This window comes from Gossypium raimondii, chromosome 1 (assembly GCF_025698545.1).
Source record: "Gossypium raimondii isolate GPD5lz chromosome 1, ASM2569854v1, whole genome shotgun sequence".
NCBI lineage: Eukaryota > Viridiplantae > Streptophyta > Magnoliopsida > Malvales > Malvaceae > Gossypium > Gossypium raimondii.
In genome coordinates this window covers 52,017,837-52,132,381 of record NC_068565.1, presented here as the reverse complement: position 1 = coordinate 52,132,381, position 114,545 = coordinate 52,017,837, and the positions used below count along the sequence as shown (strand labels likewise).

General features: G+C 32.7%; 13 protein-coding genes, 1 long non-coding RNA gene and 2 pseudogenes across 32 annotated transcripts; 6 read left to right on the top strand and 10 right to left on the bottom strand.

The window, feature by feature from the left end:
• Nucleotides 1-862: 862 nt before the first annotated feature.
• Nucleotides 863-3,173, bottom strand: LOC105787129 (receptor-like protein 34; annotated as a pseudogene).
• Nucleotides 3,174-6,577: 3,404 nt separating this feature from the next.
• Nucleotides 6,578-10,166, bottom strand: LOC105786566 (receptor-like protein 7). Its single transcript, XM_012613071.2, has one exon. It carries the CDS (start codon nucleotides 9,939-9,941, stop codon nucleotides 6,768-6,770), a length of 3,174 nt encoding a protein of 1,057 aa, XP_012468525.2. The 5' UTR covers nucleotides 9,942-10,166; the 3' UTR covers nucleotides 6,578-6,767.
• A 1,383-nt stretch (nucleotides 10,167-11,549) lies between these two features.
• On the bottom strand, nucleotides 11,550-16,036 carry LOC105786567 (receptor-like protein 47; annotated as a pseudogene).
• Nucleotides 16,037-17,139: 1,103 nt separating this feature from the next.
• On the bottom strand, nucleotides 17,140-24,579 carry LOC105786568 (RNA polymerase II C-terminal domain phosphatase-like 2). 7 transcript variants are annotated; one of them, XR_008188850.1, is made up of 18 exons: nucleotides 24,085-24,578; nucleotides 23,540-24,010; nucleotides 22,972-23,182; nucleotides 22,542-22,699; nucleotides 22,371-22,441; nucleotides 22,173-22,278; nucleotides 21,994-22,083; nucleotides 21,599-21,731; nucleotides 21,093-21,499; nucleotides 20,962-21,019; nucleotides 20,382-20,515; nucleotides 20,073-20,126; nucleotides 19,724-19,820; nucleotides 19,159-19,313; nucleotides 18,920-19,060; nucleotides 18,490-18,563; nucleotides 17,773-17,890; nucleotides 17,544-17,679 (listed from the first exon to the last, which is right to left on the bottom strand). XR_008188850.1 is itself a non-coding variant. In XM_012613073.2 (16 exons), the coding sequence occupies exons 1-16, from the start codon at nucleotides 24,352-24,354 to the stop codon at nucleotides 17,571-17,573; spliced, it is 2,598 nt and encodes an 865-aa protein (XP_012468527.1). In that variant the 5' UTR covers nucleotides 24,355-24,577; the 3' UTR covers nucleotides 17,140-17,570. The 7 variants fall into 7 exon arrangements, 1 of the variants encoding a protein (XP_012468527.1); XR_008188846.1 differs by lacking the exons at nucleotides 17,773-17,890; nucleotides 18,920-19,060 and adding an exon at nucleotides 17,140-17,389 and having other exon boundaries at nucleotides 17,481-17,679; nucleotides 24,085-24,577; XR_008188847.1 differs by lacking the exons at nucleotides 17,773-17,890; nucleotides 18,920-19,060 and adding an exon at nucleotides 17,140-17,385 and having other exon boundaries at nucleotides 17,481-17,679; nucleotides 24,085-24,577.
• A 1,969-nt stretch (nucleotides 24,580-26,548) lies between these two features.
• LOC105786565 (putative serine/threonine-protein kinase) lies at nucleotides 26,549-34,085 on the bottom strand. Of its 9 annotated transcripts, none has more exons than XM_052621065.1 (8): nucleotides 33,662-34,085; nucleotides 33,488-33,543; nucleotides 33,208-33,334; nucleotides 32,670-32,782; nucleotides 32,184-32,394; nucleotides 30,950-31,187; nucleotides 29,375-29,525; nucleotides 26,549-27,145 (listed from the first exon to the last, which is right to left on the bottom strand). In XM_052621065.1, exons 3-8 carry the CDS (start codon nucleotides 33,272-33,274, stop codon nucleotides 26,801-26,803), a joined length of 1,125 nt encoding a protein of 374 aa, XP_052477025.1. In that variant the 5' UTR covers nucleotides 33,275-33,334; nucleotides 33,488-33,543; nucleotides 33,662-34,085; the 3' UTR covers nucleotides 26,549-26,800. The 9 variants fall into 9 exon arrangements, with proteins under 9 accessions (XP_052477025.1, XP_052477011.1, XP_052477030.1 ...); XM_052621051.1 differs by having other exon boundaries at nucleotides 33,492-33,543; XM_052621070.1 differs by having other exon boundaries at nucleotides 33,208-33,328; nucleotides 33,492-33,543.
• A 3,876-nt stretch (nucleotides 34,086-37,961) lies between these two features.
• LOC105786563 (uncharacterized) lies at nucleotides 37,962-40,151 on the bottom strand. Its single transcript, XM_012613066.2, has 5 exons — nucleotides 39,983-40,151; nucleotides 39,095-39,307; nucleotides 38,943-39,015; nucleotides 38,335-38,494; nucleotides 37,962-38,255 (listed from the first exon to the last, which is right to left on the bottom strand). Exons 2-5 carry the CDS (start codon nucleotides 39,258-39,260, stop codon nucleotides 38,148-38,150), a joined length of 507 nt encoding a protein of 168 aa, XP_012468520.1. The 5' UTR covers nucleotides 39,261-39,307; nucleotides 39,983-40,151; the 3' UTR covers nucleotides 37,962-38,147.
• A 1,753-nt stretch (nucleotides 40,152-41,904) lies between these two features.
• LOC105786561 (chlorophyll a-b binding protein CP29.1, chloroplastic) lies at nucleotides 41,905-43,295 on the bottom strand. Its single transcript, XM_012613063.2, has 2 exons — nucleotides 42,733-43,295; nucleotides 41,905-42,356 (listed from the first exon to the last, which is right to left on the bottom strand). Exons 1-2 carry the CDS (start codon nucleotides 43,228-43,230, stop codon nucleotides 41,997-41,999), a joined length of 858 nt encoding a protein of 285 aa, XP_012468517.1. The 5' UTR covers nucleotides 43,231-43,295; the 3' UTR covers nucleotides 41,905-41,996.
• Nucleotides 43,296-44,742: 1,447 nt separating this feature from the next.
• On the top strand, nucleotides 44,743-47,285 carry LOC105786562 (high mobility group B protein 1). Of its 2 annotated transcripts, none has more exons than XM_012613064.2 (8): nucleotides 44,743-44,896; nucleotides 45,465-45,534; nucleotides 46,093-46,215; nucleotides 46,303-46,360; nucleotides 46,452-46,496; nucleotides 46,648-46,728; nucleotides 46,830-46,901; nucleotides 47,005-47,285. In XM_012613064.2, the coding sequence occupies exons 2-8, from the start codon at nucleotides 45,467-45,469 to the stop codon at nucleotides 47,074-47,076; spliced, it is 519 nt and encodes a 172-aa protein (XP_012468518.1). In that variant the 5' UTR covers nucleotides 44,743-44,896; nucleotides 45,465-45,466; the 3' UTR covers nucleotides 47,077-47,285. The 2 variants fall into 2 exon arrangements, with proteins under 2 accessions (XP_012468518.1, XP_012468519.1); XM_012613065.2 differs by lacking the exon at nucleotides 44,743-44,896 and adding an exon at nucleotides 44,999-45,021.
• A 450-nt stretch (nucleotides 47,286-47,735) lies between these two features.
• LOC105786560 (probable envelope ADP,ATP carrier protein, chloroplastic) lies at nucleotides 47,736-52,059 on the bottom strand. The gene is made up of 10 exons (XM_012613062.2): nucleotides 51,608-52,059; nucleotides 51,092-51,148; nucleotides 50,859-50,921; nucleotides 50,691-50,747; nucleotides 50,502-50,585; nucleotides 49,616-49,684; nucleotides 49,426-49,538; nucleotides 49,175-49,344; nucleotides 48,774-48,852; nucleotides 47,736-48,086 (listed from the first exon to the last, which is right to left on the bottom strand). Exons 1-10 carry the CDS (start codon nucleotides 51,944-51,946, stop codon nucleotides 47,960-47,962), a joined length of 1,158 nt encoding a protein of 385 aa, XP_012468516.2. The 5' UTR covers nucleotides 51,947-52,059; the 3' UTR covers nucleotides 47,736-47,959.
• Nucleotides 52,060-53,959: 1,900 nt separating this feature from the next.
• Nucleotides 53,960-58,279, bottom strand: LOC105786559 (vacuolar cation/proton exchanger 3). The gene is made up of 12 exons (XM_012613057.2): nucleotides 57,872-58,279; nucleotides 57,701-57,768; nucleotides 57,557-57,585; nucleotides 57,136-57,332; nucleotides 56,842-57,054; nucleotides 56,024-56,155; nucleotides 55,456-55,572; nucleotides 55,315-55,368; nucleotides 55,001-55,117; nucleotides 54,546-54,636; nucleotides 54,392-54,456; nucleotides 53,960-54,269 (listed from the first exon to the last, which is right to left on the bottom strand). The coding sequence occupies exons 1-11, from the start codon at nucleotides 58,136-58,138 to the stop codon at nucleotides 54,395-54,397; spliced, it is 1,347 nt and encodes a 448-aa protein (XP_012468511.1). The 5' UTR covers nucleotides 58,139-58,279; the 3' UTR covers nucleotides 53,960-54,269; nucleotides 54,392-54,394.
• Nucleotides 58,280-59,902: 1,623 nt separating this feature from the next.
• LOC128032517 (uncharacterized) lies at nucleotides 59,903-62,457 on the top strand. Its single transcript, XR_008188809.1, has 2 exons — nucleotides 59,903-60,106; nucleotides 62,100-62,457. It is a non-coding gene; the product is annotated as an uncharacterized LOC128032517 (long non-coding RNA).
• A 9,157-nt stretch (nucleotides 62,458-71,614) lies between these two features.
• LOC105786558 (E3 ubiquitin-protein ligase APD2) lies at nucleotides 71,615-75,410 on the top strand. The gene is made up of 11 exons (XM_012613055.2): nucleotides 71,615-71,727; nucleotides 71,816-72,117; nucleotides 72,207-72,313; nucleotides 72,425-72,550; nucleotides 72,636-72,729; nucleotides 72,854-72,928; nucleotides 73,003-73,085; nucleotides 73,841-73,987; nucleotides 74,211-74,283; nucleotides 74,370-74,718; nucleotides 74,892-75,410. The coding sequence occupies exons 2-11, from the start codon at nucleotides 71,817-71,819 to the stop codon at nucleotides 74,965-74,967; spliced, it is 1,431 nt and encodes a 476-aa protein (XP_012468509.1). The 5' UTR covers nucleotides 71,615-71,727; nucleotide 71,816; the 3' UTR covers nucleotides 74,968-75,410.
• A 2,633-nt stretch (nucleotides 75,411-78,043) lies between these two features.
• Nucleotides 78,044-81,401, top strand: LOC105786557 (probable pyridoxal 5'-phosphate synthase subunit PDX1). The gene is made up of 2 exons (XM_012613054.2): nucleotides 78,044-79,141; nucleotides 81,133-81,401. Exon 1 carries the CDS (start codon nucleotides 78,188-78,190, stop codon nucleotides 79,118-79,120), a length of 933 nt encoding a protein of 310 aa, XP_012468508.1. The 5' UTR covers nucleotides 78,044-78,187; the 3' UTR covers nucleotides 79,121-79,141; nucleotides 81,133-81,401.
• A 1,545-nt stretch (nucleotides 81,402-82,946) lies between these two features.
• Nucleotides 82,947-92,866, top strand: LOC105786556 (uncharacterized). Of its 4 annotated transcripts, XR_008188802.1 has the most exons (28): nucleotides 82,947-83,291; nucleotides 83,404-83,563; nucleotides 83,727-83,819; nucleotides 83,894-83,999; nucleotides 84,127-84,295; nucleotides 84,675-84,849; nucleotides 85,073-85,201; nucleotides 85,332-85,892; nucleotides 86,178-86,795; nucleotides 86,930-86,998; nucleotides 87,255-87,371; nucleotides 87,449-87,691; nucleotides 87,783-87,830; nucleotides 87,914-88,051; nucleotides 88,760-88,924; nucleotides 89,034-89,096; nucleotides 89,191-89,298; nucleotides 89,408-89,491; nucleotides 89,587-89,634; nucleotides 90,359-90,433; nucleotides 90,675-90,770; nucleotides 90,883-90,963; nucleotides 91,053-91,124; nucleotides 91,277-91,321; nucleotides 91,406-91,489; nucleotides 91,599-91,702; nucleotides 92,062-92,330; nucleotides 92,475-92,866. XR_008188802.1 is itself a non-coding variant. In XM_012613052.2 (27 exons), the coding sequence occupies exons 1-27, from the start codon at nucleotides 83,077-83,079 to the stop codon at nucleotides 92,207-92,209; spliced, it is 4,008 nt and encodes a 1,335-aa protein (XP_012468506.1). In that variant the 5' UTR covers nucleotides 82,947-83,076; the 3' UTR covers nucleotides 92,210-92,866. The 4 variants fall into 4 exon arrangements, 3 of the variants coding, with proteins under 3 accessions (XP_012468506.1, XP_012468505.1, XP_012468507.1); XM_012613052.2 differs by having other exon boundaries at nucleotides 86,184-86,795; nucleotides 92,062-92,866; XM_012613051.2 differs by having other exon boundaries at nucleotides 92,062-92,866.
• A 1,746-nt stretch (nucleotides 92,867-94,612) lies between these two features.
• Nucleotides 94,613-97,665, top strand: LOC105786555 (uncharacterized). The gene is made up of 3 exons (XM_012613050.2): nucleotides 94,613-94,903; nucleotides 94,998-95,413; nucleotides 96,953-97,665. The coding sequence occupies exons 1-3, from the start codon at nucleotides 94,739-94,741 to the stop codon at nucleotides 97,392-97,394; spliced, it is 1,023 nt and encodes a 340-aa protein (XP_012468504.1). The 5' UTR covers nucleotides 94,613-94,738; the 3' UTR covers nucleotides 97,395-97,665.
• Nucleotides 97,666-101,788: 4,123 nt separating this feature from the next.
• On the bottom strand, nucleotides 101,789-103,839 carry LOC105786554 (jasmonate-induced oxygenase 2). The gene is made up of 3 exons (XM_052621005.1): nucleotides 103,071-103,839; nucleotides 102,280-102,610; nucleotides 101,789-102,195 (listed from the first exon to the last, which is right to left on the bottom strand). The coding sequence occupies exons 1-3, from the start codon at nucleotides 103,562-103,564 to the stop codon at nucleotides 101,947-101,949; spliced, it is 1,074 nt and encodes a 357-aa protein (XP_052476965.1). The 5' UTR covers nucleotides 103,565-103,839; the 3' UTR covers nucleotides 101,789-101,946.
• Nucleotides 103,840-114,545: the final 10,706 nt, after the last annotated feature.

The following is a 114,545-nucleotide window of genomic DNA, read 5'->3' as shown; positions in this document are numbered from 1 at the left end:
AAATCCTGTTTTTCATGGGAAAACCAAACATTTTAAGCTCAAGTTTTACTTTGTTCGAGAAGTTGTTCAATCCAAAGAAGTGTGTCTAACACATTGCAACTCACAAGATCAATTGGCTGACATTTTGACAAAGCCTCTTGGCACAATCAGGTTTGAATTTCTAAGGGATTCAATCGGTGTTTGTTGCCTACAGTCCAAGGAGGAGTGTTGAGCATTGGCCTGCAATGCAGCAAACTTCCAGCAGCAGCATGTCTGTTTGAAGATTGAATTAGAAGCAACTTTTTGTTTAAATTTTGTATTTTTTTTTGTGATGTTAACAAGTTGGCAAGTTGCTTGATATTTAAAGCTAGTACTTTTAGATTTGAAAATGATGGATGTAATAGCTGATTTATTTTCAGCTTTTGACTTGTATTATTTTAGTTGGCAACTTGCCAAATTTGGTGGGAGTAGTTACGTTTAGGTAACTGACTTGCTTTTGTATCTCCTTTATATTTTGAAATGGAAATGGAATGAAAGCTGATGGGGGACTTTTCTCATTCGGTTACTTGCTGCTTCTCTTTGGATTTTCATTTTGTTCTTTTGTTTTGTTTTGCTTCCTATTTTTCATGAGCTTATGCTCTTTGTTGTTCATTGTTGCTGCTGCCTTTTTTCTAACAAACAGGGTGAAACTGAATTGTTATATAACAATTATCATGCAAATATTACGTAAAACTATTAGATTCTGTCACAAGTGCCATAGTGGATAGCTTGTGCTGATGAGCCTTCTGTCATTACTCATGATTTCAATGTTCAGCTAGATAAGTGAAATCATTTTTCATTTGCCTAAAACTGTAAGAATGCTAGCCTAGTTTCAAGCACAACATAGCTGGAAGACATCATTATTTAATCCAAAAGAAACAGGATAATCTTATTACAAGGGAAAATAAAAGCATACAAAAACTGGAAAATACAACGAAGAAGACTTCTTTTAACTTATTCCCTAATCTTTGCTAGTGCCTCCCTTGGTTCCGGTTAGCTCTCCTCCCATGCTTTCTGGTTTCAAGAGGCAAACAAGGGAAAAGCCAGGAAAGAGCACGATCCATGCGCTCAAAATTCCATTTCCTCCATCTCTTCCAAAAGATAAGTGTAGCAAAACCCTGCCTCAGCACTTAAAAAATTCCAGTTGATAGTGCTCATAGCATCCGAAGTTTTAGCTGGTGGTAATCCGCATGTTGCCTTTAAAGGAGGTCCACACAATCCAGCATTGTTATCAAATGAAGCTTCTGAAAATGACTGAAGCTGGGTGCTCGTTGGGATTGGACCCACCAGCTTATTATTTGAGACGTTAAGAAATGAAAGGAAATTGAGGTTTGCCAGCTGCAAAGGGATCTCACCATCTAGACTGTTGCTTGAGAGGTCCACAGACTCTAGCTCTCGCAGGTTTCCAAAAAATACCGGGATTGGCCCTGAGAAAGCATTATGTGAGAAGTTGAGGCTATAAAGTGCTTTGAATGTGCCGATTACTTCTGGTATTGGCCCTTCAAAGTTGTTGCATGAAATTTCAATGGTGGTGAAAATGGTCAGGATCTTCACTAGCTCCAACTCCAAACCTTTGATGGTAACTATTATTGAATCTTGATAGTAACCTTCAAACCGGAGATCTTTGAGCTCCAATTGGTTTTTATCCCGATTAGGCCGCATAGCATCCCACGTCCCCAAACATGTTAGATGCAGTTTACCACTAAAATTGTTGGATGCTAAGTCAAAAATTTGAAGCATTTTCCATCCACTTTTGTCTCCAGAACAATCAATGTGACCGCTGAAATTGTTGGATCGTAAAACAAGGACACGTAACATGGCTATACTCGTCAAATGGCACGGGAATGAGCCATTGATTAGATTGTTGCCAATGTCTAGAAACTCCAGCATTTTGCAATTGGCCAATGATTTTGGAACCTTTCCTTCCAATCGGTTTTGATTGAGATGCAGGGTTTGTAACTGACAGCTTTCTGAAAAAGTGTCAGGGATAATGCCACTGAGATTGTTTCCCCCCAAATTCAATACTCCAAGAGACACATTCATCTGAAAGAGGCATTGAGGAATTGGCCCCATCAAGGAATTATTAGATAGATCAAGTACTTTAAGAGCTGAACTGTTGCATATTGACCGAGGGATACTTCCATGAAAATTATTATTTGAAATGGAGAAAAAATTAGCAGACTGGAGGAAGCCACCAACGTGAGCTGGTAAAACAGAGTTGAAATTGTTGTTTGAGTAATCCAGATAGATGGCATGCAATGGAAGAATTGGGATTTTCCCATGCAATTGGTTGCCATGCAGGTCAAGAAACCGAAGAGAACGGATATTGGAAAGTGAAGAATGTATAGGTCCTGAAAGATAACAGTTGGACATGCTCAATTCTTGCAACTCAGTCAGCGGCAATAAAGCCTTGCACCACTCATTCCCCGTAGCTGATATATTTACTCCATCAAGATAGAGAAATCTCAGCCTCGTGAGGTTTTGAACAAGCATCTCTAGGTTTGGCCTCTCAAGTTTCAATGATCTTCCAAGAAGTGAAGATACAGATAAATCAAGAGTGACCAACCTTGTCAAGCGTGATATCTCTATTGGAATTTGCCCTTCAAAGCCAGCATTGGACAAGTTAAGATAACTCAAATTCTCCAGCTTATCAAACACAGTAGGAAAAACTGGCTTGAATTTGTTATAAGCTAAATTGAGCCACTGAAGATGTTGAAGACGGAAAAGACTACTTGAATTGTCAATTGAACTTGAAATTGATCTGCTGTTCAAGCCAAGACTGATAACATGGCCATCTACATCGCATCTTACACCATCCCAGGAACAACAATCTGTGCTTTGATTCCATTTCACTGGCACCAGCTTTCCTGATGATGTTTGACTGTAGCTGAAGCTGCTTTCAAGCTGAAGCAACAACTGACTCTGATCACTTTGACATTGAGCCGAAACCAAGACCACATCGACAATAAGCATAACCGATACAAAAGAATTCAAGAAAAGCAATGAAAAGAGTGAGATCCTCATTAGTATCAATAATGAGAGATACCAATACAACAAAGAGTTATGAAGAAGATAGCAATGGCACTAGGTTGAGGAAGGAGCAAGTGCACAACCACGAGTTTTCAGCATAACCTGTCTGAGTGGCAGCCAAATAAAAAACCAACCCTTTTAGCAAAATGTAGAATGAAGGAAGGTGGAAACTCTGAAAATAGAGAAAAAGCGGAGAAATGAGATGGTAGGCAAAAGAAAGAACCGTCAAACCTGTCAAACCTAGGGTGAGCATTCGATCGAATCGAATAAAAAAATTTCGAGTTAATTGAGTTTTCGAATCTCATTTTATCATCCTAACTTTATTTGAAGTATTATCGAATCGAGTCGAATGAGATGGAATTTGAATCGAATCGAATCGAATATATTTGTTCGAGTTAAATTTTAAAAAAAAAATTTAGGTCATTGTAACCACTGTCACCCATCGTAATAAAATTTGTCCACCTTAATCAAATTTTTTATTAACATTATCTTCAGATTCTTTTCTCTATGTATTTTGGAATTAAAAAATATATTAAATGTAAAAATATAATTTTTTTAATAAAAGTTATTTTAAAAGTAAAATGTGAAATTGATACCAATATAAAATTTTAACACGAATATTTTATGGCATAATTAATAATTTAAATTTAATATAAATATTCAATATGACTAAACAATTCAATAATATAAAGAATATAAAATGTGAAATTTAATTTAATAATATAAATAGTAGATATAAATAAAATTATTACTATTTATGTTTAGTGATTTTTTTGGATAATTTTGATTTTTAATTTGAAAGTAAAGGGTGAGCAGTAAAAGGTTACGGGGAAAATAAAAAGTTTGAGGGAAAGTAAATAGGGGGAGTAAAATTTTGGAGGGAAAATATTAAAAAAAATTGGAGGGGGAGGGTTTGGCATAGATGGGAGGTGGGATGGAAAGGGATTAAAAGTTTTAGGGGAAAAGTGGAAGGGAGTAAAAATTTTGAGGGAAAATAAAATGTTTTCTTTGGCATTTATTTTGTTCGGCTGAAGTTTGTAGCTTCTTTTAGCAACTTGGAAAAATCATACCAAGACTTTGATTGGTGTTGACGCAAAACTGCTGCCCTTCCTTGAATTAATATTTTTAATATAACTTATTATTATTGCAATCAAAGATGTAGGCATTATTGGTATAGAATTCTGCATCTTACAACGAAATTGTAGCATTATTTTATAGGCATTAGTGGTAAAAAAATTCAATGTCTCTTAAATAAAGTTTTGAATTTAAATTTTGTAGGCAGTAAAATTAACTTTGAGAACATTTGCTTCTTGGATTTAACTCGATTTTGGTGCAATATTACATGTGAAGCTTGATGTATTATGTTTTATCCCTCTTTGTCTTCTTTCTTTGACAATAAACATTTCTTTTCAGTAATTTATCATGAAGAAATTTTCTCCAAGTAACACTACTTTGATTATTAAAAGTTAGTATAATGGTTAATGAAATAGAGGCTTATGATTAATAAATTAACTAAACCGATATAATTTTGATTAATTTGTTTTCATTTAACTGAATAAAAGTAATAGATATATCGAAGTTACAATGTAGTTGCACAATGAAAAGCATTGAGCTGACTAAGTCAAAACTTAATTATTATATTTTTTTTTGTGAGTTATAAGAGGAGGGCAAAGTTTTAATAACAAGAGGACTAGCTCGACTCGAATCTAAGTCACATCTAAGATGGTGAACACCCTGATCATATCCCAACTGTTGGGTTTTAATTCAAATTTTGAAATCTATACATGTTTTTTTTTTCCAAATTGAATCATTTTAATGTTGATGACTATAATGGAGTTTACTTCATACTGTCATTGAATCCTCCATAAGTTGAGTTGAAGCTGGTGAAGATCCTAACCTTGTAGTGGATATGAGAAAAAAACAACACAATAAGAGCCATAGGATCAAATCAATCCTCCAATTGCAGACATTTATTATCAACTAATAAAATATTAAGACTACTAATTTCAGAGTTGGCGGCTTCCCCTGTGTGCTTTTAGATGTGACTTGGAATATAGGATGCTTGGAACACATGCCATTGCAATGCAAACCAGCTGGTTCTCTCATAACTCCCTTCCCATTCGCATTACAACCTGAATTCATATCTTCAACTTGAGGCCTTCAATTTTAACTTTGAACTTTCACAGTGAAGGCTTGATGAATTTCCATGAAGTCTTCTCAACTTTTAGGCTGTATGATCCTTATATTCTTTGTCTATTTCGGTCATTCTGGTGCAATGCATGTGAGGCTTGATGTATCATGTTTTGTCCCTCTTTGTCTTTTTTCCTTGACCATAAGCTTTTTTCTTCAATAATCTAATCTTGAAGAAATTTCCATCAATGAGTTGATTATAGAACCAAGTTTTGGAGTGAAACATGGGCACCAATTGCTGAAATATATATTCTACAATAGACTTAAGTAAATAGGTAGCCTTACCCTATCACCATTAAAAGGTTGGTTGAATCAAATCCATACACCTTTTTTCTTCTCACTAATAATATGCCAAAACCATATTGACTTCCAAAGTCTTTCTTCCTATTTTATCATTTCATTAAGATTAATTTTAGTTTTTAAATATCAAACTTATACATGACTTTGGTTTAATTTGCATTTTGATACGTGAACTTTGATTTGGTGCAATTATACACATGAAACTCAAATAGTGATTCATATGTATACATAAAACTTTGATTTTGATTCAATTGTACACATTTAAGGAAACGAGCACATACATTTATTTTCATATTGGATCAATATTAATGTAAAATAGTGCTAATGATTTGTGAAAATTGAATCAAATAAAAATTTCATGTATGACATTGCACATTAAAGTTCATGTATAATTTTGATATTTATCCTTCAGAATTTAGTCCTCTACTTTTTAAATTTTAAAACTCAAATCCAATTGTTAACACTATTATTTTATTTTGTTAAATTTGTTGGTGTGAGATTTAGAAATTGAAAAGAATATTCACTTGTAGCCCAGTGACTAAAAAGATAATATTGTAATGAATCTAAATTTAAATTTAAAGGAAAATAATTTAGCAGCTTTAACTATTATATCTAAATTTTGAAATCTAAAAGTTAAGGGACAAAATTTCTAAAAATAAAAGCACATATACTAATTTACAAGGAGTTCAAGGACTTATGTAATATTTTTCATTGATGCAAACAGAAACCAAGTAATATAATCACTATCGGCCATCCTTACATGATCAAAAGAATAGGAAAATTTCTTAACAATTTAAGCAAAATTCATCTTTGATTATGGTTGTTCTAAATATAAGTTATTTCAGATATGACATAACGCTAAAATTTGATTATGTTCTAAACCTCCAAACCAGACAAGAACAGGTGAAACTGAATGGTTATATAACAATTATCATGCAAATATTACGTAAAACTATTAGATTCTGTCACAAATGCCATAGTGGATAGCTTGTGCTGATGAGCCTTCTGTCATTACTCATGATTGCAATGTTCAGCTAGATAAGTGAAATCATTTTTCATTTGCCTGAAACTGTAAGAATGCTAGCCTAGTTTCAAGCACAACATAGCTGGTAGACATCATTATTTAATCCAAAAGAAACAGGATAATCTTATTACAAGGAAAGTATAAGCATACAAAAACTGAAAAATACAACGAAGACGACTTCTTTTAACCTAGTCCCTACTCTTTGCTAGTGCCTCCTTTCGTTCCGGGTAGCTCTCCTCCCATGCTTTCTGGTTTCAAGAGGCAAACAAGGGAAAAGCCAGGAAAGAGCACGATCCATGCGCTCAAAATACCATTTCCTCCATCTCTTCCAAAAGATAAGAAGTGTAACGGAAACTCCGAATCCAAAGCAAAACCCTGTCTCAGCACTTATATAATTCCAGTTGATAGTGCTCCTAGCATCCGAAGGGTTGTCTGTTTTAGCTGGTGGTAATCCGCATGTTGCCTTTAAAGGAGGTCCACACAATCCAACATTGTTCTCAAATGAAGCTTCTGAAAATGATTGAAGCTGGGTGCTCGTTGGGATTGGACCCACCAGCTTATTATTTGAGACGTTAAGAAATGAAAGGAAATTGAGGTTTGCCAGCTGCAAAGGGATCTCACCATCTAGACTGTTGCTTGAGAGGTCCACAGACTCTAGCTCTCGCAGGTTTCCAAAAAATACCGGGATTGGCCCTGAGAAAGCATTGTGTGAGAAGTTGAGGCCATAAAGTGCTTTGAATGTGCCTATTACTTCTGGTATTGGCCCTTCAAAGTTGTTGCATGAAATGTCAATGGTGGTGAAAATGGTCAGGATCTTCACTAGCTCCAACTCCAAACCTTTGATGGTAACTATTATTGAATCTTGATAGTAAAATGGATCGAGTGCTTCGCCTTCAAACCGGAGATCTTTAAGCTCCGATTGGTTTTTATTCCGATTAGGCTGCATAGCATCCCACGTCCCCAAACATGTCAGATGCAGTTTACCACTAAAATTGTTGGATGCTAAGTCAAAAATTTGAAGCATTTTCCATCCACTATTGTCTCCAGAACAATCAATGTGACCGCTGAAATTGTTGGATCGTAAAACAAGGACACGTAACATGGCTATACTCGTCAAATGGCACGGGAATGAGCCATTGATTAGATTGTTGCCAATGTCTAGAACCTCCAGCATTTTGCAATTGGCCAATGATTTTGGAACCTTTCCTTCCAATCGGTTTTGATTGAGATGCAGGGTTTGTAACTGACAGCTTTCTGAAAAAGTGTCAGGGATAATGCCACTGAGATTGTTTCCCCCCAAATTCAATACTCCAAGAGACACGTTCATCTGAAAGAGGCATTGAGGAATTGGCCCCCTTAAGGAATTATTAGATAGATCAAGTACTTTAAGAGCTGAACTGTTGCATATTGACCGAGGGATATTCCCATGAAAATTATTATTTGAAATGGAGAAAAAATTAGCAGACTGGAGGAAGTCACCAACGTGAGCTGGTAAAACAGAGTTGAAATTGTTGTTTGAGTAATCCAGATAGATGGCATGCAATGGAAGAATTGGGATTTTCCCATGCAATTGGTTGCCATGCAGGTCAAGAAACCAAAGAGTAGAGGTTATATTCCTCAAAGGTCTTTCGAATTCTACAAGAAAGTTCTGAGAAAGATTTAGATAAGAAAGACTTTTTGCTTTCCAAATCCAATTGGGTATGCCCCCATGAATTTTGTTTTTTGAAAGGTCTAGGTAGTTTAAACTAGTCTGATTTTTTAGGAAATCAGGGAACTCTGTTAAGTTGCAAGATCCCAACCCCAAGCTGTTAAATGTGGGGAAAGAAAGTAAGGAAATATTAGTAGTAGTGGCATGAATAGACAACCTGTTATATGAGAGATCAAGATAAGAAAGATTCCTCAGGTTTTGAAAGGCAGTCATTGGTATCAAACCACTGAAGTTGTTTGAAGAAAGTGACAGGTATTCTAGACCATGGAATTCAAACAACGACACTGGAAATTGCCCTTGTAATTTATTACTTCTAAGATCAAGGTAACGAAGCAGTAAAGAGGCCTTACCATGAAGGTCACCAATGTTGCCATCGAACTGATTTTCGGAAAGGAAAAGTGCCTGCAGTGATGGAATGCCAAACAAAGTTGGTGGAATGGTTCCACTTAACTTGTTTGTTTGTAAGTCAACACTCACTAGCTTAGAAAGGCCTGACCAATCAGTGGAATGAATTGTGCCATTTAATTGATTACCAGCAAGGTTTAGCTCTGTAAGATTTCTGGATGATGAAAAATTTGGTATTGGACCAGAAAAACTGTTTGAGCAAAAATTTAGATAGACAAGCTGGGAAAGTTTCTTCACTGTTTTGGGTATGGGTCCACTAAAATTACAAAATGCAAGCACTATTCTTGTCAACTGCCCAAGGTTACCGATAGATTCTGGAATTTGCCCCCCAATATGTGTGTGTGCAAGTCTTAGAGTCTGAAGAGAAGCATTGAGAGGAAACTTTTTAATCGAACCTTCCAGTACTTCATTGTTTGACAAATCAAGAGCTTGTAATGTAGGTATTTGGAAAATTTCTTCTGGAAGTCTTCCGCTCAAATCATTGTCATTAAGATGAAGGGAAGTTAAGTTTGGGAATTCTGCAAGGAATGGCGGAACCAAGCCAGACAAATTGTTGTGATCCAAGCGAATTACTGAGAGAGATCGAAGCTTGGAAAGGGAAGAATCCATAGGTCCTGAAAGACAACAGTCGGACATGCTTAACACTTGCAACTCAGTTAGTGGCGATAAGGCTCGGCACCACTTATTCCCCGTGGCTGATATATTTACGCCATCAAGATAAAGAAATCTTAGCCTCGTGAGATTTTGAACAAGCATCTCCAGCTCCAAAGATCTTTGGAATAAAATTACAGATAAGTCGAGGGTGACCAACCTTGTCAGGCGTGAAATCTCAACTGGAATTTGTCCTGTAAAGCCAGCATTGGACAAATTAAGATAACACAAATTCTCCAACTTTTCAAATCCCGTAGGAAAAGCGTTGATGAACAAATTAAAAGCCAAATTGAGTCGCTGGAGATGTTGAAGACGAAAAAGACTACTTGAATTGTCAATTGCACCTACAATGATTCCATTGCTCAAATCAAGACCGATAACATGACCACCGTCATCGCAACTAACACCATCCCAGGAACAACAATTCGAGGTTTGATTCCATTTCATCATCTTTCCTGGACTAGTAAATGTAGAATTGAAGCTGCTTTTGAATTCAAGCAACAACTGTCTCTGATCACTCTGACATTGGCCAGATACTAAAACCAAGTTGCTAATGCTAAAGAAAACTGCAATATATGAATTGAATGAGAACCGTGAAACCAGAAAAGTTTTCATTCTTTGTGAAGATATTGCAAGATGAAAGATAATTGTAAGGGAAGTTCACAATATAAATAAAGGGGGAGGGTGAAAGGTTGGATGTGGAGTAATTGCTTGGCTTCTTTGTTAGTTGTTCCATTCTTCAGCATTTATTTTTGTGCGGGCCTCTCCTTAGCAATTTGGAAAAATCAGACCAAAGACATTGATTGGTGTTGACTCAAACCTGCTGGCCACCCTTCAAATCAACCTTGACCAAGTCATCCAAACCACAAAAGGTAAACAAAACAAACCTAAATAAAGGATATAAAAAGCAAGCATGAAGAAAACACATGATTCAGAATAGCAACCATAAAAGAGTGAAGTGTTTGTAGTAATCGCATTTAGCTCTCATGTCTTTTAATGGAGATGACAGTGCCGACTCTTATCTTTCCATGAAGTATTATGAGAATATGACTTAATATTTTGTTTATATTTCAATACATGTAACTTGTCTCTTTTGGTTTTTCATCAACAGGATAAAACGGGTGTTTACGACAAAAAGCAGAGATGTGGTGACACGGGGATCAAGCATGGTAGAGGAGAGTGAAGACCTAGTAAAGCTCTTTGTACGAAAGGAAATTATTTCAAGTTGAAAATAGATATAAAGATTCATGATTCAATGTCTGCAATAGTCTGCAGTAGACTTAGATGATCAGATGAGAGGAGACTGAAGAAGGAAACTGGTAGCCTTACCCTATCACCATTCAATGATTGGTTGAATGTCCATATCAAGAGAAGCAGTCCATTTTGAAAGCTTAAATTCCGTGTCTTGGCTGAACCCTGAATTAATTCCGTACACCTTTTCTCACTAATAACAAAGCCAAAACCATTGACTCAAAGACCTTGTTGGTGTTGACTTCTTTGTTGGTTGTTCCATTCTTCAGCATTTTGTTTTTGCAACTTGGAAAAATCAGTCCTACAGTCATAAAATCCAACTTATCTTCATCCTCTCCTCTCTTTTCTCCATTGCTTACCCGTCTCTTAAACAATCCCTCACAATTCTGAATTCAGTATTTCTATTGTTTTGTAGACAACTTTTATTCATGTTCGATCATTTATTTATAAGTTTTGTTCGTGTTTGATTTGCGCTCATTAAGAATTTCAAAATAATCATATATAAATATATGGTAAATAAATAAAATAAACACGCAAACAATCAAAAAAAATATTAATATATAATAAATAAATAATAAACAAACTTTAAATGAACATAAATAAATTGAACAAGTTTTGTTCGTGTTTAATTCGTTTAATAAATGAGCTTTAAAATCTTATTCATGTTCATTTATTAAACTTGATAAAGGAATAGAAATCGAACTGGTCATTCATTTATAACCCTAGATATGCTACTACGTCGCAGTGGAGAGTGAGACTTGGATATAAAGACCAAGAAAAGCTCTTCGTATTCATGTTGAAAAAGATGAATAATTGCAAGGGATGTTGATAATAACAAATGGGGGGGCGAGGAAGCTAGGATGCTATAGTAGTGGTATGAATGCTCAATGATGCCGTGTAAACCAAAAACATAATTGCTGCGCCATTACTATTGCTGGATGATTCGAAAAAGTGAATGGGGAGAGCGGAAAATAAAATTACAAGCTTGATACTTGATGGAAGCTTTTGATACACTAATGGTGCATCATCAATGAAGCAAGAACCTTAGTGGCACCATGATTAAACAGATAATGGGTCTTTTACACTGATTTTATCCATATCTAATAACTTGTTGACTGGTTCACGGCCAGCAAAAGTGAGTCAGCTACACAAAATCGTGTTGCTCACTGCCATTCTAAAACCTGATTGCAAGTTTCCAAGTGAGTACATAAATCAACTCATTTTAGTCGATAAACTCATCAATGGGATTGCTCCTAACAAACAATTCATTATGAGGTAACAAGCAAAGCAAATTCAGATATGAAATTAACATTCTTCAAGCAATCGTGTTAGGATGTTTATGGGTTCTCTTCTCTGCATACAAGTTATTTCAGATTTGATATAATGCAAAATTGATGTCAAATTTTCACGATGGAGAAGTGCTAAGGTTCTTCAATGATCTAATCTAAGTGGTTGGAACCAGTAATCGAATTTACCATGTTTATAAACAAGACAAGAAATTACATTACAATTATCATGCAAGTATTAAATGAACTTTTAGATTCTGTAACCAAGTTTCATACTGGATAACTCGTCCTGATGAGGTTTATGTCATTGATGCAATCATGTTTCAGCAAGATAAGTGAAGAGAAGGCATTTTATGATTTTCTTAAAACTGAAAGAATGCTAGCCTAGTTTCCAACACAACATATCTGGAAGGAATATTTTTTCACTTTGGGATAATTCTACTTATTTAATCCAAAAGAAACAGGATACAGTTGAAAGTTGAAACAGAAACCAGAAACTGGATAATACAAGGAAAGAGACAGCTAAGTACCTCTTTTTAACTTATTCCCTACTCCTTAATCCCAATTGTTGCTGGGTCCTCCTCCTTTGGTTCTGCTTTACTCTCCTCCCATGCTTTTTTGTTTCACGACCAAGACGGGGGAAAAGCCTGGAGAGAGCACGATCGATACGCTCGAAATACCAGATCCTCCATCTCTTCCAATAGATAAGAGGTACAATGATAATTCCCAACCCAAAGATAAGCCCTATCTCGACACTTCAATGATTCCAGTCTATAATGCTCCCTGTCTCAGAATCTGAAGGGCTGTCTTCTTTAGCTGATGGCAATCCGCACGCTGTCTTCAAAGGAGGTCCACATAATCCGGTATTGTTTTCAAACGAAGCTTCAGAAAATGTTTGAAGTTGGGTGCTCGTTGGGATTGGACCCACTAGCTTATTAATTGAGACGTTAAGAAATGAAAGGAAATTGAGGTTTGCTAGCCGAAAAGGGATCTCACCGCGTAGGCTGTTGCTTGAGAGATCCAAGGAATCAAGCTGTTGCAATTTTCCAAAAAATGATGGGATTGAACCTGTGAAAGCATTACGTGAAAAGTTAAGGCCAAGAAGTTCTTTGAACTTGCCGATTACTCCTGGTATTGGCCCTTCAAAGTTGTTGTATGAAATGTCAATGGAGGTGAACATGGTCAGGATTTTCACCAGCTCCAACTCTAAACCTTTGATGGTAATTGTTATTGCATCTTGATATTTAACACCGCCTCCAAAATCTTCAAATTGGAGATGTTTGAGCTCTGATTGGTTTTTATCCGGATTAGGCTGCATAGCCTTCCAAGTCCCCAAACATGTTAGATGCAGTTTACCCCTAAAATTATTGGGTGCTAAGTCAAAAATCTGAAGCATTGATCATCCACTATTACTTCCGGGGCAATCAATGTGACCATTGAAGTTGTTGGATCGTAAAACAAGGACACGCAACATGGTTATATTCTTCAACTGGCATGGGAACGAGTCGTTGATTTGATTGTTGCCGATGTCTAAACCCTCTAGCATTTTGCAATTCCCCAATGATTTTGGAACCTTTCCTTCCAATAGGTTTTGATTGAGATTGAGAGTTTGTAACCTACAACTTTTTGAAAAAGTGTCAGAAATGATGCCACTGAGATTGTTTCGCCTTAGATTCAGTACTCCAAGAGATCTGCTCATCTGAAATAGGCATTGAGGAATTGGCCCACTCATGGAATTATTAGATAGATCAAGTACTTGGAGATTTGTATGGTTGCATAATGACTCAGGGATACTCCCATGAATGTTATTATTTGAGAGGGAGAAGAAAGAAGCAAACTGGAGGGAGTCACCAATATGAGCTGGTAAAACAAAGCTGAAATGTTGTCTGAGTAATCCAGATAGGTGGCATATGACGGAAGAATTGGAACTTGCCCTTGCAATTGGTTGCCGTGCAGGTCAAGAATCCAAATACCAGAATTTATGTTCTTCATAGGTCTTTCAAATCCTACAAGAAAGTTCTGAGAAATATTTAGGTACCAGAGATTTATTGATTTCCAAATCCAATTGGGTATTTCTCCATGAATCTGGTTGTTTGACAGGTCTAGGTAATTTAAGCTGTACTGATTTTTCAAGAAACCAGGGAACTCTGTTAAGTTGCAAGATGCCAATTCCAATGCGGTAAATGTAGGAAAAGAAGGTGGGGAGATATTAGTAGCAGGGGCATCAATAGACAACCTGTTATATGAGAGGTCAAGATCAGAAAGATTCCTTAGGTTTGGAAAGGCACTCATTGGTATCAAACCGCTGAAGTTGTTTGAAGAAAGATCCAGTAAAGTGAGACCATGGAGTTCAAACACAAACATTGGAAATTGCCCTTGTAACTTGTTGCTGCTAAGATCAAGAGTACCAAGCAGTGAAGAGGCCTTACCATGAAGGTCACCAATGCTGCCATTGAATTGATTTTGGGAAAGGAAAAGTCTCCGCAGTGATTGAATCCCAAACAAAGTTGGTGGAATGGTTCCACTTAGCTTGTTGTTACTTAAGTCAACAATTTCTAGCTTAGAAAGGCCTGACCAGTCAGTGGAATGAATAGTCCCGCTTAACTGATTATCACCAAGGTTTAGCTCTCTAAGATTTTTGAATGATGAGAAAGATGGTATAGGTCCTGAAAGATAACAGTCGGACATGCTCAACACTTGCAACTTAGTGAACGGCAATAAGTCCCGACACAATTCATTCCCTGTAGCTGATATAGTTATGCCGTCAAGATAGAGAAATCTTAGCCTTGTGAGGTTTTGAACAAGCATGTCTAGGTTTGGCTTCTCAAGTTTCAATGATGTTTTAGAAATTGGAAATGCAGAAAAATCGAGAGTGACCAACCTTGTCAAGCGTGAAATCTCAACTGGGATTTGTCCCTTAAAGCCAGAATAGGACAAATTAAGATAATTCAAATTCTCCAACTTATCAAAACCAGTAGGAAAAGAGGTCTTGAACCAATTAAAAGCCAAATTGAGTCGCTGAAGGTGTTGAAAACGGAAAAGACTACTTGAATCGTCAATTGGACTTGAAATTCCTCGAATGCTCAAATCAAGACCGATAACATGACCACCAGCATCGCAACTTACACCCTCCCAGGAACAGCAATCCTTAGTTTGATTCCATTTCATTAGCCTTCCTAATGGGGTAGCAAAAGTAGTAGAACGGAAGCTGCCGCTCAAATTCAATTCGAGCAACAATTGTCTCTGATCGCTTTGACATTGGCCAGAAACTAAAACCAAGTTGCTAATGCTAAAGAAAATTGCAAAAAATGAATTGAATAAGAGCCACGAAAACAGAGTCCTCATATTTTCTTTTTTGTGAGGTTATTGAAAAATGGAGAAAAACTGTAAGGCATATTGACAATAAAAAGGAATGGGGGGAGGGAGAAAGCTAGGATGCTATAGTAGTATCGTATGAATGCTCAATACTGCAGTATAGACCAAAAACGTTTTTACATTTGATTATTGGTTTCAATCATATTGGAAATTATGGAAGACCTCATTCAAAGTCTCTGATATGCAACTTACAGAGTGCTTCGAGGGACCTTTACTGGCTTACACATTGAACTTTCCTTCCATTCTTCTTATACCAAGAATAAAAACACGTTTTTTTTTTCAAAATAAACATAGATCCCTTAATTCTACCAAAGAATAATAGATCTGGGATCTTTGGTCCCTATATTGCTTTTATCTATGTCCCTATATTGACTGGTTCATTTTTGCACAAGTGGATCAGCCAGACAAACTTTAAAAGTTGGACTTCAAGAAATAATAAATCATGGTGTGGAATAATACACTAAATTAATATACTTGATAATAAGAAAATTTTGGAAAAATAAGAATAATACCTAATGGTAAGCCATTTTTTATTAAAAAATGACTAATGCTTGTGTGTAAAAATAAATGATCCATAACTCTTCTGTCAATGTTTAACTTTCATCCATTGCATTAACCATTCATTTTCTTTTTAATTTAAGTAACCATTCTTTATTCTTTATTCTTTTTTGAAGCAGAAGTAACCATCCATTGTTCTTATTTATATTTCATGTTCATGCATTGCTTTTACAATTATCTTTTTAATATTTTATCGATATTTTATTTTTATCCATGACCTTTATTAATACATTTCATCAATTTAATTTTTTTAAAATTATTTGAATTATTTTTCATGTGAAATATGAAAAACTTGATATTAATAATATGAAAAGGTTAAAATTGAATGCAAAAGAAAAGAATTAAACTTCATTTTAAAATAATAAAATAATGTTTCTAAAACAATATTCTTTCAAAATTTAAAAAAAAATAGCATTTAGTGTAAATGTTCTCTATAACATATTTTTGGAACAAAGAACCCAACCTAAGATAATAAACTTAAATGCTCAAGGAATAAGCAACCCAAGAAACCCAAACTTCAAAAACTCTTAAATAGTACCTATTATAGCATTACACTTAATTCAACAAACACCCGATGCAAAACAAAAGGGCGGGCAATGGAGTAAAATCCCTGAGCATGACCTTGTCGAGCTAAGAACAATAGCCTTGACTAGTCAAAAACAAGCACTCTCATGTAAAAAGATAATCCACGGATAACCCAAAAATATAAAGCAAAATTCATTCAACTATTCCATTATTCTGTCTATTGACATAAACATCGGAATGTATCGTGGAATATAAACTCCAACGCCCCTCTACCACACCTCATGTGGAACGTAAACAGGACTAATTCTCAAATTTTATCCAAATGCAGTGAGAAATTATAGGACCATGAATGCCAAAAATACATCGGCAGAGATGGGACGATTTGGATTATAATGAAACTTAAACAGATTTTGAATGTATTTTTTCATACAATAAACTTTGAATAGGCAAGGCATAGAGACAAGTGTATGGGAAGAGGACCACCATGGGTGCATTTTCTAGTTAATTAACTAGGATACCTTTATGCTTAGTTTGCTTAATTTTTCTTGTAATTCTTGGATTGAAAAACTTGGCAATGCTTCATTTTTATTTAGATTCGTTTCTGCTATTGAATTTTAGGGTTCTCTTTTGTGCTGTCTCAAGTGAGAAACTTGTGAAAATGAAACATAACTAAAATTTATTACTCATAATTTTGTCCTCTCAATTATAACTTAAATTTGATTAACTATCATAATTATCACACTTTGTCACTTTTATGCAAATATTTAAAATTTTAGAAACTTACCACTAACCACAAAGATCATAATGAGAAATGCTAATTCCACGATGAATTTGAAACTTCTTGACAGTGAATGGTATAAAAGGAGAATACATCAAATCTGCAAGTACCAAAATATACTTGCACATGCATATGCAAGCAAGAAGAGATGCAGAGAAGAGGAAACAATTTACATTTTAAGTCGGATTATCAGTGATCTAGAATGTAAATTACCCGAAGAGAAGAGATAGGATTTGGGCCGAAAAATTCGTATCGGTCATTGAAATTGTGATCTGAGAATAAAGCTCTGCCTTCGATCATACACATTGCAGGAAATGTTAGGTTAAAAAGGATAAAAAAATTTAAAGATTGCCTCCATATTTCCAGAAGAGATCTATTTACCTCAGAATTAGTTATAAATTCTAATTCTGCAAAAAAGGTTGGTATCTGCTACGCAAAATTCATGTCATCTCAAATCCTTCTCATGGCTTGTCATGAAATGGTATGCTCATTTTTCGGTTGCCGTGAGGATGATAGACTACTTCCTAATCGACGCAGAACTCCTTCCTTTGACCGTTTGCTCGGCATAGATTCAGAAAATCTGCAAATAGAGATAACTAACGTTAAGAAGCAAAACATTAGTTTCTTAAAGCCTCAAAGCTCAAAAAAAAATTTCCCATCCTTTGATGCTAACTACTATTCCATTCAAAAAGTGAGTCCACGTTGGTGATGGATAGGCGAGAAACGAGGGAAGTTTCCACAATGAAACCCAGTCACTGTCTGATGAAGATTTGCAATAGCAGTCCTAACTCCTAATCGTAGATAAAAGTGCAAATAAGTAAAAACATCTCTCTGATGTAAAAGCCATGCAAACCCTAAGATATGGAACAAAAACACTGGAAAAGATGAGGTTCTGAGTAAGAATGACATGGGAAGGCACATGAGCCTTGAACGTAGACATGTTAATTCTGATTCGAACTCATAAATCCAACCTGGTCAACCGACCCAACTTGACCCAATTTAACCATAAGAAGCCAACAACCCAAACCTGTTCAACCCGAACCTAAAACAATTCAAATTTGAAAATTGAAACAACCCAAACAGAAAATAATCTGACTCGAAAAACCTTAGCTTCAAACCTGGATGACTCAAACCCAAAATAACCTGAACTTGAAACGACCCCAACATGAAATTGATCTGAACCGAAGTGACTAAAAAATTTTAAAACACGAATTGACCAAAGCCAAAACTAATCCCACTCACGCAATTGACATATCTACTTGAATGTACTTAAATATGAGAACTCAGTCAGCACTTGGTCAGTGAACCCTACTTTCCATAATTTTCAAGGCTAAGGGCATAAATACATCCTACAAATACAAGAGTAGATACAAAAGGAAAACATATATACCTTGGAGAATTCGCACGTTTTTCAACTGGTTGATTTGCTATACTGGATGAATTACTCCCAGGTTCTTCAGCAGCCTGATATTTAGTCATCAAACAAACAAGTCGGTCAATCTATACCAGCTGAAATCACTGAATGCAATCTTTTCCGGTCATTCACGAAAACAAAAATAATTATTAATAAGCCATTCTAAAACCTGATTTCAAGTCTCCAAGTACATAAATCAACTCATTTTACTTGAGAACATGATTGCTTGTAAACATCTCCAAGTATTTAAATCAAACTCAGTAATCATGGGATATTAGCAGAGGATTCACATTCAAGGAAATTACGTCCATGATATTACATCTACAAGAGGGAATAAATATCTGAAAGAAATGTACTGGGAATACTTGGATAATGGGCAAACTAAAGACTGACACCAAGCCCTTACCTCTTAAAAGGATTAAGTGAGCCAATTAAGGCAACAGTAGCAGACAATAAGCTGGCCCACTCTCCTTGAAGAGTTTTAGCTCTTACATCTTGGTGCAATTCAAAGAGGAGTGGTTTCTCTCCGTATAACCACTACCTATATCTGGAAAAGTTTTGCCCAGATACCGTTTATCCAAGCATCACCTTTCTATAAACAAAGAAATCAAATCAAGTAATGAAAGCATCATCAGGAATGCCCACCTCAGAAGTATTATCTTTAGGAAAACCTTCTTTTATTGCTTCATTTGATGCAGGATTCACGTCCCATAGAAATCCATTTTCAGTTCCAAGAGAGAGATTATTGAAATCTCTATCCACAGCTCCCGAACGAGGCGCTATATATGCTACATATTTTTCTGAGATGCCATGTATATAATTAGTTAGGTACTTCCTGCACCTTCACTTGATGTCATAGTTAAGAAAAACACAAACTGGAAACAAAAAAACCTGCATAATCTACTAATACACCCGTATTATAACACAATCATATTTTTCACCAAGTATGATGCATGAAAATATGCATATCCATAGCCCTAGAAGGTTCCAAAAAGCACTAAAAGGTTTAAACTCCTTTCATGAAACTAAATAGAACTCATGGGACCTTTGAGAAAGTTAAAAAAGACGAATACACTTATAGCCCAAGGACTATATTCCTTATCATTCATTTCTGACCAATCATATTGAAACCAAGGTGCATGCTTCCAGTCTTGAAACAAATAATTATAATAACAAGTACAGCAAGACAAACAACCAAGAATGAACGCACCTGCTAAATTATGAAGAGCAAGCTCAGCAGCTTGCTGCTGAGCATCCCTCCTTGTCTTGCCCATTCCAACACCAATCTTCTCCCCAGTGAACAAAACCTAAATAAAATAAGCTGGAAAAATGAGATGCTTTCTGAAAAGTCAAAACAAATTCACAAACTACAATCAGAGAAGGTAAAGGAAATAAGGGAACAAAGAGTATTAGTGAAGCTAGTTTCAAGAAAAAAATACATGTCAATACCACAAAAAACAAAGCATTTTCACAATATTACAAGGCGCAAACACAGTTGAAAATTCAGATCAATCCAGAAGAACTCCATTTATTAGCAAGGAAGTACAGCTTTCACTGACCTCAACAGAAAACTGCAAATCCTTACTGGTGCTTACCACAGACCTGAACTCAACCTGTAAAATACAAATTTGAAAAACAGTAGATAGATTAAACAAGGCAATCAAGCTTAACTATAAATAATCATGCACCTAAAGAGCTGGTCTCCCCTCTATTGTTTTTTGTACACTACTTTACGCTCATCAGCACCATTCACAAGAAAAGGACCCACAAATAAATTGTGACAGTCGTACTCATGAATGGTCATTGAAGTCGTATACGATAAAAAGGAAATTTAATGGATGAGATCCTAACCCTCAAAGTAAAGGTACCTTTGAACCACATCTTCGTCCAATTTCTTGTAGAACACCTATCGACAAATGGGAGGGTAGAAGATTCATTTTTCCACCTTCAGACTGCAATTCTCTAGTAATAGAAGGCAGATGATTCTGAGTTCCACCTATCTCTGCAAGTGAATTCAAACAATCATTTACGGAAGTTACTACCCAGTTATCTAAAACCGCCTTTACTCCAAACAATAATAATAGATGTTCATGACAAACCTTGGAACCATGTCCTTCCACAATATCTAAATTCATCTAATTTAATGCAACAATACAAAAAGACCCAATTCAACTCCTCCATTCCATGTTCAACTCTTCTACCTGCTTTTGGATTTTCTAGACAGCTTCTTTTCTCATTTGAACGATTATTTATCAATTACACTTTAACAAGCATATTTATCTCCATATACTCCATAACTTATCTGCCATGCATAGTAGCTCTGATTATTCGTTATTCAAACTATTTTACCTAGTAACATATTTACAAGACCACAAGCCTCCTTTCAATAGAATATCAATATCATGCAACAACTGAATGACACAAGACAAGCATAATAGCTTCAGAAACCTGATAAATGAGCAGTAGGCAGAACATTCTGCTTCGGTGTATCAAGTCCAGTACGTGCCTGAAGCATACAAGACAAAATTTAGGATGCGCACAGGTTAAATGAGATAATTCTAGAGGAATTTTGATCAAACCTCTTCAATCTTCACTTGGGATGCATACGATGGTAAACCAGTGGAAACAGAACCAGGTGCTGTATGAGGAAACGGATTCTGATAACCTCGCAATTTATCAGATTTTAATACATCAGATTCTTGTGTAGTGCCTGATGGTCGATCATTTAGATGCGATTCATTGATGTCTTCTTCCACCAACCAACCTCCCTGAGGCACTACTGATGATGATGATGTCTGTATCGGAAATTTAGGTAGGAGTGGAGGTTGGATCGAGCTCTGATTCCTTAAGTCTAAACTCTGTTTTATGCCAAGGGCTCTTCTCTTCATGTCATAATCACCTTCACTACCGTTGTTATCTCTTCTTACAGAAGCTCCAAGCATCATAGGATTTGAAAGCAGACCAGGAGCTCCAAGTATACTAGGTTCTAAGATAAAGTTAAAAGTAAAAAAATAAGGCCAAATACACTCCAACCCAGTAAATAATGCCTTCTGCTCAAAACAATAACATTAAACTGAAATCCTACTCTGAGAAGGCAATGGTGCTACTGAAGATGCAGGACCAACAATATCTGTAACAGGAGGCTGAGAGGTTTCAGACCGCAACTCAGGGTTATTTGTAACTGGACGAGTGGAAGAGTCCAAAACATGCTTCTCCTCCTGAATAAACTATAGATATTATAATAATGAAAATTAAGGGAAAAAACACATTTCAAATAATAAAAAACTCAAAATGGCAACACACATCACTAGAAGCAACTGAAAAGAATGAACATATCCAAAAGATGGCAAAGTGCAACACAACGTTATCATGTGTATAGTTTATTAATTGTTGCTAGAGCATTTATTCAACAAAAGTAGTATCCAGACCAAGGACAATTGGCAAATTTATATTCATTCACCAAGTAACTACCAAACTTACAGACTGATTCATCCTCCGCTCAACTTCAGCTCCGTTCATTCCTTCACAGATAGGAGCTCCATTGTTCCCATTTGAAGCAAAACTAGCTTCCTGCAATCAGTGACAAGTAAATACTTGAAATGCAATTGGAAATTCAAAGATTCTCATAACTAATTATCATATATGGTCAATTTAAGTACCTCTGACATCAAATAGTTGCTCACATCAGGGGCAAGAGGCAGATTTACCACCTCATCTTCATAAAAAACTTCAGACATCTTCCGCAATACATTCTCATCAAACTCTCTAAATAAAACATACCATCAGAAGTTAGAAATGCAGACATCAAAGGATGATAATGATGGATAGCCATCTACCACACAAAATTAATGGCTTACTTGAAAAACAAACCCCTGGCATTGCATGCAACATTTCTTGCCACACAGAGGACTGGAACTGCATTTGCTGTCTAATAAAGAGGGAAAAGATTTTCCAAGAAAAAAATCAGAAAAGGAAAACAATATCTCAGATTATTAATAAGTTAGCTCACAAATAGGCACAGCATGTACCTCCGCCTGAGGAGCATAATACGGAGCAAATGGGGGAACTACATGAACTCGAGGTTGATCCTTATCCTCCCAGACCTTTGAACGATCATCAATTACCATTGCCATCTGTGGATGGCACTTGCCATCACGGAACACATTTAGCAAAGATTTCCTGGAACCTGTAAAAGTCATTAAGAAAACAAAAAGACATTACATGGTTGCTAAAGCAGTCGACAAAGTAGTAGCACCAACAAGAAAGGGAGGCTACCTACTACTACTACAGGTTCATTGCTTGAAGAGACAATTTTCACATATGCTAATAGAAAATTAAGAATCAGAAACTCAGATTCCAAAAAGAATTAGAATTAATTTCTAAAATTTCATCATTTGAATGATAGCACACCATGACTCAAGTACAAAAGAAGATAGTTAAACTCGTTAATCGACTTGCCAGATTTGACACAAACAACTCGGTCCAGTAGTTGTTTTGAACCTATCAGATGTGCCCCAGGATCAAGAAGCCTCCACATCTCTAATGCATAATCTCTTTCAGCCATAGTACAAACATATACTTCAAAGCGCTTTCGTCCTTTCGCAGTCAAATAGCTTCTCAATTCATCCCACGCTGGTCGTAACCTCACCAGCACACTGGTATCCCGAATCTGTACAAAGAAAACTATTCATAAATGAGAAAGCATACACAACTTCATATTCCAAACAGAATCCTTATATTCATCCATTGTTTCACGTGTTACATTAAGCACTCATCAAAATGCCTATATCACGGAAGGAAGATCAGCTCAGTAAATTACAAATGATACAACATAAATCCCAATTTATTTTTATCCGTAAAATATGCCAAAAAGGGATGGAGCTTCTTTGTTCTAACTTCTAAAACAACCGATGGAATCCATATCGATATTATGTTTCTATGAACAATCATTGGAGAACACAAATCCACTAATATATAAACAACTAAATCAACAAAAACACATCAAGTCAATAATTGTTTCTCTAACCTCAGGATTGATACGAGTAAGCACAATATTTCTGTCCTGCAACCTAATCACAGGCCGAACAACTTTCTCATGGCCATCAGACAAAGGTGGAACCTCTTCCATCTGAACTTTAAACATTTTTCCATTATCAACAACACAATCACTCTCCGCGTACTGCTTCAACAGCAACCGATCATCTATATACCTTCTCAATTCAGCCGACATCCCTGAAAGACGAATCGGATCACTCTCCCGCGCAATCCAACCCCTAAGCACTTCGATCCTATCCTCAAACGACTTCATCGTGTTGGCAACAATCAACGTTTCATCGAGATCGAAAACAATCGCGAGACACCTCAAGTTAAGCATCCCTAAGCAAGAATTGTACAGTCCCGTAGAGACCGAAAAGCACCAAAAACAAGGAAACTTCTTCTGTTTACTCGGCATTGCCACTAAGTGCACCTCTTCATCTCCAACCAAAACCACCGCCGTCTAAAAAAAACCACAGTCAAAACTAATTAATTAAATTATTTTTAATATATATATTTAAAAAAATTAGAGGAAACCTTGAATTCGTAAAAGCAAGAGGCGTGAAGATGAATCAAATGCGGCTGTTCTACGGGAAAAGGGGATTCGAGCTTGCAACGAACGGGAAATGAGGAAATCGTGTGGAGAATCGAAAGAGGAATACATCGTTCGCTGGTAGGGGAGATGTGGTGGATACGAATCTCGTTATTCGGGAACTGGAAATTCGAGTCCGTGATAGGGATAGTGTTCAGTTCACCCAAAAAAAAGTCTCCATGATACACCATGGATTTAAACCCTAATCGACTCATTTTTTTCTTTAAAAAGGCGAAAAATTCAAAATCCCAGTTGGATTCGATAATATTAAGGAAGAAAAGTGGGATGGTAAAACAGTAAAATGTAAAGAGATTTAAGGCTTAAAGATTAAAGAAGAATCCGTGAAGTGAAGTTCTTCATTACTCTCTCTCTCTCTTTTTCCTCTCTCTCTTTGTATTTTTTTTCTCTCCCCCTTTGGGTTTTTTTTTTGTTTTTTTGGCTGGGTTTCAAAGTATTTATAGCGGAAATGATGGGTTCGTTTAAATAGGAGGTGAGGTTTGGATGAAATTACGAAAATACCTGGATGTACGGTCCTGTTTGGGCCAGTGAAAATCCGAATCTGATAAATGAAAATCTTCATGATTTTAGTTCTCCGTAACCAAATCCAAATCGTAGCACGTTAAACGTCGATTTTTAAGTTTTAGCTTAGTTTGAGATTTTGATTGAATTTTATTAAATTTATTTTAAAACATAAAATTAGATGGTTAACTTTAAAAAAAAAGTTAAATTATAATTTGGGGCTTGAATTTAATATTTTTTATATTGGGGTATATTTTTTTTCTAAATTAAATCTTAAACTTGACATTGTTCTCGCATTAGAACTTGAATTATAAAAAAAGTTGTTAGAAAAGTTGGACAAAAAGTTCATGCCCTAGTATTAGAAGAATTGTTAAGTTCAAACCCTTAAAAGTTATTCCCTTTAAAAAATGGTAAACTATCAAAATAGTTACTTTTTGTTTATCTCAGGCTACATTTTAGGCATTTATGTTTGAAATGTTACGTTTTAGTCATTTACATTAACGTGTTGTAACATTTTAGTCACTGAGTGGTTAATTGTCGTTAAAGGTATAACGGTAAGCTGACGTGGTACATTAAATCATCATTTCAAACAAAAAATTTAGGTTAAAAAATATAATTTTTTCGCTTTGAGAATAAAAAAGGAAAATTAAAAGAACATAAAAGAAAAAAAGTTAAATTGCTCAAAATAAAAAAATATGGAGACCAATCGTATAATTTAACCTAAATTTTTTGTTTAAAATGATGATTTAACGTGCCACGTCAGCTTACCGCAACACCGTTAATGTCAATTAACGGCTCAGTGACTAAAATGTTACAACACGATATTGTAAGTGACTAAAACGTTACATTTCAAACATAAGTGACTAAAATGTAATCTTAGACAAACAAAAGTGACTATTTTGGCAATTTACCCTTTAAAAAAATACAATAATCAAATTACAGTAAAAGTATCATATAAGCCCTTGTATTACGAGTCAAATTGCATTTTTTTCCTTGTACTCAAAAAATAATCAAATTAATCCATATATATATATTAGATCAATGAACAAACTTATCTTTTCTGTTAAAAATTTTATATTCCTAATACAATAAACTCCATAATAATTTTTACCATCAAATTGCTATCCTTTTCACTATCACTTTAAAACAAAGATAAATAAATGTTCCTTAACTTTCAAACTTTATCTTCATTTTCAATTTCACCTATTTATTTCAAAATTAAATTTACAAAGATTAAATTGTTCATCTTCAGGTCTAATTATGAATTTCATATATTTACTTTACGAAATTTAAGAAGTTACTCTCGATTTGATTGTCGTAGTTTAAATGAAAACTAAAAATTAATTCAATTGTTGACAAAACTTAAACCATTGATTTTGCTATTTTATTATATAAAATTTGTTGAACTCTTGATTTTTTTTCTAATTCCATACGTATAAATTGTTAAACTATTGATTTCCAAATTAGTAATTTAACAATAAATTTTAACAATGTTAATCAGATTAACTTCTCGATTTTCATAAAGTTGAGAAATGAACTTTATAATTAGACCGGTAAAAGTACCATGGAAGCTTCTGTACTAGGTATTAGATTGTATCAAAGAACAAATTGAACATTTCTGTTAAAAATTTCATCCACTTCTATTGTTAAAAACTATCTTGGCTGACAAAATAACCAGAAAGTTACACGTGGCGTGCTACGCATACCTCATTTTGACATACAACGACCAATTTTTAACAGTTCGCTCTTTGATCTAATGTATATAGATTAATTTGCCCATTTTTTGGAGTAAAGAGTACAAGGGCTTCCACGATACTTGTACCTAATTAGACCCTCATTTTTAAAGTACAGGGATCCTTTGAAGAATTTAACCAAAGAAAAAAAGCACCATATTGTGAATGATCAATTTTGGATACACTAATTTCAAAAATAATTACACAAATCACAAATGGGGTGCTACAGCCTTTGAGCTTCTGGCTTTTACCCACTCTCTTTGTAATAAAAACCAAATGGGTCAGTGGGACGGTAAAGAGGTCGATGTTACTGAAGCAAGATTTTAACCTCGAGTCTTGTGGGTAAAGAAAATAACTCTTGAAAGAGTTCTGCCTTTGACCCAACTCGTAATAGTGAACTACATGATCATCACCTAGGAAGCATTTCTGTTATACTATGAGAGCTAACAATGTTAGTAGAAGAAGAAGGTTCCATTGATTGTTTGCCTTTAGTCTTCAAAGACGACGATGTTAACTCCGACGATGTACGGCGATACCCTTTATAAACACCGGCCTCGGTTAGCAGCTTATCGTTGAGGTGCACGTCTTTGGATAGCATATGCACCACTTGATTCATTGTGGGTCTTTGATGTGCAGATGCTTGGGTGCAAAACAAGGCGACCTTGATGAACCGCAGCACTTCATCTTCTGGATATTCAGTTAGTTCTGGATCAACAATGTCTAAAAGCCTTTCTTCTTGTTTGAGTTTCCATGTCTGCGTCACATTGCAGTTTTAGTCAGCTGACTATGTCGAGACCATCGAGGTCAAATTATGATTTTGGTCCCTCTGATATGCTCAAATTTAAGATCTAAACCTATACTTTATTTTCGCATAATTTGGAGCACCCTTGTTGCAGTGTTAATTATTGAATTTGTCCTACTTTTTGGTAAGAATGAAAAGACTTTTTCAGTCTCTCTCGATATTGATATTTAGCAAATTGGTCCCTCTCAAAAAAGCGAAGCAATTTCATCATGTCAATTTCAAAAGTGAAGGATAATTAATCATTGTGTTAATATTTCCCATCAATTGTATATAATTTCGATTGGTATAATAACAAATGTAGCCCTGAAGTTTACACATCCTTTCAATTTAGTCTTGTTAACAAATTTAGCCTACAAAATTTTTGTAAATGTTGAGACTAAATTTGTTGAATCTTTTAGAATCAAAAACCAAATTGACAAAACATGTAAACATTGAAGGCTAAATATGCTATTGTATCAATCAAAATTGTGCACAATTGATGAAATGCATAAACACTATGCTGCTCACTTTTAAATTTGATAGGGATTAAATTGCTCCGATTTTTTTAAAAGAGATTAAATTGAGAGAGATTGAAGAAGTTTTTTTACCCCTACTTTTTTATTGTCGTTAGTTAATCCAAATAGCCAATACTCATGTAACTTTTTTGTTGGAAAGAATAATTTTAAGAAAAAAATCCATATTAACAGTTTAATGATATTAACTATTTGGACTAACTAATGATATTATAAAAGTAGACAACAAATTATAATTTTAGAGGACCAAAACCACAAAATTGACTAATTATATAAAGCCTGAGTTTGGATTAACTAACGACCATACATAGTCAAATTATAGTTTTAGTACATGTACTATACTCAACTTGATGTTTTAGTCTCTATACATCATTTTAGCATAATTTAGTCCTCCTATTATTAATGTTATGCATTAATCTAAAGCACTAAAAATTTCTGTTAATAAGCTGATATAGAATTTCAAAAAAAAAGTCCAAATCATGGGGATGCAGCTGGAAGATTTTAAAATGACAAATTAGTGAAAATAACTATTTTGATATCCATAATTTCACAATGTAGTTTTTGGTAGAGCAAGTAAGCTATTCTGTTAATGACGGTGAAAAAGAAAAACGGGATAATGTAACTTTTGGCCCTTGAACTTGGCAAGTAGGTACAGATCGACTCCTAAACTTGACAACTAGGTTTACTTTGGCAATTGAACTTGACAACTAGGTCCATTTTGATCTCTAAACTTGAAAATTATAAAAGTTTGATGATGTGGCACTATGAGTTTGAAAAATTTTAAAAAATTTTGGATGATAATGTAGTATAATCTCAAAGTGTCATATTCAGTGTTTTAATAACCGAACCAATGGCCGAACAAGTTAAACCACTAATTCTAGATTCAACCAGTTTGATCAGTTCGATCGTCAAACCAAAAATAATTAATTAATTAATTAAAATTTTATAAAAATCTTAAAAAAAGTAAAAATAAAATAAAATCAGATTTACTTAGCTTTTTAGATTTTTATGAATTGTTAATTATTTATTTAATTATTGTTGGTCCGACGGTCGAACCGATTGAACTGGTTAAATTGAGAACTGGTGATCTAATCACTTCGGTTATTAAAACACTGAATATATGGCACTCTGAGATGATATCATATCATCATCTTTTTTTTTTCAAGTGATGATGTGACACAATCTCAGAATGTTACATCATCAAACTTTTAGATATTTCAAGTTTAGGGATCGTAATAGACCTAGTTGTCAAGTTCAAGTGCTAAAGTGAATCTAGCTGTCAAGTTCAGAGACCGATATGGACTTACTTGCCAAGTTTAGGGGCCAAAATTTACATTATCCACCTTTTTCTTCACGGTGATTAACAGAATGGACTTAAATGAGTAACAATTTTCAAGTTCAGGAGTCAAAGTGGATAAAAAAAGTTCAGGGACCAATGTGAACATACTTGCTAAGTTCAGATGCCAAAAGTTACATTACCCCTTCAAATAACACAAGTAATTTCGGGTTTGGATATTTAAAACAGCTGCATCTGACTAAGGAATTTTTTAATAATAGGAGGACTAAATTACATAAAATTATGACTGAAACCCAAATTGAATTTAGTATGGGGATGAAAATCATAATTTGAGATGAGATAAAGTGATGAAAAAAGGATTTAAAAAGATACCCATTCAACAAGAAGCATCAATTCCACTCCAAATGCAGCCTTAGTACTGCTTTTTCCACTGACTATTTCAAGTATGAGAACCCCAAAGCTGTATACATCTGCCTTCTTGGTTAATTGTCCCAAAAGGGCATATTCTGGGGCCAAATATCCACTGCATAAAATAAAGTATGGCTTAGGAAAAAATACACTGAATTATATCATCTTACCACAGTGGCTTAACAATGTCATTGTGGGGTTAATTGCATTAAATGTCCCAAATCTATTGAGTCAAATTTTAAATTGGTTATAAACTTCAAATTATTACAATTTAATCCTCAAACTAAAGTATTTCTCCAATAAGGTCTTACACTAGATTGAATTTGACATAGTTCCTTTTCTAAGCACGTACAAATTAATGAATATTTTTATACACACTAGATCCAGTTTGATGCCAAAATTGATGGCTAAATTAATAGAACCTAATTGAAACGATACTTAGTTTGACGATTCAATTGAAATATTTTAAAATTTAGGGATAAATTTAAAATTCGACTCATAGCTTAGGGACATCTGATACAATTATCTCCTTCTATATAGATATATTCGTCTCTACAATCATCAACAATATATATGAGAGAAATCTGGAGCTAAACATGATGAACTATACTTAATCTGCCATTATTTTTTAATATCTGCTTTGTATATAGTTGTTGTATGTTCTACGGTGCTATGGAGATGGAAACCTAGCTAGATCATTTTCGGGATGACATCTATGATATCGCACTTCGTCAAATGTTACATGATTATTAACATGTGGACTATGCATGATCGACATGTGGCATTTACATGTCTCACATACTTATCTCACAGGACTTGTGGATTATATAAGTCTTTCCCCATGACTTATTACGGAGGAATCATAGTAAAAGTAACATAGAGGCCCCTGTACTAAGAGTCGAATTGCATTTTGTCCCCTATACTAAAAAAATAAGTAAATTAGTCATTATACATTAAATTAAAATGCAAATTGGTTCTTTCTGTTAAAAATTTCATCCATTTGTATAGTTAAAAATTGGTATGTATGATGAAATAACAAAACAGTGACGTGATGTGCCATGTGTACCTTATGCTGACATAAATGGATCAATTTTTAACGGTAAAAATGGATGAAATTTTTAATAGAAGAATCAATCTGCTCTTTGATTTAATATATAGGAATTAATTTATCTATTCTTTTAGTAGAGAAAATAAAATGCAATCTGACTACTAATAAAACCTCTTGCCGAGGAATCAGTCCAACATAAAAGAGAAAAGCTAAAAGGAGAGGGCCCTTCTTCTGCTCTCCTAAAGAGGTCTGCGGCTCCCATGCTAGGGGACCTTCTCTAACCTATGGCTTTCGGCTTCCAAGGGAACCGCGGTTGATTAACCATATTTGTGCGTCACCAATACTAAAAGCAGGTTTTATCATTTGTAAGTCATGAATCAATCAAAAAACCTTACCTAAAACAAGATTTTTCATCAATGAGCTTTGAAATAGTTACATAGCTAAGGCAGGTCATTGCAAAAGATGCAAAATGCAAAGAGAATCATGCTTACACTGTTCCAGCAACTCGAGTACTTAGATGAGTGACATTGTCTGGGAAAAGCTTGGCTAGCCCAAAATCACCAATTTTAGGATGAAAATCCCCATCAAGAAGTATATTACTAGCTTTAATATCCCTGTGGACAATACGAGGTACAGCTTCATAATGAAGAAATGCAATACCAGAAGCTGTACCTAAGCAAATGGCTGCTCTTTTAGGCCAATCCAGAGCTATATATTTACTTCTTGAACCTGAAAATAACCATTGCTTGACATTAGAATACCCTGAAAATCTTGAAAACTATCTATGTTTTTCCTCTCAAGTACAATGCATTAGATAGAGGTAAAAGTACCACGGAGACTCTTGTACTAGGAATTAAATTGCATTTGGGCCATTCTACTCAGAAAAATGGGCAAATTAGTCCCTATACATTAGTCAAGAGCAAATCAATCCTTTCTATTAAAAATTTGATCCATTTCTACTATTAAAAACTACCATGGCTAATAGAATAACTAGATAATGATATGAGGCATGCCATGTGTACCTCGCGCTAACGTAAAAGTATCAATTTTTAATAGTAAAAATGAATAGAATTTTTAAGAGAAGAATCAGTTTGTTCTTTGATTTAAAGTACAAGACTAATTTATCCATTTTTTTAGTAAAAGAAGCAAAATACTATCCACTTCTATTACAAGGGCTTCCATGATATTTTTACCATTAGATAGGCTAAACTAATATACATAAATACGTAATGTAATATTTTCTTCATAGTTCTTATCCTAGAAAAAGTCAAATTATGGCTGTGGTACCTCTACTATACTCAAAATTGAGATTTAGTCCCTATATTTTAGTTTAATATAATTTGATTTCTAATTAATCCGATATTTGTTATTGTTAACTATTCCAAATAAAATACTAATGTGATTTTTTTTTTCAAAATATGCCCTCCAACACAAAAGAATCAATATCAAAATGATGAGTTAGAAAAACAGTTTTTAAGAAAAACTCAGGCTGGAATTTTAACCGGAATAGTTATCACTGATTACTATTTGAACTAACCAATGACATTATAAAAGTAGAGGACCAAAATCATAATTTGACCCTGCAAATAATCTATGTTCTTAAGTGAGTAGTTCAAATGAAAGGAACTAAACAAAGTTTGGGTCAATAATAATATGTTGCATCTCCAAGCTATAGTTCTTAATTCATTCTAACTTGTATGAAAAGCATAGGATTTAAGTAGTTACCAAGTAAAACACTAGCAAGGCTGTTATTTTCTAGGTATTCATAGACCAAGATCCGATGATTGTCGTCAACACAACAGCCGATTAGTTCGACAAGGTTCGGATGTCGAATGTTCGATATCATATCGATCTCTGTCACAAACTCGCGAGATCCTTGTTTGGACTCTGCAGACAGTGTCTTGATGGCTACCTGAGTGCCATCTCTCAAAACTCCCTAAGCAATCATAAAAGCAAAGTTACCATTAGGTGTCTTTCTCTGCTAATAGCGGCATTAGTACCACAAACAAGCATTCATCTCAAAACCACAAAAACCTCCTCTCACACACGTAACACATATACATACATACATACATACATCCATACATACATACATACATACATACATACATACACACACACATACATACATACATACACACACACATACATACATATGCAATCATATAGACATCTGAATGTTTAAAAAATAGCAAAGGGTATTTTGTTTACCCTATAAACAACTCCATAGCCACCTCCACCTATTCTGTTTGATGGATGAAAATCTGATGTTGCTGATCTCAATGAATTATATGAAAAGAGCCTTACATTGGCAGTGGCAAACTCTATAATGCACAAATACAACACCAAATACACAAAACAACATGAGAACTTTCTGAGGTAAACTTCAAAAGAAACTCATTTGAAAGCAAAAAAAGATACTTTTATAATGCATTTAATGAAGCCAAAGTTAATTGTTCTTCAACGTTCTGCAGATACTCCTTCAATTTTCATTTTAATAAGGAAAAATCCACCTTTCTTTTTAGCCAATATTTCAATTTTCAAAGATATACCAAAAGAAACCATAAAACCATGAATTCACACAATACCAAGAAGAGCAGAATTTGGTTTCCAGCCATTTACAGCCTACATTGCTTATATATGTTTATTAAAGTAACTAACCAAGAGCTAAAAACCAAAGATTTGAGCTTTATAAGTAGCCTGAAAAAACCATATCAATAAATCAACTGAAATAGACTCAAAATCTTACCTTGACCTTGTATCTGTTCTTGGCGATGCTTTCCTTTGAAACAATCAAACAAATACCTACAATTCATGGGAAAACACCAGATACCAATTCAAGATCTTGTAAGCTGTGTAGATACTCTCAGCTGATCCTGAACCAAAAGCAATCATTAGTCATAAACTAGCAAAAAGGGGTAATAAAGAAAATTGAAAGGTACCAAGTTTCATAACTTAAAGCAATGATATGATAACAGCTCAAAAAAGGATACAAAGTGAATTAAATGCAGAGAGGTGAATTCACCAACCTACCAAACACAGTGAGTTAAAATAGGCTGAGTTCCCAACAAGGTGTATGTTGAAACTTGAAGATGGTGAAGCAGACATAACAAGGAAACAAGAAGATCCATTTATCATCATCATCAAAGGTATAATAACAAGGATACAAAGTGAATTAAATGCAGAGAGGTGAATTCACCAACCTACCAAACACAGTGAGTTAAAATAGGCTGAGTTCCCAACAAGGTGTATGTTGAAACTTGAAGATGGTGAAGCAGACATAACAAGGAAACAAGAAGATCCATTTATCATCATCATCAAAGGTATAATAACATGTTGGGTTGTAAAATTTGACTATGGGGGATTTGATAAATAAAGGGAAACAAAGAAAAGCTGGTCATTTAACAGAAAAAGGAGTGAAAGAGAGACATTGAAAGTGACAACAAACATTGGGTTGGTTTCGACAAGTAAGGTAAGACACGATATAGAAAACCTTGTTCACAATTTGCTGATTAAAAAGGGGAGTTGGAAGTTGGTGAATTTTATGGTCAGTGGTTTTGCTTTTAACCAGTAATGTTTAGCTATATGTTTTTCTTTATTTTGATGGGCAAACTTTGTTGACTTTAACCATTCATACACCCTTTTGAAGTTTACATGGTGCCAACAAGAACAAATATAAAAACTTTTACTTGCAAAGATGAACAAGCAAAAGAAAGGGTTTTTTGTTTTATTTTATAAAGTTCCACAATACAATCAAGTCAACCTAATATATATTTATATATATATATATTTGGCTTTGAATGGGTATTATATTTGTCTATTTGACATTGTCTTTGGCTGTCCGTGAAAATAAAAGGGTTAATTCATAGAAAGTGCTTAAACTATGGCCTATACTTTAATTTGGTCCCCAAATTTCAAAATGTTCCAATTGAGTTTTCAAATAATCACTATGTATCAATTAAGTTCTTCTATCAACCTTGTTTAGCTTAAATGTTAAATCTTAGCTCAAATCTTGCATGAAGCACATTTAAAATACATGTGTATTTATTGCATGACCTATTTGGATTTGATGTACTTAAGAAAAAGCAATCCTCTTAATTTTTTATGGCGCTTATTGGGTTTCGAAGTGCCATCCATCCGAAGTTGATTGAACCCTCAAAAAATCATCCATCAAAAGAAATCTCAACATTTTCTCTTGGTGAGATTTGAACTTATGCCCTATAACATATAAAGTATTGTTGGGTAATTGCATACTGCTCGCACCTAACGAGGCGCTTTCGCTTTTTAAACTTGTCACCTCTTTAGACATTCGAGCTCTCGATAAAGACAGGAGACAAAACCTTCACCAAGAACAATATTAAGACATCAAGAGGTTTGTCGATTTGCAGCGAACAAAATATTTTGAAGATTTTTTTTAACACATCATATCAAAGTTGCCATGTAATAAGTACATACGTGTTTATAATTTAATTCACATGTTTCAAAAATACTCTACGGCAAGCCCAAACTAGTATTTAACATCTACATTCATAACTAGTTAATGGAAGGCCGCCTAAACTATAATATTTTAAAGTTCAAGAACTAATTTAAAATTTGAGTGATAACTAAGAGATGTTCAGTGAAATTAACCCAAACCAAACATGGCTGGAAGGACCCTGGACGGTGGACTTATACATATGTGAAAACATACATGGGCAATGGCGGCAGTAAAAATAACATTTCAATTTTTCAAAGTCATTGGAATTTAAAATAATCAAAGCCTTAGTCCTACAATAATGGAACTACCCACTGGTCGGTCGAATTATTTGATGAAAAATTAGTTGATATAAAATAATTGAATCGAATTTTAAGTTAATTGTTCGAAAACGATAAAAAATATCAAAGTCAAGACTAGAGGGCCGCCCGGCCCGATTTCCCGTCCGAAATATGCGAGGGTTTGGGTAAAAATATAGGCCCGAAATATGGGCTTGGGCAAAAAACGAGGCCTGTTTAGAAAACAAGCAGGGCCTCGGGCACCACTTTTTTGGCCCAAGCCCGATATAATAAATATTTATTTTTTTAATTTTTTTAATTTTAAAATATTTTTAAAATAATTTTTTTTATTTTTTAATTTTAAAATATTTTTAAAATACTTTTTAAATTTTTTTTAATTTTAAAATATTTTTAAAATAAATTTTGGGTATTTATTAAAAAATGGGCCGGGCCGGGCCCGAGCTTATGATTCTTTTCTCGGGCTGGGCCTGGGCAAAATTCCAGGCCCATATTTCGGGCCGGGCTCGAGCCAAAATTTTTTATGGGCCCAGCCCGAACCCGGCCCATGAGCACCTCTAGTCAAGACAAAAAAAAATTTTGGTTGTTGAGTCGATTTATATATTTTCTTTACTATTTTTAATATAGCTTAATACATAATTTAGTACTTGAATTTGATTTTTTTTTAATAATGTGGAACATGTATTTGAAAAAAGTTACACATTTCGGTACTTAAAAATAATAATGTTAACTTTTTAGTGTTTAATACAAGTTTTAGATTCGATTTGATGAAAATTCGAATTAGCTAGTAATATCGATAATTAACTTTCATCAAATCAACCACGAGTCGAAATTAAATCACATCTTCGGATTGTATTTGACAAATTAAACAAATTCACAATTAATACTAAATTTATTATATTAACAAAATAATGAAAAAATCAAATATAATAATATCACTATTAACTTTCATCAAATCAACCATAGAACCCGAATTAAACAGTAAAAATTAACAATGTTACTTTTGGGTATCAAAAGACATAGTTTTTGTCAAATATAAGAACTAAACTGAACCCAAAGTGTCAAACTTGAGTACCAAATGGTATATTAACATTTATAATTTTTAAATTATTTATTTATCATCGACGATAGAACTAATTGAATAAAAATCAATGTTCATTGCTTCGATTTTAAAATATATACTTTTAGCCTTACAATGATTCTTTGGGTTGAATTCCTAAATGAAACTATTTAGTATGATTTTGTACATAAAAATTTCAACTGTTTTTGGTAATGTAGTTTGAAATTTCAATGGAAAAGGAGTTGAAAAGGCAAACCATGTGATGAAAAGATGGCTACAACCATCATTTCTTTTCTTTTCAACCTTAAAATTTTTAGTTGCAACATTGGATTGCCTGCTCAACTGGGAACTATATTTTCTTTAGAATTTTATGGTGGTCATTCCACTTCCAACTTTTATATATATATATATATATATATATATATGCAAACTTCTTTTTTCAGTTTTGCAATTAGAATAAGCTTCTTCTGAGTTGTCTATATTGTTGAAAAGAGATTGCATTTGATGCATTATTAATGTATACATTTATGTTATTTAAAAATATTTGTATTTGATGTATTAACGATATAAATTTATAAATTAGTAGTGAGAGAAATTATTTTATGGATCCTTTCCACCACATTATTCGTGGTTTTTTTCTAATTATTTAATGATATTTCAGCAAATTCTTTTTTATGTCATTAATACACAATTTTGATATTTTTTTTTCTAAACCTCAAACCCTAAATCTTGAACCATGAGTTCAAGGTTCGGAGTTCGAGGTTGCAAGTTTAGGGTTTAAGATTCAAGTTCGGGATTTGAGGTTCGATGTTTGGGTTCGAGGTTCAAGGTTCAAGGTTCTGAGTTCAAGGTTTAGAGTTTAGGGTACAAAAATTACTAAAATTATGCATTAATAACATAGAAAAATGGTTGAAATGTCATTAAATAATTGAAAATGGACCATGAATGAGCAACGGGAAGGGCTTTGATATTTGTTAAAAAAATTTTAAAATACATGAAATTTTTATCAAGTGGCATCATATGATTCAATGGCACAAAGAAAGAGTTTTTTTTTTTTAAATAATACTAATAGTTTTATGATCGGTAAAAGTATTATGAAGATCATTATATTAAGTGTCAAATTACATTTTGTTTTCTTTATTTAAGAAATGTGCAAATTAATTTCTATGAGTTAGATTAAATAGAAAATAAATCATTTTATTAAAATTTCATCCATTTTACTATTAAAAACCGATTTTTGTATGTTAGCATGAAGAACATGTAGAAATGATCAATTTGCTCTTTAATCTAACGTACAGAAATTAAAATGCAATTTGAGTAATAGAGCATGTTTGCTCTCTGTTAGATCTTTAGATATTCACTATGGGATGATAGAACTTGAAGATGTTTCGGTTCAATTAACAAGAACGAAAGTAATCCCATGATCACGACCCAGCCCAACTCATTGGGCCATGTCGTTAGATCAATTGGTATTTGTTTCGTAAAATATATTTCTTTGTATGCGAGAATGTGAGTTTGAATACGTGTAAGTACATCTAAAGGAGACAAATCCTTTAGAGACTTGTGAGTACCAAAAGAGAACGATTTCGATTTGCTTCTTATGACACAGGTTTGTGACACTCATCCTTGATGGAAATCCAACTAGCTTGAAAACTACAAACAGACAGAGAATATGCTACAAACTAATTGAATTTAACAATTGGGCATTCTGAAATGTTAATTATATCAATGGAAACAAATGTATTAGTTGCCCATGAAGAACTCTGCCATGGCATTTGACAACTGCTTAAAGTGAGGGTAAAAAGAAACCGTAAATCCAACGAAAAAGAAGGGAACAGCGGTTCAGAATTCAGATGTAATTAGGAGGGCGAAACTCTGTTTCGAGAAGTTTTTCTCTCGATGCTGTTTACTCGATGTGGAGGCCACAAAATATGGGTGACCCTTCCTTTAACCAAACCCAAAGGAACCTGCAAACGATAGCCTGTTCGAGTTAAAGGAGTTCAGCCAGTAATATTAAGGAATGCAACCATGGTGGAACCAACTTACAGGGCCAAAAGACCTCGAGTCTAAGCTGGAAGCTGAGTTGTCTCCCTCGACCCAACAATGTCCTTCTGGAATATGCACCACGTCGTAAATAGTCCCGACCCAATCACCTGGCAAGCCAACAATTCTCTTTATATGTTTCTCCTTGTGATTATCCGGAGAGCTGCAAAAGCATACAAAGAAAGCAGCATTGGATTTCAGGAACAGAATCGCATGCATCAAAACATCGAATCAATACTTAGGCAAAATACTTATAGAGCAACAAAAATGCCCGAAACCAGATTAAGTATCATTTCATTAACAGAAAAACCAAAGGTGTTATCAAGGTCATGCCAAAGAGACTCATGAAAATGTGATTGTTTATACTGTCAATTTCTTCAGCGTCTCCTTGCCTACAAGAAGAAATACTAGAGCTGGTCCATAATGAACAATAGTTCGATAACTCCGTTCCAAACTCGGAAGTAGTTAATGGTTATATACAACATTGGCATGACGAAGCCAAAAATGAAAAGCCAACCCCAAAGGTTGCTCCATCAAGAGGTGCCAGTATTTAATAAGAAATCAAGAGCAAAGATATTATTCTATACGATCTATATCAACGAAAAAATTACCAGAAAACTATCACGTCACCGTGTGAGAATTTGTACTTTCTAAGGCACAACTTCTCGACCAGAACACGATCATCTGCAGCCAAAGAAATGATCAGCCACTTACAATCAAGAGTGAAGCAAAACAGTTCCCTCAACTCTCCTCAATGTAATACCACTCAATGAATCAAGCAAGGAATTGGTTTTAGGATTAAATGTGGGAGACATTGAGGCACCCCGGACTGGGACAATACTGGCAAATAGATCTGAAACTGTAAGTGAGATAACCCCAACCGTGAAACACTTCTTTGCAACATTCCATAAAACACTAGGGGTTCCCATGTCCACGTTTCCAACAACAGACGAATCCCGGGCTAAAATGGAACCATCTGCATTCACAATTGACATCAAAACCAAAAACAGATATTGGAACAAAATACAATATTTTCTCTAGATTGACCGAAAGTTAATCTTGGTTAATGTAAAAAAACTTCCATCCAAGTTGCCAATGAATGCAAAATGACATATGGATATCCTAGAAACTCCTTAAAACTTGAAAATGACAGCACGAACAAACAATTAAACAACAAAAATACACACGATCAGACCGTATACCATGGATTAACACGTTTTAGAAATGCCCAATAGTTTGATTAGGCAAAAGCCAAACATCGAACATCTTATTTTCAAAAGTAAAGGAGAACTATAAACATAGATGCTGAGAGCTACAATATCTATTCTACACGAGCTGAAAGGTAATCTCGGTTAATGTAAATAACTTCCGCCCAAACTGACAGTGAATTACATGTTGCAAAATCGACAAATGGGTATCCCAGAAACTACCTAGATTTTGAAAACGACGACATGGACAAACAATTAAACAACGAAATACGCATGATCAGACCATATATCATGGATTAACAAGTTTCAGAAATGTCAATAGTTCAATCAGGAAAAACATCGAACAAATGATGTGCAGTGGAAGCTGAATATAAAGGTAACCATAAAAGCACTTGCTGGAAGGTAAGGACAATGAGAAACATCAAAAGGATGAATTGAATTACCCGGAGAGCAAGAGAATCAGTCAGGTAATAGTAAAGGCAAGGACCAGTCCCTGGGTTTTAGCTTACTTTGGTTATTATTTTCCTTGCGGCTGTCAGCAAGCATGTAGTTTGCAGCAGTTTTCACGTTGAAAATTGCTAAAAAGGATAAAATGGCCTTTGTCAGTAATAGTACAGGCTCCACAAGGAGTTGGGTTGGGCTAAATTGGTTTCATTTTATTTAAAACTTTTTGGGTAAACTGCACTTGAAGTTACTAAACTATTAGTAAATTTACATTTTGATCACTCAATTTCGAAAAGTTACAAAATGATCCATTCACAACATGATAAATAATCATTTTTCAAATTATTTACATTTATGTTGGAAAAATTGCATTTTATGGGAACTTTGAGGCATATTCTCAATAGGTAAAGGTGTAGAGTTGAATCATAAAATTATGGTTTTATATTCTACTCCATGAGACCTTTACAACGGTATATCATATGCTCAAAATGGTTGAGTGATGAATGAGAAATTGATGATCAAAGTAGCTACTTGGAAATATTTGTTGAGGAAAAGAAAAGCTTAGATCCTACATTAGTTAAATACTAAGTGTGAGATATGTTTATATATGAGAACCTTCTTAAAAAGTGATTGAATAATTAAGCTTGAAATCTTGCCTCGCGTGCAGGATTGTAGGTTTAAACCCGTTGGGGTTAGGGCACACCAACATGACATGGGTGATGCGAAATGTTCGGACCGGTTGGGCTTGCGAGCATCTATCTTATTTATTTGATTAATAGCCAGATTTTGTACTCATTATGTGAGTTAGAAAAACCTTTCATTATGTTATATCATCAAGGTAATGATCCATTAACCTGCTAGTTCTTTTTACGAGACACAAATAAGAGAATTTATCCTGGAAGCAGAAGAACTATTGAAACTTCGCAAAAGCCTCACAAGGGTTTATGTACAAAGAACGGGCAAGCCCCTATGGGTTGTATCCGAAAACATGGAAAAAGGTGTTTTTATGTCAGCAATAGAAGCCCAAGCTCATGAAATTGTGGATCTTGTAGCGGTTAAATAAGTTAAATAACAAATAGCAATAGCAATCGGAATTATTTAACACCAATCCACAATTTAATTAAGATTGATTTAATCCCTCTTCTTCCTTTCCTTCTTAACTTAAGCCTAAGGGGTTAATATCTCACCATACTAAATGCCTATAAAAGGCTATGAATTCTGTAGAATTTTTCCTACACCCATACTCTCTCACACCGAATTTCTTTTGCTCTCAAAACTCTTCTTTTCCTCTCCATATTTTTCAACGTTCCGGTGATAGAAAAAGGCAACGTTTGTTCATTGATCGCTGCAGAGGTGAAATTGCTTTGATCATTGTGTTGTTGTATCCTAGGAGACATTCAACCAACGTTTCTCCAAGTACCATAGGAGCGGCCGAATCCGCCTTAAGGAAACTATATTAAACAGGCCTCAACATTTAGTAAATTTTTCTCTTCTTTTCGATTTCAACTTTTCTTACGGTTTTTATTGGGTTTACATATTTGACAATTTAATAATTTATATTTATATATTTTGTTCGCTAACGTGTTTTGTCCAACAATTTATAATAGAGAAATTAATTTGCTCATAAGTTAAAGCAATTTGATCTTATATAAAAGTTAAAAACCTTGATTAAACTATTCATACTTCACTAATTATTTGGAAATTTGGACCGATTTGTTGTAGTTTTAATTAACATATCAAACTATCCATGGAATGAACTTGTACACAAAATATTTTTTGAATTGGTTTGTAGCTTGAGTCCAAATTAAATAATAACATTTTTTAAATTAAATTAAATTTTAATATAAAATATTGTTAACATTTTATAATACGTAAATAATAAAAATAAATTATCATACCAACCACATCTAAACCGATCAGATACCTATTAACATACGCAAGTTTTTCTTAACAATGTTAACACAATAGTACATTGAGCAAAATCTACATAAAAGCAAAGGAATATGGCTTTTTTTAAGAGGTGAAAGTGTCAATAATGGTAGTATGGAGGGGGTCACTCAAGTGAGTAGCCCAATTGTTGAGAGGGCCTTTGCCTGTTGCAGCAGCTTGGACAGCAAACCCCAAGAAAGCAACCATGGCAAGGCGAGCATGCTTGATCTCAGCCAATTGTAGGGTTGCTTTCTTCTCCGGGTCGGCGGCTAGGCCGAGAGGATCAAAGTACTTTCCTCCGGGGTACAACCTCTTCTCCGGGTCAAGCTCGGCGTTCCTTTGGAACTCGATGAATCCGATCACCAATACTTCTATCCAAATCAATGTTGTCATCGAGAAGGGAAGGGGTTGGCCGAGATACGATGAACCCTCAACTAACTCCACCTGAAAAAACCAAATGACGGTTTAATTATAGTTTTTGTCTCTCTCTATTATGCTGAAATTGAAAATTAAACATAATTTGATACTTTAAAGTTTTTATAATAATAAATATTTTTAATCGATTGAGTCTTAATTCGATTAACATGAACATTGTTGTCAATGTAGAAGTGCGATGAAGCGTATTATTTTCTTATTTATGTGTTGGAGGATAAAGATAATGTGTTAAAAATTACAAACATGATCAGAACATATAATCTATAAATTAAGAGTTAAATTATAATTAAATCATTAAGATGTAGGTCCATGGATTAGTTGATTAAATATGAAATTAATCAAATAAATCCTATTTAATTTTTTTTAATTAAACTGAAAGACTAACCTTGCCAGCATCTTGCCATGTAACACCAGTGAGCCATTCAACGGTAAGTGCACCAAGCGTAGCCAACATGGCCCACCGTCCATGGATCAACTCACACTCCCTAAACCTCTGTAGACCAAAAACCTCGCTGTAAGGCTGAAACGGCGTCGCCTTCACGTCGGCAACCTCGGTCCTAGTTCCAATTATCTCACCAGCCGAATTCTTAGCCAGGTTCTGGTCCAAAGAATCCAAATCATATTGCAAGTACTCCGCCGGTTTCCCTAACCCGAACGGGTCGAACCCGTAATCACCCACCAAACTTCCATCGAGCCAATCAGGCGCCACTGCTCCTGGGTACCATAGAGGGCGGTCGGGGGTTCGTTTCGAGACTTTCTTGGGAGCTGCTTTTTTGCCGCCAAAGCCAAACCTGGCGACGAATCTCCCTGAACTTGTGTAGACGTCGGGGAAGCGTGTCCCCATGAAGGAGGATGTAGCAGCGGCGTTTGTGATGGCAGCCATTGTTATGAAAATGTTGGACTATGGTGGTGGTGGTGATGTTTTTTTGTTTTTTTAATTCTTTTAACAAGTGATGTTATTAATAATGAAAGTGGAATATGGAGTTATTGAGATTTTATCCATGAAGTGATATTGTGACCGTTGGATGAAGAAAGCGTATCTAACTGACGGTCGAGAAAGTATAGGCCTTATCTTTGCCTTATCTGTTGGCTGTAGGGGTCCCTTGAAATTTGACCGCTTGTTGTCACCAATAAGTTTGTAGTTCTACGTCCCTATACATTTCAGACTTTTAAAACTTAGTCCTTATACATTTAATTCCTCAAATTTAATATTTTTATTTATTTAAAATTTAAAATCTAATTTAAAATACTATATTAATTTAATTTCATTAAATTAGTGTTAGTATTTTTGCATCGATAGAGCATAAATTTATACATTATCATTCAATTATATTAAGACACATCATTAATAAATTTTAAAAATTAAAATAAATATAATTATTATCCATTAAATTATCCGCATCTACAAATTTAAGTTATTAAATGCTACATATTCAAATCTAATTGAATCCCATTAATAGTATTATTTTTGGACTTTAATTTTAATCAAATAAGTAGATTAAATTCTTGAAATCAAAAGTAAAAGGATTAAATTTCAAAAGTTTGAAGAGTAAGGTGATTGAAGCGAAATTAAACCTTTTTATGTTTTTTCTTGATTTTTTCTTTTCACGCGGTTGATGCTGATTGGATGAGGAATCTCTTCATCCCTTTGAATATCTTCAAGAAAAAGTCAAATGTCATGTACATTTTTTTTATTAAATTACAATTATTGTAAAAAGAAATATAAATAATATTATCGATGGAATTAATTTTTTTAATATATTCTAAATTACATAATATATAAAAATAACATAATATAAAGTATTATAAATTTAAAACAGGTTGGGTCGGGATTAGGTCTTGAATATTTAAGTCCGAGCCTAACTCATATTTTAAACCGGCGTAATTTTTTTGTCGAAGTTCATTTTTTGAGCTTAATATTTTTGTCCAAACTCTCTCAAATTTTGAAAGAGCCTTCAAGCTTAGGCGGATAACCCGACCTATGAACAGATCTAGTCCAAACTAGAGTTATTCGTGGCTGAGCCAGGTCGGGCTATAGCCTGATTTCAAAAAAAAAAATTAAGCCTTTTAAGTTGGCTTGACCCGTTTAAAAAAATTGTTTTATTGGTAAAAAAAACAATATATTAAAAATATATTTTATATTGATATTTATATATTTAATTTTAAAATATTTTTTATTTAAATTATATCCAAAGTGAATCAAAACATAAAAAATATTATCTAAATCCAATCTAATTTGGGCCAAGCCTATCGAGCTGGATCCATATACAAATCTAATCCAAAAAAGACTTAAATTAATCGGGTCAATCGAGCTGATCTCACCACCGATCCACAAATAGGCCCGTACTTAAGCCCTAAAACAAGTAAACCGGCTACATCAAGATTTTCACCGCCATCTGCCCCTACTTTCTTGTTTTTCAGTTTTTTTTTTTTTCTTTCTCTGGTCTTCGATACTATTCTTTTTAAAAACTCTGCATTCTGTGGTTTTTTGTTCGCTTTGTTTTTTTTCTCTCAAAAGCATCGCCAATTGGTTGATTTTCTTTTATAAGGTAGTGTTGTTTCCTTTTTCTGGATCCGATTCCTTATTTGTTCTTATTTGCTTTTTTTGTTTGTTTAATTGTATATCTTAATCAGATGTTATTTGCTCTGTAACCTCTGTTTGCTCGCTTACACAGTAAGTTTATAGATAGATATATGAATTTTTTGTTTTGTTTCTGCTTAAAAGATATGTAGAATGGTGAATTAAGTAACTAAATTTAGTTCAACTTCATTGAAAGTGAAATTTAGGAAGATCGTAACTCTCTTTTTGCTTCGTTTCCCTGTTTCATAGAGGAATGATTTGTTTTTTAATCAGGAGATAATAATTTAATTGGATTATTTAAGCAAACTTTTTTTGTTTTAAAAAATAATAATTAAGTTGTTATTTTCATGTAATTTTTGAGCTGTGATTGAATTCAAGTTGAATTTGCTTGACTAGTAGCTAGTCATTACGAAACATTTCAATTATTTTCTTGATTTCACTTTGCTATTTTCCTTAACCGAAATTTTAATTTTCCTAGCGTGTTTTTGTAAATGAGTATTGATATATATGTTTTTTATTTGTTTGGTTTACTGAAGAAATGACGGGAGCTAGAAGCAAGGCTGCCAAGAAGAACACGGGCGAAGCCTTGAAGCCTGCTGATGATAGGTTAATTGACTTGGTTCTGTTCTTTTGTTTGCTTAAAAATAGACTAGTTTTTTCCATTATTTTTGGTGAGAATTTGCTTTTTGCTGTGCTTGTCGAGTTCAGGGGAGACCAATCGGTTTGGTTAAGTTGGTTTAATTAAAAAAATTTTTGACTTAACCAATCAATATCATTATATAACTGACTAATAGATGGATTTAGGTCTTAACTAACCTAATCAAACCGTCCGTTAAGTCGATTAAACCAAATTAGGTTGTATTTGAATTTTGGTTGAAATTTTATATACTATAATTGTATATATTATAAAAGATGATCAATTGACATAATTTATGTTAACAGCTTACAAAATAGCCTTAACTATCATAACAGATTTGACCGAAAGCCGTTGGTTACATCGGTTTGAACCAACTTTTACACACCCTTAGTCCAAGCTAATGTGTTGGGCGGTGAATGCTAAATCATTGAATTTTACTTATATTTGATGAATGTTTAAATATGAAAGAGTCCATGCATTGGGTACAATGGTACTCAAGTGATTGATTGTGGGTATTTTTCTTTTAGAAAGATTGGGAAACGAAAGGCAGCCGTGGATAAAAGTACCATACGAAGAGCCAAGAAGGAAAAAAGGGCTAAGAAAGATCCAAACAAACCAAAGAGGCCTCCTAGTGCGTTCTTTGTGTTTCTGTATGTATCTTGAACTTTGAGGTATAAATATGAATGACTTTTGAGAGTTGTGATTTTTATTGTTTTTTTTTTTGGTTGAAATGCCAGTGAGGAATTTAGGGGTACTTTCAAGAAGGAAAATCCTAATGTGAAGGCTGTATCAGCTGTAAGTGAATTAGTACCCTTTGAGCATGATATTGGATGCATGTTTTGTAAATGACTTTGGGGGTTGTTTCTTTGAACTTCTTTGCTTGAAGGTTGGTAAAGCTGCTGGAGAGATGTGGAAATCCATGTCTGAGGAAGTAAGTGCTGGAAATCTTTTTATATGGATAGCAATGTGTTCTTGTTTTCGGTCGGCATTGACTTTTCAATGACAGAAATTCTGTGTGGCTTATTGTTCTGAATTTATGCATATGCATTATCATTATGATTTTAATGCTTGCATTTATGAAGGAAAAAGCCCCTTATGAGGTCAAATCTGGAGAAAGGAAGGTTGAGTATGAAAAACAAATGAAAGCCTACAACAAAAAACAGGTAAACGAAGTTCAAGGTTATTTCTTTTATTTCGAGTAATAATTTGCTTGACTTAGCTACTTTAACCCCCCCCCTTTTATTTTGACAATCATAATTTGTAGGAAAGTTCTGCTAATGGCACCGGAGATGATCACCAGGGCGAGGAGGATGAAGAGGATGAGGCTAGTGAAGAGGTAATTTCATTTTAATCATTAGGACTTTACTCGACCCTTGATCAGGTGTAAATTTGTTTATGTTGTTTTTCCGTTCTATATTTATGATGCTTTTCTCCTTCAGAAAGGACAACATCTGAAACACGAGGACGATGATGAGGAAGAAGAAGACGATGAAGAAGAAGAGGAGGATTGAAAGTGAATGGAGGATTTGGATATAAAATAGTTTTTAACAGTGCAGAAAGATGTTAGGTTTTGTTTGGTCATGCATATAGGTGAAATATATTACCTCTCTCAAATATCTATAGTATAGTGATGCTTTAAACTATCTTTATTGCTTTGATCCAGTTTATATTTCTAACATTAAGCTACATGTTTTAGTTAAATACTAACATAATTTGTTTATCCTTGGTTATTGTTATATTGCTCAAAATGAACTTTTTTCCCAATATTTATAAGATTCGGATATCTATAAACAATTTAGTTAATTCAAATTTTAAAATAGATTTGCATATTTTTATGTTACTATGTTTGTAGATATTTCACTTGCTGTTATCTCTATTTACAACATGATTACGTGATACATAAAAAAATGATCACAATTTGATATTTCGATATGATTTTGTGTTCGATCTGGTTTGGAGTTCGGGAAAGTGGTCTTTTTCAGCTTGAATCTCTTCCAAAACATATTTTGAATTGCCTCAATCGAAGTTACGACCGATGTGTTGAAACATGTATCGTTCGAGACAAACTTGGAATTTCGACTTTTAAAGCACGTGATTAGCTTTGAGTCGAATTTTAAAACTAATTTTGGAGTTTTAAATTTGTTAAAATTTAGTAAAAATACATAAAATATGAATCATCTGACGGGCCAAAATTTTTCTAGTGCAAATCACACAGAGTTATCTGCTGATACAAATACAAATTTCCGTATCAGTACGGTGAAACTTAAATTTTCAATTCTCACTAGCATATAGATGATCTAAGTGAAACGTAATTTCTCAGAAATAATAGGTAAGCTCTTGCACAAAAATTGGATAGCAAAAAGAAGAGTAAAAATGAGATGAGTTTGCATACTATCAGCATGATTGCTCAACATCTGTTTCCTGCTTTGCTTTCTGGCGATTTTCATCCACCATTTTCTCAAATTGTTTCTCACTAGCCGCAATTAGACGTTTGACAATGTCAAAGGTGGTAAGCCTAATGCTGCAGTTTAAACAGAGTAACAATTAATTAACAAAATATGTCTCAGATCAATTCAACTTGAACTTCATGACCATTTGTTGGTTTAATTGTGGTTTTAGTCCCTTTACTGTGCTAAAACATGGGATTGATCTGGTCCCTCTACTTTTATAATACTATTAGTAGGTTCAAACTGATAAAGCCGTTAGTTGTTATCGTTAAAGTAATGAGGCAATTTTTTTAAAAACAATCTAAAGCAATTGGTTGACATGTAAATTTATTATTAATTTAACATCATTGACTGGATTTTCATGTAACATTGACTGTATACTCGAACAATAGCAAAACAAGTCCATGCCATTCCTTTAAAGATAGTAACTAACGGTGTTATCACTTTGGACCTACTAATAATATAAAAGTAATGGGATCAACTCATGCCAAACTAAAGGGACTAAATTCTCAGTTTCAGCATAGTAGAGGGACTAAAACCATAATTAGACCCAAATTGTTTCCAAATGCAGCAATATATCTGCAATGATAATGACATTATCAGCAAAATCGTGCAAGTTTTCACACAAGGCATTATCAGCATTGGAAATTGACTGAATAAAATGACTAAGGTCTCAAGAAATTCTGCTCTAAACTGAACAATGTGAGTATGGTGCAAACATCGTCTTATTCCAAAAATAAGGGAAAGGAATGGAAGTGAACCTGCTATTTGGAAGGTTTTTCAATGCATTCGGAACAAAACCCCTATACAAGCCACCCACTCCATCGCGTTCGATAATACCTACACAAGCAAGAATATGGTATGGTTAGTGGAAGTGTGAAACCAACAAGCCTGCAAGTTTTTACCCATTTTCCCTCCCTAACAAATGAGTAAAGGAAACTTTAATTTGATAGTATTATGGACTACAATAAATACTGATGGTTGGAACATTAACAACAATAGTTAATTTCTAATTTTCTAAGTCAATGTAGCTCTATATGGCACTCAAGAAGAAAAAGCACGCAATACTCTGGTCATAAATGCCAAATGCAGCTGAGTTTTTGTACATTTTGTATCGACTTTGTTATCAGTCATGGCAATAAAAGTACTATCATCGACTTACCTGGAATGGCATCCATGACTGATTTGTATGGTGTACCCCTCATTTGCATTTGTCTTCTCACTGTGTCTAAAGGATAGCAGGTTAAGGTAGCTGCAGCAGCTGACACTACAGCTGTCAGTAGAGATGCTTGAGTCTTTTGGCGATATTTTTCAGGCAAAGCTTTCTTTACACTGTTATAAAAACAAGAATTTTAAGACAAATTTATGTTCGGGTTCTCATATGATGTATTACTAAGTGTCATTGGGACTCACAGGTCAAATATGCAAAAGTTCACAGCTATATATGGAGCTATGCCAATTAGAGAAGGTACAAGACCATAATAAAAGGATCCAAAACCTTCCTCTCGCAACATGGTCAATGCAACCTGGAAGAAACAAATAACGGTTTATCTTCCAAAAAGTTGTCATCTTCTTGTGGTAACAATGAGAGAGTTGAGTATACCTCAGACATTTTCCGATACCCAGGTTCGACAGCCAAACGTAGTCTCAGGACATCTAATGGATATGTAATCTATACGTAAGAACAAAGAAGTACAACTGTGAAAGACTGAAATTTGTGAAACACACTGAGCAATCAATGAGAAAAAAAAGGATTCATGGACAAAAATGATTAAAAGAAAATTCCAAAAACCAAAATTAACAGGTTGTTGTGCGGAAGCGTGTAAAAGAGTAAAAATATTGTACTAAAAAATCAAACTAAGTTCAATTCCCAGGAAAGAGAGGTGGATCACAAGGATCGCTTAAGTACCAGGTCTTTCCTAACCAGAATATCCCTCAATCGTAATTTAATAGCACAATAAATCACTACAATCACACTCACAATTCATACAGAATAATATAATAAAGAACACAAGAATTTAGCGAGATTCAGCAAATTTTGCCTACGTCCTCAGCACTACCAAATATATTTCACTCCAAAATACAAGTGAGAATTTACAAAGAGAGAGAGAGAAAACAATGCATTAAGTAAAGAATGACAAATTTAGGATGATGAAGAAGAGAAATGATTAGGCCTATTTATAGTTGAGGTTCAAGGATCAAAATTACAATTATCTTATGCCAAATCTCAACCCACTTTTGGTGCCTTAAATCCCAGATTTTGATACCCATATCTTTCTGATATTCTGATACCCATATATTTGACTTTCTATAAATATGGATGATTTTCAATACCGGTCATGGATATATTTGAATTGCAGATAAATTTTCTCCCTGAAACACAAGACCCTTTCTGATTTTCCCATTTATAGTCAATAGCCAAAAGCAAGAAGATAGGAAAACTTGCACTAAACAATAATATAAGAAGACTTGATTATTGAATCACTTACAAATGTAGATGTCATGCCAGCACAAGCTCCAGCAGCAAGTCTTTCGAGAACAGATAGCTCGCCATCTTTTCCCGTGAAAAGTTTCTAGAATTCAATAGGAACTAGAAATCAAACGACTAACTCCATCAAGGGACACGCAATAAGCATCAATACAATTCTAAAATTACATTATGCATATTCTTTTATTACCTTATAAGTTTCATAAGCAAAGAGCTGGACTGCACTGTAAGGTACAACTCTTATCACCTGAACCATTTAGTACTAAATCAATGTCAACAGCAGCTCAGTAAACCATCACAATTACATTATCGAAATCTAATCCCAAAATAAAGAGTGGAAGTAAAAACTACAAAGAACCTGAGGAAGATTGCCCTTCCAGTACCCTTTAATTCCATCATCCTTCCCAATCGATACAAGCGCCTGCAATTTACTCCCAAATAGTCACCAACATTTAAAATACAATCCAATAAAACTACCTTAATCAGCTGAATTTCAACAAACATATAATTACCAATTCCAGTAAAGATAGAACATGCAGAAATATAACCAAAGATACCTGAGAATTAGAAAAATGAACCCAAAAAACTTACCTCAATAAGACCAATAGATTTTTTTGCACTCTCTTGCCCAACTCTAACACCTTGTGTCTGCCAAAAGAAAAATCATTTTGCAATGGTTAAAAAATGTTGCAAGTCCCTGCACTTCAATGATGTTTGAAATTTAGTCTTTGTAATTAAAAAGCAAAAAAAAAATACTTTTTAAATTTAAAATTCTCAATCTAATCATTTTATTCTATTAGTATTCTCCATCAAAAATTGCCATCCATACACATATACAATCGTACATGATGAATTCCATAAGCATAATTTATGAAAAATTAATTCAATAAACAATGGATCCATATAGTTATGAAAAATTTATACAATTCTCAATTCAATAACACAATCAATTCTTCAAACAAAAAAAGCTAAATTATCCATAATTAAGATAATTTATTCTTAATTTACACTTGCGTCAACCAATAACTAACTAACTAACTGAAACTGTTATGTAGGATCTTTAAATCTCTAATTTAAATCAAAACCGGAAAACTACAGGCTAATAACCTGCATAAGAAGCTTGACGCGGTCAAGCGGAGCCGTGACGGTTTTAGCGACGGCACCAGCGACGGCGCCGGCTGCGAAAATGGCAACGTCTCTAGGTACGTAAGCTAAAGCAGCCAAAGGATGGTTGAGGAGCTGAGTTAGAGTTGGCGCGAAATCTCGTCGTTGTTCTCTCTTTTCTGCCATCGAAATACAAGCGAATTTACGAGCACTGCCACTGCCATTATCGAGATGGTAAGTGAGGCGGGTGTTTCGATGAAGAAAGTCATCGCGCTTCGTTGTGTCTAAAAGGGTAAGGCCTGGTATGGTTTCGAAGCGTAAAATTGGTTTGTTTTCTCTCATGGCGGAAGGGTAGAGTGGGAACTTTAGGAGGATTGTTTGAAAGTAGAGAAGAGATAAGGCAGTGCAGAGGTTGTTTTTTGTTGCAGTGCTGAGAGAGAGAGAGAGAGGGGGGGAAAGAGCGCAAAAATGAAAAGTCTGAAAAACTTGCCTTTTATAATTAAGTCCCTTGAAATTGAATGGCTTAACGACGGAATTGGCCCCTAAATCATACTATTTTCTCACTTAAGTATCTAAAGTTTTTTTTTTTTGTTAAAATTGGTACCTAAACTATCAATTTTGTCTCATTTTATCCCAAAATATATGACAACAAATAAAAATTTCTGCCACATGTCATATTCTTATTGGCTGATATCGTGATTTAGTGTAAAATGAAATAAAATTGATAGTTTAGATACTACTTTTTACAAATACCTAAGTGAAAATTTTGATATAATTTGAGGGAAAATTTTACATTTAACTCAAATTGAGCATATTACAATCAGATGAGTGCAGACCTATGGATAGAATCTTAAACTCAAGCTCTTATTGGTGAATCATGATGGTGATAAAAATGATAACGATTTTAAACTCAAACTCATCCATTTATAGTGTTAAAAGCCACATAACTAATAGAATAACTAAACAATGATATGTGGATTGCCTCGTATACTTCATACTTGATGTATAAAGGTTAATTTTATAACAAGAGAAATAGATGAAAGTTTTAACAAAATCAATTTGCTATTTGATCTAAAATACAATAACTAGTTTACTCATTTTCGAATAAATGAAATAAAATATAATTTAACTCGTAATACTGAGTTATTTTTATCCAATTTATTGTAATTGTTAGTTTAATTTTCTTTCTTGCCATGTAAAAATGGGGTTTAAATAATATCTTATACTTGAGAGACATGATTTAATTTTTAAAATTTATCTAAAAGAAAGAAAATTAAAACTCAAAGGGAGATTATATACCTTTGATGAGATGAAGTTAGCCATGGTCCATGGACTGACCATGTATCATAAGATCACAAGGTATAATCAGATGACTCAAACACTTTAAAAATTTAAATGAATAATTTAATAAAAATAAAAATTATGATTATTTTAAAATATTTTAAAATAATTTAAAAAGTGAAAAATAAAGAGAAAAATATATATTTACAAAACATGAAAGATAAAATGAATCAAAATAATAAAAATCTAATCTTTTATTAAAAATCAAAATAAAAAATTACCTTTAATTTTAATTCCATTTTAAAGGACAGTTGTATCATATATATATATATATATATATTTTTTTTTTGAATAATCTTATTGTGGGTTTTGATCATATCTATTCTTTTAATACGATGCCTAGAAGTATTTATAATTCCTTCCCAACTCATAAATAGAAGGATAATGCGTTTCAGAGCACTTGAACCACATCTTCATACATTGATAACAGTACTCATACTAATATGTAAATTTTTTTTCTAGTTACTAATTCAATTTCACATTTCAAATAATTAGTTGTATTAAAACTGTCGTAATAACTTTAAAAAGTTATTTAAGCTAAAAGTCAATAATAAAAACTTTAAAATCTTGAATTCGAGTATCAATTTTTGAAAATATATGGGTTTTTCTTACAAATTTAGTTTTATTAATTAGCTGTCCAATCTTTATAATAATTAATCATACCGAAACAATTGTAACTTTTCAAAAAAAAAATAGAAATAGGATTTTGAGAAAGTTCTAATTCAAACTGACAGTCTTAAAGCAGTTAATACCATTCAGGATGTATTACTCGGGGTTCCCAGTTCCATTTTGGTCAGAAAAATTCATAAACTATTGGAATTTTTAAGACGCTAAAATCCTCAGCATATTTCTCGGGAGGATAAAATTATTAAGACTGTACTAGATAAAAGAACTGATTTACGATTAATTGAAAATCTTCTCAGACGAGATTATTTTTATAATTTACATTTGAATTATATTTACTTTTCCAAAAAAAAAAAAACTAGAATCAGAAGGTAATTTCTCAAAAAGAAATTAAAAAAATAAAAAACAAGAATTTCATTTATCAAACTTGCATTGCAATATAGCTCATTTTGCTACTATTTAAGGTCATAATTTAGAACCAAACCTCAACTGAAACCCCCTTTAAACAACAAAACAAAACACTGAGATAGATCTATACACAGACAAAACAGTACACTGTGTACTCATATATAGCCTGTCTTCGTCAAGCTTCAATGGTATATATCAACCTTCATTTGTCAGCTTTCCGACAGTGCCACGCACAACATAGCAAAAGAATAACAAAATGCATGGAAATCTTTGTCCCCAACACGTCCAAACCCTGCATTATTCATCAGTAATTTATACTCTCAGTTAATATTATACGTACCATTTCATAATATTATCGAGTCAACATATATATATGTATATATGTATGTAAGCTGTTTTAAAAGAAACACTTACTTTTCAAGCTCTGAAGATTGTATCGATGGCTGCTTTAGTTCCTGAGTTTATGGTGCTTAATTGGTCTGAGATGAAAAATGGGAAAATATATAAAATATAATATTATATATAGTAATTAGAAGAAATGGGAATTAATTAATACTTTAATCCTTACTTAGTGGTGTTTTGGATACAAAAAAGCAAGCTCCAATAACTATGTAGAGCAATAGAAGAACCAGTCCTTTCATGTAGTGAGAAGTGCCGTCCTACAAAAAGTTCAATAATGCAAGATTTTTAAGCTCAATTTAATCCATAATTCAACAAGAATTGAATCTATGCACGGTATATATGGCTTTTTTATGCTTAAATTTGAAATTTAGTCATTATATTTCACTATATCATAATTTAGTTCACTAATTTTATAGCGATTATATTTTCTAACACAAAATAAATCCATTTCGGCATGAAAAATCGAAATGGGTATTTCTAGTCAATATTCTAACCAAAATAGCCAATTGTGTAAGTATTAGAATTAACTAATTAAAGTATAAAGACTAAAATTCAAATTTAAATATAATATAGATATCAAAACTAGAATTTGATCCATATGTATGAGTAAGTGTTAATTACTTGTAACGCGAAGGCCACGACGATGATTGATAGGGCAAGAGAGCCGGTTTCGAGGAGATTGAAATTAAGATCCATCTTAATACCCATAATCCAAGCCGTAATAACACAAAGTGGGACCTGAAACCACATTAACACGGATCAATGTAGTTCTTATATTATTAATTAAAAAAAATTAAACAAGTCTAACATGGCGTAGTTAATATTCATTGTATAAAAAATAACAGTAAATGTTAATCTGTTTTTTTAATAATATAATGCATTTAATAGTCCTATCAATTACATTCACCATTCTAAAATACTATATGATGGCTTACCACAAACATGGAAATCTGAGTTGCAGATCCTAATGCCACACCTAAAGAAATATCCTGCAATTAAATTTCAGTGCCATAAAATTTTGTCAACATATTGTAATTGATAAAAGAAAAAAAGAGAGGGTATTTAATCATGCTGACCAGCTTGTTTTTGAAAGCAAAAATGATAGCTCCTGCATGTTCAGCTGCATTTCCAACAATAGGTAGCAAAATAATGCTGATGAAGCTAACAGATATTCCCCAAGAATCTGAAGCATCCTGAATTTAATTTTATCATATAGTTCAGTTAATTTTGCATTAAAATAATCAAAATTTCATTAAATATAACCAAACTAATTGGACCGCTATTTCATGCATACGGTTAACAAGTTGGTATCATTTGTGGCCCTCAATATATGAAGCAATTAATATTTTATACTCTAAAGGGTCCATAACCAATAGGAAGGTATGAAAATTAATGCTGAGTAAAGTTTTCTTAAATAATAGTGTTATATATACATATTAAAAATTACTTGAGTGATCTATTAAGTCTTAGTTCAATTGGTATAGACATTGTTATTATGTAGGAAGATGTGGGTTCAACTGCATTGAAGTGCATTATTCTTTTAGACATTTACCCTATCTACTTTTAACGACTCGAGTTTTACTATCCTAGCCATACTCTTATCTAATTAACATTGAACACTAAAAATGATGTAAAATGATTTACCTCAATTGTTTGCACAACATATTCAGAGAGCAAAGAGATGACGGCAGTCATTCCAACAAGCCAAATAAATCCACTCCAAAATCCAATTACTGGTTCTTCTTCTCCTCCTCCATTTTCGTCATTGTCCGATTCCTGATACAGTAGGCTTGCATCAGCTTATACAGGAACAAAGCCAAAATTTTTGTTTAGGAGATCAAGATAAAATTCTAAAATTTTATGGGGTTGAAGCTAAAAATTTTATTCTAAAAAGACTTAGATTATATAATTGATTTTAAGAGGGCCAAAAATCAAATTTATAAAATTTTCATTTATTTAAATGATTGAATGACTTACAAATGAATGATCAATACTTGATAGGGACTAGTGATAAAATTTTCCCATTTAACCATGGGGACAAGACACTCCCTCCCCCGTTGGCTTCGTCTTTGGTATATATCTCACCACCAACGGTAAAAATAATATGGAGGTCCTTATATTAAAGTCAGTCAAATTATATTTTGCTCTCTTTACTAAAAAAAGATAAATTAATCTCTGTATGTTAAATTAAAAACTAAATTGGTCATTTTGTTAAAATTTTAATCTATTTCTATTGTTAAAAATCGATACTTGCACGTTAATATGATGTACACATGGCACGCCACCGATCACTGTCCGGTTATTCTATGCCACACCAATTTTTAATAGTACAAATAAATAAAATTTTTAACAAAAAAGACCAATTTACTCTTTGAATTAATGTATAAGAATTAATTTACCCATTTTTTAGTAAATGAGGCAAAACACAATCTAACTCCAATTTAAGATGCTATTGAATTTACCTCATGAGCTTCGAACAATTGCCGGTGTGTGAATAGTTGGAAAACCAAGTAGGAAAGATAGGCAATCAACATCACAATGCTGCTGGCTCTCGACAACTGCAGTATCGGGTCGACCGTGACGGCGTCGGATGCCCCACTCATTCGAAACAACATCGGCAGCGAATGGCACAATAATGCAAGCAATAGAAGGAGAGAGTTCACATCGGCTTGTCTCTGTCAAATTCAACACTGTGTCAACAAAAGGGACAAAAACTAAAATTTTACCAATATGGAATTTGACAAGCGGTTGCTTACTCTATCAAATTTCTGTTCCAGCCTGAGGTTGGCAATGCCGCCACAAAAGAGAGAAGTCCCAAGAACCAAAAGCAGGTTTGAAAGGACTGAACCCAATAGGGAATACTTAACCACGTCTATTTTACGTTGGCTTAATGCAAATATTGCTATGATCAGCTCAGTAGCATTGCCACAGGTTGCATTCAACAGCCCTCCCACTGCACCAGGGACAAATCCAAAAATCTTTTTAGCATATGCGGGAATTTAATTATAATTTAGATTACGAAATAAATTTATTAGGTATTAATTTATAATTTCATGATTTTTGAATTAATTAAATATATATATTTTAGGAAGATTAAAGTATAAAAATAATTGAAGTTTAAAATAATTTAAATTCGAACTAAAAATAAAATAATCAACTTGAAATAAAATAATTTACCTGTTGGACCAGTGTAATAAGCAATTTGCCTGCAAGTCACATAAAGAGAATGTATATTTGTCAACTTCAAGTAAAAATATGTAAAAATTTAAAAAAGAAAAAGAAATAAGAATTATCAGCATAAATAAATAAAATCTGCCTTACTCAGTGAGAAAGCTAACTCGTTCAGCCAGTGGAGTGAGTCCAAGTAAACTCAATGCAAAAACCCAGGGCTGTTTTAACAACAAAGTAGAGGGATTAAATCTCAAACTTCAACAAAACAAAGGTACTAAAACTATAAAAAAGAAAGAAAAAGAAAGGGAAGAAAAAGCTCACCCTTGCGAAACCATAGCAATCAGCAACAATGGCCAAAGGAATAGCAGGGAAAAGAACAGAGAGTTTAGTCCCTAAAATGACCTCCTGTAGATTAGCCAAGAATTGTCTAAGTTTCCTACATGGAACCTTAGAAACCAGGGTCAAATGCGACTTTTTACGTAACGAAGAAGATGACATGTTATGTGCAGTCCTCCCATGGCGAATTTCCTTACTTAAACCCTTCAAGTTTCCATTTTCCAGTAACCATGGTTCTCTCGAAGAAGCCATTTCTTTTTACGTTAAAAAGAAGAAGAAGAAGAAGAAGAGTAGTGAAGATGATGACAAAAAACAACCGAATGAAAGAAAAAGAAGGAAGAATAGTGAAGATGGCGACAAAAATAACCGAATGAAAAATATATAGGGATGAGTTCGAGCAATAAGATTATATGTATATATATGTATATATGCTTGTTTATTTAGTATTATAAAAATATTGGGAGTTACATAAAATGAAACTTCGAGGAAGCTTCATATAAGAAATCAGTTGGGAACCACCTGGACAGGATAATAATAATTCTCTATTTTATTATTGTTTTTATTATGGGTAAATTATACTTAAAATCACTAAACTATTAGTAAGTTTACGTTTTAATCACTTAACTTCAAAAAGTTACAAAATGATTATTGAATTATTTTGAAAGTTTTCATTTAAGTCACTGGGTTGTTAAGATTTTTTCTTTTTTTAAAATTTGGTTAGTGATTTCCAAGTGACAATTTGATGATCCGTATAGTAGATCAATACTCATCGATGAGTAGAAGAACATACCATAAATGTAAGTCAATCTAGTGGTCAATATCAGAGATTAGAGAATAAAGTTGTTTGGATTTTGGTTTGCATATTCATGACATGAAAAAAAAACACTAAACTGTAAAAGGGTGGGAAGAAGAAGGTGACAAAATCTCGAAATACGGTTGTGGATCATATGGCCAAAAAAAAAAACACAACTTAATTATTTTGGTCATATGATCTACAACCTTATTTTGAAATATCGTAATTTGACAAAATCTTACTTTGTTACTTAATTATATAAATATAATTTTTATTAAAATATTTCATGTATTCAATGTTAAATAAAATTTTTATTTTGAATATTTTTATATTACAATTAAAATATAAAAATTATATCAATTATAAAATTAAAATAAATTGATCATAAACATTGTTAACTCATTGATATTAATGTTCACTCTGAATTGATCTTGACCATACAAAATTTAACTAGAATATTTAATAATATGATAACTATAAAATATGAATCAAAATTATAAATGAGTAATATAATTATGAAAAATAAAGAGGAATTTGGTGCGATTATATGCATGGAACTTGAATTGTGATTCATTTGTATACATAAATTAAATTTTGATTTTTATTCAATCGTACATATTTAAAGAAATAAATACGTACATTTATTTTTATATTGGATTAATATAATTGTTTGTGTATACAATATATCAATCTAAAATGGTGTTAATTCGATAATGTTGTTAGTGATTTGTGAAAACTAAATCAAATCAAAATTTTAAGTATGAAATTGCACAAAATCAAAATTTATGTATAGTTTTATATTTATCCCAAAAATTTAACACCTATCTATCAAAAATGGAATAATTGTATTTTCCCACTCCGATTTTACTACATACAATTATGGGAGTATAGGTTATAATTCTGAAAATGGAAGATAATTTAGACACGTGTATATATATATTGACACCATAAATAAAAAGATAATACGATTCAACGCACTCGAACCCACGTCTCCTGCATTGAGCAACAATACACAAGCCAATCGAGCTAAGACTCAATCAACTAATCAAAATTTTATTTTAATATATTTTATACATTTTATTAAATACCCACAATTTATTTATCTATATTCTAAATACGCGATTTGCAGATACGATAAATTTTATGTACTTCACAAGCGTCGCATTAAACATGGAAAACACCAAAACTAATTAATCTTTCAATTCAACCAAAAGTCAAATTATGAAGGTGGGAAGAAGGTTCCACTTAAAAGAACTGTGAAGAACAAGTCTTTCGTAGTCCTATATATTTGTGTGTGTTTTCGATGTACTCCATGAAGTTTTTTCAAGCACAAGCTGGTAAATGCTTTGCTCTAAAGAATGGTCTGTGAAGAAGGTTTTAGGGTTGGAGATATATTTCAATGGCGTCGACTCTTTCCAAAAGCAAAGGTAAAAAAATACATACAATTATTTGTTCTACAATATTATTAAATTTTATATATGCTAATCATTTAGGGTTTCTTTTTATTATTTATTTTCAAAATTAGAATAAAGTTTGGTCGGCTGGGATGGTAGGTTGGTACTTGGTATGTTGTTAGTAACATTCACCTGTCATTCTGCACGAAAATTTCAACTCTAATTTAATTTCAGCATTTTATCCATAATTATTTGGGTTAAAGTTTTTTTTTTATAGGAGAACGTGAATTTGGAGAAGAAAAGTTATATATATTTTTTAGAAGATATTGAGTTATATATATATTTATAATACAAAATATAATTTTATTATTTTTTATATTTTTTAAAATGATTAAATTAAATAAATTATAATTTTACTATTTATTTATTTAAATTTTATAATCTTTTTCATTTTAGAAGAGTCAAAATCCCTACTTACTCTCTCTCTTCGGTTATAAAGCAGATTAGAGTTATAATGAGTCTTTAGTTGTTTGGACATTGTTCATTAGTAGGCCATTTAGTAGCGGAGGAGGGGTTGGCAGGGCTCGAACCCCCTAAAATGGTAAATTTTCAATTTAGTCTCTTTATAATTTATAAACTTTTAAATTAGTAATGGTAAAATTGTATTTTAATCTCTGAAAGGTGATAAAATTTTGATTTAGACCTAATTTAGGAATACTTCTCGAAATCACTTTTGGGAAGAAACTAAAATTTTCAGTTTCTAAAAAAAATACTTTTTCTCTTAAAAAACAACTTGTAACACTTTTAAAAAGCATTCCTAAACTGACCCAAACTTTTTAAAAATTATAAAGATATAATAAAATATACAATTTAATTTCGACCTCTAAAAAAATTTTAACTTTGGCTACTGCTGCAATTAGGCCAGTTGGTAGCCATATTGCTGGTCCTACAACTTTGATTGCCCAGGGTCCTTTATGACAAAATAACTAATCACAGGCAATTAGCCTGTTATCCCATGTGGGTGACACTCTTTATTAAAGGTCGAAATTACATAGATTTAAGCTTTCTTGAATCGTGTCTCGGGTTGTAATATTATTCCTATGTTAGTATAGAAATTCATCAATAAATTTGAAAATGTTGTTTTCATCAATATTTGCCAATGGTTGTTAGCATTATGCAGGTCCATGTCTATGTCCATTTGCTATAATAGCCCCTTATTATTGATATCAATCCCTTCTATTATTGCAATAAAACCTTTTAATTTATATTTGATGGATTGACGGTGTATGATTTTATGTATCATCAATGAATTAGATAATGATACATCACAAAAATAATTTTAAAATTAAATTTATTAAATTTTATTTTTAATTATGTGACGTCAAATATTAACTCTATGTGCATATTCTAATTTTCTAAATTATTTTTAGAGTTATTTGCCAACCCCCACGAGAATGTCGTAGAGACAATGTTAGCTTCCAGGAAATTTCCTCTATCACATCTTAAACTGTAGATTCTTGATGCAAATCATGGGGCATCAGCTGGTTGATGACAATTCACACACACTAAAAAGGAAAAATCTTTTGGCAAGATTTTAGTACTTCATCAGTGTTATACAATAAAAATATATATAAATTTTCGATTCGGGATTTGACCCGAAATATTCATATTTAAGTAACTTTAGACACTTCATTTGAGGGGTTTTTTCTCTATTTTATGGACCAGAATACCATTCTCTCCATTTTGACCTCCATTGATTCCGTATATCAACAATAAGATATTAATATCATGTAGTCCTATTTTTGGGAATTATTAGTGATAATATTTTAAATGTAAATTAATTTTTTATTTTTTAAGTATTTCACATAAAAATATGAAATATATATTTTCAAATATATGTGTATATATTAATTCAAGTAACAAAATGACAGTTTCCAGGAACTTTCCTCTGTAGCTTTTGAAAAGGGCAAAAAGAAATATTCATATAGTTTTTCAATTGCTTTTGAACTCATCCATATTTTTACAGGGTTATCTTCTCAAAAATGGATAACATCATGGGTCAGGTGAGATAGTCTTTCCGGAAAATAAGAGGGTTTCTGTAAAAATATATATAGTTCCAAAAAATAGGTTTAGATAAAAAAATTAGATTCATTTTCTAAACGAGCCTTGGGTAAGTTTTTTTGTCCAGGCTCGGCTCGGCTAGAATTTGCAAAGTTGTTTTGCCATTATTTTGTTGTTATTTTGTTATTTTATTACTATTATTTTGTTGTTATTATTTGTATATTGTATAACTCTTGTCTTATTATTAGTTTTGTTACTATTTTAGAGACATTTGCTTGTTAAGTTGCACATATCTTAGTGTTATTTAAGCTTTTTTTTTAATTTATTACCAATTTGTTAGGAAATATTTATTTTAATGTTTTTAGTGTTTTTGAAGTATTATATTTTTAAATTTATTTTTATATAAAATAATAATACAATCGAGCCAGACCAGACTCATATTTTAATATTTTTATCTGGATCGAGTATGCGTAAAATTTTAAAACTATTTTGGGTCGAGAAATAAACCTAAAATTTTGCCTCAAGCCGATCCAATCTGATACATCAAAATCTCTAATAACAACAACTCAAACAAACAAAGAACTTCTATTTTGGGAATATGTTATCAACAATTTTGTCTTTTTGGAATGAATTTAAGTACATATAAGGAGAGCCTATAAAAAAATTTTCTAGTTATATTATTGTGAAATGTTTATCATCCTTTGATGTCCACATCATTTCTGAGATGGTGGTTCTCAAAATTTTCATAAAAAATTAAGGAGTTAAATGACAAATCTACCATTTTGAGGTCAAGATCACTACTTGCTTTTTTTTTCTTCATCTCTGACTGAAAGACTTATTTCTTGCTAAGAGATCCCCTAAGTGAGTTTGATGTGATTTGGTGTTTGGTCAGTGTTGAACATACAAGAGACAAGTGTTTGACGAATCTTTAGGGTGAGATCGAACTTCTTTTTATTCTCCTTCATTGCTTGAACGAGGTGGTATTTGTGTGTGAATTTAGTTCCTTTACTTCTTGAATTTAAAAAATTTAAGTCTAATTGTTAACACAACCGAATTTTTTAAAAAGATATAATTTTTTTATTAAATCAAATTACATATGATTATGTTAGGTATAGATTGTTTTAACTCGATTTATGGTTATCGTCCTACTACTATGTTTAAATTTAGGATTTTCATGCATCGTTTGGTTACTAATGTAATAGCATGAAGAAAAAACTTATTTATTATGTATGTATTGTAACACCCCAAATCCGGTTTAAATGTTATGACCGAACCTAGCGATGTCACATTGTAACACCCCTTACCCGTATTCGACGCCAGAATAAGGTACGAGGCATTACCAGAACACTTACACTTATAAACATGTTAAACCGAGTTATAAAATTTCATTCAAATTTAAACTCTTCAAATTTTTAACGTGCTTTTATAAATCTTCACGTTATAACTTCAAAATACTATATGTGTAACAAATAGGGCTTTTGAGACCCAATACATACTCATGCAATTCAATACTTCATTTCCATTTCATTTAATTCACGATTCTCATGTTCACGATTCAATTCAATTTCTCAATCCAATATATATTTCAATACCACAATAATTCATTTAATTCAAATCATATAATTTGCAATTTCCATTTAATCCACGTACAATTCAATTTCATTAAGTTCAATACTAATACATATTTATCGTTTAACTTAACGTCCCCTTTTTGCATCATTTTAAACTTCAAGCATGAAACTAGTATTTCATTTCCTTTCCACTCCCGTTTCCTATGCATATCACACAAGATATAAACATTACACTCAACCATAGTCGCAAGTTAGTCTTTTTGAAGACTAACCACATGATAAACCATTTTAATAAAGATTACAAACTTTAAATCTTACCACCCTTTTATGATCACAAGCATATTTCCATCTAGACATTTACCATCTCAATGCATAATTTTATAAATTTAATGTGGCGTAATCCAGCCACAACTTGGCCAAAGCCTAAGCATACACACCAAACATACTAGCCAAATAAACATATAGTATAAGCATTATAAGCATGGATAAGCACCACATTTATTTATGTATCAAACTTATCAACATGAGTTAATTCATAAACCATTTCTGACATTGCTACATATCAAATCATATACCAAGTATACCATATACACATACTAGGAAACTTTATTTTCTCACATGAACTTTAACTATAACTAATAATGCACAATTATAAACATAATTTCTTTTCAATCGTTTATCGATTATAATCGAGCATATGGCCAATTATACACAAATCATTCATATGTTCTTCCAATTTTCCTCCTCCTCCTCCTCTCCATTCCACATCCTTAATGTGTATAACACACTTAAACAACATTAACTACAATTTCACTATTCACTCACATGTATATTCAAAGCTATCTATTCGAGTCAGAGTCACTAAATTATTTTTACTCGGAGCTACAGAACTCCAAATTAAGAACCTTTTATTTTCCCCGAAACTAGATTCACATATCTTCTTACCATAAAATTTTCAAATTTTTTGGTTTAGCCAAATAGTACAGTTTATTCTTTAAAGTTTCCCCTGTTTCACTGCTTGACAGTTCTGATCTCTCTTCACTAAAAATTAATTATCTCATTGTACAGAATTTGGATATTGTTTTAGTTTATTTCTCTTGAAAATAGATTCACTGAGGATTCTAAACATATAAACTTTATCACATAATTATTTTTTACAATTTTTGAAAATTTTCCAAAGTCAGAACAGTGGATTCCAAAGTCATTCTGACTCTGTCTAACTAAACTTCAAATATCTAAAAATATATGACTCTTTTGTTTTCTTTATTTCTTTTATGTGAAAATAGACTCATTCATCTTCAATTTCATTTATTATTCAACCTCTAATTCAATCTCCACCATTTTTGGTGATTTTTCAAAGTCACACAATTGTTGTTGTCTAAACTGTTTTATTGCTAAATGTACTCTTTCATAATTTTACTTTTTCACTTTCGATCACAATTCAATTCAAAATTCACTTTTCCATTTCTAAGTCGATATTCAATTCAATTCCACACCTATATTCATTATTCAATTAGAGAACATCTTATAGAATTGAGTACTTCTTTTTCTCTATGCCATGGTCCAACTATGGTCTTACACATATTTACATATTGATGCCATAGCCCAGCTATGGTCTTACACAGTAGCACATATCACACCGATGTCATATCCCGGATATGGTCTTATACGGAAATCACATATCACATGTTGTCATGGTCCAACCATGGTCTTTTTCGTCAATTCATCACATATCACTGAACGAAAGTACTCATTCCTGCGTTCTACCCAATTTAATCTTCTAATTCAGTTTTCATACTATTATAATATTCATGGTTCAATAATAAATACATAAAACAAAACATCATACTACCTCTAATTTAACAATTAAATATAAGATTCTATCATATGAACGTATTGATTTCACTTATTCAAGTAAATGTACATAAACACACATTCCATTTATTTAAGTAAATTCGCTTACCATATTCACTTAATCAAATATGTTGAGCACATAGCATCATATAATCACCAACATACTTGGATGAGCTTATCACAACATAAACTTTCATTTCGTTTTTTTCTTGTTTTTTTTTTCAACTTATGATCATCCCTTTTCATACATGAACACATACATATCACGAATTTTTATTCTTACCTTTCCAAATTCCAACATAACGTGAGCATATTTCATTTTTGTCAATATCATTTTTAGCATTATCGAAAATAGCTCGGTTGAAAATCATCACTGTCTTAACAAAACAATTTCGTTAAAGCCCGGAGATATCACACCATCACGAGTCATAAGATGGCATGTATAGCTAGACTCACATATGCTACGTTCGGTCCGAGAACCGACTAAATCGTAGCTCTGATACCACTAAATGTAACACCCTAAATCTGGTCTAAACGTTATGACCGAATCTAGCGATGTCACATTGAAACACCCCTTACCCGTATTCGACGCCGGAATAAGGTATGAGGCATTACCAGAACACACACACTTATAAACATGTTGAACTGAGTTATAAAATTTCATTCAAATTTAAACTCTTCAAATTTTTAACATGCTTTTATAAATCTTCACGTTATAACTTCAAAATACTATATTTGTAACAAATAGGGCTTCTGAGGCCCAATACATACTCATGCAATTCAATACTTCACTTCCATTTCATTTAATTCACGATTCTCATGTTCACGATTCAATTCAATTTCTCAATCCAATATACATTATTCAATTACACTTAGTCAATTTCCCGATGAACACTTCGAAATAATAACAGATACTCGGTGGATTCAGCACATAGCAATCACCTTATTAATCAATGATGTCCGGTGGAATCAGCACATAGCAACCACCTTACTAATCAATGATGTTTAGTTCACATAATAGCCTACACATAGTACTACACATGTGACCATTACCTTCCGATACATGTAGTAGCCTGCACATAGTACTACACATGCGACCTATCATTCCGGTACACGTAGTAGCCTGCACATAGTACTACACATGTGACCATCACTTTCACTTTTACATAGTGGCCTACACACAATCCGTGCCACACATGTGATCATTTTGTTCACATCATTCGTATCCCTTTTTATTCCAAAGGTTCATTCGGGAATTTTTCACTTTTTCTCACTTTTTTTATCGATCAATTTCAATTTCTCGTCTTTCTTGATTTATAACAATACATTTAACTTATATAACCTTCACACTATTCATTCCAGTCCAAAAATCATACTTTGGAAAAATTATGTTTTTGCCCCTAAAGTTTCACAAAATTATGATTTTGCCCCTAGGCTCGTAAAATAATTTTTATTAATTTCCTTGCATTTTAGGCCTAACTGAACCATTTTCATAACTATAGCAGTCCACAATACTCACTTATTCACACACTTGTGACATATTTTATAACTTTTACAAATTAATCATTTTAGGCATTTTCATCGAAAATTACTTAGTACAAATCGTTTATCACACTCCAAACATTCATATTCTTCCATAAAACATCAAAATACATGCATATCATTTATGGGTAAATTTTTAAGCACAAACCCTAGTTCAAAACAATGGTAAAAATTGGTAAATCTTGTTACGAGGATTTTAAAAACGTAAAAATCATTAAAAACGGGGATAGAACGAACTTACAATCGAGCTTGGAAGCTTGAAAAACCCTAGCCATGGTTTCTCCATGCAATTTTCGGCCTACGGGTTGAAGATAGATAAAAATTGGCTTTTAATTTTGTTTTAAATTTATTTTAATAACTAAATGACCAAAATGCCCTTAATGAAAAACTTTGGAAACATGCCTAACCATACCCATTTTTGTCCACCAACTTAACCAATGGTCTAATTACCATATAAAGATCTCCAATTTAAAATTTCATAACAATTTGACACCTCTAACATATAGAACTCAATTTTTGCACTTTTTACAATTTAGTTCTTTTGACTAAATTGAGTGCCCAAACGTTAAAATTTTCGAACGAAATTTTCACAAAATCATTTTGTGAAATCGTAGACCATAAAAATATAATGAAAATAAATTTTTTTCTCGTCGAATTTGTGGTCTCGAAACCACTATTCCGACTAGCCTCAAATTCGGGCTGTTACATGTATTATAATAGTTGGATACAAAATAAAGAATAATTAGTACAAAACTAAACTTAAAAATAGGATATGAGTAAAAACTCTGGTAAAAAAATAAGACCTCTTCAAAATAAGTAAAAAATTTTCCTTCTCTTTATTAAAATTCATGGGAGTGTTTAAATACTACCAATTGAATTAATTTATTGCTAAAATTTAGGTAAAATACACTTTTTACACAAAAATATATATTGACATGATAAATCGAATGTGTATTTTTAAGAAAAATTTAACTATATTTTAATCGAAGTAATTGAGGATAATAATTATTTAAATTCATTAACTTCATTATTAAAATAAAAATTAAATTATATCAAAATTAAAATATAAAATTATATCTCAAATTATAATAGAAGGATTAGAATTGAAATTTAAATATTATAATGGCCCATAAAAGGAAGAAAAAGGAAGTGACACATGTGTAATGTAAAAGGCCTTAGGGCTTATATGGACATGAGCTAACCCAATGCTATTAAACAACCAATATAACTCTTTTTAAGAGACAAAATTAAATTATAATTTTATAATAGTAAAATATAATTTCATTGTTTTAATAGTCTATATTTTATAATTTTAAAAATTAAATTAAATTTTATATTTTTAAAAAGAATTAAAGTATAATTTTATTTGTACTAAATTAAAATTTTAAAAATTTCAAACATGCCAATTTTTGTGGTCTGCCAAAAAGGAAAAACTGTAGAAACTTTGGTACACTTTTTTTTTTTTGCCATAAAACAAAAAGTATTATTTAACAAAGCAAATGTGCCTAAGTGGTTGATTGATAATAAACTTGATCATCAGGTTATTCGTCCAAGTTTATTCGAAGAAATGAAGAGTTTGGATAAAAATATAGACTTGAAAAGTGGACTCGGACAAAAAATAAAACCCATTTTTTAAATGGGTCAAGCATCGAATAGGATTTTTGACTTAGGCTCGGCCCAAAACAGTCTAAATATTCTTTTTTGTTGTTATTTTGCTACCATTTTGTTGTTTTATTACTACTAATTTGTTGTTATTGTTTGGATATTATATAATTTTTATTTTATTGTTAATTTTGCTATTATTTTAGAAGCATTTGCTTGCGAAGTTGCAATTATCTTAATGTTATTTAAGTATAAAATTTTTTTAATGTATTTTCGATTTGTTGAGAAACATTTATTTTAATGATTTTACTGTATTTGATGTATTATTTTTTAAAATTTGTTTTTATATAAAAATAATACAAGCGAGTTGTGCTTGAGTTTAGCAGTTTTAATCTGGTCCAAATTTGAGCAGAATTTTAGGCCCATTTTTTAAGCTAAGCCTAGAAATCGACTGTAAAATTTTGCATCAACCTAGTCAAAACCCAACTCGACTCATGATTACTAAAAAACTTTTGATATAAATTAAAAAAAAGTTAGTATGCATTTTTTTTAGCGTACTCCTCTATCTTATTTAATATATATGTGTATTATTTTTTCAAAAGCCAAGAGTCTTATTACAGTTAATTGAGAATAGATTAAAACACGAAACTAATAATTTTTTGTTATAAAACCAGATCAATGATTAAACAGATTGGTTTTTTTTTCGATTCAATTGATTAAATATAAAATATTTTTTAAAGATCATAAAAATAAACAGTAGTGGATATAAATTATAACAAAAATTTAAATAGATAAAAATATGCTTCAAGTCCTTATACTCTTTATAGATTTAAAATTTAGTCCATCTACTTTTATTTATAAAATTAATTTCTCCACTTTTTCAATTTAAAAATTCATGATAAATTATTTTCACCATTAAAATTTTGTTCGTTAAATTCATTAATTAGACATTTTAAAATAAAAAATATTCGCTTGATAATCATATAACACAACAAATGATACTGTATGAACTTGAGTTTAATAGATTTTTATCAATTTAAACGGGTTTTCAACTGATATTTTATCGATTCAATCGATTAAACCAGATTCTAATTTAAACCAATTTATCTAATCTAATTCTCTAACAAATGTGAAAACACAATTAGACAACTATTTTATTAATCATCTCAACTAAATTAATTTCAGTTCTTCACTAAGCAATTAATGATAAAGCAAACTGCCATTAATTATAATAACTATTTTGACAGAAAACACAAAATTATATAACTATAATGTTGAGAATCAGAGACAAAATGTTTCCCAAATGCTCTGTTTTGTTATTAAAATAGAAAAAAATATATTTTATTTAAAATTATAAATAATAATATTTTTTAAACTGTTACCCAAAATTAAAAAATTTAAATCTAATCTCAACCTAATTCGAGTGGAATGGAAGCTGCCCAAGTTGGATTGGGCTTAATAGAATATTTTAAAGTGACAAAAATAAATATTAGTGCTTATAATATTTAATGTTAAGCCTATAGGAAAGTTCAACTACTAACATTAGAGTCGTCGATTGAGTTTTAATTCAGTTAGTATTAATATTATTATCAGTGAAAAAGGACGTAGATTTAATTGCGTTGAAGTGTATTATCCTCCTATTTAAAAAGAGACTATGAATAATTTTAAACATTATATCAAAAAATAAATAAATACTAAAAAACTCCGAATGTTAAGTGCACCATACATTAGTGAGGCTTTTCATCTTATAAGATATTGTGATGGGTGTGGTCCTACGGAGACTTCTTTCAATGAAGCAGGTATATCAAGTTGAAAATAGGTAAAATTATCATCGAGATCCTTATATTAATACTTAAATTATATTTTTCTCTTTTTACATAAAAAATGAGTAAATTAGTTACTGTACGTTAAATCAAAGAGCAAACTGGTCATTTCTATTAAAAATTCTATCCATTTTTACTGTTAAAACTAGCATGATTGATGAAATAATCAAACATTTACACGTGGCATGCTAAACGTATAGGGATCGATTTTTAATAATAGAAATGATTGGAATTTTTAATAGAATGACCTATTTACTTTTTTATCTAACGCACAGGGACTAATTTGTCCATTTTTCAGTAGATATGGTAAAATGCAATCAAACTCTTATTATAAAGACCTCTATGGTACTTCCATTGTTGAAAACATTAGTATTAGGAATTAAAGTAAGACCAATGTCATACGCAAATGCCATATGTAGCTTTTCTATTAGGTTACTTTGGGTCTAAATCGCTGCGTATGTGAGTTATGTCCGACTTTGTTCTGGTCTAGATTTAAACATGTATTTCAATTCTCAATTAGTTATATTTTGTATTCAGTTGATTTTGGTTATTATCAACCGAACATATACTTTTTGTGATTTCTATTATATTTATTATGGTGGAGATATTTGATAGGTCCCTTTATTATAGAGATCTGATCAAATTAGTCCTTCTATTATTAAACGGATCGATTTAGTCATCATACTATTAAAAAAAGTACATAAGACCAAATTGGAATAGAGTTAATATTTACTATTTTAAAAATATAATTTATTATTTAATAGAGTTAATATTTTTAAAGTTTTTTATGATTTTGTGTATAAAAATTATTATTTGGAATTGAATTGTAAAAGAAAAAGTGCTTACAATTTAAATTTTTTATTCTTTTTATTAGAAGGACTAAATTGATTTGTTTAATAATAGAAGGACTACTTCAATCCAGCCCCTGGGACTTCCCAGATACTTTATGATTGTACTTAAAAAACCGTAAACAAGCTAAAAATTTGGGCAATATTGATTGTAATGGTAACTTTTGTCATAAAATTGAGGGAGTTAAATGCAATTTTCGTAAAATGTAGTAAAAATAATTGTAATAACTACCATAGCATATAATAACTGATACCGGAACCAGCTTCCAACAACAACCGGTCTAAGCAAAAGACTGATTGGTGACTTTCAGTCACACTCTTCTCCATGGAATCTCCTTCCCCCAATTTTCAAGGTAATAATAACATTTCTTAAATCCCTAGCGTTATTTTTCTCTAAATTATTAACTACCAATTTTTTTTTTAAAAATTTCTTCCATCTAGAATGGATGAGCCAAATTGGAGTCAACCCTCCACCTCCGGTGCTTCGTCTTCGTCTTACAGGGAGGATTCAGGCGCGGCAGCGGCGTCTTCTTCACAGGTTCGAGAGGAAGAGGAGGACCGAGACCAGGACTACCCGCCACAGCATCATTTCCAATTTCATAGTCCTGAGCTTGAGAATCACCACATTGGTGGCTTTCTTTCTTACAGAGATAACTCACCTGCTTTTAATGATAATTCATCATCGGTGATTAGAGATGACACGTGGTCTTGCATCATTGTTGTTTTCACTTTTTGGTTTTTCGGTTCGTATGAATCTTCTTCTTTTTTTATGGTAATTAAGAAAAGTTTTTTTTTTATTTTGACGTTGATTTTTTTGGATGGATTGGAACAGTTTCGATGACTTTGATTCTGGGAGTTTACGGGCCAATGAATCTACAACTTGGTCCAAATTGTTCTCTTCTTATTCAACCAAATCCTCTTTTTGTTCAGAGTGTGACGGTGATTTGCCTTTTACGTTCTTTTTTTTATGAACTTTTGGTTCAATTTATGCTTTTCTGTAGAGGGAGGGGTTGTTTTTTGGGGGTTATAGCTTATTTCGGTTTTTGTTAGGTGGAGGAGAAAGATGGTACTAAGCCAGGACTCAACCTCTATGGATTATATAAATCTCCATCTCTTGATGAAGTTACTACCTGGTCTGAAACTTACACCCCCACTATTCAAGCCGATTCTCACATGGTAACTTTGATTTTTGTTTTGTTTTTAGCTTGAATAGTTTGGTTCTGATTATGTTTCTAAGCTCTAATTTTTTTATGATGACCAGGAGTGGATTCGTTATCTGAACAGGGGATCTCAAGTTAATATTTCATATAATGTGAACTCAGTTAGCTCCTCTGTTTTTCTTATAATTGCTGAAGGTAATCATATAACAGTAATAACTTTTCTGGGAACTGTTTCCATAAAGCTTGTTCTAGGAATGTTGTGAATTAAGTAATAGAATCTTGGGAATTTAATGGTTCAAGTTATTTGGTCACATTGCAGGGAGTGAAGGCCTTGCTCGATGGCTTGAGGATCCAACATACCCTAACACCACTTTATCTTGGAACATTGTTCATGGTGAGATGGAAGTGGTAAAGCATGAATGTTCTTACCATAAAAATGGTTTTCTACTGACTGTGTAGTTTTGGCAGGGAGTGGTATGATTCAGCAGGATATATATAGATCTTCAAGTTATTATATTGCACTTGGTAATATGAACACAGAGGACATTAAGGTAGTGTTGAAAATTTGACTTGTTTATCTTGGTTTGCTGATTTGGTTCTTTAGTGCTGCTTAAATACTTGAGATGTTGAAATCTTAACTACCTCTTTTACCAACTTTAGAAATAGAAATACTTCATGTTGTGTGTCCCTTTTAGTTTGTTTGAATGGATTTGATATTATTGATGAATATTATTAACTTACTAAGACAGGGGCGGGCTACTTTAATCATTAAAGCAATGCTACCTTGTAAGTTGTAACTGTGGTGGGAAATGTCATAGGTTAAGCTATTTCAAATAAAACTTTGGGATGTTGGTGTTTATTCTGCAACTAGTCTGCAAGACTACTATCTGTATGATTAAAGTAATCAATGGAGTGCGTTCTTAAATAAAAAGGACCTTGAAACATCAAAACATTAATGTCGATTGTCTCAATTTGTTATGTTAAAAGTTTATATGAATATGAGATGAACAAAGTGGGAAAAACTGAATTCCCATGGATCCCTTTAAAAATTATCTCTGTGTATGACCTCAAAATATTAGTTCTAAGAAGCCCTTAACCTGCCAAGTTAGATTTGAGTGGTAGCTATATACATATGATTGATGATATCTCAAGTTCTAGTAGGTGCTTTAGGTGACAAGAATGCCTGCCATTCTATCAGATTTCACTGAACCATTTCTTTCTATAGCTACAATTTCCCGGTCTTCCTTCCGTTCTTTGGTTACTTCTTTTTTCATGTGACAATTGTGTTGAGTTTTACATTGAACAGGTGCAATTAAACTTCACATTCAAGGCTTATATTTACAATACAACTGAAGCTTACTACAAGTGTACCTTCGCTAATGGAGTGTGTAGCTTGAATATCTTGTTTCCTGAGGGAAATTCTGTAGTCTTGACATCTCCTGGTCCAGAACAGGTAAATCTCTTACTTTCTTTTAAACATAAAATCTTTCTTTCAATGTCTTTCAAGATTATGTGGTTTTGAAGGCTGTTACATAGCCATTTCCATGTTATTTGAATCATGGATTAATGCGTCTTCATAGCAGAGGCTATATATATTGTGAATCTTCCTTCATTACCGAATGTTTTCTTTACAAAGACTTTACATTCGGTTTTCTCTCTTTCTTTGGTTGCTCCAGCGTAGATCTGCACACGACTGGTCTTTTAGATTGTCGTATGGACCAAGATGGATTACATATATTGTTGGCATTGGTAAAGTGCTTTCTTGATTGCTCTCATTACGACCTTTACAAGTATATCATCTTAGAATTTTGAAATTCTATTTTTTCTTCTGAAAGGTGGAATGACTGGAATCATGTTGGTTGCCTTTAACTTCTTAAACAAGTTCCAATATACTCGTGAAGATGAAGCACGTCTTCGTAATGGGGAGCTTGCTTCTGCAAGAGCCCCTCTGCTTTCACGCAAAGCCGATGATTTATCAAGTCGAGGATCATCTTATGATTCCGTTTCAAGTGATGAGGCAGATCTTGAAGATTTTCTAGCGGTTTCTCTTGAAGGCACATCAATAGGAGACGGTGAAAACAGTAGCAATACCCGGAGACTTTGTGCAATTTGCTTCGATGCTCCAAGGGACTGCTTCTTCCTTCCATGTGGGCACTGTGTGGCTTGCTTTGCATGTGGAACAAGGTAAACTATGCATCCTCACCTCTTTTTTACAGGATTAACCCTGCGCTTACAGTGACCTGCTGATTGTTACCTGCCATGATTCCGAAATTTAGCTTACTATCAAAAACTTTTCTTTTTGTTGAATCAATGCAAGATTTTCTTAGTTGACAAGTATTGTAATAAACGTTTTGCAGAATAGCAGAGGCTGATGGAACTTGCCCCATTTGCCGTCGGAGTATGAAAAAAGTGAGGAAGATTTTCACGGTATAATCAGGGGGAACAGCAGTTTATGCTGATGAATCCCTTAATCGAGTGAATGATACACTGTCTGACTGGGTTATCTTTATCAACACAGTTTTCAAGGTGAGACTCTTATCTATCATCGTTCTAAACGATGTTACACCAACCCGTCATTGTTCTTGAAGCATTGTATCCATCGAACCAATGAGCCATGCATTTTGTTTTCCCATAGTGGCTTTTGTATCCTTCATAAAAGTAGATTTTCTTTGGATTCAACAATTCAGTCATCACTTTACAAACAAACCAACTAAAAAGTAATTATTTTCTTCATTATTTTTAGTTTATCTTTTGAAAATCTGTGTTGTAATGTATTAAGCTCTTAATTGAGTTGATGTTATCAGTCAACCGGTACCAACTCAGTTGAATAAGAATTAAAATAACTTTATTTACAAAGTAAATAATATTATTTATCAGATGATGGATTTGAATTTAAGTTTTAACATTTCTACTTTACTGGTAAAAGTACTATAAAGATCTGTACAATAAATTAGATTGCATTTTGCCTCTTCTACCTAAAAAAATGAGAAACTTAGTTCTTATATATTAGATCAAAGAACAATTTGGTATTTTTGTAAAAATTAGCGTGACTGGTGGAATAATTAGATAATGACATGCGAACCTCGTACTAACGTACAAGGACTAGTTTAGACTAATATATCTATTTTTTTGAGGAGAACAAACAAAATACAATTCAATTTTTAATCTAAAATCTCCATAGTATTTTTATCCTACTTTACCATTTTAACTAAAACCGGTTTTTTATGCATACATGAGTGTGATGTAACTATTAAAAATAAAACATTTCATTATTAATAGAACACAATAGCATGGAGCAATGGGAAACGGGGGCAAATAACCAATAAAAGCTCCTTTATTTTTAAAATTATCGAAATGAGCCAGGTTCTGAATTAATTACTGAAATGGACCATTTCCCCCAAAAACGCGTCCACGTCAACGCGTTGTCAGGGACTAAAGCAGGAAAATGCTTATTTAAGGAAGTACTTTGTCCACGTGGACAAAAAACGCTTCCTCAAGGAAGCGCTTTGTCCACGTGGACAGAAAACGCTTCCTTGAGGGAGTGCTTTGTGTCCACGTGGACAAAGTGCTTCCTTGAGGAAACACTTCCCCGTTTTTTTAGGATTTAGGGTTTTTTGCAATTAGAGTTAGGGTTTTAAGGTTTTTGAGTTTTTAGATTTTAGGGTTTTAAGGAAAAAATTAAATAAATAAGGGTTTAAGGTTTCTTAATTAAATTAATTATAAAATTTTAAAAAAATTGAAATTAATTATAAATTATTTATTAAGTCTAACTTTATTTAAATATAGTTAAATATTAATTACAATTATTATATTTTTCTCGAATTTTGAATTTAAACTTCTACAGTTTAAAGTATATATTAAGTATTAAAATATTAAAATATATATTAAATTCCATTAAATAAAGTTATTAATATTTATTTATAAATCATTCACTAACAATCAATAAAATATTTACCCATGATCTTAAGACCTTAATTAAGGAATTATTATCCCTAAAATATTCTATTATTAATATGATTGTATTATATTAAATTTCATGTATTTTTGCATATTATATTATATAAATATTTTAATTTATTATAAATTTAAAATTACAGTAAAAGATAAATTTAATATATATATATATATATATAAACTTTTAACTCTTTTCTATTTTTCATAAAAAACTCTTTTCTATTTTAAAATTTGAAAATACAAAAAATCATTATATATTTTGTTTTTAATTTATTATTAAAAATTCTTTTAATAAATTTAATTTTACTAAAAACATTTAATTTTATTAGTTTATTTTTTAGAAGAGTTTAAAATATATAACAAATAGCAACTAGTTCTATTTGATTTTTCCTTAAAACCCTAAATACTAAACCCTAATCTAATTTTTTAAATTTATAATTAATTTACTCAAGTAACCTAAACCCTAATTTATTTTTTCCTTAAAACCTTAAACACTAAACCCTAATCTAATTTTTTAAAATTTATAATTAATTTACTCAAGTAATTCTAAACTCTAATTTATTTATTTATTTTCTTAAAAACCATAAACATCAAACCCTAAAATCTAAAAACTCAAAATCTCCAAAACCTTAACTCTAATTGTAAAAACCTTAAATCCTAAAAAAGGGAAAAGTGCTTCGTGGACAAAATGCTTCCTTAAGGAAGCGTTTTCATGCTTTATCCCCTGATAACACGTTGACTTGGACGTATTTTTGGGGGAAATGATCCATTTCGATAATTAATTCAGAACCTGGCCTATTTCAATAATTTTAAAAATAAAAGGGATTTTATTGGTTATTTGACCGGAAAACGGAGTTGTGTAGTTGGTGGCAGACGGTCAAAAAGTAAATATTTGCTTCTTCTTATCATCATATCATGATAATGCAAAATGGAAAGCAATATCCATCCAATATTTCTCAACAAAACTAAATACCGAAAAGATAAATCAACAGATTCATTGAACTAAGTGACATTAATAACAGAATCATTAATGGTTGTAATTTTCGAGCTTTAAATTTTAGTTAAATTATTTTTTAATAATATAATTAATTAAACTGTTAAAATTATAACGACAATAAAATATACGTAAATCATTATATTAGTATTGTTAAAATTTAACAAGATAAACGCTAGATATTAATCTAATTATGATAATTATGTCATATTTAATCTAATTTGATTTGATTATAAAATAAAAAGATATGTGAAAATAAAAAATAGACGAAAATGATTTTATTAACTAATTTTGAATTATCTGATTGCAAAATATTTCCCAAATTAATGGAAATCCCACCTTGCCATGTATGCATTATTTAATTTATTTTACTTCCTTTACGGCTTTTACCGAGGTTCCGCGTGTCAGAATTCCACTATTGACAATCTCCTTGGATTCTCACTTTCCCACCGTCCGATGAAAAACAATTACCAAATGAGGACGATTTCACGTGATCTCTGCCGCACGTCAACATTTCTCACCTCCAAGGAAGAACCCTTCAAAATAACCGACCTTTTTTTGTGTCTCCCATCATCGCCACCTTCTTTGCTTCACCTCTTCTCTCCCACACACACCAGTCAATATCTCCCATAATCTCTTTCAACTTTTTTTTTCTTTTTCAATTCCCAGAAGAAAAAAAAAAACCCAATTTTTTTTTTCTAAGCTATGGATGGAACTGGGGTTGTTGCAGTTTATGGAAATGGAGCAATGACCGAAACCCATAACAAATCCACTTTCTCTGTGAAAGTGGGGTTAGCCCAAATGCTTCGAGGAGGTGTTATAATGGATGTTGTCACCCCTGAACAAGCTCGTATCGCTGAAGAAGCCGGAGCTTGTGCCGTTATGGCTCTTGAACGAGTCCCGGCTGATATCCGAGCCCAAGGTGGTGTGGCTCGAATGAGTGACCCACAACTCATTAAGGAAATTAAGCAAGCTGTTACTATCCCTGTCATGGCTAAGGCTCGTATTGGTCATTTCGTTGAAGCCCAAATCCTTGAAGCCATTGGTATTGATTATGTTGATGAAAGTGAAGTTCTTACACCCGCCGACGAAGAGAACCATATCAACAAACATAACTTTAGGATCCCTTTCGTTTGTGGGTGTCGGAATTTAGGTGAAGCACTTCGGAGGATCCGAGAAGGTGCCGCTATGATCCGAACCAAAGGTGAAGCTGGGACTGGTAACATTATCGAAGCCGTTAGGCATGTTAGGTCCGTGATGGGGGATATTAGGGTGCTAAGGAACATGGATGATGACGAAGTTTTCAGCTTCGCAAAGAAAATTCAATCTCCTTACGATTTGGTCATGCAGACGAAGCAGCTTGGGAGGTTACCGGTGGTTCACTTCGCCGCCGGAGGTGTAGCGACGCCGGCTGATGCTGCGTTGATGATGCAGTTGGGCTGTGATGGTGTCTTCGTCGGGTCTGGGGTTTTCAAGAGTGGTGACCCGGCTAGACGTGCTCGGGCTATTGTTCAAGCCGTCACTCATTATAGTGACCCGGAAGTCCTTGCTGAAGTTAGCTGTGGGCTTGGTGAGGCTATGGTTGGTATCAATTTGAATGATAAGAATGTCGAGCGGTTCGCAGCTCGGTCTGATTAGTCTATTTCGAGCTTCTTGGGGGTGAGAAATTCCACTTTTTTCTTTTTATTAACATTTACTATGAAACTTAGATTATATTTAGTGTATTTGATGTTTATGTTGAATAATTTTGTGTAGTAATGAGATTTAATGATGTTCCTATATTATACTGTTAACTATTCCGGCGCAATGAGATAGAAGGTTTTTTAATGAAAAAAATTCTAGTTAGGATCAAATTGTGTCAAAATAAAAGTAGATGCATTAAATTCTAAGTTTGAGTATAGTAGAGGGACCAAAACCATAATTTGACTTTTTCTTTTTGCTGTTTGGCTGCTTTACTTTTCTTTGATGGTGTAAATGATGATGCTTTATGTACACCATCTAGATTAATTAGTCACATTAGGGCTATAATCAAGCCAAGCTGATCCTGAATACTGGCAAGCTCGAGCTCGACTCAAAATCTTGAGCTTGATACTTTGCTTGAGCTCGATCAAACATCTATTTTTAATTTTTGCATTCAAGCTCAAGTTCGATTAAGCTCATACATATTCAAGTTCGAATTCAGCTCAATAATTAAGCTTAGGATTAATAATATATATTAGCAATAACACAATTAATAATATAGTCATTTAAAATATATATTAAAAATTAAAAGCTCGATAAGACTCATGAGCTGTTCGAGTTGAGTATTATTAAGCTCGAATTTTGCTTGATTAATAGCTCGAGCTCAAGCTTGTATTGATAATTACCTAATCAAGTTCGAGTTTCTTTTAGTCGAATTCGAGTAGCTTGCAAGTATCAATGTCTCATTTACACCCTTAAGACTTTATAAAAGTAAAAGATCAAATTATGTCAAATTAAGAGTATATGAATAAATTCTAAGTTTGAATAGAGGGACTAAAACCATAATTTGACCCTTTTTGTTGTTGTTTTGACTGCTTTGTCTTTCTTGGATGGTACAAATGATGATGCTTTATGTACACTGTTAAAAAAAATAGGTAAGAAGAAAAGCTGTCTACTAAAGGAATAAGTTGTTGAATAATACTTGACTTTTCACGTCTTTTGGTATTTGTTTAGGCTTTCAAATTTTTGGATTCTACCATAAATTTTCCATTTTATAAACACAGTTTAATGATATGCTTTGGAATGCATTATTTTGATTATTGCAAGCATCTTATATTTGTTGCAGTTTTATGCTAGGTTTGTCCTATTCTTTTGTTTTTATCTTTGAAGTAGTTTGTGAGTAGTGATTGGTAGTGAAAAGCGGATATGATAACGTGCTTCGGAAGTGATATTAGTACATTTTTGAACTTACAAATCTGAAGTCATTGATTATGCTTTCAAGTGGTTTAAGAACACGACTTTCCTGTTCTTTTGGTATCGTATCAGCACTTGTAATTTCCTATTTTCAACATAGTTTGATGATGATTTGGAAGGCATCTTTGTGATTATGGAATATGTTAAGTATAGCTTGTAGTTTGATGCTATGTTGTCCCATTCTTTTGCTTTCAACTGAAGTTGTTTGGAAGTAGTGATTGGTAGTGAAAAGCCGATATAATAACGTGCTTCGGAAGTGATATTACTACATTTTTTAACTTAAAAATGTGAAGTCATTTAATTATGCTTTCAAGTGGTTTAAGAACAGTCGACTTTCCTGTTCTTTTGGTATCATTTAAGCATTCATAGTTTCTGGTTTTCAGCTTAGTTTGATGATGATTTGGATGGCATCTTTTTGATTATGGTATATGATAAGTATAATTGTTGTTTGATGCTATGTTTTCGTATTCATTGGTTTTGAAAGTAGGGATTGATAGCTAAAAGTGGATACTATAAATAACATTCTTTGGAAGTAGTATAATTTGAACTGGTTCTAATATGTATACCGGATTTCGTGCGTTTCTTGCAAACATCAGCGGTGATATTTTGTTATTACATGCATTAATCCGATTTGTTTTCGATGTTTTGAGCTAGGTTTTTGAACCATTGAACTCACTGTTTGAGAGATTTGATTGTCTTTGGCTCTTTGCTTGCAGGAATCCCTTCGTCGCGTTGCGCTATTCCTGGATTATACAGGTGTTTCTTACAGTGGGATTGTCGTTCTATGTCGTAAATGTTCGTTAAGTGACTGGATGTTTTCAATAATTCTGCCTATTTCATTTTCTAAATTTAGATCTTTTTAAGATTGGTAGGAATTAAAGGAACTCAAATCTCTGGATTCTGCAGTTATAGGCTATGCAGAAACATTTACCTGCATTTTCAGGTGGTATTGGTTCTTCATAAAAGTGGCTTTGGTTGTTATCAATTTTTTTTTTTGGGTCTCATTTTCATCTGCATGTATGTCATTTTATTTGGATGTGATTACAAGAGGTAAATTTACCATACAGGTTCTTGGTACATTTAGTTTCTTAATATTAGATGAAAGAGTAAATTGATCATTTTCTTAATTTATTTTTTTATTTTATTGTCAAAAGCTGGTCCTTGTTGGCAACATGAAGTGTTATTGTTTAATTATTCTGTTAGTCATGTCAATTTTTAACAGTAGAAATAGATAATAATTTTAATAAAAACTGGTTAATTTGTTTTTTTATTTAATGTAAGTTTAAATAGAAAGAACAAAATACAATTCATTACTTGTTTCTCGTTATTGTTGGTATACTCCTGGAGGGTTGGGGTTGGATTAATTTGGATCCTTCGGTTCGACTCAGTTCTTGTTTAAAATGGGTTCTCGAGCTTCAACATCAATGCTAGGAAATGGTTCGATTGAATTCCCCTTCATTCAAACCAATTTGAAACTGAAATGATTTGAATTTTTAATCTCAAATTAATTATTTGAGTATTTTAGAGGATAGTTAAGAGACTGAAAGCCTGGTCAAGCTATGGGGGAAGTCATGAAATACAGAAAAAATCGAATGACTTGAATTTAAGATGATCTAAATTTAAAATTAGATCTAAATCAACTTGATCCAATCCATGGATTAAAATTTACAAGTCTACTAAAGGTGTAAAAATTAGTTTTAATCTTTGAATTTTTATATTTTAGAAGTTGTGTTATGATCGCTAATGTTATCACAATGTAACCACAACGCTAATAATAATCTTTTATTAAATTTTCCTATGTCTTTTACATGACAACTTCTGTTTTTCCTTTCTCCCTTTTTCTATTTTTCTCCATTATTTTTTGGTATTCTTCTCATAGTCTCCATTTCTCTTCTTCTCAAAGCTTTCTTCAAACACTATTGTGTTGATAACAAATACTATTAATTAATGATTATGTTTATTTGTTATTGCATTGGTAACCATAAGTAATAGTTCAGTGATTAGAATGTTATAAAATAATAGATAATATCATAATTTTTAAAATTTGATGACTAAAATCTAATTTTAACTATATTCAAGTGACTAAATCGATGACTTCTTAGATAATTTTTTAGCTTAAATTATATCCAATGTCACTAAATATTAGTAAGTTTACATTTTGGCTACTCAACTTTCAAAAGTTATAATAAATTATCACTAAACTATTTGAAAGTTTTTATTTAAGTCATCGGATTATTAGTTTTTTTTACAAAGTTCGATTAATGAGCTTTAACCTATAATTCGACGATCGGTATAGTGGACTAATACCTTTCGACAAGTGAAAGAACATAATTTAAATCCAAATCAATTAGACGTGTCGAAAATCAAGAGAAAAAAACATAAATTACAAAAAAAAACATATATTTTCTATTAATTTAGTTATATTGGTTTTTTTTTGGGGGATAAGTTTTGGATTAAATTACAAGGAAAAAAAATATTTTGGATTTTAAAAGAAAATGAAAAATACCGTTAAAGGGCAATAGAAACTGGGAAAGTACAAAAATTGAGCCCTAAGCGCCTAAATTTCTCCGATCCCTCTTCCCCATTTCAAGAACATAAAAGAAGAAGAACCGTTCATGAAACAAAATTAAAAATTTACGGTTTTTCGGCTGTTCTTTGCAATGGTAGGGATCATGAATCCAGTTTCGAGAGAAAAGCTCGAGAGTTTATCCAGCTCAGTGAAGTTCGCTATTGACTTAGGTTCCAAGCTAGAGCTTTGTCGTCAACTGAAGCATGATTTATTGGAGGAAGACGCTGCTGATTTGTCCGAGTTCCTTCCTCGTATCTTCGACCTTTACTCTGACCCGTCCGGTCCGGTTCGCAAGTTTGCTACCGAGTACGCCTCCTCTGAAATCTCTATCTCAATACGTAGTACCTTAGCTGTTTTTATTGCTTATAATTAAGAGTTCATCCTTTTTCTTTTTTTTGCTTTTTTAAATTAAATGTAGGATTATTGGTGAAATTGGAGTGAAGCACCTTGAATTTGTACCTGAAATTGCACCATTTCTGATAACTGTTTTGGAGGATGCTACACCTGCTGTTGCTCGACAATCTATTGCTTGCAGCATTGATTTGTTTCGCCATACTCTCGAACAGATTGCAATTCGGGTTTGCTTATGTTATTTGCTTTTATAGAATCTTACTGTGAAAACTAGCTTTTTAAGGTTTAAGATTAAAAACAATTGTTTTGGCATCATTTAAGCTTTATAATGACCTCTCTCATTAGGCAGTAGGCCTTCAGAAATTCACATGCTATTTATGTTTGTTTCAGGGTCTTTACTCCAGTGAATTGGACAGTGATCTTGAATCATCGTGGTCATGGATGTTAAAGTTGAAGGAGAAGATATATTCTATAGCTTTCCAGGTAGCTTTTGATTCTTTCTGTTTCATGACGATTGAAGTTTGTTCATTGCCTCATTCATTGTAAGCTTTAATCAGCCAGGAAGTGGTGGGATAAGATTGGTGGCACTGAAGTTTGTTGAAGCAGTTATTCTTCTTTATACTCCTAACCCTAATGGCTCTCTGGAGCCCCCTCCTAATGAAGGTAATTTAATTTAGATTTTCTCATCAAGGCTAGAATGCTTGAAGAAAAGACTCTCATATTGTCATTTTAATATTTTATTCATTGCCACTTAACAATTTTAATATGTCCTATTCAATTTACTTTGCAGGTACCTCTATAGAGTTTAACATAACTTGGCTTCGTGGGGGCCATCCTTTACTCAATGTTGGGGATTTGTCAATTGAAGCTAGCCAACGTTTGGTTTTGTTGCTTGATCAGCTTAGATTTCCTACAGTAAAATCTCTCACCACCTCTGTGATTGTTGTGATTATTAACAGGTATGATGCCCTTTCACTTGATTTCAGATCCAACTTATTTCCTGGCACTCAGTTCATTATGATACATGAAATATCTATTTTCAATTATGATCTCAATAATCAGGAAATGATATCCATGTAAAGCTGTTCTAATTTTCAATTCTTGTATAAAGATCATAATTGAAAATTTTAGCGGGTATCAAAATTTTCCATCAGAAGTTCCGTGTGGAAAAATTATTACTGGTGTGGTCTTATCCTTGAATATGAATCTTGAAAAGTTCTTTTTCTCTTACTGTACTTAAATTTACGACATTGACCTAGTTCATATTGCGGTTTTCACATTTGGTTATATTTTTGTTTTTATTTTATTTTTTTCCCACTGTTTTGTCTTTGATATCAGTCTTTCAGCAATTGCAAAGAAAAGGCCTGCATATTATGGACGTATTCTACCAGTTTTGCTCAGTTTGGATCCCCCAAGCTTTGTTATCAAAGGGGTTCATGTCTATGGAGCACATCATGCTTTGAAAAATGCCTTACTCTCATGCTTGAAATGCACGCACCCGAGTGCTGCACCGGTATTCATTTTATACTAAACATTCTCTTTTAGACTCTTATCAATTAATAAGGTTGCATCTCCCTTTCTACTTCAGTGTTTCTTTTACATTTTACTTGTACATGCCCAAGTGTTTCTTATCTTTAGGACCATGATAATTACACTTTTGTTACTTAGCATCCATGAACACCAAAGTTGAGTACCTTGCCCATTTTTTATATGAACTTTGTTTTTGGTTTATATAGTGGCGGGAACGTATACTTGGTGCCTTGAAAGAGATGAAAGCTGGAGGACTGGCAGATCTAGCTCTCAATCAAGTTCATAAAATTAATGGAAGTGTAGAAGAGGAAAAAGATGATTCTTTGCTTATTAAGGTATCTACGGTGTTATTTCATGTTTTCTATGATTTGGGCATAGCATGTGCTGGTTTGTGCATTTTTTATCAGCACATTGACATGTAAGCATATGTATTGGGCTTTTAACAATAGGTTTGAGAACTTACAGGAAGAAAAGCCCTTGACTAAAGCATATGATGCTGCTGGTAGCAATGTGGGTAGGAAAAGATCTGGAACTGAGGGCAGTAGTGATTTGGCTGAAAAAGATGAGGTGTCTGGCAAACGTGTCAAGGCAACACCTAGCGTCTCAGAAGAGTCAACAAAAGAGTTAAACAGGAATATAACCGTGTCTCAAGGTGATATTTCATCAACTCAATCTAGCACAAGAAAAGTAGATGTTGATACCGGACCAGTACAGCAACTTGTTGGCATGTTCGGTGCCTTGGTTGCTCAAGGAGAAAAAGCTGTGGGATCTTTGGGGATTCTTATTTCAAACATATCTGCTGACTTGCTGGCTGAGGTAGTGATGGCTAACATGTGTAACCTTCCTCCTACACATCCTCACACTGACACTGATGATGAATTGCTGGAGGATATGTGCATAGTTGGAAGTGACACTCAAGCCAAGTATCCACCGTCATTTTTAGCTGATGTCATTTCACTATCAAGTACTTTCCCGCCGATAGCCTCAATGCTGAACTCCCAGCAATCAGTTCCCAATAAAATAGTGGTATGACCTTTTCCTTCAGAAGATTTTTTTATGTGACTGTGATGTCAGGAATAGATTTTTACAAAGTTGCAAGTAGGTTTTTAGTGAATTCCTGTTTACTTTTGATGGATTTAGGGGCTTAAGCTTGTTTTTGACCATACCAAAGCTGGGCCAATAAACAAATGCTTGATTAAATTCTTTTGTTGGTTCAGTCATTTGACGGGGACGCTTTCCTCTTCTTTAATTTGCCTTTATCATGTGTGCATCTCTGTTTGTTTTTGGTCCAACATGTTTATTTTGCTGAAGATACAGAAAACAGAAGGGGAGGAAGAGGTGGATGTTGTGGCTGACCCTAATAGTGCTCTTGCATATGCTGGAATGGCTCATGAAGATGAAAATGCTCTCTTGGCCACTGATTTACCCGTTTCGTCTAACATTGTTTTGCCTGGAATGAAGATTGATCCACCTACTCCATCTGATATCCATGATACAGGCAATCTTGAAAGTGGCATACCGGGTTTGGATTCTTCTTTTCGTAATGATGGACTGTCAGATACCCAAGCTGCTTCCTCATTAGTCTCTACTGATATAGAAGACGCTAGTCAAGAACAAGCTACAAGTTTTGGTGGAAAGTCACCTTTGCATGTACGTCCATCAATTTCAATAGATAGGTCTGAGGAGCTTAGTCCAAAAGCAGCTGTTACTGATTCCAGCAGCATGGTTTCCTCAACAGCGACTTCTGTTGTTTCATCCTGTCCTTTTGTCTTGCCCAAGATGTCAGCACCTGTTGTCAATCTTTCCGAGGATCAGAAGGATGATGTGCAAAAGTTGGCTTTTGTACGAATCGTTGAGGCATATAAGCAAATAGCAGTAGCTGGAGGCTCACAAGTTCGTTCTTCTCTGCTTGCTTACCTGGGGGTTGAGGTAGTAATTCTGACTTCTCAGGAATGTTTCCATTTTTCTGCTGACAGCATCTGGTTGTGATATATTTATTGTAGTGAATGTCTTACTAGTTTTGGCATTCTGTACTAAACATGTTTATGCCTTCCTTTTCTCAGTTGCCATCAGAGTTAGAACTACAGAAGGTTCTTCGAGAACACATTTTGTCAGATTATATAAATCACGAGGTAACTGGATTTTTCCAGCTTATTTCATGTTTGTGCCTCAAGTTGCTGACTTAACATAAATTCCTTTAATTATGACTTTATGGCTGAAACAAGTTTGCTGGGACTGTTGACATATTCTAATATCACCTCTACCTTTCCAATCTGCTCATGTTTTTGCTGGTTTTTGTTTTCAAATTGATTTTTCAAATTCTGCTTTATTGTACATTAGATTCATCTAAACTCCATGCTAGCTAATGATGGCTTTTGGTGGCTTCAGGGACATGAGTTGACATTGCGTGTCCTCTATAGGTTGTTTGGAAAGGCAGAAGATGAAAGTGATTTCCTCTCATGTACAACTGCTGCTTCTGCATACGAAACATTCCTTCTGGCTGTCGTATGTATTTGTTTGATTATTACTATCTTGTTCTTCCTCAGAGATCCTATATTTCTGAGAAAATTTTTTCAATGCAGGCTGAAACTCTTAGGGACTCTTTTCCGCCTTCAGACAAATCTTTAAGTAAACTACTTGGCGAGGCTCCTCGCCTGCCTAAGTCAGTTTTGAATTTATTAGGGTGTCTGTGTTCACCTGGAATTTCAGAGAAAGCTGAGGAGTCACAAAGTGGAGATAGAGTTACTCAAGGCCTCAGCACTGTATGGAGCCTAATTCTATTGAGACCTCCCATTCGAGATGTGTGCTTGAAAATTGCTTTGCAGGTTTGTAATTTGTCTTGGATAATACTTCTAAATTGAAGCTCTCTTTTGCGTATCAATTGTTTGACTTTTATGTTCTCCTTACCTTTTAAAGAGTGCTGTTCATCACTTGGAGGAAGTCCGAATGAAAGCGATACGCCTGGTAATTGTTCACAATGCTATTGAAGAAATTAGGGGTTACTTGCTCTAATCTATTTTACAGTGGAGGATGTCTTTCATTTATAGGTAGCAAATAAGCTGTACCCTTTACAATCTATTGCTCAACAAATAGAAGAATTTGCAAGGGAAATGCTGCTCTCTGTAGTAAATGTTGATGCTACAGAAAGAACAGGTGCTGAAGGATTAATCAGTGAATCACATAAGGTAACCATGTTGGACCTTTTGTTTTGAATGCCATCATTTCCAACCTTATTATGCACAGAATCTTTTCTATTTGGTTCATTTTGGAATAGCTTGATGTATATCTTGATCATTTTCTGCTGGATAAAATATCAGAGTATATGTTCATAGAGATGCATATGTATGAATATACCAGTTCAAACATATATGCATACACCCATTCTTTTATGTGTGGTCTTGTATGCTGTGTATAGCATGAAACCATTACCAGGTGCAAGAAAAAGCCATGAGCTTTTTGTTGTCTTAGAATTTCCTCTGTTATGTGCGTGTATTGTATTTTTACTTCTCCTTATGTTTTGTTGGGTTGAGGTGCAGCAAGGTAGGGGAGAGGTGAATTGTGCTCTTCAGTACATGAAACTTTAACTATCTTCTTTGACCAGATTCTTTTCTTTGGAAAAATGGGAGGTGGGGGGTATGTCAAACCAGGAATGTATGTGTCTGTGTGTGTGCATTTGTGTATATACTTTATGTCCTCTGATTCCTTGGTTGAAAAAAAAATGCTCATTTATTTGATAGGTTGGTAATGAAGTTATTGAAAATTAAATTGAAATTGTGTTATTTTTTGTGCAATTTTACTTGCCTGTTCAGAGTTATGTAGTGACTTATGTTATGCATAGTGTTAGGATCTATTGTAGGATTTCTTATTTAAGTTCTGTCTATAACTTTTAACAGGATTCTGATTTGGAAAAGTCATCAAATGAGCATCAGTCAATGAGTTCCATTAGTAAAGACATCTCTGCTGATGTTCATCAGTCAGAAACATCTCATAGTGGGTCATCCCCTTCTGTCCCTGAGGCTCAGCGGTGCATGTCTCTGTATTTTGCTCTTTGTACAAAGGTGTTGCTTCTATTTTGATTGCTTGATTCTCGTGGATAATATTTTGAGTGCTTGTTTCTTCATAATCCTCTAAAGGGATTAATATTTTTCTGTTATTTTCATTTGACAGAAGCACTCTCTTTTTGGCCAAATATTTATTATCTACGGTAGTGCGTCGAAGGAAGTTAAGCAGGTTTGGTTAATGCATATTGGAACCTTATTTTAGAATTGATCAAAATCCTTGGTGTTCTTTCTGTGTTCTCTTTCTTATTAAATGGGTATTGCAGGCAATCCATCGTCATATTCCAATACTAGTCCGTACTATGGGCTTGTCATCTGACCTTCTTGAAATTATTTCAGATCCTCCTAGTGGAAGTGAGAATCTTCTGATGCAGGTTTGCTATAGTTTCGTAAACTGTATAATTTTCTGAATCCCCTAGCCGAAGCTATAAAGTTTTTAACTGGGTCTGGTTTGCCTTTTGTCCACCCGGTCTCAAATGCCAGGTTTTGCAGACACTGACAGAAGGGACAGTTCCTTCTGCAGAATTGATATTTACCATTAAGAAGTTATTTGATTCAAAACTGAAGGTACAAGTAAAGTTTGCTCTCTTGTTTTTTTTTTCATGAACCAGATTTGCTTTGAGAATATTTGTTAAGGTGTGTTTGGTTTGGATTGGTGACAGGATGTTGAAATTCTAGTTCCAGTATTGCCATTCCTACCAGGAGATGAGGTTGTTCTCCATGCTCTGAATAATTTCCTTTCCTTTTGTAATGACCATGACTGTTGAAAAAGCTTTGTGGATGGATATTCAAGAAAACAGAAGCATAACGCTCACAACATAATTCCTTTTTTATTAGAATCAAAGGCCAAGCCATATTAAATAAAGATGACAGTTTGGGCTAAGGAATGTCACTAAAAGATTTCATGTCAAGAAAATACATCACAACTTACTGATATCATGAAGAAGTCTTAACCTTTTGTTTTGGTCGTCATTTTACTGGTATTCTTTCATTAAATTGGGAATCAACTTCAAAATTGTGATTTAGCATTTCACACAAGATGATATCTATGAGAAAGTCGCAGGTTAGTAACTTAGTATAATATTGTCAGTGTGGCAAGTAGCAGTTGTCAGTGGCATCGGCAACATTGGTTCTGTTGTGTTTCTTCCACATATTTGATTAAAAGATTTGACTAGATTGCTTTATGCATCGACTTTTGATAGGAATAATTTGCTTAGAGAAGTAAATGCTTGTTGATGCTCTTTTTGGCTTCATGCTTGGCACGCTTTTTCCAATTACTTTCTGCTTAGTTTATTTCCTGGTGTCAATCTTAATAAATAGCTTCTTTATCTTCCTCTTGTTTAGGAGGTGCTCTTTGAATGCCTTGATTTGATTTTTTATTAGTGTCAGTGTGGCCTTCTCTGCTGCATTTTATTTTAACAGTTTGTTTTCTAGGTTTTGCTGCTTTTCCCCCATCTTGTAAATCTTCCGCTGGATAAGTTCCAAGCTGTGCTTACCCGTTTGCTACAGGTATCATTCTCGCCCCTTGCATACTACAGCTGCACCTTTTCTTTGTTTCTTTCTGAATTCACTTGGCGGTGGGGTGGGGTGGTCATAAGGAATATATCAAGGAACATGTGAAATATTATCATGTTGCAAGGAAATTGTGATTGTTATATTTTGATTGAAAATTTTGCTTCAGGAAAACACATAATCTGCTTTAATTTTTGCTGCATTTTCCGTTTCATTGCTAATCAGACTCTGTACCTAGGGATCTGCTCACTCTGGTCCAGTGCTCACTCCAGCTGAAGTACTAATCGCTATTCATGGCATTGTTCCTGAAAGAGATGGAATTCCCTTGAAGAAGGTTCTTTCATCTTTATTAATCTAGAATTTCTCTCCCCGTGATGTTTTCTCTTTCTCTTTTAAACTAACACTTGGAAATTCGTAATTTAGTAATTTTTTCATGCTGCAATCAGGTCACTGATGCATGTAATGCTTGTTTTGAGCAACGGCATATATTCACTCAGCAGGTTCTTGCGAAGGTCTTAAATCAGTTGGTCTGTACTATACCACTTCTTTATGTTTTAATCACCAAATTTGCTACTGTCTCTGTCTGAATATAGATGATGAATGTTTTTCCCAATAGGTTGAGCGGATTCCTCTTCCTTTGTTGTTTATGCGTACCGTATTACAAGCCATTGGTGCTTTTCCTGCACTGGTAAGGAATTTATTTCTGCTCTATTATTAAAAAGTTTCTTCCATTGGCTGCTCTTTATCTCAAGAAAAGAATAAAACCTGTTTAAAGAATTTAACATGATAAGAAAAGATATTCACGACTTATTGATGACTTGATCACCCTAAATTTTGTAGGTGGAATTCATAATGGAGATTCTTTCTCGTCTTGTAAGCAAGCAAGTGAGTATTTTTATCACAATAAACTGACACATTTCACTTTATGGTTCATGCTTATATTGTTATTAAATTATTGGTTTGTTGCAGATATGGCAAAACCCAAAGTTGTGGGTAGGATTTTTGAAATGTGCACTCTTGACAAAGCCTCAATCTTTCAGTGTGCTGCTTCAGGTGCATGTTTCTTTTGTCAACCGGATTTGAAAATCCAATTTTGATCTTCCGATATGATCAAAACGTGTTCTTTTTCTTTTTGTAAATGTACGGCTTTTTTGTCTTTCAGCTACCTCCTCCACAACTTGAAAATGCACTGAACAGGACTGCAGCACTCAAAGCTCCTTTGGTTGCTCATGCTAGCCAACAGAATATTCGGAATTCACTTCCTAGGTTTGACATGAAGGATGAACTTTTATTTTTGGTCAACTTATGGTTTTTCTACTTTTACCATGCTCAAGTTTTTCTTGAAAACACTCATCTCAACTTATCATGCTGACATGGATTTTTTAGGTGTTTTTTTTTACAAAATCTACTTCAACATTTTAACTAGAATAGCTAACTAATAACGTTATAGAAGTAGATGTCCGAAACAGAAACTAAATCTGAGCATAATAGAGGGATCAAAACCATAATTTGACCTTTATTATTATTATTTTGGATAGAATAAACTTCATCACATACTCTATAAACGCCCCCCGTGTTTTCTCATCACCATCTCCGTTTTTCTTTTTGGGGTTTGCCATTTCCAGATCTATGTTGGCAGTTTTGGGACTTGCTCCGGATACTCAGTCCTCCAGTCAGGCACAGACAAGTCAGGCTCACACCGGAGATACAAGCAACTCCGAGAAGGATGCTGCAGTGACAGAGAAATCGAAAGAATCATCCAGTGCTATCTGAATGTGAAACTCAATTTTGTTAAAGCATATGCTTATTAAAGGTTAGCTTGCTACAATGGTGCCTACCATGGATAGTTGGGTTCACGAATCTCCTAAAGCTAAACTTCCATGACACAATTCAGGCAAGGGGATAGAAATATGGAAGGCAGTCACTATTCTTTATCATGCCCTTGATATCTAACACATGACATATAATATAAATGCCATTGATAGAGAAAGACTGTCTGCCTTCGATTTAAATTATTTGATTTCTCGAGAAATTTCAGGGAATTCTAGTCAACATGTACAAGAGGATTGATTGCAATTTTGATAAGTTGAAGTATTGCACATAGGGGTTTGTAACATTGCAAGGATCAACACATCTCAAGGTATACGCTTTTAGTCCTCTCAAATCAAGATTTTCCCCCCCTTAAAGTATTTCTTTGCATCAGTTGTAGAATTCAGAATCGGAACTCTTTTTATCTCTTAATTTAAAGTTATAGTACAGAAACCATGATCCATGACCTATATTAAGTTGGGGTTTACTTTCTGTGATGATGTGGGAAATTAAATATGGGGATAATATGCCTGGTAGATTTTTATTGGTCAAAATATGTCGCAAGTCCCTGTACTTTTTGAAAATTTGGAATTTATTCCATATATTTTTTATTTTCAGGAATTTAGTCTCTTTACATTTTCGATTTTAAAATTTAATTCCATTTTAACACTTAAATTTTTTTCTTAAATTTGTTGGTGACATTTTGAAATAAATAAATAAAAAACTCACTTGGTAGCTATGTAATTAAAAAAAATGATGTATTTAACTTGAATTGAGCAAAAATTTTCAATAGTGATAATCGTTAGACTTGAATTTTGAAATTTCAAAAGTAGAGAAACTAAATTCTTAGAAAAATAAAAATACGACTTATGGTATATTTTAACCATACTTATTTATTTCGATTTTGCTTGGATTTGATCACTTGAAGGAAAAGTTCAACACTATCGATAGAGCACATGCATGTTAGCTATATGTCCGGTAGATTTACCTCAGGTTGCATTTCACTAGAATTTCCTTTGTCTAATAGCAGCCATTTATTTTTTGGCCAATTTTTAGGAGGGAAAGGGTTGCCAAACTCTAGATATGGTGTCAACTTTAGATTTAATTTCATCACAAATGATGTTTTCAATTTTGTTCTAAACCCAAAATCGGATTTGATTAGTCTAAATTCAAACTTCAAATCAATTAAAATGATTCAATTAAAAAGAAATTCGATATCCAATCATGATCATTTTCAAATGATTTATATTTAAACCCTGAAATTGTTTGAATCCAAAATAGTTTTAAAATTTTAAAATTTATTCAGATTTATCTAAATCTAAGATTAACTCAAACTTGTGTCCTGACCTTAATGCAAAAATCGATGACTATGCAATCACAAGTCACAAACAATCCAAGGGGAACCTAGTTATCTCTCAGCTCATTTCTTTCCTTCCTCTACTGTTGAATCTTTCACAGTTTTCGATACTAACTTACATAATATAAAATGAAATTGGCAAACAAAGTGACCACAGCATGCTTAGCTTCACTTTTTTCACAAAATTCCTTTGCTACACAGGGAAGCAACGAACCTTTAATTCTATCAGAAAACTAAAAATCTATTCAACTTAACTTTCAATATGTGGCATTCTAATATTCAGAGCTAAGAGGAAAAATTTAAAGTTATTTCGAATATCAAATTTAAAAAACGATAGATTACATCTAAGATTATTAAATTATTAATAAATTTACGATTTGGTTACAAAATTTTAAAAAGTTACGATATGCTTATTGAACCATTCAAAAGTTTTTATTTAAGTTAATGAGCTGTTAAAATTTCTGTCTTCTATTTCAGCACCACCTACACCAATCGAAAGCACCTATTCCCTCCTTTTCTACAGTTCATTTTTTTTCATGAAACAACTTTGAACGTCACGAATTTATGAACCAAAATTTAAACAATTTTTTTTCGATATTTGATATTGACCGTCAAATTAACTTGGAGCTAAGGTATGCTCTTCTACTTGTCGATGGGCACTGATCCATTGTAATGATCACTGAATCATCGCTTAAAGCTCGCTAATTAAACTTTTTTAAAAAACTTATCAGTTTAGTTTAGTGACTTAAATGAAAATTTTCGAATAATCAAATGACATTTTGTAACTTTTTGAAGTTGGGTGACCAAAACTTAATTTTACTAATAGTTTGGTGACCTTTGGTGTAACTGAAATTAAAAGCAGGAGTACTAAATTTCAAAAGTCTAAAGACTACAGGGACCGGAGACAGTATTAGGCCATAAAAATATAAAAAAAGTTTGGGCCTAAGCCCGTTAATTTAACCCATAACTCTCCTTGGTATATAATGAACTCAGCCTAACTCGACCGATTCAGCAATTTTATCTTTGGTCGAAGACTCAGATCGGGGCTGAAAAAGTTTGTAGTATTAAGAAAAAATTGGAAAAAAAAGAACAAAATCCCCAAGCAGAAGCAGCCAAAAACGGGGGCAAATTGAAGAATGGGCGTTGATTATTACAAGATTCTTCAGGTCGACCGCAATGCAAAAGATGAAGATTTGAAGAAAGCGTATCGTAAACTAGCCATGAAGTGGCATCCTGATAAGAACCCTAACAACAAGAAAGATGCTGAAGCGAAATTTAAGCAAATCTCTGAAGCTTATGATGTAATTTTTTTTTTATTTTGTCCTTTTTTTATTAAAATTTAATATGTTCTTTTAAAAACAAAAATGCATGCTCCTCTTTTCCGATTAATTTTAGGTTCTGAGTGATCCCCAAAAACGGGCGGTTTATGATCAATACGGAGAAGAAGGATTAAAAGGCCAGATGCCGCCTCCAGGTGCGGGAGGTTTTGGAGGCGGTGACAGTGGTGGTCCAACGACGTTCCGGTTCAATACTCGCAACCCCGACGATATTTTCTCGGAGATTTTTGGGTTTTCGAGTCCGTTTGGGATGGGTGATATGGGTGGGCCACGTGCAGGGGCGTCTGGGTTCCCTAGGGGAATGTTTGGTGAAGATATATTCGGCTCGTTTAGGGGTGGTGCTGGTGAGGGTTCTACCACTATGCCTCGAAAAGGTGCCCCTATTGATCGGCCATTGCCTTGTAGCTTGGAAGATTTGTATAAAGGGACTACCAAGAAGATGAAGATTTCTAGGGATGTTATCGATGGTAGCGGGTAATTTTTTTTATTTTCATAGCTTTTTGTTTTCTTATTACTATTATCATTATTATTTTGCTAAGCTAATTAATTGGTAATGCTTAGTTTTTTCTGCCTTCATTTTACTATGTGGAATTCTGGATAGTAAAGTTTCAGCTGGATTCATGTGTTGATCTAATTTCAGTTTTGAAATACAACTTGTTAGTGTAGATCTTAATGGTTTTTAGGCATAAGAGAAGGAATGATTAACAGTTTCAGCATATGATTATATTCTAAGTTTGTCTTTTTGCTGAAGATGATGCTATTTTATTGGATAATAGGGTTCTAAATTGCTTATGGTTTAAAATGATTGGTTGTTTCGTACGTGATGACATATTTGCATGACAGTTTTGAACTGAAAATACTGTGATTATTGAGATTTTATGGTCTTAAGTTTACATTGACTATATGAATTCCTTCCTTTCTGATTTGAGGTATTAATGTTCAAGATGATTTAGATTTCATCACCACAAGGTATACTCTTTCTTTGTATTCAATTGTCTTCCTTATTTAGCAAAATGATTTTGTTTTTTAATCCTCTTTCTCCTTTTTGTAATGGTTTTGGTTTACATTTCAATCCTCTCTCTCCTTACGAGCAGTTATTTGAATGACATTAGTGATATTGGAACTTTGCTATTTTATTTTCTGTTTTGATGTTACGATCATTTCCTGCTATTTTGATGCTCTCTCCTAGATGAAGGGTTTTAGTGTTACCCTTTCTTCTCTGTCAGTAGGATTAGATTGATAATGAAGCTTCTTTGTATATGATTGTGATCAACTTTGAAGATTTCTTGATGTTTACTGAAGATTCTATTTTTTAAGTTATATTGTTTGTGTTCATTTTATTTGTTTGTGCAAAAAAAAATTGAGCTTAACCGTTCACTTTTTAAAGTGGCACTGTTTATATTAAGTAGTCAAATTATGGTCTATGATTAATCATATTGTGCAGCAGTGTTATCGAGGGCGGAAGGTGCCTTCCAGGCACTAGCACCCTTATATTGCCTCAGGCGCAAAAAAGATAGCCTGAGTTAAGTAAATCGCAATATGTATATGTGTGAGTTTTGCAAGTCTGTTCTTGTATATAATATATAAAGCTTAATATATAACAGTAAACTCTAAAGTGTGATCTAGTTTATCTACAAAACATGCAAATTTTTTTATTGGTCAATATTCATGATTTCCTTATGGTCATCATTTGTTGTTGAATTCTCAAATATTGAGAAGTATAGAGCTTTCTAGTACTAGACAAGGTGTATCAAATGAAAACAGTGAAAAGCAAAAGAAATTAAAGCATGCCCAGGCACACAAGGTGTGTGCCTGATCAAATGGGCCTCACCTGGAAGGGGCTAAGGTGTTTTTTCTGTATAAGGCGCAAGGCACAGGCATGCCTAGGTGCATGCCTCAACAACACTGATGTGCAGTGTGGCCCCGCAAAGAAACTCCATATTTGTAGGTTTAGGAAATGTTTAATAGTTTACATCATCCTTAACATTTTGATTTTTGTTTTTCCCGGTACAGGAGACCTACTACAGTGGAAGAAATTCTTACCATTGATATTAAGCCGGGGTGGAAAAAAGGCACAAAAATAACTTTTCCAGAGAAGGGAAATGAGCAACGAGGGGTTATTCCCTCCGACCTTGTCTTCATCATTGATGAGAAGCCTCACAGTGTGTTCAAGAGAGACGGCAATGATCTTATCATAACTCAGAAGATATCTCTGGTGGAAGCTCTAACTGGTTATACAGCACAGCTGACAACACTCGACGGACGGAATCTGACTGTCCCTATCAACAACATCATCAGTCCAACCTATGAAGAAGTTGTAAAAGGGGAAGGAATGCCTATTCCTAAAGATCCTTCAAAGAAAGGAAATTTGAGAATCAAATTCAACATCAAGTTCCCTACCAAGCTTACAGCAGAGCAGAAAACCGGTATTAAGCGGTTAATCGCATCTCCCTAAGAATTGGTGGTACCCCTTGTTTGCTAATTGCTACAATCAGCCAACTTGTGTAAGTTAACATTTTTCCTTTTCTTTTATGTTTCTGTTTTATATGTTTTATTTTTTTTCTTGGAAATGAGATTCAAGTGTTGCTGAACTGGGATGGGCTGAATAACAATTACCTAGGGGAGTTCATGAATTACTTTCTATATATTTTTCATTTTCTCTGCTAGGTTCTTAATGTTGCAGAAACTAGCCAGGTTCTTAAAGTTAAGGTCATTATTTTGTTTAATTCTCACTTAGCAAAACTATATTTTGTTTGACTAACCCATCGTCATCATCATCATCATCAAGTAACTAATGATGGTAATAACATTTTGGGTTAATTTGATCATTCTTCTAATAGCATTTGTATTGTATCAATCTAAGTTTTTTTAGCTGTAAATTTTGTTATTGAATGTTATTTAGTGGAATATAGTTAGAACATGTTGATCAAATTTTAAATATTTATTTTCTATTGCGTGGGTAACTTGGATATGGTGGGTTAAAAAATGGAGTATCAGGTTTATTTATTTTGGGTGAATTACCCAAAAATGCTGATTTTTAACTATAAATACTGGATTAGGCTGGTTTTTGCAAATTTACCGGATTTGGTCGATTTTGAGAAAACGCGTCCAGCTGGATGCGTTTTCTGTGGATATGGTAGGAAAACGCTTCCAACTGAACGCGCTTTAAGCTTTGGCCAAATGGTTAAATGTTAGTGTTTTTATTCTTGAGTTTCGGGTGTAATTGTAACTATCTAACCGTCTGATCAAAGAACTAATATGTTAAAAAAATTGAGTAGGATAACATTGCCGTCTAGTACATAACTTGATGAAAGATGAAGTAGGAGGAATCGAAATAGTGATTCAAGGATAACATTCAACTATTTTACCATGTTAAAGATGAAAGTGTGTCTAGCTGCACCTATTTTTTCAAAATTGATTTAATTTTTTTTCAAAATTGATTTAATCCGGTAAATTTTGGTAAAATCGACCGAATTTGGTATCTATGGTTAAAAATTAATATTTTGGGTAATGCACCCTTTATTTTAACGTCATATTCAAGTTGTGTCTTTACTTCACGTATTTTAATTAATTAATTAAATATGTTATTTGAGTTATATTGAAGGTCGAAGTTCATTCGAAATATGAAAGTTTGAACCAAAAAAATATAGGTTAGGCTTTGAGCAGATATTTAAGCCTGGGTTTAATATTTTATATATTTTTACTTGATATTTGAGTTTGTAATGTGGATTTCGTATAAGATTTTGGAAATTATTTTAAAGGATTTAAATGCCTTGAGTCAAGATTCAAATTTGGAGGGTAAAAACTAAGAATGAGAATGATAAAGTTAGAGTAGGACTAAATTGGTAACTTACAATACAGGGACTAATAGCAAAATTTGTAGAAAGAGGAGGGGAGAGAGCATTAAGAAAGCTTAAAAAAAACGTGGTACGATAGTGATATGACAACCAGTCAAATAAACATAAAGGATTTGAAATTAAAAAAAGAGTTGCTCTGCTGCAGATCTGATAGAGAATTCAATCACGAGGCAATTTATGTTGAGGAAAAGCAACTTGCCTTTAGGATACCTACTTTTTTATTTTTTAAAAAATATAATTATATTCTAAATTATGATACTCATTTTAAATTTTTCTTTGAACTTTTAAACGTTTTAATTAGGTCGAGGTTATATCTTCCGTTACTATAATCATTAAATGACACATAAAATTTTACATAGCATAATTTAAAGTGAATTTTTAAGAAAATTGATACAGTAAAAATCTTGTTTTGAAATTTTTACAAAAGTTTTAGCGTTCACTTTCTCTCATTTAAAATTTTCATTTTAAATAATGTTATATGAGATTTTATGGATCATCTAACCATTAAATTAGATATTTTAATAATGGAAGGACTTAATTGATATAACTTTGATAGTTTAGGATGTAATTAGATCTTTTGAAGCTCGTGGATCAATTTAAAATGATGGTTATAGTTGAAAATGTTTGGTGCAATTAACTCTAATTATTAATAAATCATTACAAATTACAATCAAATTGGAAATTGAAGTATATCTCAATTTATACCGGCTATACATAGTAGAATTTAATCATAATAAATTTTAGATTCCACGTATGATTTACATAAGGCGAAATTCGAATTATACCTGATTCTTACATTGGATCACAACTAAATCTAGAGTCTAAGGGTGAGTTTGGATTGGCGGTGCGTTTACCTGCGGTTAGTGTAAAAACAGCGGTGGCGGTGAGACAAAAAGTAAGCTAAACGCACCACACCGCACTCAATCGCTCATCCAAACCCACTCTAAGTGTAGTCAACTTTTAAATTGGGGGTAAAGTTCTCTTATTGTCGTTTCTTTTATCCACAAATCTCGAGCCCAAAATTTTACTTAAAATTGTACTAAGTTTCTTACCATACGAATGTTGATGTTATTATTAGGAAAATTACATCTATGGTCATTAAACTATTAGTAAATTTATATTTTAGTAACTCAACTTTAAAAATTTACAAAAAGGTCATTGAACTATTTGAAAGGTTCCATTTAAGCCATCGAGCTATTGGAATCGCCATTGCATGACTTTCACTTTTATAGTTCAGTTTTTTTCTTTCATGAAATAGCTTTGAATGTCACAAATCTGCGAATCAAAATCCCATAACTTTCTTTTTTGATCTCTAACACTGTTCGTCAAATTAGTTTGGATCTAAGGTATGTTGTACTATTTATCGATGGGTATTGACCTGTTATCCTAGTCATTGAATTGTCGCTTGAAGCTCACTAATCAAGTTAAAAAAAAAACAATTTAATAAACCAATGATTTAGTACCCTTATTATTATGGTTATTTGAAAATTTGAAAATTTTAAATAATTTAATAATTATTTTATAATATTTAAAATTAAATGATTAAAACGTAAACTTAATAATTTAATTATATTAGTACCCTTATTATTATGATTATTTGGCTCATCCAGTGGAGTTTGTTAGGATGAACGATTACGACTTTCCTTGTGTCCTACACTAAAGGCATATATTATTATATTTATAATTATTGGCCCACTTAAATTCCATGTCCCTATCTACGAAGAAAGCTGAGGCTAAAATCTAGGGGCAATTTGGTCCTATTTTTTTGGTACATAATTGACTTAATTTTTTTATGTTATAATTTATATCCCCAACTTTAACATAGAAGGTAAAAATAATATTCAATTTTTTTTTACATAATATCTAGAACAAATAGCGTATCTAGAGAGGTTGACGGTTCATTTGGACATTTTAAAAATTTAAAAACTTTAAATTAATAAAGATAAAATTACATTTAACCTCCTTAAAAATAATAAAAATTTAATTTAATCCTTTAAAATTAAAATTTATTTTCGATTCCCTTAAAAAAAATTTCGCGCTTCTCCCTTATCTAGAACTACTCATGACTCCTTTCCAATATGCTCCAGCAGACTCGAACCCATATCTTTTTTATATTGATAATAATATTTATATCAATTGAATTAATATTAAATCAAATATAATGAGATATCGGTGGTGAAAGTAAGGTATTGTCGACTAATGATGGTGGGTCATTAACATTGTGTGTCAAATCATTATTGTAAGTAAAGTAAAGTATTCAAACTTACACAAATTTTCAACTTTCAGTAAATTAAGCAACTAAAGCTAGTTTTGTATTTTTATAATAAGTCCACGTGACGGAAACATTAAAATATAAATAAAGAATTTTAATAACCCATGAGGGAAAACGTGAAACTCATTCACATTCATTGTCAACACTCAACAACACCCATCAATTTGTGGGATCATAACCACCGCCAAAATAAATAAAATCAAACAATCAATTTCGTCCAACTTAAAAGAAAATTAAATATATAAATAAATACTATACTTGTTACGCCTTTAATTTATTTGTGGGGATAAAAAAATTCCACACGCAACTTATCGAAATATTGTCTTGATTTTAACTTGAAATGACATAATTTGTTCAAGAAAGACTCTAGAAGATGTTGATCTACGGGAGAAAAAGAAAAATAGATTCGTATTCATAGGAACAGGAATAAATCTCTTCAAATTAAAATACTCGTAGAATGACAATCCGACGGGATAAAACTATTTCGATCGAAATAATAAACCCAATTTCCGGACTAGTTCTGAAAATACAAAAACAAATAAATTGCACAATTCAACTACCCTAGATCAAAATAATTTGAAATTCAACGAACCAAAATTAATTTAATCCAAAATCAATCAACCTCAAATCATTTTGTTTCTTATTTATCCTTTAATAGCTTAATATATTTCCTTAAAATGTTGAGACAACTTTAATTTAATGTCTTAAACTAAAAGAGCATTAGAAATGAGAACTTTGGTAATATAACACAAAACCATTCGTGAAACACTTACGTAAAACATCAAATAGTAACACACAGTTATATAATATGATCATACACACACACACACACACACACACACACATATATATATATATATATATATATATATTAGTAGCTATCTATTAGATCCCGAAAATTCAACTTGTGTTTTGCCACGTGGACCGTAGGTCCTAATATAAAGCCTATACTCATCGAACGTCATGGGACTGTATAGCGCTGGCCGGTCCTCACTTACAAGCTCCTTGGCTGGTTCAATGAGTAGATCACTCTGGGGGTTGCAGAAGAAAGCTAGGGAAACTCGATCTTTCACTGAGTTCACAATCACACGGTGTTCAACACTCTTGTAAATCGCATTACTCATCACCTAAAACATAAACAAGATTCAAACCCCATGCTCGATAGTAAATATAGGGATTAAATTATAAAACTTTACAGAAGAAAATGAAACCTGAATCTGGTCTCCAACGTTAACGATGAAAGCATTGGGGACGGGTTTCACAGTGATCCACTTGCCATTTTTACGAACTTGGAGACCAGCAATGTCGTGGTCGGGGAGGAGCAAAGTCATGCCACCGGGATCCGAGTGGGACGAAAGGCCTAGTGTAAGGTCAGGTTGAGGACACTTTGGATAAAAATTGACCCTTAAACAAGCACCGATATCTTCTCCACCAAATGCATTTTGTAGATAATCTTCTTTTAATCCAAGACTAATAGACATGGCCTTGAGAAGCCTTCCACATAGTTTTACAACTTCAGCCCCATATTCCGAAATCAAATCCCTACATCCGAAATTTTAACGGGCTAGTTCAATATTGCTATTGCAGGTTCCATATAATATTATAAAATTACATAATACATATACCTTTTTTCACTTTTCATCAAAATATAGTCTACTATGCCGAACAACAAAGTTAATGTTTAGGGTGAATTGTTCTTTCTAAACTTTGAAAATGGCCAACAATCACATAAACCTTAATAAAAGGGTCAAAAATAAACATCTCTAAATATTTAGGACGCAGCCATGCAATTATGGTGGTCTGCATATATATATTCTGACCAAAACTGGATTACTTTGCCATTCATCCTAACGTACATAATATTGTATATAGTAACCTTATAGTAAAATCCCATATTGAGGTTTTGGTCTACGGTGGCTGTTGGGAATAAAGTGTCAGTAAAAATTTAATCCAGATTTAATATGATTAATGGTATTCGAGTTAAAAAGGAGTTGTAACTCACCTGCAAGATGAGGGCAGTGAAGGCCACTTGCTTGGATTCCTCAAATGAACAGGCAAATAATGAAGAAAAAAGTAATCACTCCAATCAAGGATAGCACCTTTCTGAACACCCAGCCGACTACCGTACCCTTCGTAGGTTGTCGGCGCGTTGGCGTATTCTTGTTTAACTTCAAGCGGTGAGTTAAAGAACTCACGCCACACCTCGCGCGTACGCTTCATGAGCTCATGGCTAATGCCATGGTTCACCGCTTGGAAGAAACCCCATTCTTTACACGCGCTGGAGATGAGTTTGAGGGTTTCTTCATGCAGGGTACGGTCATGGCTGAACAGGTTTTTAAGATCAACAACGGGAATATCAACGTGTTCTTGGTTCTCAAAACCGGGTCTGTCACTTGGCGGCTTGATATACCGGTCTGGAATAGCTCTTATGCCACTTTCAGACAAAGATTGAACTCGAACCACTGGTTCAGGCCAACTCTGAAGACAATTCATCATCTTATAACATTAATTCCAGGGTTTTCTTTTTCTTTTTCTGCAAATAAAAAAAAAAGAAACCGAAGGAAGAGATAAATATATAGATGCGTATATATGTGTATAGGATTAGCTAGTGATGGTGAGCAGAAGAGAGGGAGTGAAGAGGTTTATATAAGGATTGGAACGCATTTTTCGGCGCCGTGATGAAGTTGATTAGCTTATTTTTTGCAATTTGCAACAATGAAAAAAAAGGTAGGGAAGCAAATCAAGGTGCTTAAATTTTCCGAGAAAATATTTTCATTCATGTGGTGAGAAATAACAGAGCAGACGTATAATGGAAATTTATCATATTTTATAGAATTTAAATGGTTGAAATGTTCCGAAAATGTAATCAAAAGTGAAGCTAAGATGTTTTAGGGGCTAAAAATGAATAAATTATTTTTAAAGGGTTAAAGTACAAATTTATCATTATATTAACTTGTGGTATCTTACAAGTTAAAAGGATTATATGAGTAATTTTTCATTTTGAAGGTGAAGGCCACATTATCTGCCCTTCCCTTCCCTGAATAGAACATTCATTTGTAAGTTACTTTTCTAAATAAAAATAAAGAAAAAAAAGTTGTCATCACAAAATCAGATTTTTTTTTTGTTTAGAATTAATATCCAAAAAATTTAAGCTTAGCATAAGCTTTCCTTAGGTAATGCAAATTAACAAGGAAAATTTGCATCACCACCAGTAGCGGAGATAGAAAATTTTTCTCGAACTACAGAATTAAATTATATATATTTTACGATAGTTTAAATATAATTTTATAATTTTAATAATTTATATTTTTATATTTTTTAAAGACTTAAATTAAATTATTATTATTTTTGAAGAATTAAAATATAATTTTATTATTATTAATTTTAAATTTTATAAATTATAAAGTATCTAAATAAAAAAATTTCCATTTCGGACACCTGGGAGCTCCTGGATTCGCCACTCGCGACCACCACCACAAGTAGGAAGACGAGGAACTTTCTTTTCTCTTTTCATTATTTCAATTTACAAACGTGTTGTTTTCGAGGACCGGACAGGAATGTAATATTCTGATTTTTTTTTCTTATCGGGCCCACTGGAATTTTTTATTGTGTACGTGGCACTCATAGATACTGCCGAACCATTGCTTCAAAAGCAAATATACAGTTTCTCTTTCTAGATTTTCCTCCACTCGTAAAAAAAACGCATGAAATTTTCGTATATTTTAGAGTTGAATATGGAAAATGTTGTCAGAATAGGGTAAAATATAAATTATTGTAATAGAAAATTATATTAGATTTAATTTTTAAGAAAATGATTTCGCTTAAAACTCAATTTCTTAGATAAAATCTTCTTACAATATAATTTAAAAATACAATGGTATCATACAATTGTATCCTATAAAATATTGAAAGATAAATAAAGAACACAAAAATTTAACGACGAGGTTCAATGAAGTATGCCTACATTTTTGGACACTACTAAATATGTTTCACTGTAAAATATACAAATGAAAAATTACAAATAGAAAGAGGGAAAATTGTCTTGTAAAGAAAATGATAAATTTTGGAATGATTTAAAATTGGAGAAATTATCTCTATTTATAATAGTATAAACACTTCACAACCTTATATTTTTTTAGATGTGGGATTATGCTATTTCAACAATAAATATATTTATTAAGAAATATAATTATTTTAATATATGTTTATTGTTTTTTAAAATTCAATGAATAGAGGTTTTTTTTTAACAATCTCGTTATAGGTTTTAATCATATTTATTTATTTAAACCATAGCCCCCCAACTCATAAATAGAAGGATAATACGCTTCAGCGCACTTGAACCTACGTCCTCCTACATCGACAACAATGGTCATGCCAATCGAACTAAATACAGTGGCAAAATAAAGGCATTTGGGGGGGGGGGAGAGGTCAAGGGCCGTAAAATATTGAAACCAAAAGCTGTGTTTTTCAACTTTTAAATAGATGTAGTCGAAACTCCTTGTATCATTCAGTTTTCAACATTAGTGAATTTCTCCTCCTCTGCCCATGGTTTTTTCTCAAAAGAATTTCCACGTAAAATCTGTGTGTTTTATTTTTCACTTTCTTATTTCTTTGCAGTCGTTCTATTACTATTATCGACGTCTATTATAACAATTTTATTTTAAAACTTGCCCAGAGAGGAGATTATTGAGGCAAGTGTTTTTCAAGTGGCTATCAAAGTGCTAATGGTAGTGGCCATTATGACAAACACTACCGTATACGTTGTTACTTTTTATATGTGAAGTTGACAAATTTTGAAACAAAATTTTTAGGTTTTAAAAGATCCTGATAATGTGAAAGTATGAAGATTTTGTCTATGAAAATCAATCAATTTGAAGCAACTTATCTTGAAGGTTGGATCATATTAGATCAAACAATCAGATCCCTTGAATTGCGAAAAATGAATTAGAATAGCATTTAAGACATATCTCCAATAGTCCAATTTACATTTAACTTTATTATTATATTGTATTTTACATTAATAAGAGAATTGATTGTAGCAACTCTCAAGACTCGTATATTTGAAAGGCTACTTGTATAAATTTTGTATCAGTATTGAGAATATTTATCTATTCATAATGGAATGTATAAGTTCAAAATATTTTTATAAGTAAAATTGATATTTTATTATTAAAATATTGATCATTTTTTTCCAAACAAAAGCCATACCAATGAATTATACTAGCATGTATGAACACAATCTTTGTTCTCTTGCTTGTTTAAACTATACACATATATGACAAATCTATTAATATTCATTACATGAATGGAAGTGGTTAATAGGTAATTCCACCATATTTTAATTACATCTCTAAAATTATTGATGTTAATGTTATATCAAGAAAATTTTTATTATCAAAACTGTTAATTTAACTATTAAATGATATGTAAAATTTTATCGACATTCTCTAAAATGAAAATTTTAAAGAGGAGTTGAAAACTATAATAAAAGAAAAGAATGAACTATAGTTTTATAAAAACTTGAAAACCTCAAATCTAAAATTTTTACAATTTATTTTTAAATTTTTATTTTAAATTATGTCATATAAAATCTTTCTCAATATTCACAATTAAATTAACAATTTTAATAACAAAAAACCTTATTAACATAACATTAATAGTTTAAAGGTGTTTAATGCAATTAACTCATTATTAATCAGTTATTCTTCTCAATTAAATTAATATTAATTTTAAGAAATTTACATAAATATTAAAGAAAGGATTGTATAAAACGTTATGTCACATCAATAATTTCATCCCTAATTTTAAGATGAAAACGCTATGTGACATTAAACTATTGAAAGAGAGATACAGATAACGTAACGTCATTATTTCATACAATTATTTTCCAAATACAATATTAACTAAAAAAAATATAAATCTCACTTAAAAAATCTTCCTTTGTTCCCTAAACCATTTTTGGTATAGTTGTATGAACAGTTAGCAAACACGTTTTGACTAGACAACAAAAACAAAGGTCAATAGGCATGATTTTGATTGTTTGGGGGATTAAAACTGAACTCGATAAATAAAATTAAGTTCCGTGATGGTTCCAAATCCAAAAAAAGTGTGACACTAAAGTAAAAAAGAGACACTTGAATTATTCAACTTGTTTTTCTTCTCCTGTAAGATTTCAAAAGAAAACACGTGGGCATTGGCAACGCCGGCAAATATCAATCACTTCGTTTGTCCATGAGCTTAGCTCAAATCATCTTATCCAGGCTCATCAAAATGTCTGCGCCCCAATATTTATCCACTGCATTGGATAACTATGCCGACATACAGATGTGTATAGTTTAGTTTCTTACACAACAGGACATGCATTGAGGTAACATTTGATCATTAGTGTCAGATCATTGAAGCCAGTTCTACTGCTGTCAGAACCGACATTTTATGTCATAATGGACCTTGTTATTGGACATATATAATTATTGATCTGCTATATATAATCCCAGCCTTAGATGTATGTCGACTGGTGTAGAATCAATTTAGTTAAAGAGCACATTTATTACGAGTGTTTACTGACTTTTCGTATTTAATATAGACAAGAACTGGTTTGAAACTTGAACGGTCGAAATTAAATAACATATTTTTTTGAGCATATGCAGTCGACATATGCAAAGTGTTTAATTTAAAATGGAATTCTACAAATATAGTATATTTTTGTTGAAGGATAAACTATATTCATGGTCACTTTTGTTTACCTTAGGTTATATTTTAGTTACTTATGTTTGAAATGTTACGTTTTTGTCACTTATGTTATCGTGTTGTAACATTTTAGTCACTGAGCTATTAATTGTCGCTAACTATGTAACGGTAAGTTGATGTGGCACGTTAAATTATCATTTCAAACAAAAATTTTAGGGTAAATTATACAATCGATCATCATATTTTTTTATTTTGAGCAATTTAATTTTTTTTATGTTCATATTTAATTTTTTAATTTTTTTCCCATTATTTTATGTTTCTCCTTATATTTTATTACATTCTCCATTTCTTTTAACATATCAAGAAGTCGAATTGGCAGTGAAGAAATAAGTAGGAAGTCGAAAACCATCACTGCCTATAACCAAAACCCATTAAACCCATACCATGCTTTTTTCTTCACTGCCAATTCGACTTCCTGATATGTTGAAAGAAATGGAGAAGGTAGGAAAATAGAGGGAAAAGCAGGAGAGAATGGAAAATAATGAAAAAAAAAAGTTAAAAGAACATAAAAGTAAAAATTAAATTACTCAAAATGAAAAATATGTGGACCAATTGTATAATTTAACCTACTTTTTTTGTTTAAAATGATGATTTAACACGCCACATTAGCTTATCGTTATACCGTTAACGACAATTAACGGCTCAATGACTAAAATGTTACAACACGATATCATAAGTGACTAAAACGTAACATTTCAAACATAAGTGACTAAAACGTAACCTAAGGTAAACAAAAGTGACCATGGGTGTAATTTACCCTTATTTTAACCTCAATTTTTACAGTGGGAGATATTAATTTTTTTGTGAGAGAACAGTTATCTATATTAAACTAACATAATTGAGAATTTGTTATTCTATTAATCTCAAGAACAGGTGGTAGCACTTCAATAATGTCTTCAAAGTCCTACATATTTGTACTCTTTGTTGTAGCTATATTCGTAATACGATCAGTGGTTTGATTCTTCTCTCTTGGAACATGCTTTATCTTCCAATGTTGTCTAGCTTGTAGACTCATGTGGACTCTTCGTAACAAAGCTGAGGATGAATCTGTCAAATGAATATCTTGAATAGCTTTCACTACTTCTAAATTATCTGTATGGATCACAACTTTTCTGTATCCCTTCAATGGATGAGGGTTAGATCATTTAGAACACCCTAGAGTTCAACATCGAAAACTGAGTATAGCCCCAAATAGCGAATGAATCCAACGATCCATTCCCCTTCTTGCTTATACGCTATCTCTCTAGCAGCCACAAATCCTGCATCCATCTTAACAGCCCTTTATCAGTGTACAAGTGGATCCAATTACCTGTCATAGAAGAATCATGAGCCGCTTCAATGTGTTCTGACAAATCACTCTTATGAGCTAAAAAATATTATTTTGCCTAACACACAGAAGACTTAATAATTTTAATAAAGTTCCAAGTTATTAAATATTTAAGAATATTTAAATTTACATATTTTAAGTTATAATAATAACGATGTAAATTAATTACACTAAAAACTTAATCAATCAAATGTGGTATAATTAAATAGAAAGTAGATTTGTAACTTGAATATTAATTTAATTTATTTTTATATTATAGAATTTTAAATCTATTTGTGTGTTGATATTATTTTTATTTTTTTATATTTTTAGAGTATCATGTTAATAATATGAAAGTAGTATTCTTTGAATACCATTGATTAGATAGCGACTATTGAAGAGTGATTCACCCTCAATATTTTTTCCCGTTTTGAAGAGAGCGAAATTACGTCTCACATTGCTTGAATAGGCAAAACAATGGCTGCTGAAGTGCTTTGGACATGGTAAAACTTGATCCATGACCTTAATAAGTATGGTAGTATTTGGTAACTACCCCAAATGCCACACTTCCGGTGCTCGTGGGAGTTTCTTGGTGCCATAGTTGAAAGATGGAGATTGAATACCCATACATTTAATTTTCCATTCAGTGAGGGAATGATAATTTCCAATCTATGAAGAAGCAATAAGGAGAGAACATGCATTACCCAGTGCTGCCAGTACTGTAGGACTAATGGGCACAAGTTTTTTAGGTGAAAAATATCTTAATGGTTATTTTGTTTCATTTAAACATTTGAAAACACTACTGCTAGCTAAAAATGCAACTATCGATAAGTTCGATAAATACTCCAATGTGTACATGCTCTACATGATTGTAGGAACATTGACACTAGACACGTTTGACTTTTTTTCGTGTATTGCATGCATCTCCCTTTCTATCAAATTTCGATATAGTTGGATTATTTAGCTAGGGGTTTGAGATTTTAGTTTATATTTTTAGGGGGCTTTGTAGGATGACCTGTAATGATCAATGAAATAAATGGTTGTTGTCTACTCCTACAGGAATGGGATGGATGGTCATTTGCCCTACCTAGCACCAATTACCATATAAGCATTTATACGTTTTTCCTCTCACGAAAGGGTAAAAATATTATGTGCCTTACATTTAAATTTGGAACATACTAATTCTATCAAGGACTTTTGATGGATTCAATAAGAAATAGATGACCAATATGCATATGAACAAGTTGTTAATTGGTATATTCATATATAGTTATTATAATTTACTATCATAAATTCATATAACTGTGATTTTTTTTTTAGTTATGGTGGGGGTTGTACTGAGATTGTGATATTATTGTCATTGTACCATTGGAAAAATACGAGCATGGTAATTTGGGGAGAGGGTCAAGATCGCTAATAATCTTCTACATCGTCGAGTGATGACATATAACTGAGTGAAATAATAGTTTAGGTTGGTGCAAGATATCCAATGAGAGTCAATGAATCTCAAGGAGTGATAACTCTCATATTTTATAGATAATTTTAACATTTAAGTTGGGTTTTATTATATTTTATAGTTTTTCGGATTAATTGTGTTTTTTTTTATTTTAATTATTTTTGGAGTCAGTTTGGATTTACTAGCTATTTTCATTTCTATATTGTAGGTCACGAAAATGGAAGACTTTAAGACGTAAAAAGTAGTGAAGAGAAGTCTTCCGCTATTGGAATTAATTCAGTACGGTGGAGCACAATCTTCAATTCAAAAATTTTGACAGCAAATAGTCCGCTCCACCGTACTTTCTACGTCCAATGGAGCAGCGCGATTAAAACCATAAAAAAAAAGTGGCATGATTTAAGAAGGAAAAGAAAGGGAAAGAGAAAATCAAAGATCATATCCTTTTATTTTATTTATTTTTCGTTTTTGGGCACTCTAAAATTGCATGCGTAAATTTGGGTTAGATTCTTTAATATCGTTCGATTCGTAAATTGAGAGAACCTGTTTCCAAAATCAAAGAGCAACTAAACAAGCTAGAGTATAACCAATTGAGATGGATCCTGCTAATCTTGAGAATCCTGTCAACTTGGAGGCTGAGAACAACTCTCTCACATCAAGAGAACTTTTAATAAATTTTTTGAGATTGATTTGAGAAGGGGTCAAGATAAGAATCAAGTTGATTTTCATATATATATATATATATATATCAAGAATACGACTTAGTTTAGATTAAACGATAAACTATAAATCGGATTGCTCGACACTCTTTCGTTGAGTTCATGATCACACGATGTTCAACACTCTTGTATATTCTATTGCTCATAACCTAAAACATTGTGGACACGTTACAAACTTGATAGTAACTAAAATATAACTGTTAATACACTCAATGTTATTTCACGTGTGATTTATTGTGTGCCAAACATGATCGCAACAACAAACAAGTGATATCCTTTCATAAGAATTATTGGTGGACAATTTTTTGATTTTGTGATAATCTTTTTATTTTAAATATTTTATAAGCAACATAAGTGCCGGATTTTTATTTGCATTTAAAAAGAAATTTGTCCCTATTATTAAAAAGGGATCAGTAGTTTTGGAAGAGTAGTCTTGGCCCAAGCATAATACTTGAAAAAGATAGGCATGGAGATAATGCTTTGTTATCCCCACTTTACACAGAATTTATGCAGAAATTTGATTAGTCAACCTCAAAGCTTATATAGATGATCTATTTCATCGGTTATTGATGGGAACTAAGTGGGCACATAGCTTCATAGTAAAGAACTATTATTGAGTGATATTGTATTATACCTTTGAGTGTTGTATTCACTTATAGTACGTAGGTAAACTGAGTTGAGGCAAGGTCCACTTAAATGTACAAAAGTGAGGCTGTATCGACTGATTAAGGGTTTGGGTTTAAATCATTTCTTTATAAAGTAAAGTTTATAGTGGATTCATCTTTAAGTAAGGCCTCACAAGCATAAGATGAGCTCTAAATTGCGTGAACTTCTTGATTGTGTTCATTATTGTTTTTTAGTTTCGCTTGTTGTATAGTGTGTGACAACTGACAACACACGAAAAAACACAATACTGCTTTTCAATGTTGTATTTTAATAATTTCTTAAGATTATGGATGAAAAATAAAACTTTAATAAAAGGTGATGGACTATAAGGGAATTGTACTTATTTGATTAAAAAAATGAAAATTTAAATTTGGTGATATTTAATAGGTTAAATTATGCTATACGTTTCTATACTCTTTGTAAATTTTAAATTTAGTCATTGCACTTTTATTCTAGGAATTCAGTCCCTTTATTTTTCAAAATTTAAAATTCAGGTTAAATTGCTAACGCTATTAAAGTTTTTCTGTTAAATTTCCAGGTGTGACATTAAAAAAAAAAACTCACTTAATAGCCATGCTGCTAGAAATTGTGTAATCCGAATTCTGTCACTTGTTCAAGAAATGGATATAGAGGGAAAATAAGGGAATCTGTAGGGGCGAAAGGCCGTACAACACAAGTTGAATCTGTATAGAACTATTCTTCTTCTACTTGACTTTGATTAAAACAAGGTTTTTCAACCCTAAAATAGATGTAGTCGAAACTCCTCTTGTATCATTCGTTTTTCAACATTAGTGAATTTTCTCCTCCTCTACCCGTGGATTTTTCCCAAAAGGGTTTCCACGTAAAATCTATGTGTTTTTTCTGTTCTTTTCTTTACAATCGTTCTATCACCATTATCGACGAAAAATATAGGAACTAAAAACATATTTTAACCTAATAAAAAGTAATTTAAAACATATGTAAACCTTTAGAATGAAATAATTTTAAACAGTAACGTGGACTTTTCAAATCCAATGTGATCCAAGTAAATTTTGTGTCCCAAAGAAATAAATTTAATAAAAAGTAAATAAAATATTAATGTAGCATAAATTAATAGAAAATGTCATTTTTTTTAGAAAAAAAAACATGTGTCGTGAGCGAAGTGGCAGCATCATGAAATTAAGTGCAGCAAATGAATATGGAAAGAGATGAAACATAACTAAACAACTAGAAGGAACAGTGAGAAAAAGGTATGGCCGACATCACTGGAACATTACCAAACTTAAAAAGCAATTCAGAGATGGGGAATTAAATCACGTGTACAACATTGTCCAACATCAAAAAGAAAAAGGCAAAAAGTTTCCCACAGGTCAGAAGTCACGCCCACGTGATTATATCACCTCTCTTTCGTTGCCTTTACCCCTTTCGGTTTTTTTTTTTTTCAATTTAGGCTAAATTTTTAATACGGTTATTTTTATTTGACTTAAGTTACATTTTAGTTATTTATATTTAAAATATTACGTTTTAATTACTTTTATTATTATTTTGTTACGAAATGATCACTCTGCCATTAGATTTTGTTATCTCTCAAATGATAGTTCGACGTGATAGTTAAAACGAGTTTTAAATGTCAACGTGCATATCCATCAAAAATGAGAAAAGTTAATTTTTTTTTATGAAAATAGAGCATAAAAGTTTGCTCTGAAACCTAATTTTCTCCTGTTTAAAAAGAAGTAACAGTTGGGTTTTTTGTTCTTTGTTGTTCTGCTCTTCTCTTCTCTTATGATAACAAAAAAAAATCCAAATGTTGCTTCTTTTTTAATTGGAGAAAATTGAGTTTAGGGCAAAATTCTGCATTCTATTATCATAAAAAAAATTGTAACTTTTCTCATCCAAGCTAGACATCCACGTTAGCATTTAAAACCCATTTTAACTGTCACGTCGGACTTTCGTTTGGGAGGTAATAGATTTTAACGGCAGAGTGACCATTTAACAATAACGTAAGTGACTAAAACGTAATATTTCAAATATAAATGACTAAAATGTAATCTAAGGCAAACAAAAGTGACTATTTTGATCATTTACCCTTCAATTTATAGGTATTATCCTTTTCTATTGATTAAGATAATTAACTTTGAATTTATACCATTAATTCTTATTTGACTTTTTTTTTTGGTAAAAATTTGATTGAATAACATGTGAAAAGAATGACCTTAGTTAAAATTGAAAATAATACATAAGGAATAACTTGGGAATTTTGAATATAATATATACAAAAGGAATTCATTTACGTAATTTTTAAAATTGAATTAATATTTAATATTTTATGTGATTCAAAACAACTATTACCGTACTAAAGCATATCTCTTTGAAGAAATTAAACCATTAAAAGGTAGCATGCGGAAGATGAGTTTTGACCCTTTCCCATGCCTGCTTTTAAGAATAAACAATATTATAATATATATATATATATATATATATATATATATTGCTTAATTAGCATTAAGATTGGAGTTCACATTGTTGGGTGGATGCTTGATGTATCCCAATCATACATTATATATATTTGTGCTTCTAAAGGGATGTTTATAAAAAATAAACTCTAAA

Bases quoted from the DNA above. Each gene is read 5' to 3' on its own strand.
- LOC105786555 (XM_012613050.2), top strand. From the start codon at position 94,739: ATGGGCGTTGATTATTACAAGATTCTTCAGGTCGACCGCAATGCAAAA. The intron at 94,904-94,997 runs GTAATTTTTTTT...GATTAATTTTAG, and splicing joins AAATCTCTGAAGCTTATGAT to GTTCTGAGTGATCCCCAAAA. The intron at 95,414-96,952 runs GTAATTTTTTTT...TTCCCGGTACAG, and splicing joins GATGTTATCGATGGTAGCGG to GAGACCTACTACAGTGGAAG.
- LOC105786558 (XM_012613055.2), top strand. From the start codon at position 71,817: ATGGATGAGCCAAATTGGAGTCAACCCTCCACCTCCGGTGCTTCGTCT. The intron at 72,118-72,206 runs GTTCGTATGAAT...GGATTGGAACAG, and splicing joins TTTCACTTTTTGGTTTTTCG to TTTCGATGACTTTGATTCTG. The intron at 73,086-73,840 runs GTAGTGTTGAAA...TACATTGAACAG, and splicing joins TGAACACAGAGGACATTAAG to GTGCAATTAAACTTCACATT.
- LOC105786561 (XM_012613063.2), bottom strand. From the start codon at position 43,230: ATGGCTGCCATCACAAACGCCGCTGCTACATCCTCCTTCATGGGGACA. The intron at 42,357-42,732 runs GTTAGTCTTTCA...TGGTTTTTTCAG, and splicing joins CATGGCAAGATGCTGGCAAG to GTGGAGTTAGTTGAGGGTTC.
- LOC105786565 (XM_052621065.1), bottom strand. From the start codon at position 33,274: ATGAATTGTAGGTATTTGTTTGATTGTTTCAAAGGAAAGCATCGCCAA. The intron at 29,526-30,949 runs GTAAGCATGATT...TATTTTATGCAG, and splicing joins ACTCGAGTTGCTGGAACAGT to TGGATATTTGGCCCCAGAAT. The intron at 27,146-29,374 runs GTATCTTTTTAA...AATGTGACGCAG, and splicing joins TGATGCTTCTTGTTGAATGG to ACATGGAAACTCAAACAAGA.
- LOC105786568 (XM_012613073.2), bottom strand. From the start codon at position 24,354: ATGAGTCGATTAGGGTTTAAATCCATGGTGTATCATGGAGACTTTTTT. The intron at 23,183-23,539 runs GTTAGAGAAACA...TTCTTTGTACAG, and splicing joins TTACTCGTATCAATCCTGAG to ATTCGGGATACCAGTGTGCT. The intron at 20,127-20,381 runs GTACCTTTACTT...TGTATTTTACAG, and splicing joins GACGAAGATGTGGTTCAAAG to GTTGAGTTCAGGTCTGTGGT.
- LOC105786554 (XM_052621005.1), bottom strand. From the start codon at position 103,564: ATGATGAATTGTCTTCAGAGTTGGCCTGAACCAGTGGTTCGAGTTCAA. The intron at 102,611-103,070 runs GTGAGTTACAAC...TTTCGGATGTAG, and splicing joins TCACTGCCCTCATCTTGCAG to GGATTTGATTTCGGAATATG. The intron at 102,196-102,279 runs GTTTCATTTTCT...TTTATGTTTTAG, and splicing joins ACGTTGGAGACCAGATTCAG to GTGATGAGTAATGCGATTTA.
- LOC105786566 (XM_012613071.2), bottom strand. From the start codon at position 9,941: ATGAAAACTTTTCTGGTTTCACGGTTCTCATTCAATTCATATATTGCA.
- LOC105786557 (XM_012613054.2), top strand. From the start codon at position 78,188: ATGGATGGAACTGGGGTTGTTGCAGTTTATGGAAATGGAGCAATGACC.
- LOC105786556 (XM_012613051.2), top strand. From the start codon at position 83,077: ATGGTAGGGATCATGAATCCAGTTTCGAGAGAAAAGCTCGAGAGTTTA. The intron at 83,564-83,726 runs GTTTGCTTATGT...TGTTTGTTTCAG, and splicing joins TCGAACAGATTGCAATTCGG to GGTCTTTACTCCAGTGAATT. The intron at 85,202-85,331 runs GTATCTACGGTG...GAGAACTTACAG, and splicing joins ATGATTCTTTGCTTATTAAG to GAAGAAAAGCCCTTGACTAA.
- LOC105786563 (XM_012613066.2), bottom strand. From the start codon at position 39,260: ATGGGAACCCCTAGTGTTTTATGGAATGTTGCAAAGAAGTGTTTCACG. The intron at 39,016-39,094 runs GTATTACATTGA...CTTTGGCTGCAG, and splicing joins CTTGCTTGATTCATTGAGTG to ATGATCGTGTTCTGGTCGAG. The intron at 38,495-38,942 runs GTAATTTTTTCG...ATGCTTTTGCAG, and splicing joins GGTGACGTGATAGTTTTCTG to CTCTCCGGATAATCACAAGG.
- LOC105786559 (XM_012613057.2), bottom strand. From the start codon at position 58,138: ATGGCTTCTTCGAGAGAACCATGGTTACTGGAAAATGGAAACTTGAAG. The intron at 55,573-56,023 runs GTAAATCATTTT...AATTAAATTCAG, and splicing joins ATGTTGTGCAAACAATTGAG to GATGCTTCAGATTCTTGGGG. The intron at 55,369-55,455 runs GTCAGCATGATT...ATTTAATTGCAG, and splicing joins TTGCTTTCAAAAACAAGCTG to GATATTTCTTTAGGTGTGGC.
- LOC105786560 (XM_012613062.2), bottom strand. From the start codon at position 51,946: ATGAGAGAAAACAAACCAATTTTACGCTTCGAAACCATACCAGGCCTT. The intron at 50,586-50,690 runs GTAATAAAAGAA...ATTGAATTCTAG, and splicing joins TTGCTTATGAAACTTATAAG to AAACTTTTCACGGGAAAAGA. The intron at 48,853-49,174 runs GTAAGTCGATGA...TTGCTTGTGTAG, and splicing joins AGTCATGGATGCCATTCCAG to GTATTATCGAACGCGATGGA.
- LOC105786562 (XM_012613064.2), top strand. From the start codon at position 45,467: ATGACGGGAGCTAGAAGCAAGGCTGCCAAGAAGAACACGGGCGAAGCC. The intron at 45,535-46,092 runs GTTAATTGACTT...TTTTTCTTTTAG, and splicing joins TTGAAGCCTGCTGATGATAG to AAAGATTGGGAAACGAAAGG. The intron at 46,729-46,829 runs GTAAACGAAGTT...CATAATTTGTAG, and splicing joins AAGCCTACAACAAAAAACAG to GAAAGTTCTGCTAATGGCAC.